Raw genomic sequence first — 144,179 nt, forward strand, 5'->3', positions numbered from 1 at the left:
GGTTGCTGCTCTGGATTCCCCCTGATTCTGACGAAGACGATTCATCTGAGTCCAAGGCGGAAGCCTCTGAGGCAAACGACTCTCGACTTTATACCGAAGGATGAAGAAACGGGAAGAGAGTATAGGAGCATTAATCGCTTTCTTCGCAATCTGGAGAGAGAGAGAGAGAGACGAGATGACAAAGCACTGTGCCGAATCCAGCAGAAGAAATCTTATCCGGCTACCGAATCCAGCTGGATCGCTGGTGAATCCCATCGGCCTTCAATCGCTTGCCAGTCGAAACACCTCAGCAACCGTACTCAGCTTCGTTTTCTGTGCACTCCAACCTAATGCAACGTACTCCACCCTAATACTCCCGTCCAAACGGGCCCTAAAATAGCATGATATTTCCATACATGCAATCGTCCTGCAATAACAATGTTAATCCCATCCAATACAATTCAATATCATTTTATTCCATAATAAACTAAACACACCCTAAAGTGGGCCCCACAGTGAGTACAGCACCATATTGGGTGAGACCACGCCACACCTAATCCACTGATGGAGTATAAATGCAACTTATGCAAGCGTGCGTACAACCCAATTGACAACGTCCAAATCATGGGCCCCAATGTGGGTGGAGGATGGCTGGAAACTTTATTGGAAAAGGTGATCGAAGCCATCTATTAGGATTGTACGATCGACCTGATTTTCAGGGCATGTTCCATCAACGGTGGGACCCATGATTTAGATCATGCATCTGTGAATCACCATAACTTAGTAAATTGTGAAGGACGCATAGTGTAGCTTTACTGGGTATATTCTGGGAATCCAGGATCTGGTCCTTGAGTGAGTACACGTACGCCACGTTACAGTGGCCGTCTCCATGCGTTTGAACAGTTAAGGATGCGATTTTCCGGCAATAACATACAAGGAATATCTCGATGGAGCTCACCATGATGTGTGTGCTACTGGCTAGTGGTCGGTGATACGTGGACCCCACCATGATGTATGTGTTTTATCCACGCCGTCCATCCATTTTGAAAGATAATTTTAGGCTCGATCCCAAAAATGAGATAGATATAAATCTTAGGTGGACCACACCATGGGAAAACAGTAGTGATTGAATGCACACCATTAAAAACTTCCTAAGGCCCTCTGTAATGGTTATTTGACATCTAACCTGTATATTAGGTCATCCAGACTTGGGTGAACGGAAAATACACCTAGCAGCTCGATCCAAAACTTCTATGGCAACCAGTAAGTTTTTAATGGTAAGCGTTCAGTCAACACTGTGTTGTCTGCTTGAGATTGGAATCCACCTCTTTGTTTAGGCTCATGCCATAAAATGATTGGAAGAATGGGTAGATGGCAAGGATGAAACACATACATCATGGTGGGCCCACGGAGCACCCCCCAGCAGGGTAAGTAGCCAATCCGTTTTCCATAAAACAAACGCGAGCACAAAACATCAAGCGGCACCAAGAGCTGGGCCCCACCATGATGTATGTGTTTTTTTCAGTATCCATTCATTTCTTTATATTATTTTAAAGCATGAGTATAGAAAGAGGTAAATCTTAATTTTCTGTGGACCACACCACACTATGGAAAATTGTGATGATTAAACGTCCACCATTAAAACTTTCTTTCGGGCTACAAAAGTTTTGAATGAAGCTGTTATTTGTGTTTTCCCTTCATCACGGTCAATATAACCTAATCAATAGGTTGGCAGACAAATAAATATTATAGTTAGGCCAAGATTAAAGTTTTTAATGGTGAGCATTTAATTAATATTATTCTCTCGTGGTGTAGTTTAGATGATCTTTGAATCTATTTGATTTTTAAGCTCAGGCACCAAAATGATCTAAATAAATAAATAGCCGGTGTAGATAAAACATATATGTCGTAGTGCCTGCACAGAGCATTGTCTGGTAGCCACCTCCCCTGTGATAGGGTCAACCAGCAACCATGGTTCGCGTGAAATGCCAACTTCTCTACTTGTTTTCACTGCGGAAATGCTCGGAGCATCTTTAGCACGTCATCGGTGCACGGATGCTAGCTGGCACGGTCCGTACTTTCAAGATGACGACAAAGAACAGTGGTTGATGGTCGCTGTCAACCGACGCAAGGACGCTGTACGTAAAACGCGCACGGGCTTATCGCTCGCCACGTGTAAGGCCGCACGTGAAGATCCAGCCGTATAAGACGATCTGCTTTTGCAATTAGCACATGGTGTGCTGATCACTACAGCAGGATAGGTTACCGTACGTATTTCCAGCTGTACAAGCTTGGTTTCATTTCCTCGGTAATTAATCGGCGGAAATGAAATGATTCGGTACTCTCTTTATAATACAAGCTATAGTGCTCCTAGCTACATCTTGAGGCTTTAATGTTTCATTTGATTGATCTGGACCGTCCGTTCGATTAATCATGTGTTTAATTGGATACCTTGAGAGAATTAGGCACATTGATTGGCCTTCTTTTTATAGCCATCCATTTTAACAATTCGGTGATGGGATGTCTAGAATTTTTCTTTCATGGTTGCGGTGGAGCCCACTGTGAAGTATGTCCCTTACATCTTCATCCTTTGTTCCAGGGAAGTAGATTGCTTAGTGAGTAACTTACTACACTTAGCGTACTAAGTAAACTCTATGAGATTGACCTGATTTAAGTATTTTATCATCTTCATCTATCCATTTTCTCGAAAAATGTTGGGTTGAGTTAAAAAAATAAAGCCTATATAATATTATAATGAGCTACACCGTCAGGAGCAATTGAATTGATATTCTATTATTGAAAATTTCTCAATAGCTATATAAGGTTTGGATGAAGCTTATATTTGTATTTTTCGTTCATCCATGTTTGTATAATTTTATGAACAGGTTGGATAACCAAAAAACATTGCTGTGAGGCCTAGCAAGGTTTTAATGGTGGAAATCATTATCCCCACTATTTCCTATGGTATGATCTACTTGTTCTTTGGATATGCTTTAATTTTCAGTTCAACTCCTTAAATTAGATGGAAAAATAGATGGACGACAGGGATAGATCACATACATTCAAGGTGAGCCTAACTGAGTTTATTCAATATGATAAGAACGAACTGAATAACTTGGTAGGCAATCCAATTTCTTGTTCTAGTCATAAAATAAATCAAATAAATTCAAATTTGAATTTTGGTCCTCGTAACCATATCACATCCCAGATGCTTGTTTGGGAGTGAGGATTTGGAACCCCTAGATTTGAAATCCTGTTCATTGGATTGGGAATAGACTTTAATACAAAAATAACTATGCATGCTATGTTCACAGGGCTTGAATTTAATTATTAAATCAATTTTAATATCTCTCGAAAGTCATCCGAATTCAATAGGTATCAAATGAAAATCCATCTAATCTAATTACGGCTTTTCTCATTCTCCCCAAATATAAGGTGAAATTTGCATAGTAACAAATACAATTCCATCCCATCTAATTCCATATAACACCACAAGCCAAACGCTCCCTTATGGTGCCAAATAACCCAAGGATTTGAAATCCCCTCAAATCCATGGTGTCAAACGACCCCTTGATGAAATTAGATAAATTAAAATGATATTTAATACATATTTAATTATTTTAAATAATTTTTTTTATTTTTTATTTTACCTGTTTGATGATGTTAGTCTATTTTGACTACTTATTTTAAAGTATAATTTAAAAATAAAATAGATTCAAATATTAAGTGGACCACACTGACCGGAAATAATAGTTATTGATCATTCCATTTATGTGCCTTATCAACAGGTTGGATGGCAAATAAGCTTTAGGGTGGGCTTTATGAAGTTTTTACTGGTAGGCATTCAATCATTTCTCTCCCACGGTGTCCACTGGGATTCGGATCTACACTATTTCATTTTTGGGCTCTTGCCCTAAAATGAGCTAGAAAAATGGATGGACGGTGTAGATATAAAACACCTACACAATGGTGGGCCCCACAGTCACAGAAAATCATCATCCATCAATGATGGGAAATTGCTGATTAGGCCTTATTTTTCTATAAGTGATCCTGACTGTCCATTTTATAGGCAATCGTTTGGATTGTTAGGATCATCAGATGTGAACATTTTTAACCGATGACCCATGAAATAATTGCTGGACCTAATGGACCAATCAGGTTGGTTAACTGGACGGTACAAATACTCCGGATGCAACTAGGAGCACCATAACTAATAGCACTCTACGAGCACCGGATCATTTCTCGTTTCTGTACGTACTGTTTCTTGAACTGTCAATGGGCCGGCCCATTATCTGCTTCTAGTGTTAAAATAGAACATGCATGCATCAAACACTATCCTCCACCGTTGCTTGGCAGATTAAGTAGGACATATGTTTCAGTAATCCAGACCATAGGATGTTGTGTCCATAATTGATCAATCATAACCCTCCAAATTCTCCTGGATAGGACGATCTCAACCTTTCAATTCATGTCCTACAAACAAACGGTTAAGAAAATGATACGATAATGATCCACATTCAACTAGAAAAGGTTGCGAAGTTGATGGCTAGAAATTCTAGATTTTTGGGGATGATTTGTGGTGGGATGCAATGGACCGATGTTTTGGACCCACGAACCGTAGGTCCCACTTGATAGGCCATGGACATCAAGTATATGATCACACATCCAAGGATGACTATAGTATCTTTGACCCTCGGTTTTACAAGTGCGCCCACCTTCCACAATCTTAGTCTATTGATTTAATGGGTCATATGTGGGCGGCCCATATATTCCCACTAGGGCAATCCTCACCTTAGAATGCTTCTTAAGTTTTCTACAATGCTTTGTCCATCTTTTGATAGATGGAGATCATTCACTACTGTTTTCTATGGTATGGTCAACCCGAGAATTCGATCTTCTTCATGTTCGGACTCATGCCCTAAAATGATCCAGCAAAATGGATGGACGGACCATGTGGATATAGAATACATACATTAAGGTGGGCCCAGGTGGATATAGAATACATACATCAATGTGGGCCCATGATAAGGGCCTCGCCGTCTTGGTTGGTTGAGTCGGGCCAGCGCCCCCAAAAACGTGGCTCGATGGCTGGGCCGGGCTTGAAATGTTGGTCAATGATGAATGGCCCAGTCGTTGGTCTGATCTAATCATCAAGTGGGTCACCTTCAAACAAATGAGTGGACAATTTAAAGACACTTGTGAGGTCCGCATTCAACGTACATGTGCAGTTTAAAAGTTCTTTTGAGCCTTAGATGATGTTTCTGTGATCAAACCATCCATGTGATGGGCCTCATCATGGATGGAGGGATTACTCCAAAAAAACTTTCTTAGATTTGGATTATTTCAAACCTTTGATAATTTCATTCTTTTCCTTACCCGGCCTGTCCTAGAGCCACCCGGGCCCTGTAGGCCCAGGACTTGAGCCAGTGACAATGGAACGTGCGCCGGGCCAGCCCTTTGCACCGCTACTTATGAGTGATCCAGGTCAGCTACACCGAGTGGCCCACTTAAGCCGGCATATGAGCTGTATCAGCATGTGTGTTCGAGTGTAACTGGGTTAGTAAAACTCACTTGTAGCAGGTGCTACTGATGAGCTGGGTCGATCTGTCGGGTCTTCAAGCACCACTTTCATCAAAGCTTGGACCGCATGAGCCTGATGGCTAGGACAGGGGCTGACCCATTAACGGTTAGACTGGGCTAGGCCACAATATGGTCAGCCCAACGAGCCCGTCTCCTCCTCTTAGTTTTCTACACTAAATATAAAAAGCCCAATGCAATGCTAGTATTCTTTTACAACAAGCCCAGTATAAGTAGCCATATTGTCTCTCGCGTCAGCCCGAACAGGCACAAATCTAGACCATCTAAATCATGGGCCTCATGTGAATGGACAGAAGAGCGAAAGATTGCTGAATGAGACGACGAAGCGGTTTTTTATTTCCTTAATGGAGGTGATTATAGTGAATTCTTTGGTGGGCCTAATCAAGGACGACACCTCTAAAAATAATGGATAATTGAAACTTGATCAGTGGTCAACGTCTAGAGCTGGGTATAGGATGACTTGACTCGGCCAACTTGTTCAGACTTGACTCGATTTCAACTAAGTGGGTGAGTTGATTCGAACCTAATAGACTTCATCTAATCCGAACTCAAACCGAGTCGAGTTCGGGTCACCCAGTAACTCAACTCTACTTGACCTGAAATTCGACTTAGTACCGACTTGACTTGATTTGAAACTCAACTCGTGCACGCATGCACACACACACACACACACTTAGATATGACGTTTCAGATCTGACAAGCCGTGTAGTTGATGGAGAGGCCGCAGTTCTAGCAAGTGCACCTATGTTTTGAGTTATAATTTTACGCCGTGGATATCCATTGCACCTGACCCAATTTGGAACCCACTTGACCGAACTTGGTACTTGTGACTGGGTCGAATTCGGTCTGAATTAGTCCAGGCTAGACCCAGACTCAGATCGGGTGAGGCATACTGAATCGATACTGAGTCAGTTGAGTTCAGGTTAGGTTTATTTCAAAATTGAATCGAGTCGGGTCAGCACTAACTCGGTCCGACTCAACTCGATGTCCACCTTTGTCTACGTCTAATGTAAAGAGTGTCCCACCTGATGAGTGGGCTCGAAGGAATTTTGGGCCAGCCATCGAGAAAGTAAGGCCCACCTAATGAATGGCCCATTCGCGTATGCTCGTTCTTTCCAGGAGTGCTGCGTGCGTATGCTCATTTTCAAGTAGAGAACTGATGACCTACCCCCAACGGCAGTATCATCTTTTCCCGCCAATATGCCACTCGTGTTGAACATCCGTACCATGAGAATGGTAGGCCCCACCGTGAAGATTACCTGGCACTAAAATCTTTCCGGTCCACTGATCAGATTGATCAGACGGCTGGAATTGGACGTGGCTCCGGTGGATCTATGAATGTGGGGCCCACCATGATGTATATGTTTCATATCCATGCTGTCCATCCGTTTTTTTCAGCTCATTCCAAGGCAAGAGCCCAACAATGAAGCAGATCTAAATCTCAGGTGGACCACGCCACAGGAAACGGTGGGGATTGAACAACGTATATCTAGCTGGCCCACCGAATGAGTAGATCGCGCTATGTCTTTGGCTGCAGTACATTGACTTCGGTCCTCCACAGTGAAAATATCAGCTGCCAATGTGCCACTTAGGCACGTGCGGGGTCAATGTTTTTGTGATCCAGACCGTTAATCTGATATAACAAAAGATCCTGCCCTTTGATAATCTGCCATTTTCTTCCTTTGAATATGGACTGCTGCCTCATGTACTCTCTTTTGTGGGCACCAGCTGAAGGTTTGTGATCTTTGAAATTTGTGGAATCTGCCATCCAAATAGATGGCTTCATCAACTACGATGGTCGCATGTGTACAAAATCTCTACCGTTGATTCCTTGCCTCTCTTTCTCGTAGGAATGACGAGGATCAAAAAACACGCGTTGTAAGGAGCTCACCACCCCACCAGCAACTGTGGTATGTGGCAAGATTTCATTGGTGAATTCATACGATGTCAGAGATGGGCCCAAGCCTTTTTAAAGGTTTTTTAGCCGCCCATCTTTGACAGCATATGGCTCACCAATCAAATTTCATCACATCATTCCACCACCTTTTGAGAGCATGTTTGGTTCGAGGGTGTTAAAGGCCCGACTACTTAATTCGTGTCTTTAAACAAGTTCTATGGATCCCATAATGTGGTGCTTACCATGACGTAAGTGTTTGATATCCATGTTGTATATCTATGATGTTTGTCCATTTCTTGTGATTATTGTAAAATGAGCCTAGAAATGGATCATATCATAATTTATAATATGTAGTTTATTTTAAGACATGAAACTGAAAATGAAATATATCCAAATTTATATTTATATACAGGCATCGAGGATTAAGTTAGGGTTGACATGAATCGATTCGGTTTTGAAATAGGCTTGATCTAAACTCGACTCAACTCCATTGTCTGCAAACAAAACCAGTAATGAAATGGATTGCAATCAGAGAAAAAAAAAAAAAAAAAGAGGATGAGATAATCACATGAACGAGAGAAATGGAGAGAATTTCTATAACCCAAGAAGAGGGAAGGAGAGAGAGAGAGAGAGAGAGAGAGAGAGAGAGGAGGATGAGGAGGGTGGTAGGTGGTTGCCGGGCTTAAAAGACAAGGGAGGGAGGGAGAGGAGAAGAGAGAAAGAGAGGAGGGTGATGGTGGTGTGTGGTTATTGGGATTGGAAGAGGAATAAAATGAGGAAGGGAGAGAGAGTTTAGGATCAAGTCAGGTTTAGGTGCGGTGGGTAAAGTTAGAGATACTTAGAAATTATATATATATATATATATGGAAAAGGTACTATGCGCTCGACCTCACGATAAGCTCCCGTGAGGTCGAGCTGTGTGGGCCCCACCATGATGCGTGTCGACCATCAACACCGTGTATTTGATGGGTGCCCTCTAAATTATGGGATATCCCAAAAATCAGCCGTATACGGAACTCAGGTGGGCCATACCATCTAAAATCATGTAAAGACACCGTTAAAACATATAAAAGCACTTGGTGGGGCCCACCTGAGTTTTGAATGCTGCTGAAACTTGGTCTGAACCCTCATCCAAGTGGGACACACATAATGGATGGGCTGGATTTGCAAACCACATCTCGGTGGGCCCAATATTGATTATGAGTGTTTTGATGGTGCATGGCCCCTCCACTTTTGCATGGGGTGTGGCCCACTCAAGTCACGATTGACTTGATTTTGAGACCACTGGGCCCATGATGGAATGGTGCATCCGCGATGGGGTAGATGTTCGAAACGCATCATGGCGGGGCCCACACACTCGACCTCATGGGATGGGCTCGTGAGGTCGAGCGCAGAGTACCTTTTCCCATATATATATATATATGGATATGGAAATGCTCAACTGCGAACCAATTCGTACGTACTACCTACGAACTTTTTTGAGAACCCATCATACGTGATGTGGATCCAAAATCTGAACCGTTCATGTGAAACAGCACCTCGTGAAACCCTTTGGGACCAAGTTTTACTTTGATCTAAAACTTTGATGGGTCATGAAAAATGAAAACAGTTTCCTCCCTTGATTTGCATTTTTCTTTGCTATGGCCCACCAGAATTTTAGATCAGGGTGAAAATTTGTCACAAGGGGTTTCATGGGATTCCACGTCGCATGGACTGTTCAGATTAGACACCCATGACATGTGTGCAAAGGTGCGCATGTGCGTAGGTGTGCATGGGAGCATGACTCTCTCTCTCTCTCTCTCTCTCTCTCTCTATATATATATATATATATATATCAGAATTCAAGTCGAGTCGAGTCTGACCAGATCAAGTTTTGGATCAAGTCAGGTCAAGTTTCGCACTTGGCTCGGTTTGAATTTGGATTGGGCGAAGCCTACTCGGTTCGGACTCACTCGCCCATTTGGTTCAAGTGGAGTCGGGTCGGTAAGAGTGAGATAAGTTGAATCAAGTCATTTCATATCTAAATTTATTTATATTACATTATTATTTTAGAACATGAGCGTGAAAATGAAACCTATCTAAATTCATATCATACAACAGGACGGTATAAAGGTCTTTAATTAAACTGTTATTTGTGTTTTCCTGTTCAAACTGTTATTTGTGTTTTCCCGTTTAAATACGTGAGTATACATTATAGTGGGCTTCAGGAAATTTTCAATGGTAAATGTAATCACTACCATTGTTTTGCTATGGTGTGGTCCACCTAACATTTCTTCAATTTTTTATTTTTGCTCTACCATGAATTTTGTTGGAAAGTGGGATGGACAACATGGATGTAAAACACGTACATCACGGTGGGCCCCACAATCACGGATCCGACTGGCTAACGCTTGCAAGATTTTCATGCAAAGCCAGAAGAATCTGATAGCGGGTAAATGATCAATTTAGAGCCACCCGATGAATGAACCGTCGTGATTAGGCAATGTTGAAGTGGCCCTTAAACGAATTGAATGGATCTCGCACGGGTGGAAGCGTGTACACTTGTGCGGCGAGGCCTCTCTACTCGCGCACGCGTGCGAGTCTCCTAGCGGGGCTACTCTCGCGAGCAATGCCTTACATTCCACCGGCTGTTGCTTCGATTTGAGTCGGGGATTTGAATCCGAACCTATCTCTGTCATCTCTCAAACACATCGACTGCAGAATTAGGGTTACGGTTTTCATCCCATGCGCGGAAGGCTCTAGGGTTAGGGTTTCTGTAATTTCTTGGATCTATATTCCTCTCTCTCTTCCATGCCTAGGAATCTCTAGGGTTAGGGTTTTGCAAATCGAGCGAGCGGAGCGATGTCTGGCTACGAAGGTAGATACGAGGGCTACAACAATTGGAGCTCGGCCACTCAGGCCAAAGGTGGAGGAGGCGAAGACTACGGCGGAGGTTCTTCTCCCTACGACGCTTTCGAAGATCGAGATTCGCAGCGGCAGGTATGTTCCCTTCCAGTCACTTTCCAATCGACCTTGTTTCCGTTTGCTTGTTTTAAGACACGAACGCACACAATCTCGCGATTTTTTTTTTCCTGGAAGATTTGGCGGATTCTTTGTTAAGGTAATGAATTTGACAGATCGTTTGTCGAATCAACGGTCGGATTTCTTTTTGCAAAATGCTTCGTTTAGTGCTGCTTCAAGATGTTGCTATTTCTAGAATCGTTGTGTAATAAAAGTGTTTGTTTGCCACTGTTTGTATATAATATGTGGGAGGGATAGTGAGATGGTGTGCTTTGTTCATACGATGGGTTTGTTAGATAGGAAATGATGTGATAGACAGCCTGCCTTCCACTATTCGTGGGCAGGGGATCAGTCCTAACCATGGATGGCCTATGGTAGAAGAACCACACAAACTGTATGACACGAGGGAATCTGATTGCTGGCTTTCAAATGTACCGTGGAAAGCCAAAATGGTTCATGATCGACATTGGATGATGAGAATTGAATGAAAGTGGCGGCTATGAATCTATTTTCAGGTCGTGTATTGGGGGGTACCCATACGCATATCCGCCAATGAATAATGCACTCATACCCATAGGCATTACCCATGTCGGGCCTGAAATGACACTTGTACTTGTGCCCACTAGGGTGTTGGTGTACCCATTAGGGTATTGGGAACCCATTTGTGATTTGAGATTGGAAAGAAACATTTGAGCCTTCTAATGGCTTAGACTTATCCACATGTGTGCCAATCAAATCAATGCGTCAAGATATTGGAGATTTGTGTCCGGAAGGTCCATTGCTTGGTGATAGACCGATACACCCGGGCTTTGGAAGACTATAATATGTCAAATATAACAAGACGACTTGTGTCAAATGCCCTCCCATGTAGTCTCCTCTAATGTCAAATGTTTTATTGCCGAATGGGTGTCCTTTAGGGAGGGGACCAATGTAGATCTTTCTTTTCTTCTGTCTTAAGGGTCTGTCGTCTCAGCAGTCCCCTTCTTTCGTGTTCTTCCTTTCTTTCTAATTCAAGTTATCTTTAAAAAAAAAATAAAATTACAGGACGACTTGTGTCCCAATGCCTCAACATACTGGGGGAGACGGGGAGTGGTGTCTTGGTCTATTACATTTTGTAGAAAATTGACAGATGAAGAGATTGAAGAATTTGCAAGCACGAAGAAAGGATCCACAACCATGACAGTATACTTGGGTTTGTAGACAACTGGTGATGTCAAATGGAAAATTTAGGCTCATTCTCAATTAAATCATTTACCTTGATGAGCCCAAAAATGGGGCAGATCCAAAGCTCCAGTGGACCACACTACAAGAAGCAGTGGTATAATGACGCCTACTGTTGAACTCACTGTTTTTTGTGGTGTGGTCCACTTGAAATGTGGACCTACCTCATTTTTGGGCCCACACGCTAAAATGATTTGAAAAAAAATAAAATGAATGGATGGCGTGGATATAACACATACATCATGGTGGGTTCTATAGAGTTTTGGCTCGTAAACAAAGTTGAGTTTTGCCCGGTTTTTGAGGTGCAATTTCAACTATTTCCAAACCACAAGCACAACTAATGATTATGCTTTTACCACTGGTTTACCAGTATTTACCTGTAAAGCAAACAGGCCCTTAGCACAAAACCTCATATCCCAATTTCCCCAAAATTCTCTAATTCTAAATCCTAATTTCCTAAGTTCCCCATTTCCTAACCCTAAATTTCCTGTTTTCTCCAAATCCCCCAAATTCACCAATCAATAATCATATTTTTGTTAAAATCCCTAATCTCCCATATATATATATATGTATATATATATTTAAAGGTGAGAAACACACACACTCTTACACCTCACGCATGGGTTCTCGAACCTGTGACCTCAGAGTTGAGACACAATGTCTACCATTCAGCCAAGAGTAGAGACCCCCCTAATCCCCCATATTCACCAATCCAAACCCTATATCCAATTTTTCAAAATCTCTAAATCCTATAACATAAAATTTTCAATTCCCTCAAAATCCCTAAATCCAAAAAAAAATTTGTTTTCAAGAAGTCGAATGTGATGACCTTAACACACTATTAGAAGAAAGAAATCAAGAAGAAAAGATGTTGAAATTTGGAGGAAGAATGCTACCAGCTTTAGTCCTAAAAGAAATGAGAAAAGTTGTTGAAAGAAGGCCTGAAAGCCTTTCTTATCTATTTGCATCCTTATTGGTTTGTCAAACGGCAAAGAAACCACACATATTAGGTACCCATAAGGATACATCATGTAAAAGCAACATGCATCGCAGGCGTGCCTAGGTGCACCTAGGTGATTGATTCATGCTTAAGTTATGCGCCTTACCTGAGATCCATGCCAAGTGTAACATGCCCAAACCACCTAGGTGTGTGCCTAGGTCTCCTTTGAGTACACTAGTTGGCTCTGAAGTAGTTTATGCACATTTTGTGCATAATCAATATTCTAAATAGCATGTAGTGTATTGCGCAGGTTTCATCCCTCTACAGAGTGTAGCTACGAAACGCTATACTTCTATTTTTTAATTGAAATAATTGGAAAAAATATAGTAAATAGTAAAAATAAATATAAAAAATAGCAAAAAAAAAAAGGCCCAGAAAAAATATGCTTCATTTTTCAAGTAAAATTATGTCGAAAACAAGTTATCAAAAGCCCACTCACTTATATTCAATCCAAAAAAAAAAGTCACATTAACAAATTAAAAAGCAAAGAAAAAACATAAACAGCTGTACACAATTCTTTTTTTGCAGCTTTAGTGAGATAAAAAAAATGACAAGTAGCATAGTATCACTAAATGACTAAACATATAGAAGTTGTGTAACTAACTATGGTATTGGCTACATTGGATATCATACCACAAAATAGAAAAAAATGTGTAGCCACCATAGAGATAAAAAAAGGTTAGGCCTATACCACCATCACATGGTCCACAACATAGAAAACAATGCGCAGCCATTCAAAAACCACCACTGTATTTTGGTGGCCCACATGATGGACTCTATAGGTTGGATGGCATGCCATGCACACCACAATAGTCTCTATGCAACAAATGGTTGTAGAACAATTCTACGACGCTGTATAGGATCCAACATCCCCAAAAGAAGAAAAAATGCCCAAAAATACCCAAGATCTACAAATGAAATAAGATTCGTTATTGAAGATTAAGGGGAAGAACTTGTCTCTATTAGCTTTAAATCAATAAAAAAAACTTGAGCTCCACAACCGTACAGGTGTTAAAAGGGGAAATCGATCTTCTCTTTTGTTTGGGGATCAATTGCTCCTTAAAATTTATTTAGCTAATAGATTCTTTAAATTTTGTGTTCAATCATTGTGTGGATTGAGAAGAATCAAAAGAGGCCTTTTGAAAGAGGGAGCAGATATGCCCCGGTCTGGAGCAAGATCTGCTAGTCTCGGAAACTCCTCCTAAATAGGCCGGTTGCAATCTCTACATCTGATGAGAAGCAATGAGCCAATAATATGCCCCAGTCTGGAGCAAGATCTGCTAGTCTTGGAAACTCCTGAAGAGGCTGGTCTCCAACCCAATAATTAACCCATAATCGCTCCTCCGCCTATCTCTACATTTGAAACAATAAGGCCTCCTCAAATTTGTTCTTCATTGCATGTATCGCTTTCCACATCCTGGATGCCCTGTAAGATGGTTCCACCCATCTCTGCATTTGAAATGAATGGCTTCCTTAAATTTGTTCTTCATTGCGTGTATCACTTTCCACATCCCGGATATTCTGTAAGATGGTCATCTAATTACGCAAGCTAGAATGTTGAAATCAATGGAAGCTGATGACCTGAATCATGTATGTTTGTTTCCCACATAATGATTGGATCGGTTTGATTCTCTGATTTTTGCCCCAAGTGATCTTATGCTGCTGACCCTGCAGGGCTATGACCAGTGCTGGGGCCTTTTCAGTCCAGCTGGGGCCAAGCCTTGGACAAGGGAAGTTTCATGGAATTGGGGCCTGGCTAGGGCTAACCTTGGGCTGGCCCTAGTCTGTATTGTTGCCACCCCTACACCTGTATCGATCTGTAACTAATTTGATAGTTCCATTGCTTTAAGTCAATTCCTAGTTCTTTAGAAGCTGAAGTATGCATCTTTCTCCTTGTTTGGTATCCTAAATGGTCTTTTCTTTTTGTTATGTTGCTAGTTAATTTCTTTGATTCACTTCCAATTATTTCAGCACAATTCTCGGGGATCAGAACATGAAAGGCCAAGGACTAGAGAAAGGGATCGGGAGAGGGAGAAAGATCGGGATCGCCATCACAAGGACCATTATAGGGAAAAAGGTGTGAGGGATGAAAGAGGAAGGGACAAATCTGATGATTATGATCGTCATCGAAGCCGTGATTATGACAGGTAACATGGCTACAATTTGGGAGTCTGACACGCTCATGAAATTTTCCCACTGGTCCAAGTGTTGAGCTGTTTCTCTAGCTTGCAAATAGATGAGATCTGATACTCTGCAATTCAAGTTTTTTCAATTTCTTCAAATGCTCATTAGGATATGCTGGTACTTGCCATTGGTTGAATGCATAAATGAATCAACATGCAGTTTTATTGTGTTTAGCTTTTGTCCCTTTGTTCTTTTGCTTTGGAAACTATTATTTTTCCCTTTGTAGGCACCGTGATTATGATCGAGACAGAGAAAGGAGACATAGACATAGATCACGTTCTCGTTCAAAGGATAAATCTAGTAGGAATCGATCCAGATCACGCTCTCGCTCTCGTTCAAAAAGGTACTCTAACACTTTATTTTTGTGTATCGATTCATTGAAATATTACACTGCATGAATTGTAAACATAGAATTGGGAGCTCTAGTCTGTATGGAACAGGAATTAGGGAATGATTTTGCTTTATCTGTGGTTTTCTTTGTTTGCCAATGAAATCCTATTGTTTATTTATTTGCACACTATCAATAACTGCAACTTCTTGCCTGAGCCCAAACTGTGCTTTATTTAATGTGTATTTTTAGTCTTCACTCCTTCCTTGCTGTCAATGGACTGGGCCCGGGCAAGCAAAATCAAAATATTGAATAGGCTTGCTCCACAGTCCCAGCCCAAATAGTTCAAAGTCAAGGCCCAAGCCAACCCCGGGCTCGGCTAGTTGACAGCCTCATTCCTAATACAGAACGCAGACCTTGTAAATTAATGGTATATTTGCTAGGGTTTTGGATGTAGGGGTACCCTTATTATTGTTACTAACTGTCTGGAAATATTCTTTTCTCTACAGTAAACGGGCAAGCGGTTTTGACATGGCACCGCCTGGTGCTGCTGCAATGCCTGGTACTGCCATTGCAGGTCCGTACCAAGCCATCTTGTTATCATTTTTACTGCTCTTAAAACTGTTATATTAGCCAAACTGGCATCTATATTGCGGATTGTGGCGTTCAATGCTCGGTAGCATTTTGCTAGCACTTAGACTTTCAATATCATTTCTTTTACTTTATTTTCTTGTTTACTGATTTTCTATTTATAATTGGTTTCCTACTGGAACTGAGGATCCTTGTTGTGTTGTTTGGCTGTTGTGTGTGGTTGTTTGTTTGTGCTTGTGTTTATCATTTGGGGTAAGAAGGCAATGTTGGGCCACGTGTCCCACTGTGCTACCCATGGGCGTGATCACTGTAGATTTTGTGTTCAACGAGGAACCAATGCACGGTTCGCTGGATCTTGTTCGCCTTCAACCGGCAGCTATTTTCTTTTGGTAGTCTTGCAAATATTTCCCCAGCATCTGCAATGATGGATTTTATTTCTTATTTATATTTCCAACAGCATTTTTGTAAGTCATATTGAATAGGAGGCTGTACACCCAAAGATTAAGGTGATGCAATAGATCGAGCTGTGTTGCTTGTGTCTGTGGCAACACGTTTTGACATTGTTGTTGTTTAACACTTTTTTCCATCTTTACTATTTGACTTTCAGGGCAAATGCCAGGGGCTCCTCCGGCCGTGCCGGGAATGTTCCCAAGCATGTTTCCTTTCGGGACGCCTCAGGTACATGAATCTTTTGTAGGTGTATAATTTGTTTCTTCAGCGATTCTCGAGCTTCTGGGATTTCATGGGTAACTTTCTAAGCTGTTGTTATCTAATGTCTGATTTAGTTTGGGACCCTTCCATTGATGCCAGCACAAGCAATGACTCAACAGGTATCTTGTTGAAGGATCATCCTTTTCCGTTTGCTATTTTTTCTTGCTTTTATCAGTGATAAGTTTATGAATTGTTTTCATTTCTCTTCTTTGCCTTTTTCTTTCCGTTTTTTTTTTTTCCTTTCTTCATTAGGCAACAAGGCATGCACGCCGTGTATATGTTGGAGGCCTTCCTCCTATGGCAAATGAGCAGGTGATATTCTGGGTTACATGCAACTTTTTAGTTGATATTGACCATTTGATGTGATCTTAAATCTCCTCTATATTCATTTCATTTTAAGTAGATAACTCAGTAGAGCCCAATGAATCTAGCCAGTTGAAAACAGCCTGCCAAACTATGACAAGGAAATGAGAAACTTCGTGGCTTGTAGCCATTTTCGTCAATGAAAGTACCATAAAAACAGATATCTGTACCTTGCTAAAGAAGCATTTCCATTTCTACCTTTTGGGGCTTGACTCCACTGATAATGCACGTGTCTTATGATTTACTAAAACAAACTTAGCTGTAGACTGTTATTGCTGATTAGTTAGATTTGTATTAGCAAACATTGGATTACATGTTTGAGTATTGCTGGATTATCATTTAGTAGTTAGGCTGTACACATACATTCCCTTGCTTTGCATCTTCATTTAATACTGAAATATGGCCCTTAATGGAGTGGAAACCCCAATTAATTGGGGTAAGGCTTAAATGATGATGATAATGATTCCCTTGCTCGGCATATCCATGAATCTTGAGAGATTTGAAATGGATGGGATATTGGACTTACATATATATTGACCTTATGGATTGTGTGTAATGTAATATAATACATTATCCAGTGAGGTGCAAAAGCCAGTGAGGGACGGGATCATGGGATTAGAAAGGTTTAGGAGAGGAATTGGGTACTCTAAAGTGGTGGTGGAGATACGGAAGAACCGAATGCCTTGTGACTGATGTGATTTGCATGAAATATGGTGAGTCAGAGGATGGTTGGTTCCCAGGTATTGGAGCTAGGCATTGGGTCTCTGAGGTGTGGAAAGCCATAAGCAAGATATGCCAATGATCAGACAGTTCCATTAGGGACATCTCAAGCAGGATTGGAACAGAGTTTAGTAAAGGTATCAGATTCATGATTGGAAGAAGGGACAAAGTTTGATTTTGTAAAGACGTTTGGTTAGATGACATGCCAATTGAGATTTCTCATCGATCTTTATTCTTGTTTGTGTCCTCTAAGAAGAAAAAGTCCAAAACTGCTCTGAGATGGGGAAGAGGGGTGGTTTGGAGCATTGACTGCATTGAAATCTGTCTGATCTGATGAGGAATGTGCTCTTGTTGCCAATCTTTGGGCAGATTACTCGATTTACATATCAATATTTCAGCTGAGGACAGGAGAATTTGGGGGTGATCATCAAACTGTGAATTTTTCGCCAAGTCTTTCTATTTGGTGTCAACTTTGCAGGATGGTGACTCTCCCCCATGCGCTAAGTTTGGAAGGTATCTGTCCCCGAGAGTCAAAGCATTTCCTTGGATAGCCATAACAAACAACATCCTGTCTCTAGATACGAAGAAGGACAATATGGCTTTACCCAATATGTGTCATGTGCAGGGAGGAGGAAGATTTGTTTGATCGTGTACTCATTCATTGCTCGAAAGACAATCAGAGTTCTTTACTCTTTCGGTTTGGGATTTCGTATGTGATTTGTTGATGGAATGTCAATGTGGGCTGTTCATTGGCCAATTGGATATCCCTTGGAAGACATTTTTTTCAGGGTCATTTGGGGAGTGTGGAAAGAGAAATAGAAGAGTTTTGAGGACAAGCGACACCTATTGATGTCTTGAGTAGCAGTATTTTGGCTATGATTGTTAGTTGACCATTTCCAAGGCAGGAGTCTGGAGGGTGATCAAAGCCGGATGTTTTTTGGGATTAGGATGTTTTGTAATCAGTTGTTGGCCTGGTGTTGTGGGTGTGGATTTTAGGGATCTCCCTTGCCGTTGATTTGTTTTTGTTATGCAAGGGCTAGCAGGTGGAGTGACAAGAGGGAGACTTGTCGCTGGCTTCTTTGCTCTCTTCTTTTTGTTTTGTTTCTTTTTGCTTATTTAATAAATTGTGTCACCTTTCACACACACATGTACACACGCACAACTGATAGTGGGTATGGCATGTGCAACCCAGAGAGGAAGGGGGAGATGAGAGAGAAGCGGGCTACACAGAGAGAGGGAGAGGGAGTGCTGGGGGGCTACATGCAGAGTGAGGGAGGTGAAAAATCTGTGAGGCCCACCATATTGTTTGTGTGATATCCGCTCCATTCATCAGTTGGGTCAGCTCATGTTAGCACATGATCCAGCACATCAGGCATACCTCAACACTGGAAACAGTTAGGATCAGACAGCTACTGTTGAAACCTTCTTGGGGCGTGCCAAACTTTTGGATCATGTTAATATTTTTGTTTTTGCTTCATGCTTTATTTGCTAATGAACTCCATTAGCTAGTGGCTTGTAGCTGGTTATTCTGTTGTCTTCTGATATCAGCAAACTTTCAACAACTAGTCCAAGTTTTTAAAATGCTCTAACTATTCTTTTTCTTCTTTTGGTTTTGTAACAGACAATTGCAACGTTTTTTAGCCGTGTTATGTCTGCTATTGGAGGAAACAGTGCTGGTCCTGGTCGGTATATTGTATTAGTATTGCAGTTTCTTTGTTCTGTTCATATTCTGAGATCATACCTTTTTGTTGTGCAATATAGAAGGGAACTGATTTAAGGCATTTGCTTTTATAGGTGATGCTGTGGTTAATGTGTACATTAATCACGAGAAGAAGTTTGCTTTTGTGGAAATGAGAACTGTTGAAGAAGCGAGCAATGCAATGGCATTAGACGGGATAATGTTTGAGGTAACCCTGTTCCCTTATTATTATTAATGTTATTTTAAAAGTTACCTTGTTCCATTATTATCTTTTAAAAAAAAGTATTTTCCGCAATTTGATTTTGGAATGCATCTATGCCAATGCTAGTGCTTGATTGTACTTTGGTTGAAAAATCAGCAGTTTGGCAAGTCACTTAGGCATGTGGATTATGGTTTAAAACTTGGAGCTTTTAGCTGCAAGAAAAGAAGGAAACAAAAATCACAGGGTTGGGTAGCAACAGGATCAATATTTCTTGTTGTGCCAACTGAAATACCAGGGGCGTCATTTCACTTTTTTTGAACAGCTATGTGGCACTATTGCACATTGACTGATAGAAACTGTTCAGATTGCCGATAGTATTCCATTTATCTTATACATTTCCTGTTACCTCAACAGGGAGTTTCTGTGAGGGTTCGGAGACCTACTGATTACAACCCTTCATTGGCTGCGGCACTCGGACCAAGCCAACCCAGCCCCCATCTGAATTTAGGTGCTGTTGGTCTCACACCAGGGTAAGTCATCTTGTACCATGCAATGATGTGTTCAAAAGTTAAAACTCAAACTGTGATGTGTACTTCTGCTGCTGCTGGTTCAAACTTCATCATCATCACCATCATCTTCTCATTCTTCTTCCCCTTCTTTTTTAAGAAGTGAGTAACCTACCATGATGGCAACTGCCCCATCTGTGTTCAGATCTTACAAAATTCAAAATTGCAATTATCCTTTTCATTTGTTCTCAAGTAGTCAAAAATTAGTTTTTTAAGTACTCAATCAATGCTGTCACCTCCTTGGTTGAGTTGGTTAGTATTTCATTGTAATTTTTACAGGGTTTAAAAGATGAGATACCCCTTTAATTTGAGGACTTCTCCAGCAGTCTTGTTGAGTTCGATTTTGTGATTCTGGGGCAGAGTCTTCAGTTTTTTCTTGAAATAGGATCTCTTCATATTCTTTTGCACTCCATTATTGCTTGTAACATAGTTATTATTGTCTTTTACCAAGTAGAAGTAAAGGCTATTTTTTACGGTATTTCTTTCTATGTTTGTGTGCCATAAAATTATTGGAATTTCTAATTCTCTATAGGTTGGACATTGTTGACAGTTCAATTGGTGGAGCAGAGGGACCTGATCGTATCTTTGTAGGTGGATTGCCGTACTATTTTACAGAAGCACAGATACGGGAGCTGCTAGAGTCCTTTGGGTATGAACCTAATTTTAAGGCTATCTTCTTTTCAAGTTCTGTTTAATAGCATTTACTTGTCCAAAGGTCATTAATCTCCTTTAAAAAAAAAAAAAAAAAAAAAAATCTTTTTTCTCTTTTGGATCAATGGCATCCCAAGATGCATCAGGATTCTTTGTTCACCTATTGCAGTCATCCTGAAAGAATTTTTTCAACCTTTTGCAGGCCTCTGCGTGGATTCGACCTTGTCAAGGACAGGGACACAGGAAACTCAAAAGGTTATGGTTTCTGTGTCTATCAGGTGTGTGGATTGAGAACAACTAAACAATGTTTGAAAACTCAAAACTCTTTCTTTCAATAAGGGCCCAAATCCAAGTCAACACGAAACTCAGTGAAATACCCAGTTTTTAACATTAAGAGGCTTCTATAATTTTAATTTTCAAGTCCTTGAATTCTTAATCGTTATTTATTTATTTATTGCTGGTTTTTTAGACCCATAAATTTGACCTTTTCGGGTTGAGCAGAGTCAACACTTGATCGAGTTCTTAAACACTGTCTAAAAATTCGAAGCTTGACAAACTTGCAATTTCCCTTTTCTGTGTTTTCCTTCTTTTTCTTTCTGTACTTGGGGAGCTATGTCTTGCTTTTTGATAAATTATTTTACAAAATATCTCAGGATCCAGCTGTGACAGACATTGCTTGTGCGGCACTTAATGGTCTGAAAATGGGTGATAAGACTCTAACTGTTCGCCGTGCTACTGCCAGGTAGAGTTTCCTATATTAAATAAGCTGGCAAACCGAAGGAAAATTAACATGGTCACTGATCAAGGTATTCAATAACGGCAATGTTGGCTGTAATGGCCAACCTTATGGCCGTTACTATACAGGCTGTAATGGCTGTTATGGGAGCCATAATGCTACAGCCTTGTAACGTTTTTTTTTCTTTTTTGAGGAAAAAATGTATCGGCCCGTCTCGTTACGTACTTTTTTCTTATTCTTCAATTCGGGTATTATGGCTTCATATTGTGCAATGAGCACCACCGTTACCATTACGTAATGGCCATTATGGCTGTAAGTCTGTAATGTAACCGTTTTTGAATACCATGGCATTGATCCTAATTTGGTAGATTCTCGTTGGCTTGTAAAAACTAGTGTCTTATCACAAGATGTTTGTGGCATGTGCTTTGATAAAGCCTGTGATTGTGTTGTTCTCATGAAAGATGCATTCTCATTCCAGTACTAGAAATTTCACTTATACTATCTTTGTCCAATGTTTATGCCTTTGTTTTTCTTGTTTTACTCTTTCAATGTTGAGGCAAGGCCATGATGATAATGATAGTGACGAGTATGCTGACAACTCCTTTTCTCTTTTCTGATATCTTTGGAATAGTTGTGTTGAAACTCATAAATAGAAGTGTTCTATCCATTTTATTGACTTGGACACTTGTGGATGTGTCAGCATTGTCGGACATGCATGAGGCTTCTTCTCTCATGACACACCATCATGGCCTTATTATTTCGTAGTACATATTGAAAGATATACCATTTGTTAGTCCATACCATGATAAACTAGAGAAGTGTACTCATCTAAATATTTTTTTAAAAAAACATTATAACGAGATAAATATTGACCTAATATAGTGTCAAGACCTTTTGAAACTTTAAGCGAAGCATATTATTGCCCCTTTCTATAGAGAGGCTAGTGATATAGTTGATACTTAAGCCAAAAATGGGGGGAGAAGGATGAATCATTGTGTTGGGAATGTCGTCCCTCTTCTTTGGTGTTCTTATCGTTTCTTTGAATGTCTCTAAAGAAAGCGAAAAAGAAATGATCTTTTGAGACAATGAAGGTGACAAGAAATAATTTTAAACAACGTAATATGATACACCCCAATTTGTTGGGATAATGTTTAAAATGATGATATAAAATGGTACAGAAGGCTATCATTCATGTTTGAAAATTTAAACCTGAAGGTGTTGTTCTTTCATGTCAAAACTGACCAGCATAACTATGCTGACAAGCACTTGATTTACTGAAGCAGGAAAATGGCTCCATCTTTTGATGAATGTTCAACACAATCCAGTCTTGACTGAAACACCTTCATCATTTTATGCAAATTTCAAGCACGGACTGTAGGTCCTTCCTAAGAAGGGCTAAAAATGCCTTTTGGTGTTTTGTTGTTCTTTTCCTTTGATATTTTCTGGGGTGCTAAACTTAATAATGGGCAGTTGTGATTTTTGGGGTATCAGTATTAAGACAAGCATATAGATATTTGTACGTCTATCTGCTCCCAACATGTATGTTTGACATGGCTCTGTTATATGTGCCTGATATTCTGACTTTTTCTTTCACTTTTACAGCAGTGGACAGGCAAAACCTGATCAGGAGATCATTTTAGCACAGGCACAACAACATATAGCTTTCCAGGTAAAACAATCTAGTTCTTGATGCTTTTATTGCTTATTTCTCTTGAACCTCAACTGATCCAAGCTGCCGGAGTTGCAGAAAATGGTCTTGCAGGCTGGTGGCACACCTTTGCCTGGTGTTGGGTTGGTATCTGGTCTGGTTGCTGAAAACCCAACTAAGGTTGTCTGCTTGACTGAGGTATTACCCTTCTCCACTGCTTGAGAACACCATTCATAATATATTTGCCTCATCATAGGTGGGGTACTAGTTTAGGGATTGTCTATTTTCAACACTCGTGACACAATGAGAGCAGAGGTACATGTAGTGGCTTCTAACAGCATCCTGTCAATTGGTTCAAGGAATTGGTCTCTTAAGGTTTTCCTCTTCGATAAACAATGGGAATTTTCTTACTTTTCCAATACAGCAAATTCCTCCCTATAAAGTATAGGAGCTAGTAGTCGATGTTCTGTCATCAGACTAACCTGCCCAATCTGTGTCATTATAATTTATAACAGCTCACATTCAGATGACCATAATTGTAAAATAGCAGTTCTTTGCCTGGTGCAGCCTTTAGATATCAAAGGATGCGATAGATGCCTCTAGGTGATGAGTCTAAGGCACATGCATGAACTAAGATTACATCATCATCATCAAAACCTTTCCTCGTGTTTTGCGAGGTTCTAATAAAATTGTCATCTTTCAGAAAAAAAGGGAGCTAAATGGGTCGGCTACATGAATTCTCTTCTGTGATTAAACTTTCAGGAGTCAAGAGAAAGATGTGTCTGCATCAACCACCAACCCGAGCAACCCTCCTTTATCTGAACTTGGGACCAGCAATGAAAATGCAAAATTGCCACTGAACACATAAGTTATATTTGGCCGTGTGGTGGTAATGGTTGTGTACATTAATATGCCGACCAACCGAGGTTTTTAATAAGTGCATCTGGTATCATATCGTTCACCACCGACATGGCCCTGTATTGCCCCATATCGGGCTGTATCGGATGGATATGGGCTGATGCAGCTGTATTGTTCATGGGTGATATTGTTATGTATTGGGTGATATGTAACAGTTTCGGGCGATGCTTTAAGCCTTCCTATGCTACCAACTGTTGATAAGTACCACGGCCACTCAATAGTTCCAGTCAAACTTCATGGAGACATTGATTAATTTCAATAGGGGATTCTGCAAGTTTGGCGCCCCACATGACCTAATCATTAAGCAAATTAAGGATGTATTATTAAAAAAAATAAAGATGCTTTGATTTGGCAATTTAAAAATATAATAATAATAAAAATAAACCTTAAAAAGTCTGAAACCTTTTATGTTAAACTTTTCCCAGAAGTACGTCTTTACATTACAAATTTCTTCGTCATTGTCCCCTAAAAGGACAATATCATCAACATAATCAATCACCATGGCAACAATCCTATTCGCCCTTTTAATGAACATGGAATTATCTGATGAACTCCTTTGAAACTGAATCTGAGAAATGGCTGTACTCAAATTTTCAGACTTTGCCCTGGGGAGGCTGTTTCAAGCTGTAAATTGCCTTTTTCAACTGACAAACCTTACACATGGTAAACTCTAGGAGGTTCTATATAAACTCTCTTGGAGATCACCATCGTGGAACACATTTTCCACATCTAGCTGACAAAGTGGCTGGTTTCAATTTAGCCCATTTGGGCATATTTGTCGGGACGCTTTTATATTTTGTGGCCTTTGCCGAATTCGGTGGACTCTCTCTTGGTTGTGTGGCACGGGGTAGGGCTCGGGAAAGAGGACAATGGTGTTGTGGAGGAGAGGATGGTGTTGCTAGCTATTTGGTGGGCTGTTTGGGAAGAAAGAAATGCTAGATGCTTTAAAAATGAAAGGATATTGGCGGAGGGTACTTCTCATAGGGCTAGGATGCTGGTTATTGAATGGGCCTATTGCGTTTCTAAATTAAGGGATTGTAATCTTGATTTTCTAGGTTAGTCCTTGGGACGCTTTCTCGGTGCCTTTTTTTTTTTGTTGCATTTGCTTTTTTGCTTTTGCCATTAAAGTTTTGAGTTATCTTTTTTTTTTTTTAAATTTTTTAAAGGTGGCTAGTTTCGATTTTCTATGACAAATTCAATAAATCTCACTGGATTTAGTTTTACAACCTTGATATCCACCCCATACCAAGGTGTTCCGTTGCGGTATCGGTGGGCGTAACAGTGACCACTGTTACTGATACAGATACGCCCCGTATCGGTGTGTAATGATGCAAAAATTTTATTTTTAATTTGGTCAAAAAATTATGGAAACATATCCATTAAATCCGGAATATTCTAAATATTCCAAATATGCATTCATTTATAATTTGGAACATGTTTATGGTGGTGTAACGGTCCACTCTTTGGTGAGAAGTTGTATCAGACCGTTTGATGAATTTATGAACCAGACAACCTAGATTTGACTACGAAACTCATATATTTAATTTTCTAACTAATTTATATACTCAACAATTTGATTTCATTTCTCCCAATAATTCTTTAAAAAAAAATAAAATTAAATTCAGGTAGATGTCGTTGCCAATTTGGGGCCGACTTGGCCTACCAATCGATGCCCCAAATCAGCCTCAAGTTCATGCAATTTATTGACACTTAATCCACTTATGAATTGGTGGACATTTATTGGATTGTGAATCATAAAAAATCAAAAGGCCGTGTTTTAAAAAATAAGTGTTCACAAATTAACAATTAAAACTATTCAAACAATTTGATTTTAACATTGTGAGTTAGCAACTATGGTCTCATAATTTAATTGGTATTTTTTAATTTAATACAGTCTCGTGTACAATTTTTTAAGGGCCCGAATTAGGTGGGACTTGGATTGTGAAGTGCAGCACACAAGTGTCAATGTTTTGTGGGCCCCACGTGTTATATCCACACCGTCCATCCATTTTGCCAAATAATTTTAGGGCATGAGCCCAAAAATGAGGCACATCCAAAGCTCAACTGGACCACACCACAAAAAGTAGTGGGGAACTGGGGATAAGGATGCCTACCATTGCAACCTTCCTAGGCCCACCATGATGTTTATTTGCCATCAAACCTATTCTTAAGTTCACACCAACCTAGATGCAAGGAAAACACAAATATCTGCTTGATCCAGAACTTCTTGGGGATCCCTAAAAGATTTCGATGGTAGGTGAATAACACCCATTGTTTTTTGTTTTTTGTTTTTTTTGGTGGTGTGGTCCACTTAAGCTTTGGATCTACTTCAATTTTGGGCGTATGCCCTAAAATGATATGGAAAAATGGATGGACCGATTGGATATAACACATGCATCATGGTGGGGCCATGGAACTTTGGCACGTCATCACACCACCCAGGTTGGTCCAGGCTGCACCACGCCATTTGAGTCTAATTAGATGAGGCCTTGAATGTGGGCCCCACCATAATGTATGTATTTTATCCACGTTGCCCATCCATTTTTCCACCTCATTTTATGGCATGAGACAAAATGAGGTAGATCCAAACCTCTTGTGGACCGCACCATAAGAAACAACAATGATTAAACGTCCACCATTAAAAATTTATTGGGGACTTCCCAATTATACGCGCACGCGCACACGTGTGTACGCGCGCGTATATAGTACGTGCACGTACACGCCCGTGCGTGTATTTAGTACGCGCGCCAGTCAACAAAAAAAATAAAAAATAAGTTTTAGATCAAGCTGACATGTGTGTTTTCCCTTCATCCTCGTCAGTGTGACCCAATTAACATGTTAGATGGCAAATAAACATTATAGTGGACCCTAGGAAAATTTTAATGGTGAGCATTCTATAACCATTGTTTCCTATGATGTGGTCCACTTGAGATTTGGATCTTTCTAATTTTTTGGATCATGACCTAAAATGATGTGGCAAAATGGATGGACGGCATGGATAAAATACATACATCATGGTGGGGCCCACAGAGCAAGGCAGCACGCGGCATGTGGACCTTTTATTAAAAAGAACTTGGTGGAAATGGGCCACATAGCCTCTTTGGAATGGAAGCGGATTGCGTACTGAGTAAACTCTATAGGGTCCACCGTGATTTAGATATTTTAGCCACTCCTTCCATCCATTTTACCGGATAATTTTAGTGCTTGAGCCCAAAAATGAAGCATATCCAAATCTCAAATGGGCCACACCATGGGAAACAGTGTGAATTGAATTTCTACCGTTAAAAATTTGTTGAGGGCCACTGAATTTTGGATAAAGCTTATATTTGTGTTTTCCCTTCATCTATGTTTTTGTGATCTTATGAATAGGTTGGATGACAAATAAATATCACTGTGGGGCCTAGCAAGGTTCCAACGGTGGAAATCATTATTCCCACTGTTTCCTGTGGTATCGTCCACTTGAGCTTTGTATATGTTTTAATTTTGGTATCAACCCCTTAAATGAGCTGGAAAAATGGATGGACGGTGTGGATAAACCACATACATTGACAGTGGGCCTGATAGAGTTTACTCAGTACGATAACGTAATGAGTAACTCAGTACGCAATCCGATTTCCTTTGGAATGGAGAGAGAGAGAGAGAGAGAGAGAGAGAGAGAGAGAGAGAGAGAGAGCTGTTCGACTAGAGTTGCGATTTCAAATGGAGAGAGAGATGCGAGGGTTCCGTGCACGAAACCCTAGCAGGGAGATACGCGCATGACTCTGTGCTCGAAACCCTAGCAGAGAGAGAGAGAGAGAGAGAGAGAGAGAGAGAGAGAGAGAGAGAGAGAGAGAGAGAGATGGTTCTCCGATTTTCAAACCCTAACAGAGACAGAGACACTGGTCGACTGATGGAGATGAGAAGAAGAAGAGGAAAAGAAAGAAGAAGAATTAGGTACGCCTTCGACCTTTATCTTCTCTTCTCTTCTCCTCCTTTTCTTATTCTTTTTCTTTATCTTTTTTTCCTTGAAGAAGACGCCCGTTTTTTGGAACGTTACGGGGTAACGGATGTTACACCCTGTAACGGCCGTTAAGGGTTACACATTTCTTTTTCTAACCCAACCGATTCATACCTGTATCGCATAACGGCTGGGGCCGTTACCGTTACGTATCGGCTGTTACTGCCGATACATAACCTATTTGGAACACCTTTCTCCATACTGTTGAGTAGCCTTTTGCCACAAGACGTGCCTTGTACCGTTTTGTAGTTCCATCACAGTTATGCTTCAGAGTAAACCCTCATTTGTAGCCAACTGTATGTTTTCCTTTGGGCTATTTGACTAAATCCCAAGTTCCATGCATTTCCAATGCAGACATCTCTTCCATCATGACAGCCCTCCATTGAGAATTAGCTAAAGCATTTGGAGCTTCAATAGAAATTGGAACAACATAAATGAAAGACAAATGCACGAAGAGAAGGGCAAGTGACCCATAAGAGACAGTTACTGATACAGTGAGAAGTACATGACCTTTTGTCTTTGCGCGATGCAATGGGAAGACCTTGAACAGTGGGCCTCAAAGTAGGAAGTGACAGATGGTGGTTGCCAGCATTAGATGCTACTTTTTTTTTTACAATGTGAAATTTATTTGGGGAAAAAAAAAACCAGCAAACAAAACCAAAAAGGGACAGGATCACCACTGCGTAGATTAGAAAAAACCCATCCCAAAATAGATTAATGGTTGGGAGATGGCCTTAGCCGTGCATCAGCAGCTCCTATTTGATTGAAAAGTGACAGGTGGGATTCCCTGCACCGACTTTAAAATGCCAATCTTTCTTAGAATAGCTGCTACTGAGCATGCCTTACCTTCAAAATTTTTTGCTACTCTGATCTGGCTGAATATACCAAAGACCAGATTTGATGGTTAACTCCCACAGAATCTTCCCACTGGCCCCCAAACAATGGTCCAGAAGCTCATTATAAAACCCGCCAGGGTCTCATGAAGCAGTCCATTGGATATACGAATTTTTGAGAACTCCAACTCAAATCTGTCTCACAACTTTGCAATGAAAGAAGAGATGTGGAACATCCTCTGCATCAGCTGCACACATAATGCGTCTGTTGGGCAGCGCAATGCCTGTGTTAAAGATGATTCAGAGTTAGCACCTTTATCCTGGCAAAGGAGCCAAAAAAGGCATTAACTGCCGAAGTTGCCCGTCTGCCAAACCACGTGGGATATAGAAAAGGATTTTCTGCCACATGTCTGGACATAGAAGATGAATGGTCCTGACAAATTGTGCCAGAACCTTATTTTCGGATGAATTTGGAATAGGCAATGTAAATTGGAATTATTCAATCTGGAATATAGTCAAGACATCCAAATGTTCTGAAACTGGAATTTAAACGAGATCACTATATACAAGATTTAACGTAGGGAAAAAGATATTTGTGTTTGCTATGTTTTCAAAAGGGGCCTTTGAAAATTTGGGATGCTTGATAGATTTCCTCCATTGTGTTTAAATGGTGGGAGATATGAGAGCAAGGTTATCTGGATTGCAGGTTGCTTTGGCATGTGGTACAGGAACAGGTACGCAGTATGCTACTTCAATATGTGGTATGCCGGGGGTAGGATCATGTGCATCATTCCTATACATACATTGTGTATGCAATATAGTTTATCTATGAACTCATATTGCAATTTATATATGAAATTATGAATGTTTTTATTACATACCCAACATGCTTAGTTTATATTATAATTAAATAAATGAAAGTATCGATCTCTACATTGTAAATATAAATTTACATTAACTTAATCAACAGTAAGAATGTAGACCCATAATTTCGGCTCGCTAAAAATAGCGATGTGGATTGCAAATGACACATAATGTTTCCTGTTTTTGGTAACATTATGTGAGAGCATAATGTTTTGATTTCAAGTATATGTCCTAAAAGTGCTGCTGTTTAAGGAAACTAACTAACTACATATATTGGAAATCTAGTTTTCACATGTCATGCTTCCAGGCTAGGATTTCGGTATTTTCATAACAAACGAAAGCAGTTTAAGCTTTTATTCCAGTGAATAGGTTTAAGAAAGGGGGTTTGGTATGCGTGGGCTGTACACCAAGCCTTTATTGGGTAGCAGGCGTGCAAGGATTTTTCCTTTTTTTTTTTGTGTGTGTGTGTGTTTTGTTTTGTTTTGGTTTTGGAGAATGTTGGAGGTAAGTTTATGCTTTTCAGATTTGTGGATCTATATGATTACTGATTGGCCTTGGGGGATTTGGTAATTGGCCTCACCTGATTTGTTTTCTATGACACTTTATAAAGCATTTGGCATGCAGGTGAAACTCTCGCCTCTGCACTAGATTTTGGGGCACTCTCATCTCTTAATTTACTGTTTTCTTTGTCCCTTTTTTTTTTTTTTTTTGAGAGAGATTTTCTGCCTTCATTTTCTCATAATGAAAGCACTTGAAATGTCGATTTATTTTCATCATGCGCACACTCATTTGCTTTCCTTCTTCTTCTTCTTCTTCTTCTTCTTCTTTTTTTAATACTGAAAGGTTATGTTTTTATTGAATAGGGCCAAAATGGCCAAAAGAATTACAACACAGCCCAAGATATACAAGAGAGATCACTGCTAAGAGCAATTGAGATCGAAGCCCATTCCATTACATCCGTTTTAGCCCATCTAAAATTTTTCGATGCGGCCTCGCAAAATATGAAAACATTGATTATTTCTCTCCTCCCATAAGGCCCACAAGCTGGTCACTAATGCCAACCTCTATAATCTCCTACCCTACCAACCCCACCCCTATGCCATGAATGAAAGGGATCCTCAATTGACTTTGGCATCACCCAAGCCACCCAAAGATGCCCAAGAATCCCTCCCACACCTCCCTCACAAAGATGCAATGAATGAATAGATGGTCTTTACTTTGATAATTGTTTCAAAATAGTCTTGTTTGCTAAATGGTTGTATTATAAGGTGGTAACTGCTGATGAGCTGAGGGATGACGAAGAGTATGAAGAAATATTGGAGGACATGAGAGAAGAAGGCGGGAAGTTTGGTACGCATAATTCTCATTCCTCGAATGGTTATCCATCTGTCATGTTTTTCCATTAAAATCATGTATCAGTGCTTATACTAGCAAAAAATGGTATAAAGACCTGCTAACCTCTTAAAGAGGTGGTTTATCCTCATGCTGCTACTTGTTTGCTATAAGGTTATGATATCATATTATCTCACTGTTTTCTTTTTTACCCACCTGGATGGAGCAGGGCCACTACTGAAGGTTGTTATTCCTCGTCCGGACCCAACTGAGGAGGGCATTCCAGGAGTTGGAAAGGTAACTTTTGTTTTTGTCCATGTTTAATTTCTTGCTTCCTTCTCTCTCCCTTTTTTGTTCTTGCGGTGTTTATACAATATCTGTAAATGAGGTCTACTAATTCAGTTTGATACAGATACATTGCATTGTCAAACATGGACGTGTGTAAAAGCACCTGTGTAACATGGCATTGATATATTATCTTTACAGTTAAATGATCATGTTGCCAGACAATGCCACACAAAACATTATTTCATTTTGATTGTAAACGAAAAAGACTGGCAATTGAACTGTTATGATAAATACAGAGGAGAAGAATATTTTTCTGCCTTTTTTAGCTTTTGCTAGGGCAACATTTTATCAGCAAACTGGCAATATAGAAAGAACTAAGGTTAATATTGGTTTGGTGGGAATGTTTCAGGTGTTCTTGGAGTATGCCGATACTGAGGGTTCTGCAAAGGCGAAGGCTGCACTCAATGGGAGGAGATTTGGAGGTAATATTGTCACTGCTGTCTATTACCCTGAAGAGAAATTTTCCAGTGGAGACTACGAGTAATCTATAAGCAACGTGTTCCCTTCTGTACAGTATAATCTTATTATTAGTTGCTGAATGACATCAGTTTTTATATAAATTTTTTTACTGGGTCTTGTTTTCTCTTCATCAAAATCTATTGTCTATGTTAAAGCTTTAACCTGTGGTGATGCATGCATTCTCCTGATCCAATGGTTCTCGTGAATTGGGGAAACAGTTCGTCGATTACCTCAGCCATGTTGATGGTTGAGCTGGCAATGCAAGAAATTTTGAGATGGATCATTTATGGTCTCTCTCTCTCTCTACATGTGTGTGTGTGTGTAGTGAAATGCTCATCTAGGAACTGGTTCTCACGAGAATTCGTGTACGTGATGTGAGAGGGATTTCCTTTCCTTGATTTTCCTCACAATTTTCTTTGGCCCGCTAGATTTTTTGATCAGGCTAAGTTTTAGGCCGCAGGGGTTTCATGAGGTGACTCATCTAGTGGACTGCTTGGATTGCATGTACACATCATGTGAGATTAGTTCTCATGAGAACCGGTTCCCAGCGGAGCATTACTATGTGTATAACAGGTGATCGCGTTTAATCTACTTGAGTGAATACATGTACCTGGATTGAAGCAGTCCATGTACCTGGATTGAAGCAGTCCATGTTATGGGCCCACATGTATGAGTGACCACCTTCATGCAGAAATGAAGATATAAAATGGGCAATTCGTTGAGTTGAATTACATGTTTGGATTGTCCAATGACAATTTGGTTTTTGAGGCCATGGTCAATCTACTGGGAGCTTTGATTGTCCAATCATATTTGCATCGAGCAGAATGGTTTGGCAGAAACGCCAATGCGGTTTCAATTCACCTTGACGCTTCACTCGCTGACCTGACTTGCTAATTGGGGCTGGTTTGACATCTTCCATCATGTTTTAGCACTTTCAAGTAAAATCCAATTTTGAGATTTATTTATTTATTTAAAGTGTGCTGTTTAAGTAGGATGCGAATGCCAGCCTGTCCCACCTTCAAGAATCTGTTTTGTTGCGTTTTAAAACTGTCAAATGCCCTCCTCCCCTGTTTCAATTGGGGTTGTTTGGCAAACCATGAATTTCTGTGAGTTTCATTATATTGGTTGCTTTTGGTGACTTTGACAACCTTCAATTTCTGAGAGTTCCCATTCTGTTAGTCGGGTTTGATAATGTGGAACTGTAAATCAATGCATGAAATAATAGTAAATGGCTTAAAAGTCGGGAATTTTGGACAAATTTCCAAGTTGGCGAGCGTGAAAAAGGGACTCCCGAGAGGGTGAATTCCAAGTGGACCCATGCTAATAAGAAATAGTTGCGACAATGACACCTTCTGTTGAAACCATCATATATGGATGAATGGAAAATACAGCTCGATTTCAATGGTCACTATTTTCTACAGTGTAAGGTGTAATCTGCTTGAGCTCTAGATCTGCCTTATTTTTGGGTTGACGACCTAAAATGAACTAGCAAAATGGATGGATGGCGTTGATGAATTACATACAACATGGTGGGCTTCACAGAGTCGGGATATCATCAGGGATATCGTGATGACCTCCTCCCATTTTTGGCCAATGCCCTAAAATGAGCTTACTAGATTGATAGACCCCACAGGCCACATACGCCCCATGCTCGTGAGAAATCCAGTATGGGACTGGAAAAATAGGCAGACTTAAAACTCATGTGGGCTATGCGACAAGAAACAGTTGGAATGAAAATATCAAAGGAGCGCACCATGATGCTTCTATGCCATCCAAACCGTTGGTTGGTAGATTAACTGCAGGCATGAATATCATCCGGATTCAAACTCCTGTGGCCCCCCACAAAGTTTCCTTTGGCGGGTGTTCAATCGATGCTGTTTCATGAGTTTTGGATTTACTTATTTTTGGAGTAGTGTCCGATTCTAAACGGACAGAGTAGATTTCTCACGGAATCTCTGTGGGCTCTACATAGCTTCCGACCACAGGAACTTCCTGTGGCATCCAAACAGTTGTATTTATTCCATAAGCAAGAGCCGACCCTTCTGGCACACGTGTAGATTCATGTCTGTGGAACTTAAATCAGACCGAAATCTCAGTTGGACCCCACTGCAGGAAACTGCAGTGATTGAATCCACACCATTGAAAATTTCTTTAAGGGCCACAAAAGATTTGGATGAAAGTGATATTTGTGTCTTCCCGGTCTGTGATGACATATAAACATTAATAGTGGCTGCCAGTGGGTGATATAAAGTTATGATGGATATTGTCAATCACGACGGTTTCCAATGGTGTGGTCTACCTGAGATTTGGATCACTTTATTTTGAGGCTCATGCCCTAAAACGAGCTGGAAAAAACAGGTGGACGGCGTGGATATAAAACACATACATCTTGGTGGGTCCCTGGATCCACCCAGGTGGGTGGGATCCCAAGTGGACCACACCACACAAAACAATTTTGATTGAATCTTCATCGTTAAAAACTTCATAGGGCTAAATAAATGTTTATTTGGATGAATAGGCTATGCCTATATTATCTTGATCCAAATCTTTTTTAGCCCACGAGACTTTGTTGTACTATGGTCCAACTGAGATTTGGATCTGCTTTGTTTTTTGAATCGTGACCTAAAATAGAATTTCAATACGGATGGATGGCGTGGATGTAAGGAAAATACATCAAGGTGGGCCTCACAGTCTGGGATTCCACCCACCTTGGTGGATCCGGGATCCACCGAAGCCGCCGCAGGAATGATAGCATTTGTTCAGACTAACGGTAGATTTCAAGCTGTGTGGGGCCCACCCCTGATCCGTACGTGGTCTTAAAATAGTGCATATGGGGTGCGTGCGTCCTCATGCGAACTGTATACGTGCTCGCTTGCGTTTGAGGCCTGCTGGTGAATTTACTGGATAAGCAAGAGCCATAGCAAGAGCAGACGATCCTGACACGCGTGTCTATTTCTCGCGTCTCTGGACACGCGTACTACCCCACCCGTCTCTAGCCCCCAGTGGGGCAGTTCTGTGGGCGGGCCCACTGTAATGTATCTGTTTATCCACGCGGTCCATCTCTTCTCTCTTATTAGCCTAAGTTATATGCACAAAAATGAGGTCGATCCAACGCTCAAGTGAACTACACCAAATAATAAGCTTAATTGCATTAAATGCAAGAGTCATCCGTGGGGCGGCCACTTTAGCAAAGCTTAATTGCATTAAATGCAAGAGTCATCTGTGGTGTGGCCACTTTAGCGTTGGATCTGCCTCAATTTGATGCTCGTTACTTAAAATGATTTAAGAAAAGGAATAGACGGCATGGATAAACAGATACATCACATTGGGTCCATCCACAAAACTTCCCATGCGTCGTAGTACGCGTTGGGTTCAGACCCAAAAATGATACGGATTATCGTCCGGGCGTGGGTAGGACGCAATCGGAGACGGATTGGCTATTCCCCCTGATACCAGCCCCGTGGCCGGTGGTAGGTGCTCTGTGGGCCCCACCATGATGTATGTGTTTCATCCATTCCGTTCATCCATTTTTACAGATCATTTTATGTTTTGATACAAAATATTATAGGGATATAAGTCTTAGATGGGCCACACCACAGGAGAAAAAATAATGAATGGATATTCACCATTAAAATCCTCCTAAGGCCCCACTGTACTGTTTATTTGACATCCAAGCTGTTGATTTGGTCATAAAGACCCAGATGAAGGGAAAAAATAAATATCAGCTTAATTCAAAACTTTTATGGCCCCCAAAACGTTTTTAATGGTCAAAATTCGTTCAACACTGTTTCCTGTAATGTGGTCCACTTGAGATTGAGATATACTTAATTTTTTTTCTCATATCATAAAATGATATATAAAAATAGATGGACGGCATGGATAACACACATACATCATGGTGGGCCTCACAGAGTACCAACCACCAGCCAATGGCTGGTGTCAGGGGGAGTAGCCAATCCGTTCCCGACGCAATCCGCTTCCGTCCAGTTGGTGGCATATCGATCGTGGCACGCGACAGTCATGCATTGCAACGAGTGTCGCGTGAGCGCTTGCGTTACAGACTTGCAGATGCATTTATTACTGGATAAGCAAGAGCTGAAACCTCTTCCACGTGTGGGTATGTGTTTCTCTTATATGATGACGTGTAAAAATTCAACCGTAGAAATTTAGTACGGGGATTCTATGGATCCGGACACCATCCAATTTAGCGAACGTGCGCCCACCGTAATGTGGGTTTTATATCTAAGCGGTCCACCATTTTACTAAATCATTTTAAGACACGACACCAAAATTTAAAGTACATCCATATCTCAAATCTCAAATGAACCGCACCGCGGTAGACATGGCTAATTGACCACACATTTATAAAAACTTACTAGGGCTGCAACAGTTCTCTGTGACTTTATCAAATGGTTGGATGGAAAATAAACATGTTACAATGGGCTATCAAAAGTTTTTAATGGTGGACGTTCAATCACCATTGTTTTCCTGTGGTTTGGTCCACTTGAGATTTTAGATTTAGATTTCCTTCTTGATTGAGCTGATACTTGAATCGAGCTAAGAAAATATCGAGGTGGGCCCCACAGTCACTGATCCACCGAGCTCTGGTTCAATTCCACCGAATGGGGCCCACCCTTCTCAAATCGTGTGTATGGTATACTTTCTCGTTTCAGAACGGATTTAGTTTTGGTGTGTCCAGATAGTGGGGCGCACCTGATTAACGGGTTAGATGACATGTACACAACACTTTGTGGGTCTCACATTCCTTTCGTAAGCTTCTCCAGTCTCCTAATGCCCCCCCTCCCCTTGTTCCCTTTGATGTGGCCCACCTGATTAACGGGTTAGATGACATGTACATCCGAGACAGACTGGTGGATCGTGGATCACAACCGTTCAGCTAACCGCCCTCCTTTTGGATGGACAACATAGTGAAAAGCGCACCAATTGTACGATCCGGTAATTTTGGGCCTTTAAATGAACCTTAAACCTCCGCGTTTGCACTTCATGGCCTACTAGATGGACGGTCTGGATCTAGCTCCGTAACGTGCAACCCTTTTTCCCCGCTAGGGATCGATACCAAGACCTCAAGTGTTCAAACCAGGTATCTCTCAGTCTGCCAGTTGAGCTATGGATCTGGGTGTTAGCGTGCAACCCTATCTTGGGGAAACTATTCTAAGTGAATAAGATCCACGCCGTCCATCAGGTACACCACTTCTTTTTAGCATTGTTCCCCAGAATCTAGATGAGGCACATCAGATGAATGGATTGGATTTTCCGTGGTATGGCCCACTTGAGTTTTGGATGTCATATAAACACTTGCGTAGGCCATACACAAAACCAACGGTACGCGTTCTTTTTTGAGCTCTTTCCTTATGTTGTACTCCACCTGAAATTTTTATTGTCATGTTCAATGATTAACTTGAGCCAGCGTATCGGATGGACGGTGTGGATCTTACGAGAGCTTCAGCTCATGACTCTTCTGTAGAATCTGTAGCAGCTGTCAAATGGACGCCGATTAAGCGGTGAGGACTCGGTGGTGGAAGCTCTGCCGGTGCCCCGTGGTTCAATCAAAGCTGTGGGTCCCACATAGATGCCCGTGACAAATCCACTCCGTCCATCAGTTTTACAAGATCACACTCGTGTAGGAATCTAAAAATTAGGCACATCCAGAGCTTACGGGGGCCATACCATACGAAACAGAGGGGGATTGAATGCCTACCGTTGGAAACTTTGAGGGGCCATATGAAGTCCAAGAAGGTTTCAACGGTAGACGTTACCGTTCCTACTATCTGGTTTGGTGTGGCCCACCTGAGTTTTGAATCTGAATGATTTTTAGATACATATCTTGTTGTGCTGTTTGAAAAGCTGATGGACGGAGTGGATTCGTCACGAGCATCTCTGTGGGTCTTACAAAGCTTCCGACAAAAGGGGCACAGGCAATCCGCGGGGTACAAGATCCTGACCTTTGTGGGCCCCACTTTCAAAACGGAAAACCTAAGAATGCTGTCATATCCATCCGTTTCAGGACTCACCGTCACCCAGTCCCATCACGTGGACCTTGTCAGGAATCTGACGTGGCAGACCACAGGATTACGAAATTTCCGCCGTTGGATGCTGACTCAGTTCAATGTCATCTATCAGCTCCGGATAAGTCTCCGAACGAGTACCCGAAAGGGACGCGGATTGCGTCCTACCCCCGCCCGGACCGATTAGGGCAGGGATCTGTGGGGCCCACCGTAATGTAAGTGTTTTATCCACGCCGTTCAACGCTTTTGGAAAATCATTTTAATAGATGATGTTAAAAATTAGGCATGTACACAGCTCCAATGGACCACACCAAAGGAAGCTGCATTGATAATGACACACACCGTTGAAACCTTTCTAAAGGCCAGCTTGGTGTTTTTTTTACCATCCAACCTATTAATAATGTCATGTAGACGTGGATCAAATATCAGCTTGATCCGAAACTTCTCCAGCTCCCAAGAATTTTTTAACGGGGGAAGTTCAATCCCCACTTTGTGGTCCACATAAGACTTATACGTTCCTAGTATTTTGGTTCGTGTATTATAATTATCTGAGAAAATCATTTAACGGCGTGGATAAAATATTTACATCACTGTGGCCCCACAGAGCCCTGCCCGGACGGCGGGGGTAGGACGCAATCCCCGTCCACCCGAAAGTAAATAAAAGACAGCAGATCTCGGAATTCGGGGATCCTTATCTTTTAGATCCGGTGTATACGCCTGGTCTATGCGCTTTCAGTGGGCCCCACAAGCTAGACCCGGACCCGAGGAAGTTTCGGGTCAGCATTTTTTAGTTGCTTATGAGGCAAGACTCCGTATACGCGGCCCATGGTTTGGGGATCAAGATCGTTGATCTGATGGGCCTCCACGTGGATGGGGTAACCTTCTAAAATCTCCTGCATTAGAAGATCCCAGCCCTTCAATCTTTGACCCATTTCAGTTCACGTGCCTCTTATTGTTTTCAGAATAGTGGCACATATAATTAGATCGAAACCGTCTATTTCGTGGGGCCACAGGATGAATGATCTTCAGTTAGTCCGTTCTTTCAGTCTTCAATCCTAACCATCCATTTTTAGGCCACTAACTGAAGGTCTTCCAATCTGGGTGGACATCCAAACATCGGGCCCATCAGATCGGAGTCCCCGACATGCACTGCATCCGAGGAATAGCTGAAAATATCTTTCTCGGAAATTTCTCGGCATAGAAATATCTTGAGAGATTCTCTTGATGTTTTTCTGGTAATATTATCAGGAAAATCTCGTTGAAAATAAAAATTTTAAAATATATGTAAAAATGAATTAATTTAAGCTTTCAAATATTTATTACATTAAAAATCATGAAATCTTAAAACAAACGAAATTTTTAGCACATATCAGGATATTATCGTGATAATAATGTTTATCACGACATATTCAAATTCTCAGCAATATTTGTTGCAATGCGGAGGACCCGACAATCCCTGCAAAAACCAGTCTGGTCGGCAACATCATTACCAATATCCGACCCGACGAATATACACTGAATGTTAGGTGTATAGACTACACTTGTCAAGAGAAATGGTAGCGATTATCAAGTTGAAATTCGCTACCTTTTCCTTTCTTTCTTTCTATATAAACCCAAGCAAACCTGCCTTAGAAAACTTCATTCCAAACCATTTCTTCTTCAGTTCTTCTCTGTTTTATTCAGCTATTGTGTGTTTGGTCACTGATCTAAGCCGATCTAAGCTAAAGTAGAAGAAAGATAGAATGTTGGGGATTTTCCAAAAGGCCGTTGCTCAGCCTCCAAAGGAGCTCAACAGCCCAGTTGCTTCTTCAGAGGTTTGTAGAAAGCCCACTCACCCAAATGAGATTTTGAAGGAATTCCTTTCCTCCCATCCTCACAATTCTCTGTCGGCTACGATTGGAGATGGGGCCATCATGGCCTACGCTCGCGACGATCGCCATTTCTCCATTCATCAAAGGTATGTATGGTGTGATGATCATGCTTTTAGTGGGCCACATCTGGCCTGAATTCGATCTCAATGTGTTGTATTTCTGTTTGTTTGGTTTTTTGTTTTGAAATGAGGCTGTTATGGTTAATGGGCTTTGATTACAAGCCCATTTGAATCCGGTTCTGATCAGACGGTCTATATTACGGTAGGAGATGGAAATGTGGGGCCCAGTGGGAAATAAGATCTACTCATTGGGTCCTTTATACCTGTAAAGTTGTGGAATGAGTTGGGACGAATGGTAATTACCATACATTGAAGCTTTTCGGGGCCACCCATGATGTTTATGCGAAATCCGAACCGTTCATCAGGTGTGATACGGTAAATCCCAAGAACCATTTTTGATTCATAAGTCAAATCGGACACATTGCAGGGAGAAATGTACAATCACGCCAGAAACGTATGTATTCACGTGGTGTGGCCCACCTGAAATTTTTAATTGGCTGATCGTAGTGTATACCTTTATCCTAGTGGTGGGCCACATGATGAATGGGTTGGATGGAATATATGAAATATAGTGTACACTACCTTCCATATAGAATTTTCTGTGGTGGGCGTGAAACTTCCCAATGCCCTCCATCGTTCCCTTTGTTTGTAGCCCACTTGAGTAAGGATCTGGCTTTGATTTTGGAAGCTAGGCCTAACATTTTGGGACCCAAATAATGGACGGAATGGATGGCATTAACACATCTTGTTGACCCACTCATAGTTGCAATGTATGGTAATTACCATACATTAGTCATTCCTTGGGCCTCAATATTTTTATGACCAAAATACCCTTTGATGGTTTTCTCTTGTGAATTGCAGGTTATTCTGCGGCTATGATGACATTTACTGCCTCTTCTTTGGCAATTTGAACAACTTAAGCACTCTCATCAAGCAATATGGCCTAACAAAAGCGAGCAACGAGGCTATGGTGGTCATCGAGGCGTATCGGACCCTCCGTGATCGTGGGCCATACCCCGCCGATCAGGTCGTTAAAGATCTCAACGGCAGCTTTTCTTTCCTTATCTTCGATAGCAAGGCTGGAACGGTCTTTTCTGCACTGGTGAGCTATCTCATTCACTCTACAACATGAAGGGTAGTTTGGTAATTTTATTTTTATGTAATTGACTTTGTTTCTGTTTGGTGGGGCCAGGGGTCAGATGGAGGAGTTGAACTATTTTGGGGCATTGCAGCTGATGGCTCAGTTGTAATTTCTGACGATTTGGAGGTCGTTAAAGGAGGCTGCGGCAGATCCTTTGCACCATTCCCTGCTGGTACGTATAAAAAGGGTGTTTTGGTCATATAATCATAGTAAGAAGGTGGGCCCACCTCTAGTGGGCCATGTATGCGTTTTTTGATTGACTGCAGATAGAAAGATACAGTTTGTGAGATGAATAGTATAGCACACATGCCAAATGTACGGTTTCTATGTGGGGCCTACCTATAGTGGACCACAGACGCTAATGAACTATTGAATGTATGGTGTGTATTGTAGGGTGTATGTTCCACAGCAATGGAGGGCTGATGAGCTTCGAGCATCCAATGCATAAGATGAAGGCGATGCCGAGGGTGGACAGCGAGGGGGTGATGTGTGGTGCCAGTTTCAACGTCGACAAGTATTCAAGGGTCAACAGCATGCCACGTGTCGGAAGCGAGGCCAACTGGACCGTGTGGGAGTCGCATTAATCTGTACCCTTCAAATGTATTTCTATTTCCTGTGTTTTTTAGTGTTGCGTTATCTGTACATGATTTTCTTGGCATGAATCAATAAACGAATACAAATAAGAAATGTGTGTGGCTTTGATTGGCCCAGTTTTTTTTTTTTTTTATAGTTAGATGGGTGTGATGAATGGTCCAGCGCTCGTCGGTTGTGATGCAATTGGACCAACAGGCTTAGGCCCCATCTGGCCCATTAAACTTAATAAACTACGGGGCATTGCTGGACCCAGAATCGTCATCCAAGCTGTTTCTGGTCAGCATGTTGTTTATGTGAAATCCAGTCCATCTATCAGGTGATGATCCTTATGTTGACCGCATGTAAAAAAGATCATCCTGATGAAACACTTGGATGGACCACACCAATGGAACATTGCTTGTGAAACCTTCTAGGGTCAGGATTGTGGCCTGTTTTGAGTTTTAGATCAGGTTAATTTTTTGTATCTTCCCTTCATCATGGTGTGTCACACCTCATGAACGGGTTTGATGAACCTAAACTATATCTTATGGTTGGTGTTCCATATCTGTTGCTCAATGTGGTGTGACCCACTTGAGTTATGGGTCTTTCTGTTTCTTTGCCCCATGGGCTATAATTGAGGATCGGACCTGATGGACGGAGTGAATTTCACATCTACAAGACAGTGGACTAGGCACTTTAGAAAACAGGTATTGAAGAGAACTCCCTTAATCAAAGGTAACCCATTTTTCAAATGGGCCTGACCCACGGGCCTGAGCGGTCCTTACTAGGCTGGGGCCTGAAAAGTGGCCAAGGTTCGATACCAGCCCTGGTCTCTCCCTTGTATAAACACGTAGGAGGACAGATGCAGGCATGCGAGCACGTTAGCGTGGTATGTTCTAGAGATCCTGCTCGTCTCGGACAGCTCGAGTCTCGGCTTATGCTCGGCTCTGGCCTTCGATCTTGTAACAACAGCTCGTGTTCGGATCGGCCAGAGTTTGAGCTAAGTTTTCGGATGTGTTCTGCTACTCGGATGAACGCTACTCGCCGGAAAAAATGGAGAGAGTAAAGGAGAGGACTCACTTTGAAAGAGGAGATCGTCCGAACAGAATCTAGAAGAAAGAATGTCGCCGGGCGGTGGAGAACGGTGAGCGTATTGGGCAAAAGGACAGCTGATTTGGAAGAAAGAGAGGGAGAAATGAGTTAGGGTCAGGCGATTTGGGTGAAAGGGAGGGAGAAATGGGTTAGGGTTGTTGGGTCGGGCGAGTAAGATCGGGTGTAATTTTTAAACCCTTATATATTCACTTAAAACTTGATCCAAGTCGAGTTCAATACTAAGACGAGCCGAGTTAAGCTACGTTAAGCTCGGACTCGACTCAAAATATTTCGAGCTCCCAAAAAAAGGCTCGACTCGATTCGAACAGAGTTTCGATCCAAGTCGGGTCGAGCTTTTGCGAGCCGAGTCGAGCGAGTTACTGAGCTAACTCTGCTCGTGTACAACTCTAGTACGTTCTATGTTCATACAACGGTAGCATCAAACGGGCATGCAGCGTGCCATTCAATCGTACACGTCGATCGAACTGATTTGTTCTATCATGCACTGACCTTGGGGCCCCCTGATGAGTGGACAAGATTTCGCACATGTAGGCCATGTACACAAGTATGGAGGCACTTTCGTCAGTATTTGGAAATGGTTGGTTGGCGACTGCCTTAAGCAGAGCTGTCAGGAAGTAGCTCGACTTAGCTGCGACCTGGGAACCAGCGACGGTGGTGAGACCCTATTTTTAAAGCTTATTTTAAGATATGATGCCAAAAACATGAGGAGATGAAAATCTCAGGTTGACCACTGACATACACCGTAGTGTTTATGTAACATCCAACCTATTGATAACACGGTCCTAGATGAAAGTAAAAATTAAATATTCATGAGGCAAATGAATATTTGTGTGCTCGGGGTCGCGCACAATCCACTTCTGGTTGTAAAAGGGAAGCAGATTGCTTGAACCTCTCACCACCGAGATATAAGACATCTCCCAATTAGCTACGAACATGATATATGTGTTTTATCCACATCATCTATACATTTTGTCAGCTCATTTTAAAGTGTGAGCCAAAAAAATGATACAAATCCAAAGCTCAAGCAGACCACACTATAAAAAATAAAAAACTAATAAGGATTAAATACCCATCCTCAAAATCTTCTTGGGGGCTATAGCTTGTCATGGATGTTACATCCAACGCCACATTGCATAACTTTGCATCCATAAGCATTGCGTGCATAGCATTCAATATTCAATTCATTCAAATGTATGCTTTTTGGTTAGCCGAATTAGTCAAACTTTGCTGATCAGAGACTTAAATTGATTGGTTATTGCTTTGACAAGTGAGAGCATAGTTATCCAACTTAGGTTACAGCTTATTATAAGCGTTGCATCCAACACAACACCATACACACTTAGCATCAATAGTATGCATGAATCAATGCCGATCCTTAATAGTTTCTTAGATCATGTGAAGTAGAGCCCGTACACACTTATGAGCAGAAAGAGAAAATCTAACTACTTTCCTTTTTATAATTGTAATCCCTTTCCTTCAATCTTCAGTCACGTATCAACGAGTCATTTAAGATAGAAAATTTTTGAATTCTTTCTTAGTGTTTATACAGGGTCGAGCCTAATTATAAAATCTGAGTAATCAACCAGTCGTGTCTACAGTCAAATATAACACCCAGTTACACTACCAAAAAGCTAAACATGTGAGCACGATCTACCACCCATCATCCAACGTTCATAAATAGATATCAAGAGACCCATTCCATTCATTTCACTTAACGGGTTGTGATAAGATACTATCTGATAACAATGAGTAGTGGAGCAGGCCATGTGCCCTTAAACGATTGTTTAAGTATCGGATGAATCAATGGTCCCTCTGTTGGTGCCCTTCGCAGTTAACTAAAAAACATTTGAATTGGTCAAAAAGCAATATATAAGTTAGCCTTACCATGAGAGAGAGAGAGAGAGAGAGAGAGAGATCTGTACTTTTCTATTTATTATTAGTTAGATTTTTTATTTTTTTTTTAGTTGGTCCATCTGATAAGTAAATGGCTCTGACTTTCACAATAAACGGTTCTTCTTAGGAGCTCACCAATTGAAAATAATGGATGTTATTGATATCCTCTAGGTGGACGGTGCCTTGTGGGTGCCCCTATATTGTCAACCATGCCACCGGCCACCTTTGCATTGTCACTGACAGTCATTTCTTTTAATATTTAAAAATTTATTTTATTTATTTATTTATTTGTTTATTTGAATGAAGGTGAGATTTTGAACATGTGAAATATGATGGTGGAGTGGGTGTACTAACATGCTAATAGAAAAAAAAAAAAAGAGTCTTGTAGGGGTTTCCCTACTATTCAAAACTAAGTAGATATGACACGTACAATGCATGGCATGTGCTTAGGTTGATCCATACATCTAATTGGCCACACCAAATTGAACAATGGGGAAAAGCTGTGTGATATGTGTTGTATGGTTTCATTCAATGGATCCCCAAGTGTGAGACCTACACTGTTATATGTACCGTACATCCACACCTTTCATCCATTTTGACAGCTAATTCAAGGACATCATTCCAAAAATGAAGTAGATTCAAATCTTAGGTGGACCACACCATAAGAAACAGTGGTGGTTGAATACCAACCATTAAAAACTTCTTGCAGCCACTAGAATGTTTATTTTCCATCCAACCTATTGATAAATTCACATGGACCTAGATGAAAACCACACAAATATTAGCTTATCCAAAACTTTCGTAGCCTATAAGAAGTTTTTATTTATTTATTTATTTTATTTTTTACATAGTTCACTTGAGATTTGGATTTACATTGTGTATGGGATCATATCTTAAAATGAGTTGTTAAATTAGATGAACAATATGGATGCAACGCACATATCATGGTACGTGAAATAGGGACTATAGCTTTATGCCCATTGGGCTTATTTCAAAGAGCACTTCGTGCCACCAATGTGAGTAGGGTCCTTGCCATAAGGCCCACCTCAATGTATACATTGCATAGTCACGTTATCCATATGTTTTTTAAACCTATTTTAGAACATGTTCTTAAGAAATGAGGTAAATAAAAATTTTAACTGGATCACAACAGTAGAAAGTAATTTTTTATTTTTTTCACACACGCTCGTAGCCCCACACACACCCAAAAAGGGCTACTTGAACCTACGACCCTGGTGCTATGGCTCTCCAAGTCTACAGCTGAGCCATGAGTAAGGAGCTCCACCATGATGTTTAGGGCCCATTTGGATACCACCAAATAAGTTATTTTTTCTACTTAAGAGCCGCAATTGGTAAGTAATGAATTTCGAATAAATAAATTTTTAATTTATAATTAATTATAATTAACTATTTTATTTATTTACTTCGATTATTTATTTATAAACTTTTTGCTTTTTATAAGTTCATGGAAAGATACGTAGGAAAGACGTAAGAGAGGATAAGCTGATAAGTAAGCTGCTTACCAAACCTACTTAATCTTCTAAATAAGTTATTCGTGGGTTAGAATAAGTAACTTACACCAGTAACTCGATAATGCCGCCCGTATTGTCGGGTCGAGGACGCAACCTGTCCCATCACGTGGACCATGTCAAGAATCTGACGTGGCAGACTTACAGGAATATGAAATTAACTGCCGTTGGATGCTGACTCAGTTCAACGTCATATAACAGTTTCTGATAAGACTTCTAACGAGTACCGAAAGTTGGTAGATCTCGGCTTGTCCTTTGCATCCGGTGTATACGCCTGGTATATGCGCTTTCAGTGGGCCTCACAAATTAGACCCGGACCCGTGATAGTGTCGGGTCACCATTTTTCAGTTGCCCAAGGTTCCGCGATTAAAATCGTTGATCTGATGGGCCTTTACATGGATTTGTTACCTCCCAAAATCTCCCGCATTAGAAGATCCCAGCCGTTCAAACTTTGACCATTTTCAGTTCACGTACCTCTATATTTTTAAGTAAGTGGATTTGGAGGCTAGGGACCGAGAATGGTACTCTTTGCAATAGCTTGATCAAAAGTAAATATGGGTGCTCAGGAGCGGGTTGTGGATAAAAAGGTGAAACGATCAAAATCAAACAGGCCCCAAGGGAATGGGTATAGCGATTGGAAAGGTAATCGCACTCCATTCTGGGAAGATATTTGGGTGGGTAATGACACTCTTTTGACAGCTTTTCTGCAAATTTGCCGTCTAGCTCCTAATCAATCCATTTCAATGGACTCTTGTTACTTCATCAGTGTGTAGAAGAAACTTACGGACCAAGTGGTCGAAGAGTATGTCACTTTGCTTAGTCGCATTCAGAACAACAACCTAGATCAGTCCATTGAAGACAGATTAGTGTGGCGTCCCGATAAAGATGGGCAATACTCAGTCAGGTCCTTATACAGGTATATTGTGAAGAACGCCTGTCTAGTAGAAGAGATCCCTTCTCACTATGTTTGGAAACTTCAAGTGCCTTCGAAAAAAGCTTCCTTGGGGTGGTTGATTGCTAGGAATAAGGTTCTGACCGTGGACAATCTAAGAAAGAGAGGCATGTGCATTACTAATATCTGTTTATGTTGTATGGCAGATGAAGAATCTGTGGACCATTTGTTCGTGCTGTGCCGGTATACCTATCGCATTTAGGCTAATCTCCTGTCTCATTTTCAAGTGCATCGGGTTTTCCCGGATTCGGCTGGTAGTTTGCTAAGCGCTTGGCAGGGAGTTAGGTGTGGTACCCAAAAGACTATTCTCTGGAAAATCTCTATTCTAGTAGTTTGGTGGGCTGTGTGGGAAGAGAGAAATGGGAGAAGTTTCAATGATACTTCCAAATCGATAGAGGATACAGTTAAAAGGGTCATTCAGTTTATTGTTGAATGGGCTTTAGCAGTTGATAAGCTTAAGGGGTGTAATCTGCTCGGCTATCTTAGCTAATTGGTCCCTTGTCTTTGTAATCTCTCTCTCTCTCTCTCTCTCTTTTATATATAAAATTTATCGTTATCTGTCAAAAAATAAAATAAAATGAGTGTATGTGTTCATTCAGTGGTAGCATCAAACGTGCATGTTGCGTGCCCTTCAATCGTACATGTCGATTGACCTGATTTGTGCTATCATGCACTGACCTGGGGCCCAAATGAGTGGACTGGATTTCGCACATCTAGGCCATGTACACGAGTATAGTGGCACTTTCGTCAGGCATTTGGAAATGGATGGTTGGTAGGGCCCACCTCGATGTATCCATTGTATATCTATGCCGTCATATGTTTCTAAAGCTTATTTTAGGATATGATTCCAAAAAAATGGGGAGGCTATTCTTACTATAAGGCATGCATTGGACTTCTTTCGTCGTTCTGAGTGAGCTCATGTTGAGCAAAGCTTGAATTTTCTCGGGTTTGGCCTCGATTCTTCTCTCGCTGACCAAGAATCTGAGGAATTTTCCTGAACTGACGCCGAAGGCGCATTTGCTCAGATTTAATTTCATCTGATATTCTCGCAGGGTTACAAATGTTTCTTCGAAGTCGGAAATGTGGTCCATAGCTTTAATGCCCTTGACGAGTATGTCGTCGACGTAAACCTCCATGGAGCGGCCAATTTGGTGGGCAAACATCTTGTTGACGAGCCTTTGATATATAGCCATGGCATTCTTCAGTCCAAAAGGCATGACCCTGTATCAGTAGAGTCATTTGTCTATGACGAAAGTCATCTTCTGCTTGTCATATGGGTGCATAACGATTTAATTGTATCCTGAATAGGTGTTCATGAAGCACAGGAGTTCATGTCCGGTTGTGCCGTCAACGAGCTGATCGATCATGGGGAGAAGAAAGTTATCTTTAGGGCAGGCTTTATTCAGATCAGTGTAATCAACACAAACTCACCACTTCCCATTGGACTTTTTAACAAAGATGACATTAGCTATCCAGTTCGGATAGTAGATTTCCTCCACAAAGCCAGCCTTTAGGAGTTTTTTTATGTCGTCTTCGATTATAAAGTACAGTTCGAGCTCGAATGCTCTTTGCTTCTGTTGGATTGGTCAATATTCGGGGTCGACATTCAACTTATGGACCATAAACTTCAGGTTGATGCTGGGCATGTCCTTAGGAGACCTTGCGAACACATTGGCATATCGTCGAAGGAAGCTCATGACTTCGTCTCGTAATGGTGGTGTCAGGGACGACCTGATTTGTATCGTTCGGGTCGAGTCGGAGTCGTCGAGCGAGACGGGTATGAGGTCTTCCATAAGATGCTCTCTCTCAATTGAGTCTTCTCGAGGATCGAGAGAGGTTATGACCATTGCCTGGTGTTGGGTTCTCAGAAAAATCCATACAAGGACCCGAGTACCACCTCAGGCAGAAATCACCCAAGACCCAAACCCTTTAGAAATTAGGTTAATGTTAGCAAGTGCTAAACTAGAGTACTTATGAAATTAGCACTAATCATTTTAAATATGATTGCAAGACCCAAACCGTGTAGTATCATTGACGCTATATTACCCTGAAATCTATAATCCATCCTTAAACCTAGTTACTCTCGGGAGCACACCGAAACTCCGTACGGACCTGAACCGCACGTTGAAAGTCCGATAACCGCAAAACTATATAGCTATGACTGCATTATTGGACTTAAAAACTCCCTCGAAAATCAAGTCTTAATTGTGTCTAGAAATGCACAACTAGAGCCTGGAGCAAAGTGTGTGAGGAACGTGGATATCTTTAGAAATAAAATCTGAATTTAAGTAATCTGAGTCGTCTTGCTTGTGAGCCAAATATAAGGATTCAGACCATCATCTGACTCAAATATACCCTCGAATCAAGAGAAATGTCCCACACATGTCGATGTACTTGTGGCCCGATCGAGTGACGATGACCGTTAAGGAAACTGGTCCTCCACGGTTGATTTACAAACTCGATCGGACGAAAACTTAGCCTGACCTAGTCCATGGTCAGGGAGCTCAAGTCCGACCGCACGTGAAAAAGGGGCCACCGGAAGTGCTCGTTGGGCTGAAGCAGACGCCCTTTGGATATAACCTAAGTATACCTAGGCCATGGGGCATTTCCATCAATCCTGGGCCTATATAAGGACCTTAAACCCTCTCTCTCTCACCCCATATGAATTTGAGAAACCCTAGGGGAGAAGAGAGAAAAGAGAAGGGAAAAGAGAGAAAATGAGAGTGAGAGTTGGAGATTCTTCCCGAGATTCGATCCCGCTATTCCACGCACTTAACTACCATTCTGTATTCTTTGCAGTGCGATTTCGTTCTTAGGTAAGAAAACCTAACCCTAATCTGTTTTAGGGTTTCAGATAGTGTAAGTTATGAAATAGCTAACCTAATTTATGGTATAGGTTACCAATCCACCGTTGACAAAGACTGAGTATGTAAAATGAATCCGTTACGCGTTTACTGGCATATGGTACGAACTATAAATGTATAGGTTATGGTTTGCAAGGCTTTCAATGTCGGTTAATGGTTTATTACTGATGTGGGTGCTATTTCACATGCCAAATGCGATGTCTGTTTCGCTTTACGTATATATATGAATTATGTTGGGTATATTGTAATCCGTGTGTTTGTAGAAATGATCGTATATGTATGGAATTTGAAATTGTATTTACCATGATTAATTACCGTGTATATATGCGAGATGTATGTGTAACAACTCCTTGATGAAAGGATTTGCCCAAATACATGTTATCCCAACATACGTTGCGTATGTTATAAAGTGTAGCCTAGGTGTTTGTGAAAATGTCTGAATGAGTGGAGGATTTGCATTCGTGCTCGCCATGACAAATTGTTGTGGGTATATGATTGTTGTGTAGGCGGCAACCCCTTGGCGAAAGGTTTTGCCCTAATACACATTATAATCAACATACATTATGTATGTTAAAAAGGTGTAGTCTAAGTGTTCGTGAAAATATCTGAATGAGCAAGTACTTGACATCACGTACTTTATATGAGTGTTGAGGTAAGATTCTCAACTACCTTGACTATGTGTATGATTTCCTCCATGCAACTTATATTATATTATCTGTTTCACTTATGAAATGCGCATGTGTGAATTCCTGTGTATGTTGTACTTCATAACATGCTCAAATGGTTGTAGGATTGGAATTATATGTTTATTACTGCTTTGACTGTTTCATACGAATACTTGTTGGAATTGGATATGTTTGGGACTGCGATATAGTCCAGGCAATCGGTAACAGACCCTGATTTTATGGCTGAGGTTGTTTTCGCCCCATACCGATCCTAGGATGCTACAAGGAGGATTTTCAACATCAGTTTGATTCGTAATAAGCATAACCAAAGGCATAACCCACAAACAACAACTAAAAACTCCATCACATTTCCACTATGATCAAAACTTTACAAGTACAATGAGCATAAAGGGAAATACAATGATGATAGACCAAAAGCTCCAAAATGATCTGCTAAGTGCTCCTGCCTCAGCGCTGCTGCGATCCAACGTCACCTGCACGCAACGGTCGTGCATAAGCTTATAGAAAGCTTAGAGGGTGGTGAAAGTGTATGCTCAAGGTGGTAATGCAGTTATGCAGTATCAGAGTAATGCGGAACATGCTGATGAATGCCAAGAATACCATTAACCGTACCAAGGCCATGCGGTGCAAAGAATGATGTCGGCCATACCAAGGCCATGCAATGCGAAATGCAACTCAAGCATACAAATCCTCATCTAAGTCCACATATCGATACAGCTCAAAATCTGGAATATCACCGGGGTCTAGTACACTCCAAGCCAGATTGCCGCCCCATCGCGCGCAATAAGGTGAGTGGAAAAGACCTCACTATCCGCCTGCCAATATCGGGCTCGGCTCGTCAATAGCGGACCCATTCCTCGAGCTGGTCAGACTCAGCCTAGCATTGCCCCCTACTCTCGGGCGGGTAAGGCCGCACCCCCTTCCAACCGACCACGACACAGTGGAAAGCGCAACCGTCTGGTAATCGGCACTCGGTGCTCATGCACCCACTCGATCCAGGCGTTGGAGCAACCTCCTGGTACCATAAGGGTTTAGGGACTTTCACCCGAGGATATCTATCGCACCCCATGTAGAATAGTATTTTCGTTATCCAATCCGGCCATCCACGATAGCCCTGTGGAGGCTAAGCCCTAATGTCACTAGGGCGTAAAGTAACCATATCACACAATGCGAATGCATGAATCACACTATCCGGTCATACAACAATCCTGCGCATATCGTGCGCTCATGTAGGGCAACACCCCTGTACGGAGCCCCTAAACAATGCACGAAGGCATATGCTATGATCGATCATTCTCATATCAAGCATACGTATGATGCATATGATCATGAATCATGGAACTAAACATGTTATATGGGATGGATGATGTTCATAACGAAGATGGGCCTAGACGGCCTACACATTACACGTATGGGCCCTAGGAAAAGTCATAATGCGGACATTTAACCAACACTATACTTGCAATGGGGACGTCAAACCGCCATTGCTCCCAAGGTATAGCCTGTCATAAACATCATTACATAAATCATGTTGGGATTGCACATTGCAATGGACCTTAGGTATATCCCATTGGGCCTTCAATACATCAAATGGGCCGTATCATATGGGCCTCATATTCATCAAATGGGCCACATCAATGGGCCGCACCAATGGGCCTTATGTGCATTGCAATGGGCCATAACCCGTGGGCCTTAGAATGCATCAAATGGGCCTAATCTTATGGGCCTTATGTGTATCAAATGGGCCTCGCCAATTGGGCCCCATATGTACATCAAATGGGCCTCAACCCATAGGTCCTAATACATCTTAATGGGCCTTAACCCATGGGCCTCGACCCATGGGCCTTACATATAAATCATGGGCCACAAGAAAACTGAGGTGGGCCTCCCACCATCAGTACATTAAATATGATATAATATAATATATATATATATATAATACATATAATATTATATATAATGTAATATTATATATAAATAAATATACACACACGCACACACCACACACACACGCACACCACAGGCCCACCGTCCCTGGACGGTGGGGATATAATACAAACGTCACAGTGGCCACCACCGTCCAGGTGGACGGTGGCAATAAAACATTTACATCACTGTGGGCTCCATGTGGGGCCCACCATAATGTTTATATTCCATCCAACCCGTTGATAAGGCCACGTAGGCCTAGATGAAGGGTGAACACAAATTTCACCCTGATTCAAAACTTCTGTGGGCCCAGAAAGGGTTTCAAGGGTAGAGTCCAATTCACACTGTATCCTTTGATGTGGGCCACCCGAGTCTTGAATGGACCTCAAATTTGGAGGGTGGTCCACTGACCTTAGGGTCCACCATATGAATGGATTGGATGACATATAAACATCAAGGTAGGGCCCACGGCTACAGCCGTGGGTGGCTGTCATCCCGCCATTCTGTCGTTTTTTACGATGTTCCGTGGTTTTCGCAGCATGACGAGTGTCTTTTATTTTATTATGTCGATGTTCCGTGGTTTTCGCAGTGGGGTCCATATTTTTGACGATCTACTCCAGTTCGATGGCCTTCCATGGTCAACACGAGCAAAACAAGTCCAATATTGGACATATTTTGGCATATAATAATTTCAGAGAAGGTTTTGATGGTGAAAACCACCATTTGATATGGTGTGGCCCCCAGAACCTCGATTGGCCTCATTTTTCGGTTCACGCCTAAAATGAGTTTGAGAAGGGAATGGACGACGTGGATTGAATACATGCATTAAGGTGAGGCCTACATGAGTGGGCCACCCCAAAGCTTGAGAACCGATATTTGTATTTTTTTCCTTGTTGTCGGCGTCGAGACGCGACTGTAAACTGATGGGCTTTGCTCGTGGGCCACCACATGCTTGAGTGGTGTGGGTACCATACATAAAAGGTGGGCTCCACTTGAACATGGTTTGGATGGAATACATACCTTGTGGTGGGGTCCATTCAAGTGGGCCACACAACTTCATTATCATCACACATAAAAAAAGAAAAAAAAAAGGAGAGGGAGAGAGAGAGAGAGAGAGACTTGAAAAGGGAGAGGGATAGGTGATGTGTGATGGAGTGATGGATGGGAGAGAGAGGGAGTGATGGGTGTGTAAGGCTCCTTTTTGACTTTTGTGGTAAAAGTTGTAAGAACGGTATGGCTTGTGAGATTTTTTTTTGACTTTAGGGGTTTGCTTGGGAAAGGGTGAAAGGTGATGTGTACTTGACATGATGGGATTGATGGGATTGATGTGACACCTTGTAGAGATTCTCTCAGGATTCACACGCGCGGCGTTTTCCTCGCACCGAACGCTGGCCCACATCTCCCAACCAGGGTATCGCCTTGACGCGCGAGTCGCGGCATCGGAATCGCGGCGACGACGCGGTCGCTAAGGTTCAAGTCCTGGGTTGAGTCGACTCGGGTTGACGGCATGAGATTCAAGGTCGTGCGCAAATACCGGTTAAGGGTCGAAGGTTGCGAAATTTGATCGGGAAGACCGTGGAAGCCTATGAAACGGTATGGTCTAGGATACGGGGCTGTTCTGATTAGCTTATATGATTATTTGTTATAATTGAATGTGTTTGAGACTACAAAATAGTTCAGGCAATCGGTAATAGGCATTGAATAGGTGGCTGAGGTTGTATTCGCCACATAGGACGTAATCGATGAATCTGAGCCGTACTTGGGATGTCGGCAGTGGTCAGGCTACACGGAGTGCTTACGCACTTCATGTCGATCAACTCAACGTGTGCTCTACTAGTCGAGCTCATCAAGTAACCCGATTCACCCGATGTATGTTCACCATGTATGGACACTACTGCTTGAATCTAAGGTACCAAACTCACCAGCGAAAATCCCTTTAACCTTGGTATCTTGATTCGCTAAGACTTACGAGCCGGGCATGATGGTATGGGACACCGTGGTCGAGCTGTCGGCCTACGCTGGAGTAACGAGCATCCTCGTAGTGTCCTGTGAGCAACATAGCCTCGTGAGCCAAATACGGTGGTATAGGACATTGTATTCGAGCTGTCAGCCTACACTAATAAGGTGACGAGCCCTTTGTGGTGACCTCGAGCGTACGCTAAAACTGCGTAGAGGCGACGAGCCCTTACGTAGCAACAAGAGTACATACTCGACCTGCACTGATAAGGTGACGAGCCCTTTGCGGCGACTTAAAACCATATGATCATATGAGATGTCTAGGGTGACGACCCTAGAATGGATCATTGTTTAGAAATTGATATAAGGGAGGTACCTTAGCTTCTCAATCCTACTGTATGAAAAAGACTAATAAGAACTTGGTAATCATAATCATGCACCACATTGCATGTGCCGTTTGGCGATGTGTAGAGAGCATGAGGAAGTGACTGACATGCGCGACTGTTAGATGAAGATCGCTGAGGGAGTGCAGGCGAGGGCATGCATCATTTTCTCATACCATTCCTGCATTAATCAGAGTACTTAGGGATGTTCGATTGTATTGCTTTATCATTGCTACTTGACTGAATTGATAACATGCTAACCTTTGCTTTATTGTTCCACTGAGTTGATCACTCACTCCCACATTGCGGGACGGTGTCTTAAACACCAACCAGACCCTGTTGTAGGTTTAGATGATGGCGTAGCCTGCGAGGCGGAGCCGAACTTTGAGGATGATGAGGAGGCATTCTCATATATGCAGTATTTAGGCGAGTTCTTCTAAACCGTTCTGAATCGACGGGGCTTCAGGGTTATACTTGTAGTGGACTATTACATTTTTGACATTTTGTATTTTGAAACAATACATGTAATTATTGACCTGGCAATGCATACATACTTTGGGGACTTATACTGATTTGTAAAACTATACATATTCATTTCAGTCTTCTGCTTGCGTATTACAACTGTCCCTGGATTATGTTTTGCTGATTCGACTTAATTTTATTCATGTTTTATGCAATAACACAGACAATATTTAATCATCATAAAATATGTTGCACAAGTGATGCGTTGGAACTCGGGAGTTGGACTTTTACTCGACCCCTGATTTTCAGGGCGTTACACTGTTGGGTTCTCAATGCCATCAAATAGCACTTTCGAGCTTCTTGTTGGTCTCTCCTAACCAGTCTTGTACTGGCTTCGGTGGTGAACTTCATCATGAGTTGGTACGTTGACACAACGGCCCGAGGAACATTGAGTGAAGGCCGCCCGAGGATCACATTATAGACGGAGGGGGAATCCACCACTAGGAAGTCGATCATGGTCTTCGTTTGGTTCTACTCTTCTCCAGCCATGACTGGGAGCTGGATTGACCCCTCTGATGTGACCTTATTTCCCGCGAATCCGAGTAGAGGAGTTTTGACGGCTCGGAGTCAAGGTTTTCCAACTCCCATTTTATCGAATGCTTCGGCAAAGCGCATGTCTGCCAAGCTGCAAGTGTCTACTAGGATCTGAAACAGTCTACGGTTAGCTATGGTCATAATCACCATGAGTGCATCATCATGGGGGTGGTGAACACCTCGGGCGTCCTCTTCAACTAAGGTGAGATCGTAAAGCGTTATCTTCTGCTCCTTCAGGGGCCTTCTGGTGACGAGGACCTGATGCTCCAAGCTAGAGCAACTGATACTTCTGGCGTGAGCTTTTTGAGCTTGGTTTGAGTCGCCTCTCCCGGCACGCCTGCCGAAGATTGTGCGAATTTCCTCGATTGGTTCATTGTTGATGGGTTGCTCATTCTTCGGGTCAGCTTGTTCTTCCCTTCTGCTGACATATTCACGTTAGGGGTGCACACAGTTCGGTTCGGTCCAGTTCTGGGGTGAAACCGGAACCGAACCATTCCTTATGGTTCCAAGATTTTCAGAACCGGAACCGGACCGTTAGCACCCTAGAATCAGACTGTGAAAACCGGTTCGGTTCCAGATCGGTTCTAAGGTTCTGGGCTTTTTATAATCTGGCCCAATTGCATGTTCTATTTTATAATTTAGCCCATGTCCATTCGTGTTGTGATCCACTTGATGAATGATTTAGATATTATATATGGTGTGAAAAAATACATTTATGAAAATAAGCAAAGGGTGTATTGTAAACCATAAATCATGAGTTAAATATACAACTAAAATATATTGTAAACTCACAGTTCCACAGTTCGATTCCACGGATCAGATCTACAATTTGAATTCATGGTTCGAATCACTGTTCAGCTCGGTTATACATACCCTCAAACTGGAACCGAACCGAATTAAATGGTTCTTTAATTTTTGGAACTGGAACCAAAACCGGTGCACTCTAGAACCGGACCGTTTGGTTGGTTCTGGTTCGGTTCCACGGTTCTACTGGTCTGATGTGCACCCCTAATTCACGTAGGTACCCGTTGCGAATGAGCGTTTTAATTTCTTCTTTCAAGTTGAAACAATTACCAATTGAGTGGCCATGGTCTCGGTGGAAGTGACAATATTTTCGGTTGTGTCGCCTGTCTGCATCGGATTTCATCTTGTTTGGCCATTTGAGGATCCGTTTGTCTTGGACCTCCATGAGGACCTGCTCGGGTGTCATGTTGAGAGGGGTGTATGAGCTGAACCTACTGTCAGGTTGTCTGTTCGGGTGTTGCCTCCTTGGCAACTCATTGTCTTTCCTTCTCTTGTTGTCATTTGCGGAGGCGGATTCTTCTTTAGGTCATCTATCGCTGGCCGAGCTTCCTTTGTTCCAAGCAGCTTTCTACAGGCTAAAGAGCTCTTTGGCATTGGAGTACTTCTGTGTTCTATTGAGAAGGTCGGCCATCGTCATTGGGGGTTTTTGTCAAGTGAGAAAATGAACATTCCTTCTCTTAGGCCTCTCATCATGGTAGTCAGAGTAATTTCTTCCGAGTGCGCCTATACCTGCACTGTTTCTAGGTTGAAACGCTTGATGTAATCCTTCAAAAGCTCACCTTCTTTCTGAACTATATTGAGGAGGTGGGAGGCTGGTTTAAGGCTTTCTCTCCCTCCAATGAAGTTGGTGATGAAGGCTTTGCTGAGCTGCATGAAAGAGCCGATCGATTGTGATTTCATTTGCCGGAACCACTTCTAAGCTACTCCTACAAGGGTTAGTGAAAATGCACGGCACATGATTACAATTGATGCGCCGTGCAACTCTATCCAAGCCATGAAGGACTCCAGGTGTTCAGTCAAGTTGGTGGTTCTAGAGTAAAAGGCGATTTGAGGCATAAGGAACCTTGGCGGAAGCTACGCATGCATAATGTCGGTGGTGAATGGAGGCTCAATTTCCTCCAGTATTGCTTCCACTGAGGTTAGGAGGTTCGAGTGGTAGGCTTACCGTATGTCGTTGATCTAACCTCACAAGTCGTTGAGCTCGGCTTCCCAGGGGCCACCGCTTTCAGCCATAACCTCAGCCGCTGCTTTGAGTGCTCTGTCGCGTTTCTTTCTATCCAAACTCATAACATAGGTTGGAAGCGGCCCATGCGGCAGTTCCAGAGATGTGAGAAGGTGTCAGCCTCAATGTTCCGAGTTGCTGGCTCCTTCGGGAAACAACAGGCACGTCAGATGGCTTGGGGAGCTCTCGAACCATCGATCCTTCCACTGGTCCGTCCCCTTGTGTGGGGCTGGGTTGTAACTGTTCCAACAGCTGCTTCATGGAGTTCATGTTATTGTTTAATATCTCAACTTATTGCTCGAGGGAGATAAGTCGTCCTCCCCAACTGCGTGATCGTTACATCATTCCCACGGGTGCGAACTCAACCTGCAGCTGGGAAGAATCCTGATGGCTAGTGGACTTCTCTGGAGGTGTGAGGTCGAGTGTAACAGAGGAGGGCGGAGCTTTCTTTTTCCCTTTTGCCATTGTTGAATCTTGATGAGATGAGAATGGCTTTCGACGTCGTTCGCACGGACAACACCAAATTGTTGATGCAAAAATCTGGTTAGCCCCCTCTAGACATGCGTACATGCACAAGGAACGGACAAGGAAGACCCTGGCTAGAGCAGGGAACCCTCCGATGCCTAAGTCAGAAAGAGAATCTGGGTCTAGTTGAGTATTGAGGATTTAGGGCTAAAGATTGTACATACATTTCATCATTGGAGGCGCTTCTATCTATGGATGCGGAGAGACAGTGGCGTATGAGAGATCTCCCTATTTAGTAGGGATGAGTTGTAATAGGATTTGGATTCCATAAACGTCGCGGGGATCTTTCTAGATTCCCAGCTGGGATCTCGGGAAGATTCGTATCCCGATCAAACTCCTAGATCTTCGGCTATGATATTGGACAAAGGCGGTCGGGATCAGGTCAGAATTGATAGAAGGTGGGTTGCACTGACCTGGAGTTGTGCCGACCTGACTCTCTGGATGAGTGGTTTAGCATTTTTAGGCGTTGGGCAGGTCGGTAGGTATTCTGACATGGTGACAGAGTGTCGAGTTCAACCTTACTTCTTGCTCAAATTTCGAGTAGGACGTCAAACCTATAGTCGTCTCCAACGAGATGAAACGTGTAAGGTCCCGACCTGACCTTTCATTATTGGTTGGCATATTTTTCCTACAACAAATTTTATCATCAGAATCACTGTGTGTGTGTATAGAGAGAGAGAGAGAGAGAGAGAGAGAGAGAGAGAGAAAATCCCCTAGCAAATAACTCGTGGACCACACTTGTACTTTTCTATTTATTATTAGTTAGAAGTTATATTTTATAGTGCCGTCCATCTGATAAGTAACTAGGGCTGAATTTCACAATAAATGGTCTTCTTGGGCCTCACCTATTGAAAAGAACGGTGTCACGTATGCTCAATATATGATGCTGAGAAACCATCCTTCCTGTCCTCTAGGTGGACGGTGGCTTGTGGGTGCCCCCACATTGTCAACCGTGCCACGCCATTGACAGCCATTTCTTTAAATATTTAAAACTTTATTTATTTATTTATTGGTTTGAATGATGCTGGCAAGGTAAGTTTTGGAACATGTGAATATTACGGTGGAGTGTGTGTACTAACATGCTAATAGAGAAAAAAAGAAAGAAAAAAGAAGTCTTATATGGGTTTCCCTATTATTCAAAACTAAGTAGATATGGCACATGCAATGCATAGCATGTGCTTAGGTTGATCCATACCTCTAATTGGCCACACCAAAGGGAACAATGGGGAAAAGCTGTGTGATATGTGATGTATGGTTTGATTCGGTCCACTTTTCTTTTTTTTCCCATTTTTTGCATGTAGTCCACGATATTTGGATTTAGTTCATTTTCGGAAATGTTAAAATGGATGAATAACATGGATGTAACACACATATCATGTTGGGCCCCATAGTGGCTATAGATTTATGTCCGCTGGGCTCATTTCAAAAAGCACTTCTTGCCTGCAACCAAAACCAACAATGTGAGTATGGTCTTGACCATAAGGCCCACCACGATGTATGCATTGCATGGTCATGTTATCCATATATTTTATTAGCTTATTTTATAACATGTTCTTAAAAAATGAAGTAAATAAAAATTTTAAGTGAATCACACGACAGGAAAGAGTATTTTTTTTTGTTTTTTCACACCGCTCATATCCAAATCTCAAGTGGACCTCACCATGGAAAATAGTGTGAATTGAAATTCTACCGTCGAGAATTCCTTGGGGGCTATAGAAGTTTTGGGTCAATCTGTTATTTGTGTTTTTCCTTCATCTTTGTCCTTGTGGATTTATGAACAGGTTGGATGGCAAATAAATATCACTGTAGGGTCTACTAAGGTTTCAATGATGGAAGTCATAATTCCCACCGTTTCCTTCCTATGTGTGGTCAACTTGAACTTTGGGCATGCTTCAATTTTCGGTTCAACCACTAAAAAATGAGTTGGAAAGACGGATGGACAGCATGGATAACCCACACACATTCACAGTAAGCCCAATTGAGTTTACTCCGTACAATAAAAGTGTACCGAGTAACTCAGTGCCCAATATGAAGACCTTCTTCTTGGTATCCTTACCCTTGGTGATGCTCTGCGGCAGGGGACTGTCCAAAGCATCTGTCAATTCTCTCAAGAATGATTTGTTAATTTCAGATGTATGTACCTTTTGAAATTCTCAATTGAATTCAATTTAAATGGTGAAAGATTTTTTTTGAACTTTGATAAATATTATTAATTAAAGACATTGGCCTAAAACCCAACAAGGTTTAGGTGAGTGGCTATCATTATGGGACTGCTCCCTATAGGTGTGGGTTCGACTCCCTTCCTCAGCATTACCTGATACATGTGGTGTGGTGGGTGATTTCATATACCCGCAGGGAATAGTCTCACCTCAAAAAGCGCTGGGATAACGTCTTCAAAAGAACAAAAGAAAGTTAAAAAAAAAAAAAAAGGGCCTTGAGCTACATCACCAATGTTTCGGTCCCGTTTGGATACCACCAAAAAGTTACTTTCTCCACTTACAGCAGCTACCAAAAAGTTACCAATTTCAGAGAAATAAGTTTAATTTATGATTATTTGTAAGTAACTTTTTAACTTAAAACTTTTTTTTTTTTAAATTATTTTTATAAATCTTTTTACTTTTTAGAAGTTGGTGAAGAGATGCATAAGAAAGACGTAAGAAAAGATAAGCTGATAAGTAAGCTGCGTACCAAACCTACTTAATCTTCTAAATGAGTTACTTGTAGCATAGAATAAATAACTTATCATAAGCGACTTACGCCGGTAACCCGATAATGCTGTCCATATCCTCAACCTGTTCTATGACGAGGACTATGTCAAGAATCTGACGTGGCAGACCACATGATTATGAAATTACAGCCGTTCAATGCTGACTCAGTACGGTGTCATATAACAGTTATGGATAAGTCTCCGAACGAGTACCCGAAAGTAAATAGAAAACGACATATCTCAGATTCGGGGATCCTTATCCTTTAGATCCGGTGTGTACGCTTGGTATATGCGCTTTCAGTGGGCATCACAAGCTAGACCCGGACCCGCGATAATTTCGAGTCATCATGTTTTCAGTTGCTACCACCCAAGGTTCCGAGATTAAAATCGTTGATTTGATGGGCTCCACGTGGATTTATAACCTCCCTAAATCTCCCGCATTAGAAGATCCCAGCCTTTCAATCTTTGACCCATTTTCAGTTCACGTGCCTCTATGTTTTTGTTTTTGTTTTTTCCCAATACGTGGAACATATAAATCAGATCGAAACCGTCTATTTCGTGGATCCAATAGTGGTTGGACCATCAACTAAAAATCATAGTCTTTAGAAAGTTCTAGACCAATATTTGGTGAGAAAAGGCCCATTTAATAGATGGGTCCACAGGATGAATGGTTAAGATCATCATAAAAATATAAAAATATGCAATCTGTGTGTTACACAATCTGAAGGCACCAGCTTGCCTGTGCGTTGAGGCAAGTAGTCCGTTCTCTTTCAGGTAGAACATGGACCGTTTATTCGGTCTTCGGCTAAAAAACTCCACGGCAATTTCTCGGATTTGTTGTTTTTCTCGCAATATTATCATGAAAATATCTTTGAAAATAAAATATTCAGAATAATGTTAAAGCAAAATCATTAAAATTCTAAAATATTTGCAAGTATGAATTAATTAAGTTTTCAAATATTTCTTACATTAAATTCGTGAAATTTGAAAAAAAAAAGATATTTTTCATATATCACGATATTAACATGATAATAATGTTATTTATCACGATATTTTCAAATCCCCTGCAAGAACCAATCCGGCGGGCAACATCATCACCAATATCCGACCCGACGAAGCGTTGGCAATTGGGGATATACACTGAATGTTAGGTGTACAGCCTCTACACCTGTCTAGAGAAATGATGGCGATTATCAAAGTTGAAATTCGCTACCTTTTTCTTCTCTCTCTTTCTATATAAACCCCAAGCAAAGATGCCTTAGAAAACTTCATTCCAAAGCATTTCTTCTCAGTTCTTGTCTGTTTTTCTCAGCTCGTGTGTTTGGCCACTGATCTAAGCTGATCTACGCTAAAGTAGAAGAAAGATAGAATGTTGGGGATTTTCCAAAAGGCCATTGCTCAGCCTCCAAAGGAGCTCAACAGCCCAGTTGCTTCTTCAGAGGTTTGTAGAAAGCCCACTCACCCAAATGAGATTTTGAAGGCATTCCTTTCCTCCCATCCTCACAATTCTCTGTCGGCTACGATTGGAGATGGGGCCATCATGGCGTACGCTCGCGACGATCGCCATTTCTCCATTCATCAGAGGTATGTGTGGTATGATGATCATGCTTTTAGTGGGCCATATCTGGCCTGAATTCTCAATGTCTTGCATTGCATTTCTGATTAGTTGGTTTTTTTGTTTTGCAATGAGGCTGTTCACGGTTAATGGGCTTTTATGATAAGCCCATTTGAATCTGGGCCTGATCGAAAGGCCCATTTATGGTTGGAGATGCAAGTGTGTGGTCCAGTGGGAAATGATCCCAGCCATTGGATCCTTTACACCTGTCAGGTCGTCAACTTGCTTTCAAGGCCCATTTTATATGGGCCCAACTATGGAATGAGTTGGGACGAATGGTAATTACCATACATTGATCATTACAGTTAGGGCATTACAGGGATTTTGGTGCTTGAGTTACCAAAATACCCAATTTACATAGCGTAATTACTAGTACCACCACGCCTTACTGTATGTTTATTTACAAAACTACCCTTGTTTGGTAGGATGGAATGAGCTTCTCTTGGGCCCACTTGGGCCTCAACATTTTTATGACCAAAATATCCTTTTATGATTTTCATTTGTTTTGCAGGTTATTCTGTGGTTGTGATGACATTTACTGCCTCTTCTTTGGCCATTTGAACAACTTAAGCAGTCTCATCAAGCAATATGGGCTAACAAAGGCGAGCAACGAGGCTACGGTGGTCATCGAGGCGTATCGGACCCTCCGTGATCGTGGGCCATACCCCGCCGATCAGGTCGTTAAAGATCTCAACGGCAGCTTCTCTTTCGTTATCTTTGATAGCAAGGCTAGAACGGTCTTTGCTGCACTGGTGAGCTATCTCATTCATTCTACAACATGAAGCGTAGTTTGGTAATTTTATTTTTATGTAATTGACTTTGTTTCTGTTTGGTGGGGGCAGGGGTCAGATGGAGGAGTTGAACTGTTCTGGGGCATTGCAGCTGATGGCTCAGTTGTATTTTCTAACGATTTGGAGGTCATTAAAGAAGGCTGCGGCAGATCCTTTGCACCATTCCCTGCTGGTACGTATAAAAAGCGTATTTTGGTCATTTAATCATAGTAAGAAGGTGGACCATGTCTGCATTTTTGGATTGGTTAAAAAAGAAAAATAAAAAAAAGAAAAAGCATCAGCAACCACACTGCAAACAACCATCATCCAAATTGCAAACAACCACCCACACTTTATTATTTACCTAAGCCAATGCAAGACCACACATACTTTTTAAGGTAAAATAAATATATTGGTATTTAGGTGGAATGAGAGTCTAGCTGGGCTTCATATATTTTGCATTGATAGGCATTAGAATTGTGCTTCTAATGCCTGATGCTTGCGTCTAATGTAGTCCCCAGCAGCCATGTTGATGTCTTCATTGTAGCTGTGGTCATGACTCACACGTTGAGAATGTTTCACCGCCTTCTTCTCATCCGAGGCATCTGCAATATCTTTCGTGTTGTTTCCGCTCCCAACTTCATGTTCTTGGAATCTTACCCTACGGTTGTTGAAAACCTGTTGAAGGCTCGGGATGTGAGGATCGTCGTCGATCCGTGTGTTCGGCGTCCTTTCCACTTTCGAGACCAGCGAATGTTTGTCCTCTGCAAACCCATGGTTGCCGGCTCTTTGCATTCTTTCTCTGGCCTTAACTTACAACCTTGTAAGCATATTTATAGGTGTTATATTCCTAAAGGATAAGAATGCATCTCATTCCTCTTCTTTTCTCATCATACAAAACCTTATTCTATACGCTACTAGCTTCTTCTTTTTTTTTCCTTGGTCATCATAAAAACCTCATTTTATCTACGGAAGAATCTCTCCAGTGGGCATAATGGAGCCTCGAAATGCTTCCATCTTTATTCCTGTATTCCATGTCGTGCTGTAAAGGAAGCATAACAGAGGATAAACCATTTGTAGATTTTTTATTTTTTTATTTTTTTTTTCTGTTAGCTTGTTAACACACAACACTGTCAGTTGACACCTCACTGTTAGCCACCCCATTAGGGCCTGTTTGGCCGGGCAGATTGGATGGGATTAGAAGGGATTGGAAGGGATTGGAAGATAGATCCCGGGATTGGCCAGGCGTGCCAAACAGACACGGGATCCTGATCCCGGGATATAGCAATCCTATGATCTTAAGACAATCCTCTGACATCACTATATCCCGTCCAATCCACCCTAATCCCTTCAAAATTGCCTAGGACGTTTTTGGTCTGAGGGATTGAAAGGTTTAATCCCGGCATTGGCCGGGCGTGCCAAACAGACCGGATATAGCAATCTCATAGATATTGCACCAATCTACTGATGTAGCTATCATTACCTTGAAATCCGTGCAATCCACTCTAATACCATCCATTCCCATCGAATCTGCCCGGCCAAAGGGATCGATACCAAGTCCTCGGTGTTGAAAAACCATTTGTAGATCTGCATCTACACAAGCTATACACTCACCGGGTTTGCCAAAATACATGAGGACGTTACAGGGAATTTAGCCTTTCAATCTGGGTCCTCGTCCAACGATCCGAAATGTTTGAATGATGAGTATAACCTTTTATGATGGAGACGACAAACAAAAATGTTTGAATGGAAATAGCAAAATGTGTGGGGCCACACCCTCACACATTTTATGAGATGAATAGTATAGCACACATGCCAAATGTACGGTTTCTATGTGGGGCCTACCTATAGTGGACCACACACACGCTAATGAACTTTTAAACGTATGGGGTGTATTGTAGGGTGTATGTTCCACAGCGAGGGAGGGCTGATGAGTTTCGAGCATCCGATGCATAAGATGAAGGCGATGCCGAGAGTGGACAGTGAGGGAGTGATGTGTGGTGCCAGTTTCAACGTCGACAAGTATTCAAGGGTCAGCACCATGCCACGTGTCGGAAGCGAGGCCAACTGGACCGTGTGGGAGTCGCATTAATCTGTACCCTTCAAATGTATTTCTATTTCGTGTGTTTTATAGGGTTACATGAATAAATTACTACCAGTCTACAAATCAGAAACGTGTGTGGCTTTGATTGGCCCAGTTTTTTTTGGATGGGTGTGATGAATGGCCCACTGATTACCGGTTATGATGCAATTGGACCCACAAGCTTACGCCCAGCCTACCCTTTAGAGTCAGTGAACTGCTGGGCCCACAATCCTCAGCCGAGCTGTTTCAAGGCCACAATGTTATTTATGTGAAATCCACACCGTCCATCAGGTGATAACCGTTATGTTTACCATAAGCAAAAGATATCAGCCACATGAAAAACTTAGATGGGCCACACCAATAGGAACAATGTAAGATTGCCTGTAAAAACTTTTTAGGGTCAAGATTGTAGCCTACCTGAGTTCTAGATCAGGATGATTTTTAATTTTTTTTAAAATCTTCCCTTTATCCTGGTGAGTTACACCTCATGAACGGGTTTGATGAACCCACACAATCAATATGTTATGGTTGGTGCCCTATCCTATTGTTCAACGTGGTGTGGCCCACTTGAGTTGTTGGGTCTTTCTGGTTCTTGGCATCATGGCCTACCATTGAGAAGCAGACGTGATGGACAGTGTGGATTTATCTACAACATGGTGGACCCCAAAGAGTTTGGGTATTTTAGCTGCGAAAAACAGGTGTTGTAGAGGGCTCTCATCGGCTTGCGGTGGGCGTTAATACCAGATAACCCATTTATCAAATGGGTCTGACCCATGGGCCTTTATACGGGCCTGAGCAAAGTACCACCGTAAAAATGGACTGGGCTCTATACCAACGCCAGCATGTGCGTATATCGCCGCTGGCAAAACACGTGCGCGAACGGATGCAGGCATGCGCGCACGTTAGCATGGCATTAGGTCGAGGCGATTCTGTTCATACAAGGGTAGCATACTCGCATGTGGGGCCCACATGGGTGCTCGTGAGAAATCCACTCCATCCATCTGTTTCTCAAGATCACAGGACAGGCAAAAAAATCAGGTAGATCCAAAATTCAGATGGGCCACACCACGGGAAGCAGTGAGAATGGAAATGTTGACCATTGAAACCTTCCTAGAGCCGAGCATGATGTTATGCCATCCAAACCGTTCATAAGGATATTAACGCTGGGATAAATTGTAGGAACAAATATCATCCAAATCCAAAACTTCTGTGGTTGCTACAAAGTTTCCGATGGTGGGTCTTCAATCCCCACTGAATCATGTGGCGGGTCCACCTGAGTTTTGGTTCTGCATGATTTATGAAGTCTCTCTCCTATTGTGAGCTTAAGAGACTGATGGATAGATTGGATTTCTCATGGCCGGCTTCGTGGACCCCACTTAGCTTCCGTGAGGGCTATTGGTTGAATTAACTGACTATTAAACAATTGAGAGCCAAAAAGGAAAATACAATTGAGAAAAGGGGCCTATTGAATTGAGTCGAGGCGTAACCTGAGTCAGTCGGCTTGAAATTGAATTTGCTCCCCTTGGACAGTATCTCAAGTGCAACAGGTTTCCAGAGCAATCGACCTCTGGGATATAATGACTATGACTCGGTTCCAGCAGTGCATTCATTGTACCCGGGCTCGAACCACTTGTAGTTTAATTTGAAAGTACTGAGTTAACTCAACAATAAACTCAGCAAAATTTTTAAACCAAAACCAGAAGAATAAAGAGAATTTTATAATATAAGAAAATGATTTTCGTGCTTTAGAAATTAGAGCGGAAGTCTTTATATAGACTCTAAAGTGGTGCATTAAGCACCCTTTAGAAAGGGTTGGGTCCGTTGGGTTTAAACTCAACAGGTGCGACCAACCGAAAAAGACACATCTTTTTAGTTTAAAACGAAAAGGTGCAAGTACGAATACACTCTCGCAAATAAAGCCTCACAAGTACTCATACACACATACCCACGTAAGTACACCCGCACCCGCGGGTTTATGTGGTCAATAGTATAGATTAGATCTATTGGCATAGCCCCCACATGCCCCCAGAATGGGGCTCAAGCCCCAAGGCAAAAAGCTTTTCTTATATATGAGATGTTTTACTTTGTTAAATCTGAAGTGGGACAAAACCTACAACTTAAAAACACCTAAAATTTCAAATTTAAACATAAATTTTGAAACAAAATACAACAACTCATGCTACGCTACACAAAGGAACTATGTTGGCCCACATGAAATTAATCCCTCAAGATTTGGGCCTGGAAGTTAACCCGATCAACAGCTCAGGTGGGCCATGGCACATCAAATAATTGGAATCTGTTTGTCTGTGGCACAACGATGGTTTTCTATTCCATCTAATCCACTCATCGGGTGCTAAAAACCCATATTAAAAAGTCTGCCAAATATCAGATTTGATCCAAAACTCAGGTGGCCACAACTTATGAACTTCCAAAATTTTAGTTGTAGTTTAATACTATTCTTTAAAATTTATAAATAGTTAGAATAGTTAAAAATTTTTGACAAAATAACTTTATAATAAATTCAACAAATAAATCAATAATCAACTTATTGATTTAAGCTATTTTGCAAAAATGATTTGAACCATCTAAATTAAAGACTAATGAATAAATGGATATAATTGTTGGTTAAAAATTAGTGAGATATTTGCATGGTAGTCCATAAAGTCTGTGGTGGACCTATTGCATGTTCCATATCTATACACGCACACACACATATACTCTTTAGTGGGCCCCCCAGAATGTCAACCGTGCCACCAGCCACCTTTGATCCGTCCACCCTACGGCATTGACAGCCATTTTCTTTAAGATTTAAACTTTTATTTTATTTTTATTTTTATTTATTTATTTATTTTGTATGTTGCCGGGAAGGTGATATTTTGGACATGCGGATTATACATTGCAGACATGCCAGGGTTTTCCTAGTATTCAAAACTAACTAAATGTGACAATAACTGTGGAAACTTTCAAATGTAATGTGGGGTCCACGGTGTTGTTTATACGACGTCCAAACCATTCATCAGGACATGAATGCATAGGTTATAGATGTGATTGCAGATTTCTCTCATGTGTATGTTCCTCCACGGCAGTTTTGTGTTGATATTATTGTTTGGATGTAGGGTGAAGATAATGAGATTCAATAATGCATGATTTATATTCAACTTAAACATCATGTGGAATTCAACTAAGTATTATGGGTGAGCCCCAATAATGTATAGTGCTTGATGGTGTATTATCCATTGTACTCCGCTGGATTGACTTCAGTGCCTCTCTCAATTTACGACTATGGACCCAACCTTTTACCCACCGTCTTTTCTAAACGCACTCTCTCAAACTTTACTTTTCCAAACTAAATCATTTGGTGCGACATACTATTTGCAGACGAAAATACCCTTGTATTAATGGGGCACCGCGAAACAACTAGCCACGGATTATAACCGTAGTATTGGAAAACATAAAGTTTAGCAAGGTAATCATGAAAACGAGGAAAACTTATAGCTACGGATTATAGCGGTAGCTACTGCCAGGCAACAGAAAATTCCACGAGGTCGAGGCTAGTTGAATATCATGTTTGCCTACTGCTACAGTTATAATTCGTGGCCATATATTTGCTTCATTGAATTTCAAGCTTGCTCTGTTAGATTTCATGTTTTCCAATAGCTACGGTTACAAGCCGCAGCTATGTGTTTTACGGTGCCATCTATGGAAAATTATTTTCGTCTGCAAATAATATATCCATACAGACTGGTCTAGCTTGGGAAAGTAAAGTTTGGGAGCGTGTAGAAAAGATGGTGGGTAAAAGGTGGGGTTTATAGTCATAAATTTCTCATATTCGATGTTGTTGAAGCTCTATGGATCCCCCCACGATGTATGTATTCCATGCACACCATCTATCTGTTTTGCCATCTTGTTTTAGGGCATGAGCTCATAAATGAGGCAAATCCAAACATTACATAAAACAATGGGAATAATGATGCCGACCACTGAAATATTTATAAGGTTCATGCTCTAAAATGAATTGGCAAAATGGATGGATAACAGGAGAAATATAATAGTGCTACAGGCAATCTATCCCTGCTTTTTTAATGGCAAATGGAAGCCAACCAAGCTGATCATTGACCATCCAATCTTCTTATTTAAAGCTTTAAAAAAAAAAAAAAGTTTAAACACACCCCCGCACACTCACTCTGTAGTGGAATTTCACCACCTATGGATACTCAAACCCTTGACCGGGTGTTAAAACTCCTGGGAGTCCACCACCGGGTATTGAAACTTCTTGTCTAAAGCTGTCCTTGCATAGGCAGAAGATTTTAGCACTTGCTACTCTTGTTTCATACTATAGAATGCTCTGAGTCTCAAAGTCAATTTCTTTAGGGCATAAAATAAATTTACGTTAATACATAGGAAGTGGATTGTGTCCTGCCCCACCAAGATGATAATCAGCCTAGGCTGGGTTCTGTGGATCCCACCATGATGTATAGATTTTATCTAGGTTATCTATCCATTTTGTTAGATCATTTTAGGATAGAAAAAAAAAAATGAGGCAAATCAAGGACTCATGTGGACTATACAGTGACTTTTCCCATCTCATCAGAGGGACCATTATTGCTCGGACAAAGCAGGGTTGGGCCAGCTCAGGCTTCACAAGATCAAGAAAGACATGGGGTAGCCTTCCTCACCTGTCGCCCCCCTGCTGCCCTTCATACAGCCTCTCCATCTCCCCATTCCCTGCTTCGGCCACCTGTTTTTCAACTGTCTCTGTTTTTGGGTATACGGTAGCCGGGGGCTGAACTCTATTTCTATTCATCGTGGCCTCGGCTGAATGACTGTACAATCACCTTCATCAATACAATACCAGTGGCAACTGTCCACCTTTCTTTTTTTAAAAAAAGAAAGTGGACTACACAGTAGGGATTGAATACCCACCGTTAAAATTTTCTTGGGAGTCACATAAGCTTTTGACCAACTTGATATTTGTGATATTTGTGTTTTCCCTTCATCCAAAAACTATGTATGATTTTATGGACGGGTTAGATGGCAAATAAAAATCATGGTGGCCCCTAGAAAGGTTTCAATGGTGGGTGTTATTATCATTGCTGTTTCTTATGGTGTGGTACACTTGAGCTTGATCTGCCTCATTTTTGGGTTCATACACTAAAATGATATGGAAAAATGAATGGACCGCATGTATGAAACACATCATGGTGGGCTACACAGAGTCACTACCTGGACGGATTGTTGCCCAGGCTGGGGCAGGAAGCAATCTGCTTCCTGATTCATAACTTAGTAATAGTAAAATGTATTAATTTTATTTTAATCTATTGACTAAGATTACAAGAAAGAGTAAGATTACAAGAAAGAGTGATAATGGTAACAAATTATATCTAAATCCCTCTTGAAATTAAAATAATCATAATAATATCTTTAAAAACTTGAATGTAACTATCCTTTCATTTATTAGGCCCTTTATTTTCCCAACACTATCTATGAGAAGAGGATTTTGTCCACCATCTTGAGTAGCACTGCAAGTGGGTCACATCATGTCAACTCCAGTCCATCAGTTATGGACCTAACTCCATTCCTTCCAAATCCGATTAAATGAGAAATCACCCAATTAATGGTTTAAAGTAAAACAGTGAGCGGTCCAAATTTTCTATTAAAATTGGATGATTATTATAATTTCTGGTAATGCTCCATCTATAGTTTGGTCAACAAAGTGGACGGTTTGAAAAGATGGCCGTAACATTTGAAAAATGGACTTGCATAGAAACCTTCGACCATTCTAGTATCTTTCACACAACGTTATACTTTTATATTATTCGTCCACGGTTACACATACCTACTGAACGGCTCCGATCACTCAAATTCATGAATATTTAAAGGACTATAGTTTCTCTTTTAGTACTTTGCAGACTACCCAGCTGGGCTTCAAAAAAAAAAATTTATTTTATATGTATTTTTTAAGGTAGCTAGATTTACTGGTTTATTTTTTAAAGAAATGACATATATCCTTCCCATTTATCTTCTGAGAAGTTAGTTATCTAATTTTAAGTGAGTTGGGATTGTTATATAGAGTGGGCGTTGATCTATTCTCGGTGCAGCTGGACTGAAAAAAGCGTTGACAAAAGTGAACATGGTCCATCAAATTCAAGTCTAACCCAGCAGTGGTAAATGGCCCTAATATTTTTGGATTGAAAAAAATTATTTAATATAAAGAGAAATTGTCATTCGAAGTGTGAACCATAAATCAATTATAACTTATGATCCACGTATTGTTATAGAATGCACTATCTATGAATTTTTACTATAACAGCTCATCCAAGGTTAACTACCCGTAAGTGAGTCATATCGGTTTGTTTCGTGAGAAAACATTTCCTTCCATTTTAAAATTATAATTTTAGAAAAAAGACTTATTATTTTTAATAAGTTTTAATTAAGACATATATCAAGTTTTAATTCAAACATATCACCTTCATTTTAAAGTTTTAGTATATGTATTTTTTTTAATGAATTGTTTTTAATCATGTCAGGAATTGTATATCTAGTTTAAATTAGAACTTTTTACTATGAGTAAAATTACTATTTTGGATGAATTCTAGTTTAGTTGACTTGGGACTTCTAATTAAGGTCTTGCTTTTTTTCTTTATGAATGATGTAATCAAAAAGTTTGAACATTATTAATTAATAAAAAAATTTTAAAAAAAATCTCATGAATTTAAGAATAACTTGTAGATTTAAAGTTTTAATTCACTAAATTTTCCTATTCACTTTTTCACTCTTCTCCAAGTAAGGAGTAATTATTATAATTTTACATTGTATTCTACTAATAATCTTTTATTTAAAGACAGGCTTTAGTGTAATCGTTATATTTTTATGACACTTAATTTGGCAATCCAAACAAACCTCATGGAATATGTGAAAACCTTTTAAGAACTCATCTTGTGTGATGCGTGCACATTCAATCAATCTGCCAGACATGTCAGCTCATGAAACCCTTGGGATAAAAATATCAGGCCCATGTAAAAATGAGGTGGGCCATAACAAAGTGGAGAGGATGCCCACCCTTGATTTTTGGTGGGGCTAAGTTACTTTTTATCGAAGTCAGATGAAGGGTCTACATGGCTCCCTGGATTTGAAATCCTCTTGATGTGTTTGGCACCCTGGATTCCCTGTAATTCCAAAGTAGTTTTTATACTTACAGGGGTTTGAATTTAATTATTAAATCAAATTTATTATCTCTAGTTAATATAAAAATGTAATGTTTGACATAGTAGTTGTAATAAGCCCGTTGAAATATATACTTTATCTGAAAATGATGAAATTCCAAGCCTTGGATGGGTCACAAGCACAAGATCACATCTGAATGATTAACCAATAATTTTTAACCATTGATTTACATGGACAATGTTTGGACAGCACAAATCATCATAATAAAGTGATTATAGTAATGCAATTAATAATCTGATTGTTTTAGTATAACTATAGTACGCCATATGCCCAATAAATTAATAGCCTAGTGACACATATGTTACACATGTAACTCTTGGAAGGATTGTATATGTAATTTGAGCTTTTACCTTGGATTTCAAACCCCCTTGGAAGTAAATTGATTGGTGTACCACACATCACTGATGTGAGTGCATGTCATGGGAAGACAAGCGATGCACCTCCGTTGCATGAATGGTTCAAAGGAGATCAAAGTTACATGGGCCCCACAATTATGTATTTATCATATTTATATAGGTAGTTTGGACAATGGTATTAAGTTGTATTAAATGGGATTACATTAGCAATCCCACTTTGAAATTAGAAATGGCATGTTTGGAAGGAGTTTGAGATGAGATTAAAATTAACTTTGTAGGCTTTGAAAAATAATCCTTGTGTCGGAAAGTGTGATATGGGATTACTAATCCCATGGATGATGGGTTTAATCCATATGCAATTCGATAGTAAATCTTAAGATTTATTTTTAATGCATACATTCGAATCATAGTATTAAAAAACATTGGATGTAATACCTTACACATGCATTTATTATAATTTATACAGCTCCATCCACCTTAATCCCACCTAATGTAGCTGGCCAACAGCCCTAAAATCTCTTGGATAAAAATTCTCAGGCTCCAATATAAGTGATGTGTGCATGACTCTCCAATCCGCTCATCATTTGATACCACGCACGTCACTTTGGTACTTAAAAAATGAGTACCCCAACCAAAACTCAGGTGGGTGGGCCACACCACAAGGAACAGTTGGGATGTGGACGTCCACCATTAAAAACTTTCCCGATGTTGCGTGAGGCCCACTCTTCTTTTTTCCATTTTAATACGCCATCCACTCCATCAAGGAGGTCCGAATCACATGAACACTCCCAAAACCCATGTGAGGTGTGGCCCACCTCAGTTTTGGATCGGCCTGATTTTTGGACACCAAGGAGAAATAAAGGTGGCATACATGATGGAAGGATAGGATTTCTTGCACACATCACAGTGGGCCCCAGACATGCGGTTGTAGTGTAAGCTTAACCTACAACGCTTTGTAGTGGTTTCCCTTATAAATGCAAGTGGGCGCACTTGGAATTTTGATCGGATTAGATGGTATACCAAAGAAAATCAGCTTCCAGAAAGTATGAATTATCACCCGCCCCCACTACAACCCACTTTTCTTTTTCTTGAGAAATGATTACCTGTCGGTGAAATCAGGACCGTCCATTGATCAGGATAAGCTCTTTTTTAACCGTCTATTCGCTGGAGATCATCAAATGGGTTAAGATTGAGGAGTGGTCAACGGTCTGACCAGTGCATAAAATGAAAAGCTGAGGATAGTATGCATGTCCTCAGGTGCTATGTGATGGTCCATTGGTTCTCCTCTCCCCAAGCATTTGCATAGTATCCGCCCGTTCATGTTGTGGGCCCCACCAGTGCATGTATCATGTCCTGACTCTTGATCTGGCCAATCCAATTATCAGGTGATCCACAGTCAATGTAGGCATTTGACCACCTGATGATTTGGATGGGCTTGAATTTTCATGGTCTAGGTACATGGTTTGTAGCTCAGGGCCCACCTGGCCTTTGTCTGAAGCGGATTGGGGGATGACTGGGGCCCACTGGGATGTATTTTTTTTATATCCATGCCGTCCATCCGTTTTTCCAGCTCATTTTAGGGCACCAGACTAAAAATGAAGAAGATCCAAAGTTCAAGTGGACCACACCACAGGAAAGAGTGGTGATTGAACGCCTTCCATTAAAAACTTCTTGTGGGCCACGAGATTTTTGGATCAAGCTGATATTTGTGTTTTATATTCAAAAGGTATGTTTGACGTTATCAACAAGTTGGATGGAGAATAAATGTTACGGTGGGCCCTTGGAAGGTTTCAACGGTGATGTCATTATCCCCACTGTTTCATGTGGTGTGGTCCACTTGAGTTTCAGAACTGCTCCATTTTTGGGCTAATGACCTAAATGATCTGAAAAAAATGGACGGACGGCATGGATATTAAACACATACATTACGGTGGGCCCAGAGTGCCCAACACCACCTAGCTAGGTGGTGTCGGGGTCCGCACCCAATCTGCTTCCTGTCCTTTCGCAACATTGCAAGCTAAAGCCTAAAGTCCGTCCCGTTACTCATATTTGACCAAGCCAGGTTTCGTTTCACCTACATCGCGACACATATTCACCAGCATGTATTGCCCTATTGGGCTCACGAGAATATAATATTGAATAATCCTGATCGTCCATCCTAAGTTTTCTTTTCTTAAGTATCCTATGGTCCTAATAATGCTTAAAGGATGATCCTGGTCATTGATTTTAACATTGAATTTTGCCCACTCATAATCTTCTTTTCAACGGTTCATATTCAAATAGAAATATCAGCGGCCCAAATCATCCCTTGAGTGAAATTTTCTTGTTGTGAACCATATTCTGTTGATGGATCATCTCTACGTGTGGGCCCTAATTGGACCACATATGTTAGTGATCCTGAATCGTGACGTATGAAAAACGAACTCGAGCGCGAGAGAACGGTCCCTTTCTCCGAAAATAGATGGTGGGAAACCAGGAGACGTATTGGTTGGTGCTCTGTGGGCCCTACTATAATGTATTTGTTTCATCCATTCCGTTCATCCATTTTAACAGATCATTTTATGGATTGATAAGAAGAATAATAGGGATATACGGCATGGTGGACAACACCACAGGAAAACAATAATGATTGGATATCCACCATTAAAATCCTCCTAAGGCCCACTGTACTTTTTATTTGACATCCAATCTGTTGATTGGGTCAGAAAGACCCAGATGAAGAGAAAAAATAAATATTAGCTTGATCCAAAACTTTTATGGCCCCCGAAACGTTTTTAATGGTCACCTTTCATTCAACACTGTTTCCTGTAATGTGGTCCACTTGAGATTTCGATATACCTTATTTTCTCTCTCACAACATAAATAATCATAAAAATAGATGGACGGAAACCAAGCCTACGACTCCTGAAGAGACGGAGACAGAGAAGAACAGAGCAGAGAGAGAGATAAGTACAGAGCAGAGAGAGAGAAGAAGAACAGAGAGAGACAGAGACAGAGGAGAACAAAGCAGAGAGAGAAGAAGAAGAAGAAGAAAAACAGAGAAGAAGAAGAACAGAGAGACAGAGAAGAAGGAGAAAAACAGAGAAGAAGAAGAAGAAGAAGAAGAAGACACACACACAGAGAGAGAGAAGGGAATTCGCTGCTGTTTTTGAATCGAAGAAGAGCATATTAGTGAGGGTAATCTTTTCTTCTAAGGTTCAAGGTTTCAATCTATTCATTTTAAAAAAAAATTAAATCTTCTTGTGAAATCTCTGGCTTTTAGCTTTCTTCTTCTACTACTACTACTTCTTCTTCTACTTGTTTTTAGATTGATTTTAATGGATGCTATTTCAAAACATGCGATTGGGAATCGACTATCTACACTTGTGACATAGAAGATTCACAAGAGATTTGATTTGAAGAGAGAAAATTTTAGTTAATGATATTATCCGGAAACTGCTCCCAGGAATTCATTACTTTCAATACAAACTTGCAAAACAGAATTATATGGCTTTCGGGTCTTTTACATAGATGAGAGATGCAGAGGTATTGGCACATGTTCCTGCGTGATCTTGGCCATTCATCAGTCTCTCCCTACTTTCTATTTTTCCAGGCCCAAAAAATCAGGCAGATCCATTGATCAGGTGGGCGACATTTCTACACTGCACGTGAACTGTTTGTCACTTTTTAACCATCCATTTCTTTTTCTCTACATGACTGGTCCACCTGATGAGTAGACATGCCCAACAAAAAGGACTAGATCTTGTTCATGTGTGGCCTACTGGCATTTGTGCCTGCAAGTATCCTCATCAGGGCTCAGAAATATACAGCCAAGCTATCTCTAACATTCCTCCTTTTGATTTTCTCATTAAAATAGGCCATTGACTCAGTTCAAATTAGTTATTGGCTAGTTCCAAATCCAAATGCTAGGGAAGCATTTCGCAAACTGTGATAAGAACGCAATGATAACAGCAGTATAATGCATTATCATTAATTTCTCATTTTGGGGGTTTTTTCTTCTTCTTTTTCTTTCCATGGTCACATTTCGCTCATCCTGTCATCTGCATTTTGTTGAATGTGCAATGGGTCGTGATTCTCATTTATTCAAGGAGTGTTTGGATCTTCCTTATGCGTCGGGGCATTAATGTCTCTTCCTTGGTGTATCTTGTTTTGATATTTCAATGAAATGATCTTTGCTTATCCAAAAGAAGCATTGTCTGTTTCTGTTGCAGAACTGTGGCTTTCTGTCAATTTGGTGGTTAGAAGTAGGAGAACATATTAAAGTAGATAAAAATCAAAATTTTCATAAAACCCATCTTTTGTTTCCTTATTTTTTTTCTGAATCTTGAATGCAGCATACTGAAAAGGGAAGACTGGAATTTCAGACGATTAAAATCAATACACCCCATGGACATGAGTCGTGGCTGCCTAAGTTCCTTCCTGGCATGGATAAAACGCCGTAACGAAGAAGACAGTGATGGTGAGTATTTCATTATACATCTGTTCCTCACCATTTCTTTAAATTCAATATTAAATTTTCCATAATGATGTATAGTCGTATTTTCTTATTGTTAATGTCATGAGAGCATCCTTTACATACACATGCATGGCAAACCTTTATTACTTTTCTTAATCTTGACCTCCTTTCTTGTCTTTCTTTCTTTTCTTACTTTGGATAGGATATTCGTCAGCCAAGAATATCAAGCTTTTCTCTTACGAAGAACTGAAAGCTGCAACGAAGAGTTTTCATGCTAGCAATAGGATAGGCAGAGGAGGATTTGGAACAGTCTACAAGGTATGCAGGAATATGCAAATGCTTCTTGCCTGTTTTAGTTATGTGAGAGTAATGAGCATTATGTTTTTCTCTAGAGGTGGACTTCTATTGCACATGGATGAGCATGCATTTCACCTTTTACGATTTCTCTTTTTCTTTTTCTTTTTCTCTCTTTGCATTACTCAGATCATAGTTTTCTCCATCAATAGAAATTTGAATTATGGTCATATTTCAAATAAGAGGATGAGGAATCTGAAATTATATATGCATTTTTTTCTCTTTCTTTTTGGCTGTGATCAGCTAAATCTATAATACTAAGGCTTTCTCGGGTACTTCGGTAGGCCAGTTGATAGCTGTTTTAGCATATTGCTTCTCTTTCAATGTCAAAATGAAATAGGTATAGCTGCAAACTGGTTAATATTTCCCCAGAGCCTGATACAAATTGCTTTGCAAGATATGTGAAGCTCCTTTATCTGGCCTTATATTTCATTAGGCCCAAGCATTTTATTCTAAATGTCCTGACAATTTGTTTCCCGAATCAGTTCAGTCGCTGATACCCTCAATCACTATTTCGAGTTTTCGCCTCTAAAATAGTTTTAGTCATACTATCGATAGATCAGATTTAACTTCATATCTTCTTCAAATTTTCATTGGAACGTGCCCTCTGAATGCGGATTTCTTCAAACCATCATTTTACTCCTTTGAATTCAGATAGAACTCATGGACACACATGAACAATGAAGAGATATTCTTTGGAATGCTTGAAAGATTATTGTTTAACATCATAGAAATTTTACCGGCTATCCTTTTCTTTCTTTTTTTTTGTTCACAATCATAGAATCTTCTTTGAATACTTTTATTGATGTACTGGCATAGACCTCAGTTAACGGACCTTTCAATCATATTTTAAAGATTGAAGCTTCCTAATACTTAGAAACAAATCAATGGAGACCACGAAACCTCTCATTTGTTGTGCTTGAAAGTTTAAGAAGACGACTAATGCTAAGAAATGATAATAAAAAGGGAAAAAAGGGATGGAAAACTGTGAGATTGATTGTTTGGATTATCGGATATATGAGTTTGGTACCCTTAATAGCATGAGTTAGGATGATTCATGCTTGCTCTTTTAAAAAGAACCTACCCAAGACATTGATTTTGTCCAAGGAGTTCTTCATCTTCAAATTTCTTGTGATTCATACAGAAACATGTAGTTTCCAAGCATTTCATTTCAAAATACAAAGCAATTTCTTGTTGATTTAGTAAATGAAGTTAGTTAGCTGTTAAACATGCCGATCAATTTGGTTAATAAACATGAAACACCCTCTCCCTTGTATGAATTTGCTTCTCAGGAGAAAATACCCAAATTCCCAACCTTTTCATTTTTCCTTCTTCTGATATATGCTTCTTCTCAAAAAAATACAGAAAACAAAATTAAAAAGATGCATGCGCGAAAGCATTGCTGAATGGTTATGAAGACAATATAAAATACAAAAGAGTTCAAGATAATGCCTGTTCCATCTAACAGCTTTAATGTCCACTTGAGTATCTTAGGGAAGTTCTTTGCTAAAATTTCCATTTCTTTCTACATCTCGCTAATTATTAGTCATGTAAATACGATACTTTTTTATCCCTATTTTACATGATCAAAGGCACTCTGTACTTATTAATTATATTTTCTATGTTTTTCTATTTCTCAGGGGACCCTTAAGAATGGAACCGAAATTGCCGTGAAGGTGCTCTCTGCTGAATCAAAGCAAGGGATTCATGAATTTTTGACTGAGATAGATATGATTACAAGTGTTAAGCATCCAAACCTTGTTGAGCTAATAGGGTGCTGTGTTCAAGGAGGTAATCGGATTTTGGTCTACGAGTATGTGGAAAACAGCAGCCTTGATCGTGCATTACTAGGTAAAAACATTATGCAATGACCCAAATGTTCATGACAAGTTAATAAATTCTCAATATTAGTTGTTTGTGCCAGCATGCTATATAATATAGCTATTGTTCTTTTCACTTGCAGGTTCGAATATTAAAAGTATTAGACTAGATTGGGTGAGCAGGTCGGCCATTTGTGTAGGCACGGCCAAGGGTCTTGCATTCCTTCACGAAGAGCTTGAGCCACATATCGTGCACAGAGACATCAAAGCCAGTAACATTCTTCTCGACAGGAACCTTGTCCCAAAAATCGGGGACTTTGGTTTGGCTAAGCTCTTCCCAGATAATGTTAGTCACCTGAGTACACGTGTAGCTGGAACAGCGTAAGTAGTCTTTCATATTTGTAGAAACTTACATCTTTTAATTATGATTTTTTTTTTCTTCGAAAGATCATATTGAATAGTGATCTTCCTTGCTTTCATGGAACATTGGAAATGGACAGCCCTTACTAGGGATATACCACAATTCAGTGTTGGGACTCCATGGAAGCAAACCCTGAATTCGGATCACACGAGATTAAGCAAACGTAAATAAAGCAATCACAAGTGCACACGAATTTTTACGTGAAAAAACCCTTGCGGGAAAAACCATGGCACAAAGGGATAACGAATCACTATGAAAGAAAAAGTACAAGAGATGGAATCACTTACAATGTCGGAAAACCCTCATTTTCCCTAAAAACGATTAGCCCTTGATTAGCATACCATGTATATATATATATATATATATATATATATATATATATATATATATATATATATATATATATATATATATATATATATATTGTTGCACCCAGAATATGAAACAATTCGCGCAATTACGCAAAATTGCACACTCCATCGATCTAAGGATCGATCAATCGAGATCGATCGAGCACAGCCTCAATTGATTGAGCTCCCATATTCAAGCGATCGAACATGCTCAAAACTGTCCAGAGAGTGTTTACAAATAATTTCTTAATATCATCAATCGATCAAGTTGAGACTTCAATCAATCAAGACTGTCCAAAATTGTCCAGAGACCAATTTGTATAATTCGAGGTTGGCTCAATTGATCAACCAGGGCGGCCAATCGATCGAACTCCTTTTACATGTATAGATTTAAGACATCTCATAACATTCAATTCTTTTAGAAGTAAGAATTTCTACCTACCATACTAACCCATAATTTGGTAACATACATGCATGCTATTCGCATCTTTAGTTAGGTACAAGGTTCTAAATTAGTCAATCAGGAATTGGATCGTTCACCACCGATACTGGCTCATACAATGTATTGTTCTTGGACAATACTGGTATCTATTGGGCAATGCATACTGGTTTTGGACAATGCTTTAAACCTTGGTTAGGTATATGTCAACATATTTTGATGTTGCCCCTCCCAAGGGGCAACCATTTGGCAAGTTATTGCAACTAGAGTCAGTTAACTTGTCGACGCTTGCATACAGACATAAATAAATACATATATGTAAACATATGTATGTATGTCTCTACATATATGTATATATGTACATGCATGCACGTATGGAAATTCTTTACTTGAAACATGTAGGTTATATGGTTAATTATTCTTATCTTTGAGAGAAAAATGGTCTTGGAGCAGCTGAACCCCTGTATTGTATCTTTACAAACAACATATACATGTGAGCATGCAGGGTAAACTAGGAAGTAGCCATCCTTTTCTCAGTTGAGCAAGCTTATAAATGTGATTGACCTCATTGGATACCTTTTACGTATCACTTTCGTGTATGTAGTGCAGAATTTTGTTAGCATAGCTCGCTATTTATTTCTATCTAGTTGTTGATCCCCTTTCACATGGTGATCCAGGCTGCTCATCTAGTGAGCTTCGCAATGGATAGACCACATGGAAAATTTCCATTTGATCAGACATCCTCATTTTCCATGCAGATATCAGTCCACATTTTAACACATCATTGAAGTATGGACTGCTAGTGAGATTTGGCATGACTGTGGGACCGAATAGATGAACAATCTGGATGAGGACATGACGAGGTACGAGAGACAATCAACAATGGGAAAAAGCAACAAGAATGAGCAAAAACTTACTAGATGCTATCTTATTTACAGGAAATTAAATGTTGGTTGGTACAATAAGGGGTTGTGTGAGGGAGTCATTTCCATCTAAGTGATTAAATATCAAATGGGTCACTCTAATTTACCCCTGCTTGGCCACAAGCATATGCATTCTTAGATGTAAATCAGAGAGTTCCTATAAGAGACCAACCTTTTGATATTGGGAGTAAGCATCTAAAGGGCCCGATTGGATGCACTTCCTAAGGAGGGTTTCAAGGAGTTGGCATTTTAGCACCTATTTTGTCCAGCAGGAGATGAGATGGGGGTTTGCGAATTGAGTCCAAACCCACAACAACAACCGCTGTTTGGATCAAAACGGCGTTTTTACCCCAAAAGCCCCTTTGGAGGGTGCTTCCAAATGGACCTTAAGTTTAACAAAATCTTATATAAAAGAACATTTTAGCTTCTTATGCTGTGAATGGGCAATTCCTTTCCTAACTTGAGCTGGTCTATGTTATTAATTTTCACTTAATTATAAATTTAAATTTCAAATAATGTCATTGTGATCATATATTTATCCTAGATTGAGGTTTGCATTCTCTCTATTTCCAATTTTTTTATACAACCCACATCCAACCCTTTATTTTTTGCTGTTATGTGCAGTGGTTATCTTGCACCAGAGTACGCAATGCTCGGTCAGTTAACTAAAAAGGCAGACATATACAGCTTTGGGGTCCTCATGCTTGAAATAGTTAGTGGCAGAAGTAGTGCAAAATCAAACTGGTCAGGGATACAGAAATTTCTCTTGGAATGGGTTAGTTCTCCCTCTAATTCCCGTGGACTTTTTTCATTAGTACCAAAAATCTATAGTGGTGCTGCGGCTGTGTGTTTTGTCCTTTCTGCTGTTAACATTTGTTCGATCTTCGGAGGAATTGAAATTGATTCAAGCCAGACAACGGTCATGATCGTTTCTTTCTTTATGATCTTGTTTTCTTTGAGTATTCTAGATGTGTTGTTCACATCTCCTTTCATGAATCTCTCTGTTTCTTTTTTGAAATATTCAGTTCTTTCCTTTGTCCCTTTCTGTTCCTTCAAGTGATTGAAATATCCAATCTGAGTGAAGGAAATGAACAACTCTGGTAGGTCGTTTTAGTAATTACAAACACTCCTTTCACACCCTCCCCTGGGCCAGTCGAAAACCTTTGTTATCCTCATAAGAAGTCAAGGCCACTTCTTCTTTTTTCCTCCCCTACTCTCTCCCAACTACTCTCCTATTTTTCTTGCTCTTTTTTATCTTTCCTCCTTTAATATCAGAAGTACCATGTTTTCTCTTCAATGGTCTTCTACCAGCTTTTCATTGACTCAGCTGGGTTGCACTAGGAAATCTGGAGACTGATTTCTGGGTCTAGTTCAAATTTTCGAAGAAGGCCTCTGACAAACCAAGTTTTAAGAAAAAATTATAGTGACTGGTTTTGTTCAAACTGGTAAGCTTATTACACAGTTCCAATGAAGAGATAGGAATCCAACTTAATTAAGAGTCCCAAAGACATTGAAAATTTTGAATTACAATGCAGCATCTTCTAATATAGTTCGTCATGATTTTTGTAATTTTCTTTTCCAATCCAACAACAGCATTGCCCTCAATGTCTAATGCCCATCTTGTAACTTTCATGGTTTCACTTACAGGCATGGCAGCTCTATGAAGAAGGGAGACTGCTAGAGCTGGTGGATTCACAGCTAGAACATTGCCCAGAAGAGGAAGCCCTCAGATTCATTAAAATAGCCCTCTTCTGCACCCAAGCAGCAGCCAAGCGACGGCCTTCAATGACCCAAGTTGTAGCCATGCTTACAAAACACACCAAACTCAACGACAAGTTGCTGACACCACCAGGCATCATCCAGGACTTGGTGGGGACTGGCAGGTGCTCAAAAGCCACGAATTCCAGCAATTCTCAGAACTCATCAACTGTCGAATTGAATGGCCCACCCTTCACTTCTTCGCCTATAAGTGTCACACAGATGAATCCTAGATGATCCTCTACTAGAAAGAAGAGTGTTAGATAACAGAACTTTGAAGGTTGAGATCAGACCAAAACCATTCTGTAGAAGGATCAATGTACTTTCACTGGAACTTGGATTCTCCTTGGGCCTTTGCTTGTATGCATGCTGTTTCATCTTTCATCTTCAAAATAAATGGAGTTTGTTGTAGAGATGTTTGTTACAACTTGTCATTGTGGCAGCAACTGCCTTTGGAGATTTTTTTTGGTCATCGCCATTCATAGTTAGATTAAGATGTGAAAGATGTTGTAGATAAGCAAAAATAAATGCAAGCATTAATAATCCTTGTATTGGTTGTGAGAAAAGACTGGTTTGAATATGGATCTACTCCTGTTAACCATAGTTCCAAAACTTGCTCACTCGACTGTAAACTCAGCCAGGTAGATTTGGCGAAATTGCTGGGAAACTCAGTATTGTGCCTGAATCAATGTCGCGGTTGACTCGAGATGACTCAGCGTGACTTGAATTGAGTCACTCAGTTTCTGAGATGGGATTGTATTAAAAATAAGATAAGGTGGGGGAGGATAATTTGAACCCTCACCTTGATCAACCAAAAACGCCCTTAAATAGTGAGTTATGTGCATTTCTATTGGTTACATTTTCTATTGCTAATATTAAAGTTAACTATTTTACTAATATGTACACTTTAAAATAATTAAATAAGTCAAGTCAGGTCGAGTCTTGAGTCAACCTGAATCGGCTGGACATCGAGTGAAGTCTTTAAGTCTACAGGATTTTGAACAATGCTGCTAACATATTTTAGTTCATTGCCACATCCTATCCTACACTTGATTTGAATGAAATTTAGAAAAAAGTCATGTTCCTTGATCATTTTTTATTTTTATTTTTGAAAGGCAACGAAGATTCATTAAAAAGAAAAGGAAGAAAACAGACCGCTGAGATAGCAAACTGAGAACTGCCAAAAACCAAGAAAAACAAACCAAAACACAAAGCAAAACATAGCCCAGCAACAGAGAACACAAAAACATAGCGGAACTACGTCAAACTGAGGTGGATGCCAGTAAGAAGAGAAATGTGGCTGATGTTTGTGGAATTGCAGGCCCAATCAGAGAGGAAATGCTGAATTCTCTTGATCACATAGACGACAGAATGGGACTCGTCTCTGAAACAACAGCAATTTCTTTCTTCCCATATGGCCCACCAAGCGGCAAGAAGAGTGGTTCTCCACGCCGCGGATCTGTTCTTTCCCAGGGAGACTCCGTGCCAGGCCGCAAGGACGCTATTTGTGGATTTAGGGAAGGACCAGGAAATGTCGAATCATTGATGAGAAATTATATTTGATATGAGGATATGCATAGCATACTCAGGTTCTCAGTTTGGGTGTTAAACGACGCCAATGGACTGTTGATCAAAATCAATGGACCATGCCCCAAAGACATATCTTGGTACCTTGAATTCCTTTGGGTAGATAAAATGGGGCTTGAAACTAAACTATGTATTCAATGGAAAAGGAGGCCAAATATTGAATGGCTATTTATCTTCCCTACAAAGGAGATCCACAGTCAAGGCTCATGAGATAAAAGATGTAGAGACAAGTGAACCATGGGACCTACCTGTACAAGCTGAAACCTGAGGATCCATTCCTCCCTTTATTCCCTTTGCCCAATTATCTATAATTGGCATAACAATCATACAATATTTTGGCACAACTACAATTTCTAGCATTCACCATAAAAATGGTAGTTTTATAGTGTGAAAATGTAATAACACAATTTACTTTACCTACAAGTGTATTTGACTCCCGATTTACATGCAATAATTCCTGTTTAAACAAACACCTGAAAATGATAATGATGGCTCATTTACTTTGCATTTCATAGGATATTGGAAAACCAAACAGGCCCTAAAATTTCCTGAGGACAGTTAAGAGTAAGCTCTCCCAAACCATTCTGAACAGTACTTGCTGAGCTTCCATGGTACATGGGACCCACTGTCTGTCATTGGCACTGTCCATGTAGAGGCTGTAGAGGTACAAAAATCACACTGATAACCAATCTGTTTCAACCGACTCCTCCCCATTACTTTTGATCTACAGCCCATCTTTGGTGAGCAGTTCAGATCACCGCATACGGGCCTCCTCATTCAGACTGTTAAAGCTGATGACCTTTATTTTGGAATGGGCTTTTAACAATAAATAAGTGAAAACCCTTGGGGCTGAGACCGCACCCGCACATCATTTTGACAGTGAAGATTATTTGCTTGCATGCATGCACTTAACACAAACCCATCACACAATCATTTGATTAACTGGAGAGAATTAGACAAATAAATCCCTACTCCAATAATAAATTTCCACAAAAACAAAAAACAAAATCAGATGCGGCCATCCAACAACAAATCCCTAGAGCAAAATGAAAAAGCAGCTCTTCTAAGCCTATAACCCACAGAGGGTTCTTATTCACAGTAATTATGGTACGAGAGTGACGGAAACCAAAATAGACTGAAATAATGGGTGCAATGTTGATGTCCATTAAAAAAAAAAAAAACAGAAATCATGTTAGCACGTCCTATGCGACAGGGACTGGCTCAGGTGGTGCAGCTGGCTGCTCCTCATCTGGTGCAGAAGCTGCTTCTTTTGACTTGGCGGAACCATTTGCAGCATCTTTAGGTGGAGTAGTTGGTGCAGTTCCATCTTTGGTTGTAGCCGCCGCATCTTTGCCTTGGGCCGCTGCATCTTTGCCCTTGGCTGCAGCATCATCTTTGCCTTTGGCCGCAGCATCTTTGGCAGGTTCAGGTGGTGGTGGTGGAGGTTTCATGTGAGGAGGGGGAGTGTGTTTCAGCTTCACAAGTATCTGCCGCATCCTGGAAAGATCAGTGGGCTTGCCAGGCTTTGGGCCCTGAACAACAACAATCGATGGCCTCTTGTCCTGGTCCTTTTTTCTGCCCTTCTTCTCGATGGTAGGAAGCTCATTGGGAATGAGTTCTGCTATCGCTTTCCAGTACTGCTTGTCCGCCTCCTCGTGGAACTTCTTCTGGTTAGCCAGATATAGCTGGCCAGAACACAAGCAGATTTCGGTCAGAAATCACATTTCAAGAATTTCCCCAGAAGATATTGCATCGAAACGGAAAGGGGAAAGAAAACAATGTTCCTGGGCACAAGTTAATCGCATTTCTATGCAGCAAACAAGCTGGAAAAAGGAGGGATTCCTTTCCATATATTCTACCTTTTCTCTTTCTCTGTTATGGGTCTTGTTAGTTTCACAGGTGTTTTTCCTCTTCTCATAGAAAGCACGCTTGTATTCCTCAGCTTCATCAATGATTTGGTTCAGCATCTCCTTTTCCTTTCTTTCCTTCTCCTCAAGGCGAATGGCATTTTGACTGCAACAAGCAGGCAAGTGTGTTTCCATTCAAGCTCTCTAAGAAATAAGATTACATGGAAACTGAACTTGCTGACAAACAAAAATAAAAGGCCTAGTCTGATTATGCCAGAGGAATGTGAGCATGGAAAAGATTATTACAACTCTGTATCTTTAATAAGCACAGAATCCATAAAGCGGAATATGTTCAGGTATGAACTGTGATTCGGTCATTTACTGCTTATAAATGAGCACTGAAAATTCAGGTTGGATGCTCCTAGAAAAACTCATCATCATCATCATCTAAGCCTCATCCCAATTAATTCGGGTTGGATGCATGAATCACATTCCGTCATTCCACTCTATCAAGGGCCAGACCTTCAGGTAAACTCATCATCATGCTCCTGGAAAGCCTCAAGGGTATAAAACATGTCAGGTCTGCAACCAGCAGGAGGATCACAACGTGGAACGTCCTTGACATCGTGCTGGCCAGTAGTCTTGTTTCAGAGAGAGTGACAAGTAGGTCACTTGCTACTGCTCTCTGGATGTATCTGTCATATGCTGCTTTTCATTTTTCTTAAACAAAATCTTTGTCAGATTCAAAATAGAAAAAGAAAAAGCAAGTCAACCAAGTCAGCCATGATTTCAATAGTCCTCATTCAGCTATAGGTTTGGTAAATTTAGATCGTTTCAACATACTATCACATCTTTTCAGACATGTCCAAAATCATGGCCCTCCGTCCTACCTCCCTGGATATGTCATCACAATCAGTTTGATAAGCTAGAAAGATCATTCTCTCTTCGTTATGTCATGATATGTCCAAGTCATGGAAACATTCCTTTGTTATTGATGACATAAAAGATGAAGCTTCTCTGCTGCACATTTCTCTTTTGTTGGTCAAGAAGCCAATAAGATGACAGGTAAATCAAATGTGGTGTGGCAAGATTATCTTGATGCAAGTTTTCAACAAAAAAAAAAGGAGTGAGAGATTATCTTGATGAATTAGAAATCATTTTCCTTTGATGTACTTTCTACCTTATTTGATTGTGTTTCGTTATCCAATTAAAAAATAAATAAAAATCAGTTCATTACAGTTGTATGAATATTCTACTCAAGGCACTATGCTTTTTAGAATCTTGCAATTTGTAGATCTCTGGATGCAAAATAACTTGGGTCAACCAGATGTGGATGTAAGAATTATGCAACACCTAGTTTTCCATAGCACACACCTCATACCTGTAACCTAGTTTGGGGTTGTCCTAAAGCCCCAATTGTTCTTGAAAATGTATCCAAATCGTGAGTGGTGCACATTCAGAAGCATCGATCATGACATCCAAGAGTGTGTCATGAGAAGGTTGTAGAATTTGTTAACATGAGCTATCAGTTTCAACAAATGAATTGAGAGTTCAAGCCCACAGTAATCCAAAAAAAAAAAAAACAGAATTCAGCTTTTCCTACTGGAATTGAACAGTTTCGCCTTTCGGCATTTTTATGCTTCAGAAAAGAACATCAGTACTAAGACACTAAAAATAAAATAAAATAGCCAAATGAGCAATAAATGATCACATGCTTTATTAGATCCACCAACAGCATCCATCCCTAACTAGTTCCGTGAACTGCCAAATGAGAACAAAATCCAACAAGAAAACATGTGATTTGTTGTGGAAAAACAGGAACTACTCTCTTTCCACTCATGACGATTGGGAATTAAAACGCCCTGGGATGGGCAAGGAAAATAATTGCCAAATTGCCCTTAAAAATGAAAAATTCCCATGAGAAATGACTGTTGTAAAAGCAACCAGCTCTGATTGAAACAAATAAATGACTGAAATTGGTGGGATAACCACAACAGGAACCATTACATTCATTTCTTTTTTTTATTATTGATGACAAAAAAAGTTCCATAGAAAATGAAAGAGATTGCATGATGCAAATGACTTCTAGTAGCTAAAGATATTACAACATATGAATAGAGTCTACACTGATCGTGGTGTGGCCTAAGTGGAGTTTGGGGAGGACTTTGGAGGTAGGGGATTCTCTCACTTCCAAATTTCCAAGGCGATACGTAATAACAACTGAGAAAGGGTTCTCTTATAAGTATCTTTATGAATTCGCGCCTTTGGTTTTGAACGTGGCTTTTAGAACCTTAAAGATTATGACATTAGAGTTTTTGAAGACTTGTTGAAGGCTCTTTATGGGCATTCCTTGTAAACATGGAAGCAGCGTTATTGAAAAATGATAATAAATTATTATTTTTTAAGGGTCTCCTTCAAGAAGATTCTTATCAAAGTCATTCATTAAGATTCCAGACTCACATCACAATAGTGACAAATCTCATTCTTAGCAATTTCCCAAACTGAGAATTTCTATGGTTGCAGATCTCCATAAACTAAATGAAATCCACCAGTTCTTTTGTGTTCTTACCTGCAGAAACTTCGTAGCAATCCTGGACGAGAAACTTCTTTGATGTAGGCACCTAGTTTGGAAAGTAGCTCTCAAAAGAGTTCACCCACCCAAATATCTTCCCAAAATCTCATCTTATAATCATTCTAACTTTAAATCTAGGGATTTTTACCAAAATGACCCCAAGGTTTGGTCATAGCACGTTTTTAACTAAATGAAATCCACCAGTTCTTTTGTGTCCTTGCCTGCCGAAACTTTGTAGCAATACTAGACGAGACACTTCTTTGATGTAGGCACCTGGTTTGGAAAGTGGCTCTCAAAAGAGTTCACCCACTCAAATATCTTCCCATAATCTCATCTTATAACCTTTCTTAACTTTAAATCTAGGGACTTCTACCAAAATGGCCCCAAGGTTTGGTCATATAGCATGTGTTTAGCCCCCCTTTTCCATTCCTTGTTTTTTCGGCATCCTGACAACTTAAATTTTTCAAAGACCAAAATGCTTTTGCTACAGGCCTTAGCTCCCATATAATGTTTGAGTGCTGGAGAAGTTAAGAGGGCCCGTCCAGATGTGTGGAGTAGGTCCCATAAAACCATGATTGGGCCCACTACACAAGAAATCAAATCCGCTCATTGTATTCGGCCAGTCCTGGGTCAAAAAAAAAAATACTAATTTCAGCTTGATCCAAGCCCTCTATGGCCCACAACAGTGGAATTTCATTCCCAAATATTTCTTGTGGTGTGGTCCACCTTCGATATGGTTTCCCCTCATTATAGGGCCCATGCTCTGAAATGAAAACCCTAATTGAATAGACAACATAGATTTCACACATAACTCACGTTAGGCCCCATAAATGTCGTCTTAATACCCTTTTGTGAGGCCAACCCGGTTTCAAGGACCCCATTTGGAATTTTTAATTTTTTTAGAGGGAAACCGACCAAACCCTTTCTTCTTCCTTGGTGGGACCAACCACCACTCTCCAACTATTACATTCTCTGACATTCCATTCTCCAACATTCCATTCAATTCTCCGATGTTCCATTCTCCGAAACCCTTCTTCTTCGAAGCTTCCTCCACGAGACACCACCACTCCTTGGCATTTCATTCTCCGATGAACCATTCTCTTGTGTTCCCTTATCTGGCAATCTTTTCTCTAAAAAAAAAAAATTGTTATGATCTTCTCCATTCCATCCGACTAGGGACTTTCTCGGAAAAAATTAATTTTATTTATTCGATATACAAAAAAAAAAAATCTATATTTTAAGTATGCCATGATTGGCCATTTTTTGGTATGCTTATTGTGTGACGTGGGTATTGTGAATATATACCTTGATGTAAAATATTCAACGATGGATGGTGTTGTGAATATATATACATTGATATTAAAAAAAGTTCAATGAAACAACAACTTTATTTTCTTGAAACGACTAGTTGCACATGACAACGAAAACCCGTAGCATATAACAACAGCGACCCGTAGCACATGACAATGGAGACCCGTAACACATGAAAACGTAAACCCATAACACGGATGACCCGTGACACATGACAATGAAAACACGTAACACATGACAACGACAACCCGTAGCACATGACAATTGAGACTCATTGCTCATGACAACGGCAACTCGTAACATATGATAACAATGACCTATAGCACATAACAACGGCAACCCATAGCATATAATAACGACGACTCCTTACACATGACAACAACGACTAGCACAAGACCTACATGAAAACGTAGGCTCCATCAACCTGAAAAATATTTTCATTCAACTTGACTAAACATTCACAAAATCTTACAGAGATGCAAAAAATCATATTCCTTCATTTTATCATAAACCAAACATTCAATTATACAATTATATGCATCCCACAGGATTATACAAATACATACATCCCACAAGTAAAAGGAATCATACAAACTAATCATATTCCTATCTAATTGACTTTCTTCCTCTTTCTTTTTTTTCTTTTTTTTTTAAAAAGATCTCATTGTTGCACATTTAGAGGCCATCTTCTTCCTCTTAATCAGAACTAAGAGACCCGGTCGGGTTACCAATTCCTTTATTTCCTCCACTTCCTCCTCAACCTTATTTTCATTCGGATCGTCAGAGAAAAGAACGCTACAATTGAATGGAGAAGACCCTAACAATCATTTTTTTCGAAGAAAAGAATGCCGAATAATGGAACGGGAGAGAATGGAACGCCGGTTGATGAGTTTTTTCTTAGAAAAAGAAAGAAAGTTGATTAGATAGGAATATGATTAGTTTATATGATTCTTTTTACTTGTGGGATATATATTTGTATAATCTTGTGGGATGTATCATGTATATAATTGTATGATTGAATATTTGGTGTGTGATAGAATGAAGGAATATAATTTTTTTTTATTTTTATAAGATTATGTAAATATTGAGTTGAGTTGGATGAAAAGTTCTTCAAGTTAGAGTCAGTGTTTTTGTGCAGGTCTTGCGTCGGTCATCATTTTCATGTGCAAGGGGTCATCGTTGTCATGAGCAACGAGTCAGGTCGTCGTTGTCATGAGCAGCGGGCCTCTGTTGTCATGTATTATAGGTTGTCGTTGTCATATGCTACGGGTCGTAATTTTTATGCTATACCGGTTGTCGTTGTTATGTGTTACGAGTCTCCGTTGTCATGTGTTACGAGTCTCCGTTGTCATGTGTTATAGGTTGTCGTTATCAAATGTTACGAGCATTGTTATCAAATATGATCGCATATGTGATCACATATGCACATACCGTGGATCAAATTGCATATACCATCATGGCATATGCAATCCTGGCAGGTATGCCATGGCATACTTTGATATGCGACAAATATGCTCATATTTCCCAATGGTAAAAAATATGACCATTGGGAGAAGTTTTTTCATTTTTTCATTTTTTATTTTTAAAATTTGGGGCACTTTTGCCTATAAATAGGCACTCATATCCCCTCCATTTTCACTATTCTCTACTCCAAAGCTCTCTCTCTCTCTCTCTCTCTCTCTCTCTCTCTCTCTCTCTCTCTCTCTTACACTCTTTCTCTCTTACACTCTTTCTCTCTTACTCTAATATCTCTACAACTATTTCAAGTATATTTATTTTTTATATTTTGTAAGAAGTGCTTGTTTTTTTGTAAATTAAGTTGTAACTGTAACTGGTAAGTTGTTTCAAGTTATCCATTTATTAATAAAATCTCTATGTTCAAAGTTTTTAATAATTAATTCTCCCTTAATGTAGCTTGTTGATTGTTTTGTTAAAATTTATGTAAATATAATATTAGTAATTAAATATATAACTTAATGAAACACTCAAACTACAATGAAATAAGTAAAATAACATAATCCAATCATGAGTACTAATTAGGCAAGTTTTCACTCATTTTTTTTCAATTTTTCCCCCTTTCAATTTTTTTAATTCTTCGAGGTAAAATAAAATGCAACAGCATATACGATTATGCAATCGCATATGCGAACAACATTTGTTGATCACATGCAATTGCATGTGATTTGACAACATTGGTTATAGGAATCCATTATCATGTGCTACAGGTCGCCGTTGTCATTTGCAACAGGATGTCATTGTCATGTGCAACTAATCGCCGTTGTCAAGAAAATGTAATTGTTCCATTGAACCATTTACAGCACCAGTCATCATTGAACAATTTACATCAAGGTACATACATTCACAACACCCACATTACACAATAAGCATACAAAAAAAGGTCAATCATATAACACTTTAAATATACGTTCTTTGTGCATTGAATAAACAAAATTAATTTTCCCTAAGTCGCCACCTTTATACGAGAAACTCCCTAGTAAGATGGAATGGAGAAAACCCTAATAGTCGTTTTTCGAAGAAAAGAATGCCGGATAAAGGAACGTATGAGAATGCTCCGGCGGAGAGTAGTGAGTGGTCCTGTGGAGGAAGCTTCGAAGAAGAATGGTTTCGGAGAATAGAACGCTAGAAAATTGAATGAAACACTAGAAAATGGAACGCGTGGAGAATGTAATGGCCAAAGAGTGGTGGTGGGTCCCACTCCCACCAAGGAAGAAGAATGATTTCAGTCAATTTCCCTCTAAAAAAATTAGAACTTCCAAATGAGGTCCTTGGCCCCACAAAAGGGTATTTGGACAGTGTTTGTGGCGTCCATCGTGAGTTGTGTGAAATCCATGCCAACCATTCGATTCGGGTTTTCATTTAAGGACATGGGACCAAAAGAATTAAAGGAAAATCACATCAAATGTGGACCACACCATAGGAAACAATTGGAAATGAACGTCGACCATTATCAACTACCATCGCCACACAGCGCTTAGATCAAGCTGAAATTAGTGCTTTCTATGGGTCCAGGGCTGGCCAAATACAATGAGCGGATTAGATCTCTCATAGAGTGGGCCCAATCATGGTTTCATGGAACCCACTCCACACATCTAGACAGACCATCTTAACTTTCCTAGCACTCAAACATCGTACAGGTGCCAAGGCTTCACATAGGGGCATTTCAGATCTCTAAAATTTTAAAAAAGTTGTCAAGATGCCAAAAAAAAAATAAGGAATGGAAAAGGGGAGCCAAACATGTTCTTTGGCCATATCATGAGTCCATTTTGATAAAAAGCCCTTCAATCTAACTCCTTCCCTTAGATCCTTTCTAGCCTCATTCTAAGCAACCTCAACTTTTAAAGTTGTTTTCCAAATTGCAGACCTAAATCCACCCATACCATAACCTAAGATCCAACTCGTACATGCTTCCCTATATTTTCTAGCTATAATCTTCTTCCACAAACCATTTCGATCTTCACTAAATCTCCACCATAATTTGCTAATAAGGTTCAATTTCTCTACCTTACTCTCCCCACAACAAGGCTACCTTCTTTTTTGCTTATTTGAATGCACACCTAATTAAGAATTTTAGCATGTCTCCATTGCTTGCACAAAGAATTTTATTTACTTATCCTTTGAAGCCTCCATGCCACGATTATCAAGGTCATTACAAGGAAAGAAACAAGACACAGGAAGGTTGGATAAAACAGCTTTATTGAGGGTGGATGTGGTTCCCCATAGAGACGAATATCTCAATTCTAGTGGCAAGCTTCCTTTTAAATCCTTCAACTATCGAACTCGCCTAACGGCTGTCAATGGGAAAACTCAAATAAGTTATTGTTCCTTGCAACTCGATCTCATAGAGAGATACTCCACAAACACTTTACCCTTAGCAAGGCATGCCATTCTGCTCATGTGAAACCCTCAGAGCATCTCAAATCACCTTAGAAACCTTTGAGATTATCAATTTGGGAGACCAAAGCATCGTCGGCAAACTAAGGTGAGATAAGCTAACATGCGAGTTTCTAATTTGAAACATTTGATCACCACCACCACTCTAACAACTATATGATAAGGCTCTCCTCAACAAATGTGAAGGTAAAAGGGGTCACTCAGGCAAAGACCCCTACTCCATCTATATTTGAAGCCCATGAATCATAACAGGCATAATAGAAAATCCCATTGCATGTGGTTAGGGGCTTTCTCGGTCAATTTTGTTGGGGGAGTGTAGTCAATTTTTCTATGAGTGCCCCTTCAAGGATTTGATTGCCTCCTACAAAGGACCTTAAAATGGAGAAATAATTTTTTGGAGGACTCTAAGACAACGTGCAATAATTTTCACTATAATCTTATACATGCTTCCACAAGATTTACGGGTCCTGCAAGTTGCAACTCGATGTTTTGCTCAACCTTCCACTATCATAGAACTCATTTACAATTTCCAATATAAATTATTTCACACCCTCCCAAAAAGAATGAAAGAAGGCTATCCAAAAACCATAAGGATGAAGAGCTTAGCACAATCAGCTACGAATATGTTCCAAAACGTACCTACCCAGGGAATGAAATCCATGGTATATGGCTACTTGTTTTCAAATTTAAATGGTTTAAAACCTAAGATAATTCACTTGTCTTGAAAAAATGGGGGTGCGGTAAGATGCTAGTTTTAGAATATCGGCCTAACGACAATTCTTCGAAATGAGATTCCCAACCCAAGGACACGGATGAGGACCTATCTAATGTGCATGTTATTGAATGTTCCTGATTATTTGATCAAGTGTATAATACCCCCTTCAAAAGGGATGTTAATAATTTCACAATGATTTATGAGTTAGAGAGGCCAGCACTAGAATTTGTGTGAACCTCCCAATTTCTCATATGCGCAATGTTTTAAATATCGACAATATCGGCAATATATCCCCCGATATATCTTGTATCCCACATGTGCGATACAAAACACACAAGTAGTGGGATACATCCCACATGTTCAATCCGGTGAACATTTTTTTTTTTCGATCCTTTTTTTATTATTATAAATCATGTTAAATCAGTGTCAAATTGTTACAAATCCATAATTTTTCAAGTTTTGCATGGCATGAACTTGTTACAAATCCATGATTTTTCAAGTTTTGAATGGCATGAAAAATCATGGATTGGGAACGTCAATTTCGAGATTTGGAGGAGAAGGTCTGAGTTGTGGAAAATTGAAAAAAATAAATAAATCAAAATCAAACATATATGTAACCCAATCTAGTTATTCTTCTTTTGCTTTTGAATGCATTGCTTGTGTTTCCACATGTCTTCTTACATTTATAAATTATATGAATAGACTTTGAATATACTTGCATCAATTCAGTTAGACAACACATAGATTAGAATCCCATACAAAGAAAACCCATTATGTGCACTTGTTTTTTGTAATGTTTTGATTTGTAAATGGGTATTGATGTCCTTTTTAACAATCACTGAAATTTCGTTAAAAAATTCGACCAATTTCCAATGTTTCCCCATGTTTCCAACAACAACGATACATTACGCGATACAACCAATATATCCCATGCGATAACCAATACGTATCTGTATCCCAAGGGTGCAATATGTAAAACGATACCGATATTTCGAACATTACATATGAGTACCTAATGGAGTTGAAATTCTACACTGGCATGTAAACTGTTGATACCACCCACTTGAAACAATCAAACATAAGAGGAACCAAATCACGACAGAATTCTCCAATATCACAGCTTCTTCCAAATAAATATCATTGTTCCAAATAACAAGATTCTCTCCAGCCCAGCCCCCTTCTGCATATCAGCTACCCACCCAACACTGTTATTGCCCCATAGCCATATCTTCAATCATTGTGAGGCAACTTGTAAATTTTCTCCTTATTTTCTGTGGTTTCTCAATATCTCTCAGATCCTTTTGAAGTTGGTCTCAGACCTTAGAGAAAGTAATTCTTGTGCCCTTCTTTTAGAAGATAACCATATCATTAAGTTCTACCAAAAATAAACTGAGCAAAAAGAGACCAAATACAGAGGTAACCCTCTCGTCACCCACACCACTCAAAAGCAATTACTAACAGAAATCAAAAAACAGAGCCAAAAAACAAAAAAAAAAAAAAAAAAAAAAATGAATGAAAGAAAAACGAGCTCAGGACAAAACTTCCATGACCAGCTAACCAAAGACAACTGAATCCCATTCCCACCACAACAAGTCAATCAAGATCCCAGTAAACTCTGATAGCACCAATGCCCACCCAAACACCAACATAGGTGGCGCTCCACTAATTCTGATTTCCAGTACGAATACGAAAATTGAAAGAGGGTAGACAAGCTTTATCATTTAAAAAAAAAATTCCCATGCCCTATCCCTCCACTCAACCAGCAAAATGATAGCATACTCCACCTCTATAAGATTCTATCTATTTCCATTCATGGATTTCAGCAAAGATGTAAATCAATTTTCTTTATTAACGTTTTATTCTAGGATTGAATATAAGGTCTACAATTTCGAACGGCTAGCATATAATTTTCTTTAATGATTGCCACCGTGTGATATTTTGATGGTTATACCAACTCATCATGATTTTACATTATTCTGTGTTCAGAAAACACTACATGATCTATGAAAAACCACCTTATCTTTGAAGTTTATTTGCATGACTTACAATTCACGAGTTTCACCTATCCCAGAACAGGTCCAGCTATATTACGAGAAATATATATATATATATATATATATATATATATATATATATATATATATATATATATATATATATTCAATAGCATGAAATTGTATCTGCTATTCTGCTCTGATCATCATGTTTGTTACAAGAAGCACACTAATAAGGAAAGATAACTAGAAATTGAGGATAATGTGACTAAATGCTACATAAGAACCAAGATCAGAGACAAACACACACTACAATCCTATCAATAAAACGGAATGCATATACACGAACGGAACAAATTAATGAACCATAAACACCCATTGAATTCATGGATGAAAATTACATCCACACGAGATTTTGCAAAAAAAAAAAAAAAAGTCAACTATCATTAGGAAACTTAAAAAGAAGAAGGCAGATCTAAGCACGTCTAAAATCAAACGGAAAGAGAAACATGCAGATCTGATGATAAAAGCATCAGATCCGTGCAATCAAGATAGATCAAAGTATTGAGAAGAATTCAGACACGGAAATCATATCAGAGCAGGAGAAGAAGAGATCTGACCGGCGCCATTCGCGAAGCATGAAGCCTTCCTCGCGCATCTCCTCAGGAGGGGGAAGGACGGGTCCATCGTCAGAGAAGAGAGCATCATCAAGGGCGTAAGCCCTGCCATTGGAATCAGGGATGGGAGCGGAGAAAGGGGAAGCGGATTCATCATGGATGGGAGCGGAGAAAGGGGAGGCGGATTCATCAGGGATGGGAGCGGAGAAAGGAGTAGGGGAGTCGTCAGAGATGGGAATGGAGGAGGGGCGGAAGCCGTAGGCATCAGGAGAGGGAGGGATGTGATCGTCGTCTAAGGGAGGAGGAGCAGAGACGTGGCGAACAGGGATGTGATCGGCATCGTCGATCGGATGGTGGTGGTCAGGATCTTCTTCCTCTTCGGTGAAAGTGGGGAAGGAGGAGGAATCGTAGCGTTGGGAAGGGAGGCGGGGATCATAACCCATGTAACCATCATCATCGAACGGCCGGGCCGTTGACTGCAGTCCCTCATCTCCGTCGTTGCTGTAGGTGTCGAAAGCTGACATCTTCTTCTCTCTCACTCAGAGGAGGAGGAATTTCAGCAGCTCTGTCTCTCTCTCTCTCTCTCTCTCTCTGGAAGAGGAAGAGATAGGGGAAATGAAATGGAAGGATCGGGTCTTGAAATCAGATTTTATAAAAGGGATTTTATAAAAATAACTACCTCATCAAAATGGAATTCACAATCCGGTACATTTTCTAAAAGTTTTCCAAAAAACTACCTCGGTAGGTAGCTCCGATGGCTCCCACGGCGCACCGTGATGTTGATGTTTACACTACCTTCGGTCGCAGCGGCTTTGGAGCAAATAGGTCGGTGGCTCGGATGTCCCCACCTTGATTTTTATTTAGGGTCTGTTTGGGCGGTGGGATTAAAAGGGATTAGGTGGGATGGGATTCATCTGGTCGTGTGCCAATTCCACTCCATGGGAAGAAGGGAAAAGCTTAGAATTACAGTAAATAGAATTGCATTGGTCCCGTGCCAATTTCACTCAATGTGAGCAAGTTGTTGTAGGTCCCACCATGATGTGTGGGCTATATCCACACCGTCCACCCATTTATCGAGATTATTTTAGAGCATGGACAAAAAAATTAAGTAAATCCAATGCTCAAGTGGACTCCACCATAGAAAGCAACGGGGATTGAATACTTGCCATTGAAAACTTCTTTAGGGCCACATAAGTTTTGGATCTACCTCATTTTTAGGCCCATGCCATAAAATGAGGTTACAAAACAAATGAACAGTTTAGATATAACACATGTGTGTTATTCTAGTAATTTCAAATAATAGTGGGTATATCCATTCAATGTACCACCATATTATCAACAAAGGAGGGCATTAATCTCATCCCATGGCAACAGGGGACAATTGGTAATAATTATGTTTTTTGAATCCTATCCCACCTAATCCCTTCTAACCACTGCCCAAACAGACCCTTAGGGTGTGAATGATTTTTCATTTCACGGAGGTTTGCACTCACCTGATCATTTATTACATGTTAACGGACATGCCTTGGTACTGTAACCAGGCATCATCACCGTTTCTCTCGTTTGAAAAAGCCAGAAGGTCTTGCAAATGCCCAATGCGCGTTTGATTTTGGACGCTGACCCACTGGCTGGGGAAATGTATGTGAGTAGATTGGTTGGTGTACCGCACGTATTCAATGCTTGATACGCGTCCTCCAGTCTAGTCGGCCAGATCATCAATAATATGGTGCATCCAAACCGTTCATTCAAGTATTACAGGTTCAAATTCGCTTCTATTTATGGTATGGTCCTGATGATTGTTGGATACGATTCATTTTTTGGTTAATGCACTAAAATGATCTATACAAATATTTGATGAAATGTAGATGTAAGGAATACATCAGTGTGGGTCACACGTAAATGTATTGTGGCCATTGCTTTAAACCATTACTAGCAACGGCTAAAACCTCATACAGCACCTGAATAAAGCTGGAAGTTAGTACAGCAGCCAATCCCCTTATGTGGTTGACGGCATTTTAGTGGGACCGTTCATCACAGCCCACCTTCACCGTCCAGTTCTAATTGACCCACTATACTAAGGTCGTAACATAAATAATATGCCATGTGTGAGATATTTGTCCAAAATTATAAACCGTTTAAATTTTCATGATCTAATAAATTATACTAAAATCGACTCTGACCATTAGATGTGTCATCACGGGCTCCGTTCCATTTGTGATTCAAATCGACCACATGATTGGAAAAAGGGTAGAGGCCAACATTCACTCTCCAAATTATTTTCATTAGCATGGCACATGTAAATTGCGGAGAAATATGAATTTTTTTCTCCATATTCTAAAGTTTTTGTGTGAAATCTAATGATTGGAGTCGATTTCATGTAATTATCATGAGCTCCATTATCATACTGGGCCTTGTAAAAATCAAAGGTGGACCTCTCAAGTAACTGTTTCCTTTGGTGTGGCCCACCAGAATCACAGATGAGCCTAATAAATATGTAATGGTCAGAATAGATCTTATATAGGCATCCCAAACAATTCCTCTTTTGCGGTTTCTCTTTCTGCCTAGTTGGTAAGGGATGTGGACTGGATTTTGCAGAGCCCACTATGTTGCGTATGCAAATCCACTCCCATCATTATATGGGCAATCCCAATTTAGATCCATGAATTAAAAAATATCAAGTAGATTTGCAATACAAATGGGCCACACCAAAGAAGGTAGCCAAGGAAGATACATTCAACATTGATTTTTACATGAGTTACTATAATGATTACATGAAATCCACTTTAACCATTAGATGTCATACTGAAATTTAAGCTTATTCCCTAAAACTCAGTCGAGCCCAACCATAATTTAATTGGGTCATACCAAAGTAAACAGTTTAGAAGACAATCGTTGCCTTGTATGCTGTTTTCAATTATATCCTGGAATTACAGGACTATATAAGGAGTGGATTTTATGTAAACATCTTACCCAAACAACCTACTCATTTGCTGCAATTACATTGTAATTATGTAGTTTTTTGTAAAATTTCTTTTATATAATGAGGCCTAGATTTGGTTAATGGCAAAAATGCTCCCATCTCTGTTATTTATTACCATCTTAGTCAAACATGTTCGTCGCGTGGCAATGTGCTGGGTTTTGGACAGGCCTGGCTCCATAAGCCCTAAGATCTGAGCCCGACCCAAAGCAAGGCATGTACCTCGCACATCACCCTGGCTAGAGAAAATTGTTGGGGTGGGCCAGACCTGCTTGCCCTAGCCAAGTCACTATCTCCTGCTTATGCTTAAATTTTCCTAATCTATCTGTTGATTATGTGGGCCACATATGCAGTTAGAGCAATGAGATCAACAGTCTTCATCTCAAATAGATGGGTTGTTTAAAGGAGTCTTCAAATGGCATATTTGTAGAATAGAAGATGTACATATGAAATTAAGTTAGCCCAACTAAAAAAATCACGTGGCCGTGCATCCCCTCCCACAGGCCAAGCTAGTAGGTCCAAGCCCAGCCTAAAGCTTCTACCTGACCCATTGCTACCACTAACTATTCAGGGCAGACGTTGGGAACTCATCAGGTATGCCACATTATGATGAAAATTTCAATTATTAGAAGAACACAGACCATCAATCACATTCTCCCCCACAAGTGTGGCCCACCAAATGAGCGATCCGGCCTGATAATTAAGTCAGGGCATATCCACCGTGCATCTCTATCCCAGCTCCCATAAATGTGCCACAAATCCCGAATTGGTCCCTTTTTATCTGAGAATGACCAAAATTGGGGTGTGGCTCAGATTTTGTACTGGTGGATCTGGCCCTATTTGGCACGCCTGATTCAAATTTTGTTTATTGAATTCATACATATCCATGTCAATCCAATACGTCCCTCTCTGCATGTGTCATTAACTACTCTTCCTCATTTATTCTTCTTTTAATAATAGCTTTATCAAGATGAGAAATGATTTTTTAACTTAATGGTCCACTCAAAGCAAAGGGCCACCTAAGCAACAACACTGATGGGATTTTGTACAAAATTGGAAGGGTTGTTGGTTAAATAGACTGATCAGACCCACTAATGATTCTTAAGAGTTATCCCAGCCACATAATTTTCAAACATAAGATATACTTAGGAGACTTGGAAATCCACTTCCATCTGCTTAGGTCACGCAATCATCTCTTTAGCCTTCTCAGGAATATGTGGTAGAATAAAAGGCAGTTTTGACATCCATTTGAATATTTGAGCAATGATACCAGCAGCTCTTTTTTCTTTTTTTTGGCCAGTTGCTGTTTGCATCTGCCCGAATCCTGGTGTATGTGAAAGATGGGTATTGCAAAATATGCAGGCTGAAGCTCAACAAGTATTACAGTGCTCATGTTTCAATTTTTTCAAATGTGGTCCATGGTCAATGACCCAAACTGTTGATATGTTAGCCACTCTACCAAGTCTCCAATTGTCAAAATCACAACCTTTCAATGGGTGACCAGCGAATAGATGGTTCAGTGGTAGACTCCGTGAATGATACAGCACTGCGGTCATGGGTTCAAGTGGGCGCACACACGCGGGCGAATGTTTGTGTGTGGGTTGTGGGGCATGTGTGTGGGTGTGGCAAAAAATAAAGATGGGCGACCAGCAAATAGCTGGTTAAGAAATAAAGCAATGATCAACATCTAATGTAGTGGCTAGGATCTTCCAAGATGAGGGACTTTTAGTGCATCATTTGTCAATCATGACAATGGTTTGGATCACCATACCCAGAGCACTTGCCAAAACTGACTTCCGCATTATACTTCTCTTTGAAAAAGGCTCTTGAGGGTTCTCTTCATCTTCCAAGACCTGTTCAAATACCCTTAGCATTTCAAAACCCTCAGTTCTTGTCAAATAGCAAGACCATGATCAAAACTCCACAGCAGCCACTTTCTAAAGATGAGAGGAGCTTGCCATTTTGGCCAGTCTCAGCATGGGAAAAAAAATGCCGCTTATAAAACAGCAGCAGCACATGAAAAATTAAAAAATGGCTCCACCAATCACATTTCCATGTAAATAGCTTAGCATGAGAGGCCAGTCTCCATGCCGCAAATGCACTGCATCAACTAACATGTGGCATTTGGGTCGGAATCAAATTCCAAGACATGGTTGCCAGTGTAACGATATGCAGATATAGAGTATGGCCACACAAACACAAAATGCAGTGAGAGAGAGAGAGAGAGAGAGAGAGAGAGAGAGAGAGAGAGAGAACCCTGAAGGCTTACAGTTAGATGATAAGATACATCCAACGGTTATCAGTATATGCTTTTGAGCAACAACCCCCTTCATCTGATCAATCACACCGCTCTTCATTCTTCCAGATGAGATAAACATTGAGTGAAGGTGCCGGGATTTAAGAATCTACACCAGGCCAGACCTCTTGAAGCGTGTGGGGTAAGAAAACAATGTGAGATCATTGGCTGCAATCCTGTGGAAGAGGCCTGGGGCAACCGATGCAATAACATCCAGAGAAAGTACCCAGGACATGTCTCTAAGCCAAGTTGGACTTCTTGAAGCATGTGGTACAGGAAACAGCCGGAGGGCTCATCTCCCAAGGAACTGTTTGAGATTGTTGGCCGTACCGAATGTCACCACATCAAGATTCTGAGAATCCACCAACATCGAGAAAATAGCAATATTTCAACCATTTGCCTACATCCTCCACTTGCATAATGTGTAATGATCCCCAGAAAGATACAACTTAGAATTGCAGTTATCGTGGTCCTGAAGCACGCATACGTACAACGACGTGCGCTGCCCAGAGAAACTCAAAAGGCATCCAAGAACCTACACAGGCAATCTCTCCATCCACTATGGATCGTCACCCAAGTGAGAGACATCCAGGAGCAGCTTCTTTTGCAGTTGAACTGGGAGAACATTTTCTCATAATGGCGACATCCTCTACCTTACCCGTGTAGTCTTGTGAAAAAAAGGTAGCTGTGGGCCCATCTTCTTCAGGAGCTTGAAGGCCTTTCATGTACTACGGTACAGATGTCTCAGCACACACAACAAAAAATATAGCGGGCAGGTGTTGGTTGTTGTCAAGGAACGGGAGGACCATTCTTGGAATATCTTGTGGAGGACAGCACTCGCTGCAATGTTCGTGGGTATTCAGTCTTCAGCCGTTTATTAGGAATTCCATGCGATGACCTGAACCATTAGAAATATGCAATGACTGGCAATGGTCATGACCCAAGAACTGACAACTGGAAATTCTGCATAGGATTAGAAGAAACAAGAACCTGATCGTGAAATAATAATTATCCTATGCAGGTACTCATTGAGATGAAGGTGAAGAGTCAGATGAAGCAATCTGAACAACATAAAATATGACAGTGGAGAGTGGCTGTGTCATGATGCATCAGGGATGTGGAGTGTGCCAGTGCACCCAGTATGTACAAGTGGAGCCCCTAGTTCGATGATCCAGATTGTTGCTCTGATGAACCCACAATCTGTGCCTGTCTTTGGCCTCTTCTCTGAACAGTTGCTGTATTTTTCCATAACTACAACTTGTAGAAGAGTTGGGATCTGCCAGTCTGGGAAATATTTTGGATCATCCATGGGACCCATCTGGACAGACGGACTGCCCAGGAATAGTTACTTGTTGTGAAGCTCTGGGTACTAGTATATTGCAATGAATCCAATTTTTAAAGAAACATTGATTGTGCAGTTCAAAAACCAGCAGAGTTTCCCCCAAAGCATGTGATGAGTACGTCACTTGGTAATGCAGCCAATGTTCAGAGGCTGGCATCCTCCTGGACATTGGCTGAGTCCACTAGATTAGGTCAGTCTCTGGATAACAAATCCAGACAACGTTACAAGAAACTTGGCGAATTCTTCATTGACCCATCCAAGTCAAGGTTACCTAGATCACAGGTCACTTTGGTACACGGTACAAGATAGGTACGCAGTACACTACTTCCTCCACTACATGGTATGCTGGGGGTAGGATCATGTGTGTCGCTCCAATACACGCAAGTTTATGCAATCCAGTTTTATATATGAACACATTGCAATTTATGTACGACATGATGAAGTTATTACCATAGACCGAGCATGCTTAGTACTGTATTATAACTAAACAAGTCGTCTAAGTTGTCGTCGTCGTCATCTAAGCCTTATCCCAATTACATGGGGTTGGCTACATGATTCTTGTTCCGCTATTCCACTCTTTGGAATGTCATATTGCTAGGATTCATGATGGACGTTAAGGCATTAATTTGACACTGGGGACCAGTAATGAGAGCACAAAATTCCCACAGGCACTATGCTATAGACTATTAGATGGGTTGATTATCAAGAGCAATCGAATAGTCTATTACATAGGTTGATAAAAATCATTTAGTCATTATAACTACATAAATAGAAGTATAAGTCTACACATTGTAAATATAATTTCTCATTAAATTCATTATAATAAGAACATAAAGCCATAATTTTGGGTTGTTAAAAATAATGATCTGGATTGCATATGACCCATAATCATTCTATATAACGATCAATCAACCCAAACTGGAAAACATGGGGGGTTCCATGTATTAGGTAACATTGGTTCAAGTTGTTCTTGGCAAATGAAATATGGTTTTCCTGGTAGAATCTAAGGGTTTATATATATATATAGAGCAGTGGTCTCCTACGAACCATACCGCATGAGACTTCGTGCGCACTAAGGCCGGCTTACTTAGACAGTAGGTTGAGGGTGGACCCCACTGTAATTCGTTTGTGACATCCATTCCAACCATTATCTGCCTTGTTAAAATTCATGCACGGTAATAAAAAATTTATACGTATGTACTATTGATGTGACCACACCACATGAAAATGTAGTTATTGAACGCCTAACATTAAAAGCATTTTAAGGGTTACAAAAGTTTTAGAATAAGCTTATATTTGTGTTTCCCTTCATCAAGTCCGTATGACATAATCAACAAGTTGGATATCAAATAAATGTTATAGTGGACCCTAGGAAGTTTTTAATGGTCAACGACCCTAGGAAGTTTTTAATGGTCAACGTTTAATCACCATTGTTTTCTGTGGTGTGGTCCACCTTAGATTGGATCTAACTCATTTTTTGAGCTCATGTCATAAAATGAGCTAGCAAAGTGGATAGACTTAGATAAAACACATGGATCATTGTGCGGGCTACGAGCTAGCACAACCAATAACAAGGTCCGTATTGGTGAAATTGGATTGCGTACTGAGTTATACACTCTTATTTTACTGAGTAAACTCATTTGGGACCACCTTGAATGTATGTGGTCTATCCATGCTGTCCATCCATTTTTTTCATCTAATGTAAGGGGTTGAGCCCAAAATTGAAGCATATCCAAAGATCAAGTGGATCATACCACAGGAAACGGTGGGGATAATGATTTCCAATGTTGAAACCTTTCTAGATCCCACGGTGATGTTTATTTGTCATCCAACCTGATAGTAAGATCTTAAAGACATGGATGAAGGGAAAAAAACAATTATAAGCTTGATCCAAAACTTACGTGGCCCATTACAATTTTTAACGGTTGACGTTCATAGGAATAATGGAATCCACGTCCTGCTAGTCCTGCCATCCTATGCCAATAGGATGTGTTGGGGATGCCCACCTTGATGTGTATGTGAAATCCACTCCAGCCATGAGGTGGGTGATAAAAAATTACCAGTAGGGATCAAACATCAGCATGATCCGTAATTTAGGTAGGGCACATTAATGGAAATAGTGTGGGAGGATGCTTACCATCCAAATTAATTCACTTGTTGTAGCCCACATAAATTATATATGTGCCCAATTTTTTATAACCATGTATGAATATTCATGAGACAGGTAATGGTTGGAGTGCATCACGGTGGGGCCCTTTAAAAATTCAACGGTAAGTATTCCCTTCTCCCACTTTTTCCTTTATTGTGGCCCACCTAAATCATGAGTCTAACTAGGTTTTGAATTATGTGGCTAAATTTTCATCATAGACCTTGTGGTCATAGTGGATTTTATGAAATTATTGTGTTGGGCCCACCCCTAGCCTACAAGCTAGTAAGCTGGCCTCGATGTGCATGAAGTCCCTTACGGCTTATGCAAATGCCTTAGTGCGCATGAAATCTCGTACGGTACTGCTCCTAGGAGACCACTGCTATATATATATATATATATATATCATTGCCTCCACACAATAATCATTCTGTATAAATGTTTAATCCCTTCTTGCTCTGATAGACAGTGACAGTTAATCTCTTCTTGCCTCCAACCAAAATTATAGATGTTTCATATGATGGTGAATATAACCATTGAAATGAGGATGAAATTACTCACCTTGGAGAACCCAAGCGTTCCTGAGAACCTTGACTCAGCATGAATTTTAGACCCCCAAGGGCCTCTTCAGCAGCCTGCAAAAAGGTTGTGAGCATTAATGTGAGATAACAAGGTCTGGCTTAGACCTTTCAGTGACAACATGTATATATCAAAGTTTTAAAGCTCAGATTCAACTAGGAAACCAAACCATTAAATCTCCTAGTTTGACTTAGCTGAGTCTATGAAAAACGCACAAATATTGTAAACACTAGACAGACAATGACTTTTTATTTTTTAAATTTTTGAAGGGGCACGAAGATTTCATTAAAAAAGAGAGAAAAACAAACAAGAGGAGAGGGGCCGCTGAGGAAGTGGACCGCCTAGACTCCTAAGAAAAGAACATTACGACCCTTAAGAGAATCGACATTAACGGTCCATTCTATGATCATTTGTTTAGCTCTACGAACTAGAGACTCCCTCGACTTGGACTCATTTCTGAAAGTTCTTCCATATCTTTCTTCCCAAATTGCCCACCATGTAGCTAGGAGGGCTAATCTCCAAATAGGGGTTCTTTGCTTGCCTAGGCTGACACCATGCCACGCCATTAACAACCGATCTGTAGAGGCGGGGAAGGACCAATTGATACCTATAGGGCCCAAGATTTGAGGCCAGATTTGTTGAATATAGGGGCAGTGAATAGACAAATGATCTACCGTCTCTTCGTTTGCCATGCAGCAAAGGCAGATATTCAGAGGGATCATGCCTCTTTTCCTCAAACTATCGATCGTCAGAACCTTTTTCTTACCAACCAGCCAGCCAAAAAAAGTTATCTTTGGAGGGGCTGAATAGTGTCAGATCTGATTTGTGGAGATTTCTTCTTCGAGAGGGGAATTGCTGTCCAGAATTTTGTAGAGGAATTTAACCGAAAACAGACCAGAATTTTCAGCTCTCCAAACTAATCTGTCTTCACCCAAAAGATCCAGCTTGCTAGTGGAGATCTGATCAAGGAGGGCCACAAACTCGGAAACCTCCCAATCCTGTAAATTCCTTCTACAAACTAGGTTCCAGACCACTTTCCCACCGAAGAATGAAAAGCAATCAGCAACTGAAGAGGCTTGATTATGGGTATACGAAAAATGTTTGGGAAATCCTCTTTGAGGGAAGATTCTCCCGCTCAAGAATCTTCCCAGAAGCGGACTTTATCGCCATTACCAATAACAAAATCAACACCTTTGAGGATCTTCTTTTTCATAGAAAGGATACCCCTCCATAGTGCCGAGGCCCTATAAGAAGAAGAATCTTTAGTCCACCATCCGACAGACAATGATTGATAGAGTTTCTTTTTCCTTCGTTTTTTTTTTTCCCCCTTTTACCTTTCTTTATATATATATATATATATATATAGAGAGAGAGAGAGAGAGAGAGAGAGAGAGAGAGAGAGAGTTTTCAATCGAACAAACTAGAGTTCGGACTCAGTACTGAGTCAGTGAGCAAAATTAGGAAAATTGGAATAAACAAATGATCAAAAAGCACATCACTGGACCAAAAAGGGCTAACCACGATACAATGTGAAACTTGCACTGAGGAAAGGAAGCATGCTCATTATATAAATTGATGCAGAGCCATCCAGGCATCCAATGAGAGACGAAAAGTGGCCTCCTTCCTGGTCAACTGAAGGTCAGCCCCATCCAAGGGTCCTGATTAAATACCTGGCCCATCCAACCGTCCAAACTTATAATCACTATATAACTGTCCAGATTGAATATCTGCACCACACTGGGGTCCAGATTGAGTATCTAGACCACATCAGGGGTCCCGAATGAGATGATGAAAAGACCAGGGCCCTATCAGTGGTCCTATTGAATGATTGGAGCCAGATCAGTGGTCCCTGTGACCAAATCAATGGAGCCAAACGGATGGCTAAAATACCCAACAGTTGGCCGAGGGTCCACTATTCCAACCAGATGCTCTTTTCACCATTTATATGCAAACCATGTAAGGAGTTTTGAAGCTTTATACAACTCATATGGCCCAAATTACCGTATGGCTAGTATACAACCCCATACAGTTGGTGTAGAAAGAGAGTCCAGGTATTCGGACTTGATTGCTATTTCCTTTTTTATTAGAAGTGAGACAGTTTAGGGTATCTTCTTCTTCTTCTTCTTTTTTTAAAGTAACGCTAATATTAATAAGAAGGGAAAAAGGAAACAAAGGGCCTGCTGAGATAGCAGGGCCAAACCACAGGAAAAGAAAAAACTACAAGCCTAAAGACAGGAAATTAAAATCTTTAACAAGGGGAACATTAGAGGCCCATTCGATGAGAAGCTGCTTCGCTCTCGATCCCACAGTTTCAGCGGAGGCTTGGACTCTGTTGAAACACCGATCATTCCTCTCCTTCCAAACTGCCCACCAGATTGCCATAATAGCCATTTTCCAAACCTTAGAAGTAATTTTACCCAGCTTGAATCCATGCCAGTAAGCGAGAAGAGAGGAGGCAGAACCTAGCATGCAACCGACGACTCCAAACGAGAGAGGAAATCCTGGCGGATCAGAGAAACGAAAGGGCAGTGCACCAGCAGGTGGTCGACAGATTCATTACTGTCCATGCAACAGAGACAAATATTGGTGAGCTGCATACCTCTTTTCATTAGATTGTCAACAATGAGGATCCGGTTCCTTGAAGCGAGCCAAACAAAGCAGATGATTTTTGGGGGGACGGTATTTCCAAATAAACGATGTGGTCGATGAATTGGGAAGGGGGGAGCGGATAAGAGCAGTGTAGAGAGATTTCACCGAAAACCGGGAGGAAGGATCTCTGGGCCAGAGGATTTTATCAGGCTCGGCTTGGGAAGGAGAAACCGTGGATAAGCGGAGGTAAAGATCAGCAAGAATAGGGACCTCCCAATCATGCAGATGTCTACGGCAAGCGATGTCCCAGACGACACTCGACTCCGAATAAGAGAAGAAATTGTCGACAGGGCTGTCTTTCTTGACAGCAAGGCGATAAATGGCAGGGAAAGTATCCCTTAAGCGGCTATCCCCGATCCAACGATCCTCCCATAACCGAATAGATGCCCCATTTCCCAACTGATAAAGAACGTTGTCAATCACCGGATTCTTATAGCGCATGATACCTTTCCAAATGCGAGAAGCCCTATAAGCAGAAGAGTCCCTTGACCACCAACCTCCCGGGGATGAGCCATATTTCCCTTTTATGACCTTATTCCACAGAGCCTGAGGCTCCGATCCGAGTCTCCACGTCCATTTGCCTAGAAGGGCTTTACTCATCACCTTCAGATTTTTGACACTAGCACCTCCGTCACGAAAATGTCTGCAGACCTCTTCCCAATCGAGGAGGTGGATTTTCTTATTATTATTATTATTTTCTTTCTTTTTGGGGGTTGCAGTAGGGTTAAAGTATTGATTCTTTATGTAGGAGCTTGCTCTTGACCAGAAATTTGTATAATGGCTCAGTCTGTCAATCCTTGATTTGTATCACGGCTATATAAAGCCATTCATATGGAACTTTGAGGGAGGCTGCTGAACAACTCGACTAAATGAAAATTTCCTCTCTTTCATACAGCTGTGCATACAGAACTTTTGAGAGAGGCTATTGAACCATCCAATGTAAAGAAATTTACTTTTCTTTCAATATGCTGAGATGGGATTCTAGCCCTGGGAGCCCCTCTGGTGAGAGTAGGGTTTCATGTGGTGTTACTCCACATCTATTCAACTCAGTCTGAGTTCTCTGTTAGTGACTGACAGCAAAGTTCACTGGAATACATGTAGTTTGTACATGTGGGACACAAGGTTTGGTAATCCAGACCATTGAACTTTTTATCTCTTGACATTGATGCACCGTGCCCAAAAAATCTCTTCAATCAGACAACTCTAGCCTTTTCATTGTTGGATGTAAATACTTGGTGAAAAAGAAATACACCAACGCCCTGCATTCAAGGGAGGAAAGGACAAAGATTGGATAGCTAGGATCTTCAATTTGGAAAATTTTGGGGGCATGGTCCATTCATGATGGGGCCATCATATAAATGGCTTGGACAAGCCAACTTTGGCCCTTGGATATGCAAACTCATGCACAACGGGGAAGCTCCATGTTAGTAACTGATAGAGAACTCGGATTCTTATTCTTCATTTTCCTACTGTCTGCTGCAAATGATGAAAATGTCAAATTGGAGGATACTGGGTGGTATTTCATCTTCAAAGTCGGATGTATTCTAATCTATCCTAGTAGATTAAATTCCATCTTTGATTGCATTGTCTGTAAAGAAACTTAATGCCTGGACAACTATGGACATATATCTGTTGCAGACAATTAAAGATACATTAATGATTGCACTGTCTACAAAGATGCATATATCTGTTGTAGAGGTCCCAAATAAACCACGTTCTCCCCAAAAAAATACAACAGCAAAAAGCATATTACCTGCAGCTTGGCTTCTTCCCATGTCAACCCAATTCCTTTGCCTAAAATCTGGCCTGCAATTTCAACCTAGAACAAAGTCCACAATTAATAAAAGCAAATTAATACAAGAAAGAAACAGGACATATCTTTCCACCCAATGATAAAAAGGGATCCAGGTCAACAAAGAAAATTCCACATCACCCAGCAAAACAAAATTGCAACAATATTACTAGACACCAAGGATATTATCCATGATGGAGAGGAGTGGCAAAACAGGATTCATGTAGCTGACTCCAATTAGTTGGGTTAAGACTCAGATGATGATGTGATGATAATGATTCCTAGAATCCAAGAAGTAAAATCATGAAACTTGGACTGCATGAGTGTTTGACTGCCCAACTACGATTTTCCAATTTTCCAAGTATTGGGTCCATTTTTCTTGGGGTTTGAGGAACGAAGTTCCACCTTTAACTCAAGTAGATATCGGCAGGCACATCTTTTGAGCATGCAATCGAGTTTAAAAAAATTCTAAGAAACAAACAGGCAATCATCCTAGAAGCTGGCTCTAAACACAGAATATAAGATAATAACCTCTGCATACACTTCTCCCTTGTGGCTGGACAACGTTGAAAGTGGAGGCTGAGCATGAAAAACTAGACTAAGACCCTCCACCATGCACTGGAAAGAAATCATCAGGATGTCAGTGTCCAAAAAAAATCAAGTTTAAAGCCATTTCTCTCAGAGGCAAAGGAACTTCGAAAAGGAAAAGATGATGATATAACAAGAGTCTAAAGTTTCTAGATATCTCACTAATTCTTTGAGGGATGAAACAGGAGCCATTCCTTTCAGAGAACCCTCCTGCCTCTGGTCCAGAAACCTGGACTGGTCTGATGTACTTGCGATTGGCAAGGGATCCTCCCTGGGGAATGCTGGATACCCGAAGGAATTCGCATCACGTAAAAAACCATTGTCGTTTTTATGGGAAAGCTTATTTGAATCCCCATGCACAGCATTCAGATCAGGCGAAACTCTTGATATATATTTATCTGCAATAACAAATATGGAAGGATCAAAATCCAATAGAAAGTATTCACAGGAAAAAAAAATTCAACAGAAAGCATCCCCCCAAACAAAACAAAACAAAAAATCCAAACAGAAAATAGGCCAAAAGAGCTTCTCTGAAACAATCAAGTTGTTCCACTAAGAACAAACGGCATCATTAATAGTTCAAAAGGAGAGGGAATGCACGCTGGGTGCCTCTATAGATTAATTAGTGAAAACAACCCAGGAGGCAGATTTCACACAAAAACACTACCCTTAGTGTGACCAAAGCATAACATATGTTTTTCCTACCAATCATCGACAAGGTAATCAGGATTTTTTTTTTAAGGTAACACTACCAGGGATTGAACCCTGGATCACTCACACACGCTATGCTGTCCCTACCTGCTCATATAAAATGAATGTATTATGGTCATTCTTATATATGTTATATAAAATAAACGTAGGGAATACAAAAAGCGTGCACGCGCACACGCGCACACACACACATATATATATAGAAAGGTTCTATGCAGTCGAGCTCATGGGAACTTCCCATGAGGTCGAGCTGTGTGGGCCCCATCGTGATGCATGTTTAAAGCCATTTCTCTCAGAGGCAAAGGAACTTCGAAAAGGAAAAGATGATGATATAACAAGAGTCTAAAGTTTCTAGATATCTCACTAATTCTTTGAGGGATGAAACAGGAGCCATTCCTTTCAGAATCTTAGATATCACCCGTCTAAGCCTCTGGGCCATGATTTTACAAAGGATCTTGTAAGGGATTCCCATAAGGCTAATCAGCCTGAAGTCTTTCAAAGTTTTAATGGCCAACTCTACTTCAAGGACTTCCTCGATTGGTTGCTTAAAGTCGAACATTTCTTCGACTATATGAACATCGTAGAAGAAAAGAAAGTTAAACTCGTGGCCTACAAGTTGACGGGCAGAGCTTCAGATTGGTGGGAACAACTTCAACTCGAGCGGACGAGACGGATGAAGGCGCCAATCCGCATGTGGTCGCCGATGAAGAAGTTATTGTGCATGCGATTCTTCCTTACCAATTACGATCAGGTATTATTCCAATAAAATCAAAATTATTGGCAAGATAAACAATCATTAAAGGGTTATGCAGAGAAATCCTATTATTTGTCGATTTAAGTGACCAACCCACTAAGTCACCACGACCCTCAACCGGTCTTCTACGAGATAATTGCCCTATATTAGCACCCACGGGCGACTTATTAAAGTGGAGAGACAAGCGGCTGATCTGAACTAGCAACCATTCACAGAACTAGAACACGAGTAACCCAGGTTTGGGTGCCCAAGAATTGTGGAGCCTGTGAATATCTTAGAGGATTTGGAACCGGTATCGTAAGAGTTTAAGAGGGTTGTGCTCGATGAACTCCCTAATAAATTACCTCCCATACGAGATATACAAAATCACGTTGATCCCGTCTCAGATCACGTTGATCCCGTCTCAGGGGCAAGTCCACCTAATTGCCCACATTATCAGAAAAAATATGAAATCTTGAAGACAGATATGAATGAACTAATCGATATTAGTCAAGTCAAGGAAAACATGAGTATATGTATTGTGTCGGCTCAAGAGCTTAATGCCAAGTACAAAAAAGGGCTAATGAACATCGGCGTTAGAAGTTATCTCAGAAGCATTGTGCCAAGTCTCTTGCGTAACTCGAGGACGAGTTTTTTTCAAGTGGAGGGGTCTGATGTAGAACCTGTCATAGACACGTTCCTAGCATGGTTGAGCCAAAAGAAGATGAACCAAGAATTGACCATAACTTTTGATCTGGGTATCGTTACGGGGCGCACAACCTATCAATCTTTACTGAAATGGGCCATCCGAGGTGAACCGACCCACAAAGTGGGTTGCATTTGTCTGTTTCGTCAGAAAACGCTCGCTTTCAGCTCAAAAATGAATTTTTAGGAAAATTTTACTATTTTTAGTAATTCCGATTTTTTAAATATTTTTAGAGTTTTAGATTTTCTTTCCTTTTAGAAATAACTTTTAATTATACTAGGACTCTTCTAGAGAAAGTTTATTTTCAATTTTTATTTTTAGAAATTAGCCCTTAGAAGAGTTTTGTTAGAATTAGAATTTTTATTAGAGTTAGAATTTTACTATTTTTGGTAATTACGAATTTTAGTTTATTTTTTTTCTATATTAATGGTGTAAGGAGACACATTAGACAATTATCAATGATTAATTAATTAATTTCAAATTTATTAGAATTTATTTCTATTTTCTGCTTTCTTTCCTCGTGGATTCGAGAAGTCTCTGTGAGGAGTCCAGAGAAGTTCCATGGATTCGGAATAGTTATCCTCTTGAGGAAGACGGTGCTCGACCTCACGTCCTCCCCTGCATCAAAAAGACAATTATCAGCTCGACCGCATAGAACCTTTTCCCATATATATAGACATAGACATAGACATAGACACAGACACAGACACGCACGCACACACTCAGCATTAACGAATGTGCCAATTTATTTTGTCCTTGTCCTAGCACCCATCAATTATTATTCAAAAGGCTAGAAAGGGGAATTTCTTCAGCAAGGCACTGCACAGATGAGAAGCATAAAGTTTCACCACATTGATCAAGGAAAAGTCTGCAAACCCAAAAAGCTAGGAGGGACAGGGATGAAATCGCAAAAGCACATAAACACTGCATCACTGGGGAATTGGTTCTCAAAGTTCCACGTAAAAGAAGGCAGTTTTTGAAAATTTGATTTGTGTAAATATGGGGCTAGGCCAGGAGGGTAGTTTATTGGAGCGCATCTCAATAGAGGGCTTCAAGGATATGGAGAGCAAAGTTCATAATTGAGAAGGATTTCTAAGGCAATAGTTGGGAAGGTGTGTGGTGTGATAATGTAGCTCTCTGTCAAGCCTTCAGAGGTTGTACCAGGTAGCTTCAAAAAGAGAAATCATGGTATTCCTCCAGGGCTTTCGATAGAAGTTGTGGCCAGGTAGCGTTGTCACTGGTCTTTAAAAGGGCCTTAATAATGACGAGATCAAAGAATTTGTCTGTCTTATGGACTGTCTACAATTAAATAGATGCAACCCAATATTTGGGTAAAGGAATGAATGTCAATGGTACTTAAATCTAGTTGGATCTTTTCTGTCCAGTCATTTACACATTGTTGTCAGGACTCCGGGGTTTCTGGCAGCAGGCGACAGCTCCAATAGTGCACACTTGAAGTTACAAGGGCCCTCAAGGGTGATTTCATTTGGTTGGATAATGAGAAACATTGAAGCTCACCATCAATCGCTTAAAAAGCAGAAACCCCTGGTGCTCGTAACTTGTATCCTATGCCTCTGAAGTGAGGAGTAAGTTGGACACATTTTCTAGCATTGTGAGTTTTCTGAACAAATTTGGTGGAGATTCTTTGGTCTTCACGGGATCGATTGGGTGATGTTAGGGAGATTTATGACTGGTTGCTGAGGTGGCATGGGGCTCAGATGGAAAAAGAAAAAAGAAAAATGTCACCTTGGTGCCTTGCTCTGCTTGCAGTTCTACAGTCAATCCAGAAGGAATGAAACAATAGAAACTCTGTAACAAAGCAGCATAGAAAAAAGTTGCCTTCATAAGGGCTAGGGGTAGAGTCATCAGCTGCACAATGGGGCTCAACATCTTTTAAGGTCATACTAGTGAGCCAATTATGAGAGTTGGGGGTGGCCTAGGCCTCATGTGATAGATGATTTCTAATCATCTCAGTTGGTTGTATAGGCCTCTCAACCTCTTGTTTCTCTTTCCTCTTTCACAAAATTTTAGTTGCCATTCAAAAAAATCAGAAATCAGCTTTTAAACTTCTAGGTTTAATTGCACGGAGTCAAAAAAAACAATGCAGTTTATAAATGCTAGTGAATCTATTGTCTACTAAGGTGATTGACAAGGTAGGCAATTATTAGTCAATTAGCGGTTCAAGCACTAACTGAAATTTTAAAGGAGTCAACAAAATTGGCTGGTTCGTTCCGGTTTCCAATTTTGAGGAAGACATAATTTTCATGAAACATACACCTAACTATCAACTTCTGCATTCACAGCAGTTGTCAAACCAGACCTTGGCACAACTAGAATCACTTGCAAGTACCCACATAGAAAACAACAGTGTCAAATGGGAAAGGCAGTAATATAATGATGAGTGGCATGTTTTCTCAGTACAAAATGCAAACCATAAATAATGAATCAACAGTCGGACTTTGTTTTCTGTTATATAATGAGTATGCCATAACAAGTACTGCAAATCTGGTAGCTTCTTACTGGCCAAAGTCCTAAGGGAGCCCTCAGCAGCTTGACGTTGGGCTTCCTTCCTTGTTTTACCAATCCCCTCACCTATTTTTTCTCCAACAAACCAAACCTAGAAGAACAATAATTCATAAAAATTTAATCAATCGTGTTGCCATACGAGAAAAAGATAATAACATCGTAAAAACATTTCTTCATGAAATAAAACAAGTACAAAATTTGAACAGTAACAGGACTGTTCAATAGTTGCAAATCGAAATTGCAGCAGATGCATATCTAATCATATAATCTGTGAAATTTAAAACAACAATAATAATAATGATAAATCCTTCAAGTTGCAACAGTTGCAAAGTGGCCAAAATCACAAATTAATTGATGATAGAATAAACATCAGAAAAGGGAAATATATTGCTTTTTTTCTGGACATATACTATATGGCAGAAGCATGTGTGAGGCAGATGAACAAACTAAAGTACCCGTGAAAAATGATCGAGAAAACAGAAAACCAGTGATGCAGTTTCAAACCATACTTTATAAACTGGAGTTGAAGTCATAAAGATATGCATTAACCAAGGACTAAACCAACAAACCTCAATTGAAAACTGTAACTCTGTGGTAGCAGCTAAAGCTGGCCTGAATTCCACCTACAAGGAAACAAATGCAAATAAGAATGATACTAAGAGCAACATAATGAAGAGTAGTATAAACGGTTTACACACAACTTCGATGTTACAACAAAACCACCCAATAACCTTTGTTCCACACTTCATTGCTATTTCTTGTAGAACTCCAGCAGGCGTTTCGGGGTACTGTGCTGTAACTCGTCCAGATTCAAAATGAAGATTTCTGTTGCCAGAAGATGTCCGACCCAAAGGCATCTCATCACCTTCAATGAGCAATTTTCAGTAAAGTGACAACATAGGTAAGAGATTGCAGCCAGCAACTAATGACATAATCAATCAGGTAAGTCATATAATTCCAAAGTAGAATGTTCAAATGTTTCATCTTGTATGGAATCAATCTGTTTCTACTTCCTCGTGCAGAAGGTGGAGCAGAGTGCACACAAAAGAATCTGCATGCCATGGTGTGCCGTAACGGCCGTTACGTAAAGGTAACGGTGGCAACCATTATACGTTATGGGAAAAAAATAACCTGTAACCACCATTACAGCCCAATGATGGCCCGTTACAGCCCCCAAAAAGGCCGTAACAGCCCCATAACAGTCCGTTACAAGGCTGATACAGGTTTTTCGGGGTTTTTTTCAATGAAAAAAAAAAAAACCATAATGGCTGTTGTGGGCCGTATCGTAAAGGTCAAGGTAACGGTGGTGAGTGGTGACCGATACGGCCACCAATACCATTACAGAAAACCTTGCTGCATGCTTATACATGTGAATACATGCATGCATAAATGTGGATAAGAACTTGCTTGTTAATGATCAATTAAATGTCCCACCTTATGTCACTCTAACAGAGACATGTCAATGTCAAACATGAATGCAAGGTGTCAAACACAGGGATACTGAAAATCTGAACACCCAACATATCCAAAGATACATAATTATATTGAAAATTGTATTTCAAATTTATTTTTATTTTTTTTAAAGGAAAACGAAAAAAGTTAATATTATTGTCATTATAGATGGGCCAAGGCTATGATGATGATGACGACGATTGCTAATATGATGCCAATATTTCAACACATCATCTATTTCATCCAAAACTTCTGAAACTAACCTGGAAAGTCAATATTAAACCACGAGAAATGAATTTTTGGAATCCAAAACTTCAAAGCACCTAATAATCATCCCCAACCCATCCACCATGTTAACATTGACTACACAAAGTAGGAACGTATCATCAGCAAACTAAAGGTGAGAAATTGGTGGGCTTGTCCTATCTACATAAAAGCCACATATCAAATTTTCCCAATCAAAGTCAATAATTCCTCTTAGCCCAAAATACCATATCCCCAATTTTCACTAAATTCCCCAAACTCTAAATCCGAATTCCTACTCTCCTCAATTTTTCAACTTTCCCCTACTCCTCCCATTCTAAATCCTAATTTCCCAATTTCCTCCTACCCTAACCTTAAATTCGCCAACTCCCCCAAATTCACAATTCACAATTCACAATTTTGCCAAAATCCTTACATTTTTCAAACCTTAAAATCCTTTTTTTTCCTTTCAAAATCCTCAAATCCTCTAACCTATACTTTCCATTTCCGTTAAACTCCCCAGTTCATCTTCAATCCCTTGTACAACACCAACAAAAGCTCAAACTGCTTTCAAGAAATCCAAGGTGACCTTACCACTATCACAATAAAGAAATAAAAAAGAAAAGGGTCTCATAAGTTTGTGGAAAATGTAAGAAACTCAAGATAAGACTTGAGCATCAATCTTTAAAATAAAAAAATCATTGAAAGAGGGCTTAAAAGGCCCTTCTTATATGTTCCCACCCCTATAGGGATTTAATCCACTCACTCACTTTGAGGTAACCCATAAGGGTACCTCATGTGAAAACCCAACCATTCCATAGGCAAACCTCGACATACATCTGGTACAACCATCTCACCTAGGGTCCAAGCAACACACAACTGCCTTGAACACCTGGGCCTACACCAATAACATATTTGACAGCACTGATCTGGACTAGCTCTTTCATCCACAGAGCCCTCACTTCCATCTCATTGGAATCAAAATTCCAACTACCAAATATTATGGTGGAAACATCTTAACAATATTATACTGACGAGCCATACATTCTTGTCATACCCATATCCTAGGAATTTGGAGTTTTAGAAGAACCTCTATACCCAAGCCCTTTCTTGCTTGATATCCATCCCATACTCAGGGGAAGCTTTGATCCATGTTTCGACATGACCCATGAGGGTAACTCATGTGAAAACCCAATTATTGCACAAGCAAACCTCAGCGCACATTTGGTACGACTGTCTCGCCTAGGGTCCAAGCAACACATCTTTCCAAAAAAAAAGAAATTTTTTTTACTTCAAAAAAAAAAAAAAAAATGTGATCCTTTGAATGACCAAAAAGTTGTGCATTGAAATTTCAACATAACCCAAATATGCGAGAAGCAAAAATAGCTAAAGTTCCATCAACACAAAAGTTTTAAGGAGAATCAAAATTGTGTCGAGCCAAAAACACACCCTCTACCATCACCCACGTAGAAATAAATATGTACAACATTGACAGCACTAATTTCCATCATATAACATTATTTCCTATTCTCATCAAATTTTGGTTTCTAAAAACATGCATAGATGGAGAGTGTGACAAGAAATGCTTCTGGGAACACAAGACATGCGAAAAAAGATGAGTAATTCACATGAAACGGTCATCAACTAAGGTCCATTGACAAAATTAACAAACAAGACAAAAAACCTACAAGTGGATCTATGCACACAAAATTGAAGGTTGTTTTAGTTGAGATACATGAATACTATATGCAAAAGTGTGAGAAAAGAGCTGAAAATTAGCGAAAAAGAATAAGATTTCAAAAAAAAAAAAAAACTGGAAGTAGAGTGTGCACAAATGTATAGATAACTCATGCTGAGGACAGGGAAAACATTATATAAAAAATCCTAAAAGTGAAAATCACCACATCGGGCTCAACATATTCATCATAAAATGAACCATTAAAAGAAGCAATCATTAACATGTCAACAGAATGAGACATGGTATTGAGGTTTTCTAGTCCGATTATTTTTAGGTCCAAAAATACCTGAGGAATGATAATTTGGAAGAGGATGATTTGGTCTGAATCGGTCGTCTCCATGACGTAACTGTAAATGAGTTAAAAAAATTATATCATTTTTACAATTTATCACACTGGCATAAATTTCTAGACCACAAGAAAATTAAACCACCACCATTTACCTCTTTCGGAAATCTTTGATTTTCATGAAGAGATCTAGTAGGAGGAAGAGAATTCTCCAGACCATGATAGAAAGATGGATGAGGAGATCGATTCTTATCAAAATGCAAAGCTTCTGGCTCTATAGGAAATTCCCTGGCTCTGTTCATTTTTCTCGGACTCATCTCTTCTTCCATTGTGAAATAGCTTCCATGTGATTGCACTGGTGGCATTGAAATTTGTAGAGCGGGGCGGACTGGAAACGGAGGATCATTCGAGGTTTGCTCTCTTGTGTCTTGTCCATGTTGTAATATGAGAAGTCTTCTCCTTGTGTCAGGATCTAATTCAGATTCAGGAACCTCCCCCTCTTCTCTAGCAGGAGAACTTTGCAAGCTAGGTTCTGGAGGGCCAACAAGGCCCAGCGGCTTGACTGTTGGAATAGCCTGAGGGTATTGTATATTCTGAAAAGAAATCGACCCTTGAGAAGTCTGTGGAATCATGCTCGATGAAGAAGCCAGCACATGCTGGATAGAAGATGCAAGCCTTGGGTCAATATTATTGACTGCAGAAGAAACTTGAAGAGCTTGGACATTTGCATCCTGAACCAAGGGATTCAGATTTCACAGGTGTGTCAATGAAATTCGAATCAGTTTAATACAAATAACAACATTGATTGAAGGTCGCATCCTCATAAAGGAGAAAAACAAAAAGAAAAGAAAAGATGAAGTGCGGACATCTAAACATGTACACTATGACTAAGATAATTGAAATGACCTTCAATCTCCTTTCAACATCAACATCAGTCATGCCCTCAAAAGATAGCAGGTCCTTGTTTCCATTTGAAGCAGAAGCATCATCCTAAACCATAATTAATAGAAGGCCGATTAAAATAATTATGTAATAAAAAATAGAAGTAGCAGATCATTTTTTTTCTCATGATTTACCTCTGAGACTAGATAATTGCTCACATCAGGAGCTGGAGGAAAATCAATCATTTCATCTTCATAGAATGCATCAGAAATCCATTGTAAAAGCACATCATCAAATTCTCTGCCAATGTTAACCGTGGTTGAACCACGACAAAAAACATGCCACAAACCCACATGCAAGTGAATCAGCAGAGTATGTGGTAGAATATCACTTGCAGCAATGATAGCCAAAACATGCAAATTGATTACAGCAAGAGACTTGGTATAGGATGAGTTTTTTTTTTTTTCTTACTTGAAAAAACCACCTCTAACATTGCATGCAACGTTTCTTGCAACGCATAAAACTGGGACAGCATTATTTGCCTACACAGAGAGAGAGAGTCAGAATAAGAACGAGTTCACTAGGGAATGTATAAACCAGGAGACAGCATATCTCATAAGGAAAGTCTTGGGAGTCTACCATACCTCTGCTTGAGGAGCATAGTATGGGGCAAATGCTGGAACGACATGGACTCGAGGTTGATCTTTATCCTCCCACACTTTCAGACGATCATCAATCACCAATGCCATCTTCGGATGGCAGATTCCATCTTGAAAGACATTCAGCAATGATTTTTTTAACCCTATTCAAATTCCACGAATCAGCAATAGTGCTACAATTATGTAAGAGGTTTAGAAGCACATACTTACATAGAACACAGATGAAGTGGATCGATAAAGCGTGATGCCACATGCAATATGACAGAGATGGGAATTATAGTGTAAAAGATTGCTGGTAAAAGTAAGATAGGCCTAGTAACACGAAAAAGAACTTCAAATTTGCATAAATTTATGCCCCATGGTACCAGCATGCTTAAGATATCAGTTTGCAATATGTATTTCTTAGACTTTACATTGAATCCTCACAGAAATCCATCTATATTACATGTGATCATGCAAAATGCAAGAAGCAAAAGTTTATGCACAACTTACCAGCCTTGACACAGACAATGCGATCCAATAATTCTTTTGGGTTGATCAAATTTGAATCTGGGTCAAGAAGCCTCCACATTTCTAGAGCATAATCTCTTTCTGCCATCGTGCAAACATACACCTCAAACCGCTTGCGGCCTCTTGCAATTAAGTAGCTACGAAGATCCTCCCATGCAGGCCTTAGCCTTACAAGGACACTGGTATCACGAATCTAAGAAGAAAAAGGTCTGGAATTACTTAAACAATTGGGCTTATCTTGATTTAAACAAGATCAACATATATAAGTAAAACTTCTTATCGACCATGAAAAGTACAAATTCACTGGGCTAGGTCTCACATATAATGAGAACTTTGAGGATGAATACATACCACAGGATTTATGCGGGTCAATATGATATTCTTCTCTTGTAACCTTATGAGAGGACGAATGATTGGTTGATGATTGTCAGATAATGGTGGGACGATCTCGGATTGAACTTTGATCACCTTCCCATTTTCAACAACCTGGTCATTTTCTGCGTATTGCTTCAAGATGACTTTGTCATCCTGATACCGCTTGACCTCAGCCAACATGCCGGAAATGCGTTGTGGGTCAACCTCGCTATTTATTTTTCGCTGTAGGGCATCAATTCGGTCCTCAAACGAGCGCATCGTGTTGGCAACTATAAGTGTTTCATCAAGATCGAACACAATGCCAAGGCATCTCAAGTTCAGCATGACAAGACAAGAATTATACAACCCTGGCATGACATTAAAACCCCAAAAACATGCATATTGTTCAAGATTCTTCCTAGAAGACATGGCCACCAAATGCAGCTCCTCCTCTCCTAGTTGCATGATCGCCGTCTGTAAGCACAGTAAGCACCATACGTTAACATTTATCTCATAATCTCAAATTTAAAATAAAAAATAAAAAATCCCATACTTGTTTTGTCGATTCTCCTTTCACCAACAATAATTAAAACACTAACCATGATCCTAATGCTAATAAATCACATCCATGGCTTAGACTCAGGACCCCAAAAAAAAAAAAAAAAACAGGAAATAAAGAAATTTATGTACAGAAGGCAACATGCATAAAAGCTCTATCTCCACCATACAACCAAATTACGGCAACAGCAACCATAACCCTCTGGGACATGATATAGAGAAGATTTATGGATCCTTCCATAACCCTTTGCTGCTATAATGCTATCAAACACAACCCTCACAGCAATAATTTGTTCATTGCTACATTCAACTAACGGCTCGTTTAGCGTGTAGATTCAGAGGGATTTGTGGGGATTTCTTCTTCTTTTTCTCTTTTCTTTTTTCAGGTCGTTTGGTAGCAAGGATTTTGAGAGATTTGGATTTTAGAGGAATCAAAATCCCTCAAAAGAGCCCTTTTTGCATTCCCACCTCAAAGCTGATTTGCAAATCCAGTTAATTCCACAATATAGAAAAATTCACTGCCAAGCGAGCCCTAGGACAACTAAATTCATACAAAAAGGCATAAGCATGATACGATGAGGTATAATGGGGAGGTCTGCTAATTCAAAACGTGTGCGGGAGCCCTACCCATTAACAAGCAAACACATGCCAAATATTGAACACGTGTGAGATCAGATCTTTCCATCATGCGGTCCACACTGCTTACAACTCTGGCTTATAAATCAGGCCATTGTCACACCTCAGGTGGGCCTGAAGTACGTGTACCCCGTATTGGCATGTGTGCCTTCATGTGGATGCGCATGGATCCACATTTGCGTGGAATTAGCAAACCTCTATAATGTGTGTTAGTATGTGTGCATCTACATCTTAGAGAACTGATCACCTCTACAACCAATTACATTACAAGTCATTATTCTATGCCTGCAGACTTTTTCTTTCCACTTATAACCTTGTAAATATAATTACTTGTGAAAGTAGGTTGTATTTTAAATTAACACACAGCTGGTTGTAGGGGATCAGAACTCTACATATTATAGATACATACAAGACAAGAAGGCTGACAAATCATCTTGTGAAATTGGTTGATGTGACTCGAGAAGTAAGGCAACATGAACAGCTACCCTTCTTCTCCCATAACACAATCCAACTAACCATGACCCCAGCAGCCAGCACTACTGCATTCCCCATACAACTAAGACTTACATAGTAAATATGCATAAATGAAGAGAAATAAGATGAAGATAAATAATCTCACAAAAATCACAACCAAACAGTATTCCTTCTTCCTAATGCACGCAATTGGAAAAGGTTTTTTCACCACCAATTATGGCTGCTAAGACCCCAGAGCTACTGCATTCCCCATACAACTAAGACTTACTTAAATATGTATACATGAAGAGAAATAAGATGAAGATAAATCATCTCACAATAATCACAATCAAACAGTAATCGTTTCTTCCTGATGCGAGCAATTGGAAAAGGTTTTTTCACCACCAATGCCAGCCACTAATAATCAATGCATTTAATTGTAATCTTATCACTAACAACCTTGTATCCATCTGTTCTGCCCATCATGAACAAGATTTAAAACACGTCGCACAGCTGGGCCTGAAATTAATTCAACCAGTGGTGTAAATCTAAAATATGCACTGAAGAAGACCAACATCATAAATGTATTTTCCCTCAACCAGGCAACTAAAGCTACACGAAATCACCAATTGACTTTCAATTATCATCAAATCAAACTCAAGGTTACTGTCAACACCCTCTGTTGCTGCAAAAATCAAAGTATAATTTATTATTACTAATTGTCCATGTTCAAACTCCACTACAACTATACTTCCATAATACGCACATTCATGTTCACTCAAAGCAGCGTACCTGCGAGTATATTATTGAGTAATAACAGTCATGGATTCAATACAAGTGGGTGTGTCACATTGCACATACAAATTGAGTTATGTTAGCATCAGAGGAGTTCGAAACGCCCATACCCGATTCGAAGATATGATTATAGAAATTATATATTTGAAATTGGAAAAATATTACTTGGCTATCAGAATGAAGTTCGTATCTGGGTATCAACTAAATGATACTTTCAGCCAGAAATTTCAGCAAATCCTTTGAAATTTGGTTCAGTTTCTGAGGTCCTTGTTCAGTGTTCAATCACCAAAGCATTTGGGAATGGGATTTGTTTCTTGTCCTCTTTTTTCTTTTTCCTTTTTCATATGGTGGTGAGTTGATTTCTTCATTTTATACCTTGTTTTCTCTGAGACAAGCGGTGTGCAAACTAAAGAACGGCGACGATTCCTCGGACTGCTCTGACAGCGGCGGCTTCGACTGTTCCATTTTGAAGCAAGCACCGCCTGCGGCGATGGTGTGGAGGACCGCCAAAGGCGGGCACCTCTCACTTGGAGGGCTGAAATGTGAGATCCGGATTTCCTTGTTCGGGATGTCGATGTTGGGGTTCTTTGGGTATATCTCAACCTCCCCAAGGAGGGAATTCCCATGATAGAAAGCCGATTTGAACATTTTAAAAGAAACCCAGGTGAGATCTGCTCTGGAATCAGGACCCCTTTCAAGGGATCCGATAGAGGCCCTTGATTTCCCCTTTTAACGGATGTGATACAACTAGAAAAGGGTGTCCTTTCCGTCTCGAGTCTGCATCAAAGATCGTCTTAGATTGGGGGGTTTTGATCTGGGGTTTTGGACGTCTTAGATGTGGTTTTAGAGATTTCTTCTCGTGTCCGAATTTTTAGGTCCGAGATGATGTCTGCGACATGGAAGATGGATCAGATCTTGCTGCTGTTTTCCTTCGATCTTCTACTGCAAACGGTAGGGTTTGATTAGGGTTTGATGAATGACAAACAAAATAAAAAAGATGGCAAAAAAAAACCCTAGAAAGTCAAGGGTTGGAAGCAAAAGAAAATATAAAAGACTGGTCTAAAAGCACAGTCCAACGTCAGGAAGAAATTAAATAAATAAATAAATAAACAGGGGTTAGAGAGAGAGGAGGCAGCAGTCACCTAATCCCAGTGGGCCCCACCAATTTCTTGATGCGACATGTGGTTCGTTATGCATGATCCCAGCCGTTCATAAGGTGGATCGTGGAGATAATCGGTATTGGTGGCGAGATGGGGTTATTAGGGTTGGGCCGTCAACATGGGGACCACATTGATATATGCATTTTATGGGAGTGATTACGTGGTGTGCCACCAAGCACCGACCTCCGTGTTGTTTTAAAGTCGCTAAGTACTGCAAGTCCTACCGTGATGTATTTCTTATAACGATATATTTATATTTTATATCTATTTTAGAATATCATTCAAAGGTATGAGCTAAAAATTATGGTAAATCTAAAGCTCAAATACAATCCGCCACAAAAAGGCAACCAGGATTGAATATGTTTATTATTTAAAACTCTTTGGTGGTCATGAAAGTTTTGAATTAAGCTTATATTTCATCTGAGTTTGTTTAATTTTATGAACAGGTTGGACGGCAAATAAACATCACGGTAGGCCTAAGAAATTTTAACAATGAATGTCATTATCTCTACTATTTTCGATAGCGTGGTTTACTTTGAGTTTTGAACTACACCATTATTTAGCCATACTCTTAAATTTTCTCAAAAAATGAATGAATGGTGTGGATATAACATATGTATTACAGTGGGGCCCACAAAACTTAGTGAATTGCAGTGGTGTGGCCCACCATGCAAGCTACTTCCGTGTTTTATATCCACCATGCATCCATTTTGCGTGGTGTGCCATTCAGCACCGACCTCTTGTGTAAGTCACGCCAAGATATATTTGTTACCGCTATATTGTCGTTCAATTTTGTGAGATTATTTAAGGGTACATGCCCAAAACTCACAAACTCATGTACATTTTGCCATGAAAATCAACAAAGATTGACGGGACTTATCATTCAAAATATTTTGGTGCCTGCAAAAGCTTTGCATGTTTGTATTTTCTCTTCAAGTAAGACTATTTGACCTTATAAACAAGTTGGACAGCAAATAAACATCCCAATGAGCCTCAAGAAGGTTTCAACAATGGGTATCATTGTCCCAACTGCTTTTAGTAGTGTGGTTTACTTGAGTTTTGAACGTGCATCATTTTTCAGCCATGCCCTGAAATGATCTCAACAAATGAATGAATAGTGTGGATATAACATATGTATCATGGTAGGGCCTACAAACTTGATGACTTCAACACATCATGCAGTGGTATGCGGCCCATGACATAATCTACTTTTGTCCACATCATGCATCCATTTTGCTTACTTATTTTAGTGCATGGGCCCAAAACTGAATTGAGTTCTTATCTTAGGTGGACCACACCATGGGATATGATAGTGATTTAACGCCACCATTAAATACTTCATAGGATCCACCTTGATGTTTATTTGTCATCCAACATGTCAATTAAGGTCACATGATCTTGATTGCAAACTTTCATGGCCCGCCATTATTTTTTATGGTAGGTCCTCCTGAGACTTGGATTTGATTATTTTTGGGCCATGCCTCCAAAATAAGTGGGCTAAAAAGATGGACAATATAGATATGCAATGGATACATCAATACATCAAGGTAGGCCATGGTCTCCACCTGACCAAATCCGCTCCTCATAGTAATTGCTCACACCAAATGAACAACCCATAGATATTTGTACAATGTATGCACTATGCGATGTGAAATTCTTTGCAACACCTCTGGCCCACGATTTGTGAGCTGGTCATGATGATTGTGTGACATCCACTTTGTGCTAAGCCCTCAGTATCCATTACTTAGGCGGGCCACACTATAGGAAACTGCTATGATGAGATGTTGACCATAGGTTTGTGTGTGGCCCATGGTGTGTATTCATTCAACCCATTCACGAGGTTTAGTTTGCCTGATCAAGGGCTGACCCAAACATCAGGCCATTCCAAACCTGAATTTACATAAGGTTTTAGACATAATTTTTACATTGTTGCCATTACTGTGGCCTACTTGAGTTTTAACGGCCTCGATGTTTTGCATGTGGTGAAACAGGCGAGTGGATTTCATAGTAAAATAGGTGTTGGAGACATTCCAGTCCTGACAAAAGTGGGCGCAGCCTGGCCGAGCTGTCGGAACGAGCATGGTACGGCGGTCCAGAGGCTCGCCATGATGTATGTGCGTTACATCCAGCTTGTTCTAGGGCATGATGCTAAAAGTAAAGCAGAACCAAATCTTAAGTTGACCACAACACAGGAAAAAAGTGGTGATTGAACCACAGGAGATTTCAATCAAGGTGATATGGCGATCTAGAGGCTCACCATGATGTATGTGCCTTACATCCAGCTTGTTCTAGGGCATGATGTTAAAAGTAAAGCAAATCCAAATCTCAAGTTGACCACAACACAGGAAAAAGTGGTGATTGAACGACAGGAGATTTCAATCAAGGTGATATTTATGTGGTCCCTTCATAGGTCATTGTGACCTTATCAACAGGTTGGATGCCGAATAAACATTCTGGTGGCCCGGGGAAGTTTTTAATGGTGGGCATTTAATCACCATTGTTTCTTGTGGTATGGTCTACCTAAGAGTTAGATCTAATTCATTTTTTGGATCATGATATAAACGGATATGGAAAAATTAATGGGCAGTGCACATCCACATACATTACATTGGGCCCCACAGTTACCCATCCATACATCATAGTTAATCCAGGATGAACCCAAGCTGTGCCCCTCAAACCATCCGTGTGGGGGAGATCCTGACTGCAGGCCCACCTCAATGTATATGTTGTATATCTATATTGTTCATTATTTTTTTCAAATCATTTCATGCCACGGGCCTAAAAATGAAAACAAATATACATGTCAGTTAGACCACACCACAACAAACCATGGTAATTGAATGCCCTCAATTAAAAACTTCCTAGAGTTCACGGTAATATTTATTTGCCATGCCATCTTACTATTATTTGAATTATCTCTGATATTATCATCATCTATAACTTGGTGATTAACAATAACACTGTTAGGCATCAACATATCACCAAGTATATCCAATGTATTAATATCACTAAGCCTATTCAAACAGGCATAAGTCAAGTAAATGGTATTCTCATAGCAATTGGGAGTAGGTCAACTTCAGGTCGCTTTGTATTGCCAATGTATCAATATTGTAAATATTTTCAGCTGTGTAAATTATAAGTGACACTTGTATCACAAGTGTATCAGCGATATTTCAATAATACCACTAATGTAGAGATATCAAGAAAGTTTGTTTATTAAAAAAATTATATTACAAATTTTTTTATAAGCAAATTGTTGTGTGCAGCTTTCAATTTGTCATCGCTAATATTGATAATATCTCAATATTATTATTATCACAACATGCGTAATATTAAAACCACAATCTTTCATTTTCTTTATAGTTGTTAATAATTTCTTGGCAAAATATCGTGAGTTATCAGTTTTCTACAATATTAATTGATGTTTGGATGGAAGGTTGGATGGTTAGACTATTTCTTACAACGACATATGCTTTTAAGCTCTCATATTAAATGGAAACTTATTCTATATACACTCTTTTTGTATATAGATTTTATAATTCTTAAATATGTAAATATGTGTATTTTAGCATTTTTTGAAGTTTTATTGAAAATTATACCGTTTTTCACAAGTTTTTCCACATCTCTAGTTATCAGTGATATTATCGGCGATATAAATATTGTTTCAGTATCCTCAGCTAGCGAAACTTATAGCGATACCGATACTCTAAAGATTCAACTCCTTAATAAGGTAAAATGTACCGGGATGAAGGGAAAACAAAAATATCATACTGATTCAAAACTTTTGTGACTTAATAAAAGTTTTTAATACTAATTTACTACTCTTTTTGTGACGTGATTCACTTGAGATCTAAATTTATATAATCTATAGACTCATGCCATGAAATGATCCAATGAAACGGATAGATGATCTAGATATATATGGTGTGCATCATGGTAGCCCCACTGTTAGGGTCACACCCATATTGCTGGTTTTGGACCCACTTGGGATCTGCTATCTTAACTTTCAGCCATATAAGAAAGTAGATTGCATGGCGACATGAGGCGGCGTGATTTTATTAAGTTGGTGCTGTAAAATGAGGCTGGTTGAGTCCTTATGGAAGCAGCTTATTTGCGCTGAAGCAATGAAATATTCTCGTGCCTTGGGCGTGTGGCCCACAGAGATGTCCCTGACTAATTCAGTTCATCTGTTTTACAAGACCACAGTAGGAAAGGAAGTTAAAAATCACACATCCAAATTTAGTGGACCATCCCACACGAAATAGTAGGGATTGAACACCTAGGGTCATAGAAGTTTTGTATTAAAATGATATTTGCGCCTACAGTTTATTTGAGAGTAGTAATAACTCTCTCCAATATTTGAATGGCAAATAAACATCATGATCAGTTCAAGGAAGATTTTGGCCGTGTAGGTTTCTGTTTCCACTGTTTCATCTGATGCAGCCCAGTTTCCACTGTTTCATTTGGTGCAGCCCACCTGAGTTTTGTATCTACCTGATCTATAGACTTACATACTATTGTGGTCTTTCAAAACAAATGGATGGAATGGCTTCATCAGGGACATCTTTGTGAGCCCTACTCATATATCAATCCTCTATCAGTCCTTACCTGACCATCATGAGTGGATTGGCCGGTGATTCAGGATATCCTGAATTGACGCGATGGGATATGATTGGGCTGGACAATGGTGGATGGTCAATTAAAGGAGGCGAATTGCTTGGTGACTGATTCACCGTTGTATCCACTAATCTGATGCGGTAGAATTTGATTGGATGGCATGTCATACTCATTGTTAAAGATGAGCCTGATCCAGTAACAACTTTCAGTCATGAGCTTGGAATGCGTGTAGCTTACTCTTGGTGGGACTTGGCCAACTTGATTGAGCCATGTGTCACTGTCTATTTGAAATATGCATTGTATGGCCTATCCTGGCAATATCTAGCCCAATTAAATTTCGCCACATCTCAACACTACCCAGATACATGGTGTTGGGATCACAATGCAATCTGGGTCCTTAAAAAAGGGGATGCGGATTTCCTGCACTGGAAACTTAGGTGGGGCGCACCATGATGTCTGTTAGAAATTCACACCGTCCATTCATTTTGTTAGCTCATTTTAAGAGTTAATACCAAAAGTGAGCGGATCTAAGACTCAAGTGGGCCGCCAAAGGAAAAGATGGGTAGAGAAATTTCTACCATTGAAACCTCCCTGCCGTCGAGAGTGATGTTTACATGTCATCTATACCATCCATGACGTTGTTCCTACTGGGATTAACTTAAAATACAAATATTATCCTGATTTAAAACTTCTACGGCACACGAATATTTCAAATGTGGGAGTTTAATTCTCATGTTTTCAGCCCACCTGAGTATCGTATCTAGCTTATTTTTTTGTTTAATATCCTAAAATGAACTCACAAAATAGATGAATAGAGTAGATTTATCACAAACATCACGGTGGGCTCAACCTAGGTTCCCAGCGCAGGAACTTACTGCAAAAGGCATCCTAAAAAAATGCTTTGGGAGGGACCCATTTTTGACAGCAACGTGGACTAGCCAAATCCCACCGGTATAGGGGTGTTCGGTGGCTGATGGTCAGTGCTTTGTGGGCCCAACATGATGTATTTATTTCATCCATGCCATCCATATGCTTTTCTAGATCATTTTATACTATGGGAGCAAAAATAAGGTATATACCAATCTCAAAGCAACCACATTACAGGAAACAGTGTTGAATGAACTTTGACCATTAAAACTTTTTTGGGAGCCATAAAAGTTTTGGATCAATCTGACCTTTGTTTTTACCCTTCATCTGGGTCTGTATGACCTAATCAACAGATTGGATGTCAAATAAACAGTACAGTGGGCCTTAGGAGGATTTTAATGGTGGATATCCAATCACTATTGTTTTCCTGTGGTGTGGTCCACCTGAGATTTTTATCTCTCTCATTTTTTGATAGAAACTAAAATGATTTTTAAAAATGGATGAACGGAATGGATGAAATACATACATCATGGTGGGGCCCACAGAACACGACCATCGGCCACCGGGCTGGTAGCAGGGTGAGTAGCCAATCCGTTTCCGTTCGGTCACCAGGTCTCGTTACCTTTCCGTGGCAAGACGTCACATGTGTGGGTATCAATACCTTCTGCGGCAGGATGTCACGTGTGGGACATTTGAGGCATGTGAAAACCTGAGACCGTTGTCTCATGCGATGTGGAAATCAGATCAATCCACTTGTCATCCCATCAGCATATAAACAGTGAATTAATATAAAACCATGCTACAAGTGATGTGTGGATCTGCCAGAATTTCATGCACGGGGGAGTGGATTTTGTCGTAACCCGGTCGGATAATAAGCTATTCGAGCAAAGCTCCTGTGGGACCCACCGTGATGTATCTGTTTACCGGTGCCGTCCATCCATTTACTTGTATCATTTAGAGTTATTAGCCCAAAAATAGGCAGATCCAACGCCCAATAGGCCCCATTAAATAGTGATCTTAGGACTAATTAAATGCAAAAGTAATCTCCGGGAAAGCAGATTGCGTCCTACCCCGCCCGTCTCCAACCCGGAACAGATAGGAGCTTTGAGTGGCCACTGCTTTGTATGGGTAGAGGTGGGCATTGGACAACTCGATCCAGCTAACTCATCTTACTCATTCTGATCCGACTTGACCTGAACTGAACGAGTGAGCCAGTCCGAACCAAGTAGGCTTTGCCCAATTCGAACTCAAATCGAGTTGAGTTTGAATTACCTAGTAACTCGACTCGAAACTTGATCTGGTTAGACCCGACTCGATCCAAAAACCGACTCTCTAACCCCACCCGCCACACCCTACCCTAACCCGTTCCCAAAATCTTTCTCTCCCTCTCTCATCCTCCTTATCTTTCAAGCTCGACAATCACCCATCACCATCACCCTCCTCCTCCTCCTCCACCTCTCTCTCCCCTCTCCACTCTCTCTCCCTCTCTCCCTCCCTTATCTCTCAATTCGACTCGGTGCCAACTCGACCTGACTCGATACTTCTAACCAAATCAGACTTGGTCCGAATCAGTCCAGGCCAGATTGGAATCAGATAGAGTCAGGCATGCTGGACTCGGTATCGAGTTGGATCGAGTTCAGGTCAAGCCTATTTCAAAACTGGATCGAGTCGAGTCCACCCTAACTTGGTTCGACTCAACTCAATGCCCAGCTCTATGTATGAGTCTTATCCACATCGTCCATCATTTTTTCCTATCATTTTGGGATATATAAATTCAAAACTAAGGGAAATCCAAGGTTCAAGTAGATCACACCATAGGAAGCAAATGTGATAATGATTCTGACCATTGAAACTTTTGTAGGGCCCGCCCTGATGTTTATTTTCCATCCAACCTATTCATAAAGTTACATCAATGTGGATGAAGAGAAAGCACAAAATCAGCTCCATCCAAAACTTATGTAGCCCCCAAGAGTGGATTGACACTGTAATCACTGTGGGACCCACATAATTTCTGACCGTAGGGTTTTAGTCCTTCCCTCGGTAGTAGACTCCGAGGAGTTTCAACGCGAGGTCTTGTGTTCCATACCCACGGTGAAATCCCACTACGGTTTGTGGGTGGGTGTGTGTCCGAGCGCGTATAAAATAAAATAAAATAAAATATAATAATAATAATAATAATAATAATAATAATTTCCAACCATACGACTCGCGTGCATATGATTTTTCCCCTTGAATTAGTACTGGCTATTTTAACTCCTACCATTCCATCGACGATTACGATTGCTCAACCAGCATGATCTTCAAATCTTGATCCATCCACTAAATGGTCCACAAATTGGATGGTTCAGATGTCTACACACGTGCATTTGTAGCGAGAACGAGTCAATCCGATTTTTAGTCAACTATCACTGCTCAATCTTTAGAATAACAAAGGCAAGAGGGTCATGGAGGATACACACCACCAGCACGTCGCCTCATCAACATCAATAGCTTGATTTTCCTGAGGTGGGGACCACTTGGTTAACTATCGCTGCTTAATATGTAATGTTTATTTGACATACCACCTGTTAATAAGGGCACATCGAACTCGATAAATGGAAAAAATAAATACCAGCTTCGTTAAAAACTTTCGTGGCTTGTAAGAAGTTTTTAATGGTCAATCACCACTGTTTCCTGTAAGTTCACCTTAGATTTTGATCTGCTTCATTTTTTAGTTCCTGCCCTAAAAGTTATCTGACAAAATGAAAGAACGGTATGGATTTAGAATAAATACAACAAGGTGGACCCCACAGTAAGGTCTGCACTATCTTAAGTGAGACGGGGTGCAGCTAATCCGCTCCCCATGTCAATTGCCAGAAGACCTTCTGACCCAAGGGACGCGGATTTCCTGCCAAAGCCTTTCGTGTAAAGTTCCTAAAGTGGAAACCCAGGTGAGCTCAAACTAAAAATCCTCCCCGTTCATCTATTTTTTTAGTTTATTTTAGGATATGATGTCAAAAATGATCCGTATCCAATGCCCAAGGGGACTGAAAACGTTATAATTGAATGTCCACAGTCGAAATATTCATATCCCACAGAAGTTTTGAATCACGCTAATATTTGTGTTTTAAGTTCATCCCAGTCCGAATGATGTTGTTAACTGTGTGGATGGCATGTAAACGTCACCGTCTAACCTAGGAAGGTTACAATGGTAAGAATTTTTCTAAACATATGTTCATTTAGTACGGGCTACTTGAGCATTGGATACGGTTCATTCTTGGCATTATGTCCTGAAATGAACTCACAAAGTAAATGGACGGAAAGGATTTCTTAAAAACATTACAGTGGGCCCCACCTGGGTTCCCCAACTTCACGCGAGATGCTTTCGCAGGAGATCAGCGTCCCCAGCCAAGTGTCCATCACCGGAAGCGGATTGACTCACAACACCTGGGGCCTGTTTGGTCAGTTGAATTGAATGAAATTGAATTGTAATAAATGAGATTAACATCATTAATGGACAACGATTGCATGTAATGGGAATACCATGGCATTGTCGCCCTCCAATGGGATAAATTTTCTGCTACCGAAAATAAGGGGTTAAGCAAAATCATATTTAGTCGATCACGGAATTATAATCAATGGACTAAATTCACAGCAATGTCATTCACTTGCACGCATATATAATCAAAATGTCGGTGAAAACGGTGTATATGAATGGATGGCATGGATAAATGCTTGCATCAATGTGAGGCCCACATGTGCAATGGATTTCAAAATCCAGAGAATTCATGCATTGGATCAGATAATGCAATTCTATTCCACCTAATCACGGCCTTTTCCTCTTCTCCAAATGATGAATTGTACGGACCCAAACGCAATTCTATGCCACTTAATCCCATCTAATACTCTGTGCCAGACGCTCCTTCGCATACTGAGTAAACTATGTGTGGTCTACTATGATTTATGCATACGATCCTCTCCTTCCATCCATTTTACCAGATAATTTTAGGGCCTGAGCCAAAAAATGAAGCATATATAATTTCAAATGTACCACACTACAGGAAAGTGTTGAATTGAAAGTCCACTGTTGAAAAATTCTTGGCGGCCACAGAAGTTTTGTATCAAGCTTATATTTTCCGTTTGCCTTCATCCATGTCCATATGATCTTATGAATAGGTTGGATGAAAAACAAACATCACTGTAGGGCCTGAAAAAGTTTCAACGGTGGAAATCATTATCCCCACTGTTTCCTATGGTATGATCCATTTGATATCTGGATATGCTTCAATTTTGGCCTCAACTCCTTAAATTAGATGCAAAAACGAATGGACGGTGTAGCTAGACCAAATACATTCAAGATGGGCCCAACTGAGTTTACTCAGTACGATAAGAGCGTACTGAGTAACTCAGTACCCAATCCGATTGCTCCATCAGGACGGAGCTGCATGTATTGACGTGCATACTCCTCTCACGTACGAAGACGATCCGTGGATTCGAAGAACCCAAATTTGCCCACGTGGCAGTGGTGTAACGATATGATCATCCAGGTGTACACCGATCGAACGGATAAAGTTGTCCAGTAGCTAGTACTTCTGAAGCGTAAGCCGTCCATGATAGGTCCCACTGTATGAACGGATCAGATTCGAACATCAGCCTTCCAGGTGTACTATAGACAGATGACTTAGGACTATTGAAGGGCATTTCTGTCATTTTACATCATAGCCGCGAAAGAAAGCAGAGGGATACCAGCATTCTCACTACAGTCAGCTGGCGAGAGAGAGGGTGAGAGAGAGAGAGGCGGAGAGAGATGACAGACCGATACTTTCCGAACGAAATGCCGGATTTCGTAACGGAAACGGAAGAAAGCGTAAAAAGAGGAAAGGCTTCTCTCACCGAACTTCTCCAACTTCCCTACCCCAAAGTTGCTCAGAAATTCTTGCAATCCGCTCTCGACCTCAAAGATAAGGTACCCTTCTTTCGATTTTTGTTTTTAATTTCAGAAAAAAAGTCAACCATTGATTTTTCTTTGATTTTTTCGAAGGTCTCTTGACATTAGTGGCTAAGATTACATACCGACGGTATCTACAACCACTTATTTTTTTGGTACTTACATAGTACTTGTCTGTTTGTGAAATTCTCGTATGGGTGGGCCTGCAGGATCTGACGGTATCTACGAGATCTTAGGGATCTTCAAACAAAGCAAAAGATGGACTGCTCATGTCTAGCCATCCCCCCCAAACTACTATGGGAGTGGAAATGAGCTAATCACCCCTTTTATCTGACTGTCAGGATGGCCACTGGACATGATCAATGGTTTAGATCATCTAGAGGCAGCTTAATGATAATGGATATTCTCTCGTAATTCCTCTTGATTCTCTCCGTGGAATTTTACTCGGATAGACGCCTTTACTGAGGAATGGCGAACCGAGAGGATTAGGAAGAGTTGGGATACAATGGGGCTTATCCCTATCACATCAAACACTGCCTTATTTCTATCATATGTTTGAATTTGGTTTCAAAACTTTGAGAGAAAAATGGAAAAATGCATACTGATGTAGAACGTATCACAGATACGTTCCCAACATGGTTGAGCCAAAAGAAGATGGACGGTGAATTAACCATAACTTTTGATCCGGGTATCGTTATGGGGCGTGCAACCTATCAATCTTTACTGAAACGGGCCATCCGAGGTGAACCGACCCACAAAGTGGGTCACATCTGTCCGTTTTGTCAGAAAACGTGCGCTTTCAGTTCAAAAACGAATTTTTAGAAAATTTTTACTATTTTTAGTAATTCCGAATTTTTTAATATTTTTTAGAGTTTTAGATTTTCTTTCCTTTTAGAAATAACTTTTAGTTATACTAGGACTCTTCTAGAGAAAGTTTATTTGCAATTTTTATTTATAGAAATTAGGCCTTAGAAGAGTTTTATTAGAATTAGGATTTTTATTAGAGTTAGAATTTTGCTATTTTTGGTAATTACGAATTTTAGTTTATTTTTTTCTATATTAATGGTGTAAGGACACACATTATAGGATCATCAATTATCAATTAATCAATTTCGAATTTATTAGAATTTATTTCTATTTTCTGCTTTCTTTCCTCGTGGATTCGAGAAGTCTCTGTGAGGAGTCCAGAGAAGCTCCGTGGATTCGGAGTAGTTATCCTTGAGGAAGATGGTGATCGTCCTCATCACGTTCATCCCTGCGTCACATACCCACTGAGATATTCGGAAAACTGTGTGGGGCCCACCCACTAGTGGTTGCCCCCACATGCCCATATCCAACAATTTTATCGTTTGAATATTGATGGACATAGAATTTACATTTCTGTAGTCATTAAGTAGCACTTAATTGGGTTGAATTGGAATGAATCGAATAGTGTCTGCATTTTTTTTGTGTTTCGGTGGTGGGCGAATGGTGGAAAATCAAAACTTGATTTCTTCGGTTGGGTTTCTTACATTCGCAAGATGGCTTTCTTGGAAACCTAGTCATTGATGAAGTATAGAGGCCAGAAACTTAAGTGACTGGTAAATGGATGTCTGTAGCTAAAGATGTTAGTCTTTAGTTGAACACCTTCCTCCCAACTAATCATCAGGTGGGCCCAATCAATATGGATGTCTGTAGCTAAAGATCCAGCTGACTGGAGAATTCTATATGCTGGATTTGATGCAAAAGGATGGAAGATTAAAGGATGAAGTTGAACACCTTCCTCCCAACTGATCATCAGGTGGGCCCAATCAATATGGATGTCTGTAGCTAAAGATCCAGCTGACTGGAGAATTCTATATGCTGGATTTGATGCAAAAGGATGGAAGATTAAAAGATGAAGTTGACCAATGGTCCATATTAAATTTAGTGGGTTAAATTGTGTAACCAACTTGATATGCACATATGGTTGCGTCATGGTGGGTTTGGACCATCTTAGTCTAAAAGTGAATGTAGCCAGAATGCACATTTCCAAGGAGGAGGTGGAGAACCTAGTGAGGATTTTCAAGTGTGGGCCCGGTTTGTTCCCAATGATTTATCTTGGGCTTTCTCTGTACATTGAAAAACCTGCCAATTTTATGGTAATAGAAAGGGTTGAAAGGAAGCTTTTCAAGTAGAAAAGCTGACTTTGTCCTTGGGAGGGAGACTCACACTAATCATGGCTGCTTTATCAATCTTCCTCTATATTGTACGTCTCTCTTCAATTGTCCGGTTTTGGTTTTGAGCAGATTGAAGAGGTTGAGTAGGGATTTCTTGTGGAAGGGGCGGAAGAGGAGAAAATGCATTCAATGCATCGGATTCAAGAAGAGTCTCTTACAAATATCACAGGAGCAAAGTAGATAAAAGGGAAGGAACTTTTTAACTACCGTGGAGATCCCATGGCAAAGGCCGAAGAAGCAAAGCTCCTATCTGAGAACTCATTGAAAGCCAAGACATTGGAGTATGGTGCCACTTGTTATTGGTTCATAGTATTCAAATCCATCTTGTAAGAAGGCATTGCTGTTGGGGGCCTTGCACAAAACTTTAGGATCTAGCCTCCCAAATCAAACCAAAATTATGGGATAATAAAGCAATGAAATAAATCAAAGCATAAACCACACCACACGAGATTTTTACGTGGAAAACTCTCAAAGAGGTAAAAACCACGGGACCTCATCCAGATCAACAATCCAGTATGAAGTAGAACGTTACAACCTTCTTCACTCACGTAGGAGTGGATAAACAATAAGAGAATAAAAGAATAACGGAGAGATCTTACCGATCACGAGGATGTAGAAGCACTGAGATGTTGATTGCACAGTAGATCACCTCCACGAACATAACCTCTCTTCTACAAGCTTCCTCTCTCTCTTTCTCTCTCTCTCACACCTATGATAGCCCTAAACCCTTTAGGAAACCCTTGCAAAGCTTTAGGAAACCCCCTTGCATTACCTATAAAAGCCCTAGACACCCCTATTTCCCTTTCGCACCCCTTGCGAAAGGGCCTCAGATTTCCGCAGTCCGTACAAGATCCGGACTCAAATCTGCATAAGCTTGACTGGTCGAGCCGAGTCCTCGACCGGTCGAGCGGCTCACTCAACCAGTCGAGCACCTCCCTCGATTGGTCGAGCACCCCGGAGAAAAATCATCAGATGGTCGCTGGACTTTGAGTCGAGCCCCACTTGACCGGTCGAGCGCCACCCACGATCGGTCAAGTAGCCCACTCGACCGGTTGAGCAGCGTGGTGAAACACTCATAATTTTCAACTCGCTGCATTGTCTCTCCCCTGAACTGAGGAGGAAAACCCCATCAAATCTTTCCCTTTCCAACTCAGGAGGAATTCACCTTCTTTAAGCCAGTCTGGTTTTTGCAAACCTCAAACTTGCCCTTGAGCAAAGCCTTGGTCATCATGTCTGACCCATTATCGTCCGTGTGGACCTTCTCAAGCTGTAACACCTTCTGTTCCAAAGTATCCCTGATCCAGTGATACCGAATCTCTATGTGCTTCGACTTAAAGTGCTGACTTGGATTCTTACTCAAGTGAATAGCACTTTGACTATCGCAATAAACCACGTGCTGCTCCTCCTTCAGGCTAAGTTCCTGTAGGAACCTCTTCATCCAAAACATCTCTTTACATGCCTCTGTGACTGCAATGTACTCGGCCTCTGTCATCGACAATGCTACGACCTTCTGTAGCTTGCTCTGTCAAGAAAACGCTCCCCCTACAAACGTGAACATGAACCCTGATATAGACTTCTTGGAGTCTATGTCGCCTGCCATATCTGCATCTGTGTAGCCCTTTAACTTTCCGTCACCATAGCATAGGCTCAACCTGGATGAGCCTCTTAGATACCGCAATATCCATTTCACCGCTGCCCAATGCTCTTTGCCAGGATTGGCAAGATACTGGCTGACAACACCAACTGCAGATGATATGTCTGGGTGTGTACACACCATAACATACATCAAGCTTCCTACAGCTGACGCGTAAGGTATCTTCTGCATCTTTTCCACATTTGTCTTCGTCTTGGGACACTGCCTGTCGCTCAATCTGAAGTGACCATCCAGTGGAGTGCTGACCGGCTTCACTGTATTCATATTGAACCGCTCTAGGACTTTCTCAATATACCGCTCTTGTGACAGCCAAAGCTTCCTGTTGCTCCTGTCACGTGTTATATCCATTCCCAAGATCTGTTTAGCCAGGCCCAAGTCTTTCATCCCAAACGACTTGCCCAACTCTTGTTTTAGCCTGTCGATCTTCTTATTGTCTTTTCCCATGATAAGCACGTCATCAACGTATAAAAGCATAACTAAGAAATCACCATCTGAGAACTTGCGTGTAAACACGCAGTGGTCCGACTTCGTTCTGTCATACCCATGCTTCAACATAAACGAGTCGAACTTCTTGTACCATTACCGTGGAGCTTGTTTCAGCCCATACAAGCTCTTCCTCAGCCTACACACCATATGCTCTTTGCCATTGACTTCGAACCCCTCTAGTTGGTGCATGTAGATCTCTTCTTCCAGGTCACCATAGAGAAAGACAGTTTTAACATCTAACTGCTCTATCTCCAGATCCATGCTAGCCGCCAACCCAAGCAACATCTGTATGGATATCATCTTTACCATTGGTGAGAATATTTCCTCGAAGTCTATGCCTTTCCTCTGATTAAACCTTTTCACCACAAGTCTGGCGTTGAACCTCGTCTGTAAATTTTTCTACTCAACCTTCTTTCTGAACACCCACTTGTTACTCAAAGCTTTCTTGCCCTTAAGCAATTTCACTATATCATAGGTGTTGTTCTTATGCAAGGATTTCATTTCCTCTTGCATAGCTTTCAACTACTCTCCCTTATGCTCGTCGGCTAGGGCTTCAGAATAATCTTCTGGCTCTCCCCCATCAGTCAGCATAATGTACTCATATGGCGAGTACCTCTTGGAAGATTGCCTGTCTCTAGATGACCTCCTCACCTGTGGTTCAATAGGTGGATCAAGTGGGGGCTGCTCCCCCAGTCCATCTTCTGTAGGAATTCCCTTGTCCTCTGTATTTTGCTGTACTCCTCCGTCATCAGGCACCTTGGGAGGAATAACCGAATTCATGTCCTCTAGCTCACCTGAACTAGGCTGGTTCTTCTTTGGCTTACCAATGTCTTCTATACACTGATCTTCAAAGAAAACTACTTTTCTGCTCCTGACGAGCTTCTTCTCGATCGGATCCCACAATCTGTAACCGAACTTTTCATCACCGTACCCCAAGAACACACACTGCCTGATCTTCATATCGAGCTTGGACCTTTCGTCCTTTGGTACGTGAACGGATGCCCTGCATCCAAACACCCTGAGATGACTATACAATGGATCTTGTCCAGTCCACACCTTCTCAGGCACTTCTCCATTTAACGGGGTTGATGGAGACTTGTTTATCAAATACACTGCCGTGTGCATTGCTTCTCCCCAGAATGTCTTGGGCAATTTCGCATGGGATAACATGCATATGATTCTCTCAACAATGGTGCGATTTATTCGCTTAGCTACACCATTATGCGGGGGGGGTCTTAGGAATCGTCTGTTTATGCCGTATACCTAGGGACTTACAATACTTATGAAAGTCGCCAATGTATTCACTACCATTGTCAGTGCGGATGCACTTCAATGATCTACCTGTCTTTCTCGACCATAGCATGAAACAATTTAAACACACCAAAGACCTCGTCCTTGGATTTCAAAGCATAAACCCAAACCCTCCTAGATGTATCATCTATAAAAGTGACAAACAATGCCCTACCCAAGGTTTTTGTCCTCATAGGACCACAAACATCAGAATAAACCAAATCTAATGCATGCACTTTATTAACATGAGAAACAGATTTAATAAATGAAACTTTATGTTGTTTCCCTGATAAACAATCAATACAGGTTTTGAGAGGTATACCTGTCACGTCTGGAAGGAGCCACTTCCTCACTAGTAGCTGAAGCCCTTTTTCACTCATGTGGCCTAGATGCCTGAGCCACATGTCAATAGCTGAATCTTCCGCTACGTTCAACCCACCCTTGCACACAGTGACACTTGCCTTGTAAAGGGTGTAACACTTCTTTCCTCTAGCCGTAATCAACGAACCCTTGATGAGCTTTCAGTGCCCACCAACAAACTGACTTTCATAGCCATCATCATCTAACCTTTCTGTTGACATCAAGTTGAGGCGAATGTTTGGGATATGCCTCACATCCCTAAGAACCAATGTGTAGCTTACATCGGTCTTCACACAAATATCACCGACCCCTACGATCTTCGATACGCCAGAATTTCCCATCTTCACGGTCCCATAGTCACCTGACTTGTAGCTTGTGAAGAAGTCTGTGCGTTGAGTCGCATGAAAAGAAGCTTCTGAGTCAATCACCCAGTCGGTGTCCTGACTCGTAGCCGTAAGACAAACATCATGATCTACTGAAAGAATAACTACAACGTCGCCATCTGAAGCGACCGCAGTGGAATCTGATTCATCTTCCTTCTCCTTTCCTTTTCCTTTCTTATCGTTCTTCTTACCACGACATTCATGCTTGTTGTGGCCCTTCTTACCACAATTCCAGCATTCAACTTCTTTCCTGGTACTCGACTTGCCTCTTGATTTATCTTAGGCCTTCCCGTTCTTCCTATTCTTTCATTTCCTCCGTTCCTGTGTCACAAGGGCCTCTTGCTGAGTAGACCCCTGAGACTTTCTTCTTG

General features: G+C 40.5%; 8 protein-coding genes across 18 annotated transcripts in view; 6 read left to right on the plus strand and 2 right to left on the minus strand.

Annotated features, from left to right (window-relative positions):
- LOC131230632 (uncharacterized protein At1g01500-like) overlaps nt 1-330 on the plus strand; it is a gene marked incomplete at its 5' end in the record, with an annotated part of 753 nt that extends 423 nt beyond the window's left edge. The window contains one exon of the mRNA XM_058226523.1: nt 1-330. This exon is cut by the window's left edge and continues 423 nt beyond it. Coding sequence (XP_058082506.1) covers nt 1-330 — 330 coding nt within the window.
- Nucleotides 331-10,086: 9,756 nt separating this feature from the next.
- On the plus strand, nt 10,087-32,151 carry LOC131231714 (splicing factor U2af large subunit B-like). Of its 7 annotated transcripts, none has more exons than XM_058228006.1 (18): nt 10,091-10,453; nt 14,667-14,842; nt 15,106-15,222; nt 15,717-15,784; nt 16,406-16,476; nt 16,584-16,628; nt 16,762-16,821; nt 19,214-19,274; nt 19,387-19,499; nt 19,908-20,023; nt 20,592-20,708; nt 20,913-20,988; nt 21,364-21,452; nt 23,052-23,115; nt 23,194-23,292; nt 30,975-31,056; nt 31,268-31,335; nt 31,736-32,151. In XM_058228006.1, the coding sequence occupies exons 1-18, from the start codon at nt 10,316-10,318 to the stop codon at nt 31,868-31,870; spliced, it is 1,695 nt and encodes a 564-aa protein (XP_058083989.1). In that variant the 5' UTR covers nt 10,091-10,315; the 3' UTR covers nt 31,871-32,151. The 7 variants fall into 7 exon arrangements, with proteins under 7 accessions (XP_058083991.1, XP_058083989.1, XP_058083988.1 ...); XM_058228005.1 differs by having other exon boundaries at nt 10,092-10,453; nt 23,049-23,115; XM_058228007.1 differs by having other exon boundaries at nt 10,094-10,453; nt 20,610-20,708; nt 23,049-23,115.
- Nucleotides 32,152-39,503: 7,352 nt separating this feature from the next.
- LOC131230647 (stem-specific protein TSJT1-like) lies at nt 39,504-41,629 on the plus strand. The gene is made up of 4 exons (XM_058226534.1): nt 39,504-39,828; nt 40,663-40,903; nt 40,994-41,114; nt 41,336-41,629. Exons 1-4 carry the CDS (start codon nt 39,614-39,616, stop codon nt 41,524-41,526), a joined length of 768 nt encoding a protein of 255 aa, XP_058082517.1. The 5' UTR covers nt 39,504-39,613; the 3' UTR covers nt 41,527-41,629.
- A 20,767-nt stretch (nt 41,630-62,396) lies between these two features.
- Nucleotides 62,397-65,721, plus strand: LOC131230648 (stem-specific protein TSJT1-like). Its single transcript, XM_058226535.1, has 4 exons — nt 62,397-62,715; nt 63,258-63,498; nt 63,589-63,709; nt 65,418-65,721. The coding sequence occupies exons 1-4, from the start codon at nt 62,501-62,503 to the stop codon at nt 65,606-65,608; spliced, it is 768 nt and encodes a 255-aa protein (XP_058082518.1). The 5' UTR covers nt 62,397-62,500; the 3' UTR covers nt 65,609-65,721.
- A 10,478-nt stretch (nt 65,722-76,199) lies between these two features.
- Nucleotides 76,200-84,245, plus strand: LOC131230712 (cold-responsive protein kinase 1-like). 3 transcript variants are annotated; one of them, XM_058226644.1, is made up of 8 exons: nt 76,200-76,218; nt 76,277-76,356; nt 77,514-77,638; nt 77,838-77,953; nt 79,630-79,840; nt 79,953-80,190; nt 82,567-82,717; nt 83,590-84,245. In XM_058226644.1, the coding sequence occupies exons 3-8, from the start codon at nt 77,566-77,568 to the stop codon at nt 83,935-83,937; spliced, it is 1,137 nt and encodes a 378-aa protein (XP_058082627.1). In that variant the 5' UTR covers nt 76,200-76,218; nt 76,277-76,356; nt 77,514-77,565; the 3' UTR covers nt 83,938-84,245. The 3 variants fall into 3 exon arrangements, with proteins under 3 accessions (XP_058082627.1, XP_058082628.1, XP_058082629.1); XM_058226645.1 differs by having other exon boundaries at nt 76,207-76,374; XM_058226646.1 differs by lacking the exons at nt 76,200-76,218; nt 76,277-76,356 and adding an exon at nt 76,458-76,802.
- A 1,994-nt stretch (nt 84,246-86,239) lies between these two features.
- On the minus strand, nt 86,240-98,888 carry LOC131230711 (clathrin light chain 2-like). The gene is made up of 3 exons (XM_058226643.1): nt 98,259-98,888; nt 87,147-87,300; nt 86,240-86,972 (listed from the first exon to the last, which is right to left on the minus strand). The coding sequence occupies exons 1-3, from the start codon at nt 98,777-98,779 to the stop codon at nt 86,490-86,492; spliced, it is 1,158 nt and encodes a 385-aa protein (XP_058082626.1). The 5' UTR covers nt 98,780-98,888; the 3' UTR covers nt 86,240-86,489.
- A 4,592-nt stretch (nt 98,889-103,480) lies between these two features.
- Nucleotides 103,481-127,130, minus strand: LOC131231858 (RNA polymerase II C-terminal domain phosphatase-like 1). Of its 3 annotated transcripts, XM_058228172.1 has the most exons (18): nt 127,009-127,130; nt 126,242-126,808; nt 123,422-123,898; nt 123,053-123,263; nt 122,546-122,703; nt 122,373-122,443; nt 122,096-122,201; nt 121,926-122,009; nt 121,175-121,750; nt 121,020-121,080; nt 117,999-118,165; nt 117,870-117,923; nt 117,295-117,391; nt 112,787-113,022; nt 112,568-112,654; nt 111,998-112,063; nt 107,578-107,651; nt 103,481-104,426 (listed from the first exon to the last, which is right to left on the minus strand). In XM_058228172.1, the coding sequence occupies exons 2-18, from the start codon at nt 126,512-126,514 to the stop codon at nt 104,318-104,320; spliced, it is 2,907 nt and encodes a 968-aa protein (XP_058084155.1). In that variant the 5' UTR covers nt 126,515-126,808; nt 127,009-127,130; the 3' UTR covers nt 103,481-104,317. The 3 variants fall into 3 exon arrangements, with proteins under 3 accessions (XP_058084155.1, XP_058084154.1, XP_058084156.1); XM_058228171.1 differs by lacking the exon at nt 127,009-127,130 and having other exon boundaries at nt 126,242-126,949; XM_058228173.1 differs by lacking the exon at nt 127,009-127,130 and having other exon boundaries at nt 118,032-118,165; nt 126,242-126,948.
- A 10,106-nt stretch (nt 127,131-137,236) lies between these two features.
- LOC131230804 (lanC-like protein GCR2) overlaps nt 137,237-144,179 on the plus strand; it is a 15,802-nt gene continuing 8,859 nt past the window's right edge. The window contains exon 1 of the mRNA XM_058226794.1: nt 137,237-137,455. Coding sequence (XP_058082777.1) covers nt 137,297-137,455 — 159 coding nt within the window. The 5' untranslated portion in view covers nt 137,237-137,296. The remainder of the gene's footprint in view (nt 137,456-144,179) is intronic.

This window comes from Magnolia sinica, chromosome 17 (assembly GCF_029962835.1).
Source record: "Magnolia sinica isolate HGM2019 chromosome 17, MsV1, whole genome shotgun sequence".
Taxonomy (NCBI): Eukaryota; Viridiplantae; Streptophyta; class Magnoliopsida; order Magnoliales; family Magnoliaceae; genus Magnolia; species Magnolia sinica.

Bases quoted from the DNA above. Each gene is read 5' to 3' on its own strand.
- LOC131231714 (XM_058228005.1), top strand. From the start codon at position 10,316: ATGTCTGGCTACGAAGGTAGATACGAGGGCTACAACAATTGGAGCTCG. The intron at 16,822-19,213 runs GTGATATTCTGG...GTTTTGTAACAG, and splicing joins CTCCTATGGCAAATGAGCAG to ACAATTGCAACGTTTTTTAG. The intron at 23,293-30,974 runs GTATTACCCTTC...TTGTATTATAAG, and splicing joins AGGTTGTCTGCTTGACTGAG to GTGGTAACTGCTGATGAGCT.
- LOC131231858 (XM_058228172.1), bottom strand. From the start codon at position 126,514: ATGTTCAAATCGGCTTTCTATCATGGGAATTCCCTCCTTGGGGAGGTT. The intron at 117,924-117,998 runs GTGTGTAAACCG...GTTTCCTTGTAG, and splicing joins TTTGTTGTAACATCGAAGTT to GTGGAATTCAGGCCAGCTTT. The intron at 107,652-111,997 runs GTAATATGCTTT...ACCTTTTTGCAG, and splicing joins GGGAAGAAGCCAAGCTGCAG to GCTGCTGAAGAGGCCCTTGG.
- LOC131230647 (XM_058226534.1), top strand. From the start codon at position 39,614: ATGTTGGGGATTTTCCAAAAGGCCGTTGCTCAGCCTCCAAAGGAGCTC. The intron at 39,829-40,662 runs GTATGTATGGTG...TGTGAATTGCAG, and splicing joins CATTTCTCCATTCATCAAAG to GTTATTCTGCGGCTATGATG. The intron at 40,904-40,993 runs GTGAGCTATCTC...TGGTGGGGCCAG, and splicing joins GAACGGTCTTTTCTGCACTG to GGGTCAGATGGAGGAGTTGA.
- LOC131230648 (XM_058226535.1), top strand. From the start codon at position 62,501: ATGTTGGGGATTTTCCAAAAGGCCATTGCTCAGCCTCCAAAGGAGCTC. The intron at 63,499-63,588 runs GTGAGCTATCTC...TGGTGGGGGCAG, and splicing joins GAACGGTCTTTGCTGCACTG to GGGTCAGATGGAGGAGTTGA. The intron at 63,710-65,417 runs GTACGTATAAAA...GGTGTATTGTAG, and splicing joins CTTTGCACCATTCCCTGCTG to GGTGTATGTTCCACAGCGAG.
- LOC131230711 (XM_058226643.1), bottom strand. From the start codon at position 98,779: ATGTCAGCTTTCGACACCTACAGCAACGACGGAGATGAGGGACTGCAG. The intron at 87,301-98,258 runs GTCAGATCTCTT...TGCTTGTTGCAG, and splicing joins ATGCTTCGCGAATGGCGCCG to TCAAAATGCCATTCGCCTTG. The intron at 86,973-87,146 runs GTAGAATATATG...TGTTCTGGCCAG, and splicing joins ATAACAGAGAAAGAGAAAAG to CTATATCTGGCTAACCAGAA.
- LOC131230712 (XM_058226644.1), top strand. From the start codon at position 77,566: ATGGACATGAGTCGTGGCTGCCTAAGTTCCTTCCTGGCATGGATAAAA. The intron at 77,954-79,629 runs GTATGCAGGAAT...TCTATTTCTCAG, and splicing joins GATTTGGAACAGTCTACAAG to GGGACCCTTAAGAATGGAAC. The intron at 80,191-82,566 runs GTAAGTAGTCTT...TGTTATGTGCAG, and splicing joins ACACGTGTAGCTGGAACAGC to TGGTTATCTTGCACCAGAGT.